At 42.2% G+C, this 108,900-nt stretch overlaps 4 protein-coding genes across 8 annotated transcripts; 3 read left to right on the top strand and 1 right to left on the bottom strand.

The window, feature by feature from the left end:
• Nucleotides 1–802: 802 nt before the first annotated feature.
• On the bottom strand, nucleotides 803–12,164 carry ZMAT3 (zinc finger matrin-type 3). Its single transcript, XM_054166783.1, has 6 exons — nucleotides 12,051–12,164; nucleotides 7,690–8,015; nucleotides 6,081–6,200; nucleotides 4,234–4,400; nucleotides 4,022–4,122; nucleotides 803–2,739 (listed from the first exon to the last, which is right to left on the bottom strand). Exons 2-6 carry the CDS (start codon nucleotides 7,957–7,959, stop codon nucleotides 2,528–2,530), a joined length of 870 nt encoding a protein of 289 aa, XP_054022758.1. The 5' UTR covers nucleotides 7,960–8,015; nucleotides 12,051–12,164; the 3' UTR covers nucleotides 803–2,527.
• Nucleotides 12,165–14,627: 2,463 nt separating this feature from the next.
• On the top strand, nucleotides 14,628–56,292 carry PIK3CA (phosphatidylinositol-4,5-bisphosphate 3-kinase catalytic subunit alpha). Its single transcript, XM_054166784.1, has 21 exons — nucleotides 14,628–15,102; nucleotides 32,155–32,569; nucleotides 34,683–34,892; nucleotides 35,598–35,848; nucleotides 37,469–37,714; nucleotides 38,510–38,595; nucleotides 40,305–40,410; nucleotides 41,542–41,694; nucleotides 41,804–41,938; nucleotides 45,678–45,802; nucleotides 46,181–46,262; nucleotides 46,737–46,901; nucleotides 47,422–47,525; nucleotides 48,695–48,866; nucleotides 49,194–49,300; nucleotides 49,772–49,893; nucleotides 50,418–50,496; nucleotides 53,069–53,239; nucleotides 53,763–53,880; nucleotides 54,049–54,200; nucleotides 54,461–56,292. The coding sequence occupies exons 2-21, from the start codon at nucleotides 32,218–32,220 to the stop codon at nucleotides 54,729–54,731; spliced, it is 3,207 nt and encodes a 1,068-aa protein (XP_054022759.1). The 5' UTR covers nucleotides 14,628–15,102; nucleotides 32,155–32,217; the 3' UTR covers nucleotides 54,732–56,292.
• A 10,321-nt stretch (nucleotides 56,293–66,613) lies between these two features.
• On the top strand, nucleotides 66,614–71,498 carry ZNF639 (zinc finger protein 639). Of its 5 annotated transcripts, none has more exons than XM_054166777.1 (6): nucleotides 66,614–66,802; nucleotides 67,193–67,260; nucleotides 67,488–67,541; nucleotides 67,844–67,951; nucleotides 69,386–69,523; nucleotides 69,774–71,498. In XM_054166777.1, exons 2-6 carry the CDS (start codon nucleotides 67,203–67,205, stop codon nucleotides 70,919–70,921), a joined length of 1,506 nt encoding a protein of 501 aa, XP_054022752.1. In that variant the 5' UTR covers nucleotides 66,614–66,802; nucleotides 67,193–67,202; the 3' UTR covers nucleotides 70,922–71,498. The 5 variants fall into 5 exon arrangements, with proteins under 5 accessions (XP_054022752.1, XP_054022751.1, XP_009901870.2 ...); XM_054166776.1 differs by having other exon boundaries at nucleotides 69,386–69,529; XM_009903568.2 differs by lacking the exon at nucleotides 67,488–67,541 and having other exon boundaries at nucleotides 66,617–66,802.
• Nucleotides 71,499–74,363: 2,865 nt separating this feature from the next.
• MFN1 (mitofusin 1) lies at nucleotides 74,364–102,418 on the top strand. The gene is made up of 18 exons (XM_054166786.1): nucleotides 74,364–74,466; nucleotides 75,019–75,140; nucleotides 75,981–76,116; nucleotides 78,895–79,057; nucleotides 79,680–79,804; nucleotides 81,472–81,580; nucleotides 85,753–85,860; nucleotides 86,578–86,731; nucleotides 86,859–86,926; nucleotides 90,874–90,995; nucleotides 93,059–93,185; nucleotides 93,782–93,886; nucleotides 95,650–95,752; nucleotides 96,681–96,910; nucleotides 97,412–97,567; nucleotides 98,047–98,243; nucleotides 99,438–99,572; nucleotides 100,871–102,418. The coding sequence occupies exons 2-18, from the start codon at nucleotides 75,026–75,028 to the stop codon at nucleotides 100,938–100,940; spliced, it is 2,223 nt and encodes a 740-aa protein (XP_054022761.1). The 5' UTR covers nucleotides 74,364–74,466; nucleotides 75,019–75,025; the 3' UTR covers nucleotides 100,941–102,418.
• Nucleotides 102,419–108,900: the final 6,482 nt, after the last annotated feature.

The following is a 108,900-nucleotide window of genomic DNA, read 5'->3' as shown; positions in this document are numbered from 1 at the left end:
GCTCCTGCCGTTTGTATTCCACAAAGTGTTGCTTTTCTGCTACTAATTGCAGCCTGTGGGAAATGCCATGCTTTAATTTACAGCAAAAGAGATGTTTAAGCATAATGCAGGGATCACTCTGGTGAAGCACATTGTGGTAAGGCTCATCCAACTCCCTCTGTCCCTGCACAGTGGTGTCAGACTAGCAGAACAAAAGACAGAACACAAAGAGAAATCCAGAGCCCTTTTCTGACAGCAAAAGATGAGGGGGGGGGAAAAAGCTGAGAAGAGATTTTTTGCAAGGGGAGTGTTCCTCAACACTGCACAGAGGGGGAGCCAGGGGCAGGAAAGCACAGAAGAAACAGACTTACAAGATGTCATGACTGCTCAGTTAGTGCTTCGCAACCTGGGCACCTGTCCTCCTACCTTCTAACATTCTCCAGTGTACAAACTAATTGCGCGTTGCACAAAGGTGGGGAGGAAATCCCATTCAAGAAGATGTCCACTGACCTACCTGAATCAGCAGGGCAATGACTAATATAGAATGATGCAGGGGGCTGGTTTTGACTACTGTGCCTGGATTTCAGAAGGCTGCATCAAGGTTGTATGGCTACCTGATGCCTCAGGTAGCTAAAGATAACAATACTCAATTTCTGAGGAGTAGCCAAGGACAACACACTTTCTCGAGGTGAACTAGAAAGATGGGTTCAAACTATCTACATTTTGTGTTAGTTTGCTCATTTTCTTTTGATTTTTTTTCTTTTTTTAAGGCAAGCAGGAAGTCCTTCTGGAATGCAAGAGGCAGGATCAAAATGGCAAAAAAAAAACCAAAATAAAAAGGGAGTGGGAGAGCTACCTTCAACACTATACACTAAGTAGAATTTGTCCTTGGTAAAATGCTACTGAAACCAATGGAGCTGCTTGTTAATTCGGTGTTCTACCTAATGAGGAGTGAGAGGCAAGCTTCCTTTACCCCCTCTCTGCACCTGCCACTGAAGTCAATGGAGCTGTACCAGCGTACAGCGGTAGCAGCACAGTGGTGAATCAGGTCCGACAGAGGTTACCTACAAGCTGCACTTGCCACTGGAGCCAGTGTTTTAGAAACACTGTGAATTAGATTCCAATCAGCTCCTCCCACATAGCCAAATGAGCAGAAGAAGAAGTCAGCCCTACTTCTCTTTATCCCCTTTCTACTTTTGCTGAGGAAAATCAAAACAGACACAAACCTTCTGGGTTTGTCTGCACTTAAAAAGTTGCTTAACAAGTTTCATGAATTCCTCTGCATGGCCAAAAAGCTGTTACTCCAACCATCATTACCTCTCACACTTACATCCTACCTAACTTTGGATTTTGATGGTCCCTAAAACATTGACATTCACATCAAGGAATGGAATTAAAACCCATCCTGAGATGGGAAAAGAAAGAGGGGGAAAATTCATCCACTATTGGTAGCTCTAGTCTAAAGGAGCAGCTCAGCTCTCTTCTATAAGACCCATTGGGTTTTGTCCAGGGAATGGCATGGAAGCGAGACATACCAGTGTCTAACAGACACTGTTATGGACCCCAAGGTCCAAACAGCCCCCCTCTGCTAAAGCAATAGAGCTGCAGGCCAGAGATCAACATTTACTCTCTTCTGCAACAGTATGCAAAGAAATTACAGCTGACAGCTCCTTCCAACCTATTCTCAACCTTACTCAGTCTAAGGCAGAATCAGAACAGAGCACATCTCATCTGAGCAGCTTTGCTTTTGGATTCACTTCATTAAGCCACTGAGGTCCCCAGAGACACTCTTCAGGGAGATGAGACACACCCATGGTGCATTAAGATGCTCAGCCAACGACACTGAGAATCTCTTTCCATTGTTAACTGTTGGAAAAGAGTATTTCCAAATGGGGTTAATCACCTGATATCCAATGCCAGATGTTCCAAATGAAGTCTGCATCTCAGAGGAAGCAGTAAGAGGCAAGACTCTCCAAGCAGGAGAGGTAGGCAGAGCCTTTCTACAAGGATGTAGAAAGAACCTACTCTGGGCTGTAATGGAGGCCACGAGCAGCAATTTGTGGACAAGTACACCACCTAATTCACACATTCACAGGCCCAATTCCTGCCCCTCTTTTACAAGCTGCCCAGAGATTCAGTCTGCTGTAGGGAGGCATTCTGGAGCACCGCTCTGTGGTGCACAAAGAGGGGAGTGGGCTTGCACATGGTCCATCTGTGTGGTAGAATCACAGAAGTTCCCAGCACTTCCTGAGCTTTGCATATTCATGCAGAAGGCTGAGAAGGCAACAAGAGTCCTCCCCACCACTCAATACAATTAAGAGCCTTAGATAATTAGCAAACAAACATCAAAAACACTTCATGTCCTGCACAGCATCATCCTGCCAACTATGACAGAAAAAAAAATCTAACCATACCATTAAGTTTGCAGGTGTTACATGTATAGCTCGAGAGCATACTCCTATCAAATGGAGCACAAAGCAGGGCATGTGGCAAACAGCAGGCAAGAGACAAGCTGCTCTAGTTGCAAACTACTACCAAGGGTGGCGCATCATTGTACATAGCCTAGGTTCTCCATCTCGCTCCGGTACCGCTGTTCGGACACTTTGCTTTTATGCTGTTTGCTTTCTAAGTGCTGTCTGAACTCCATCTCCTCGCTGGCCCCCGCGTTGCACATGGAGCAGTAGAACTGGCCACTGGGGGTGACACACATGGCCAGATCCCGAGGAATCCGCTGGCGTGAACGGGGATTGAAGTAGGGACCTGAGGAGTCAACAGAAAAGCCTGGTTTATCCATAAGGAAGAAAAGCTCGAAGCAGCTCAGTGACAATTTTTAAGTCCACCAAAATGATTAAAAAGCAGCCAAAGATTAGCTTCTTTTACTGAACTTTATTTTCTCACATGACTTCTCCACTGAGATCCAGATGTACAGGGCTGTAGCACACAGGGGAGCAGTACTTGCTGTTGTTTTCTAAAGCAGCAGAGCAGGCTTACTGCCCCAATCTTACAAAAACTCAACAGGAGTCTAATAATTTAAGTGATAAATCAATCTTTTTTTTTTCCTCAACCTTTCAATTCCAGAATTGGAACAATCTCTGGATTAGAATATGCTGCCTCAATTTTCTATATTTTCTATATAATTATCACTTTGTGATAATTATACTTTAAAAGATTTATCTTTTCCACGTGGCAGTGGCTAGAATGGCACAATTAAAGCAAGCTTCATCAGAAATCAGGCTTTCAGCTAATATACGTAACACAACTTGAAAAAAGAAACAGATGCTGGGATGGACACCATAAAACACACTTTACATAGAATACATAGCATAAACCAGGTTGGAAGAGACCTTCAAGATCATCACGTCCAACCCATCAACCAATCCAACACCACCTAAACAACTAACCCATGGCACCAAGCACCCCATCAAGTCTCCTCCTGAACACCGCCAATGATGGCGATTCCACCACCTCCCCCGGCAGCCCATTCCAATGGGCAATCACTCTCTCTGTATAGAGCTTTTTCCTAACATCCAACCTAAACCTCCCCTGGCACAGCCTGAGACTCTGTCCTCTTGTTCTGGTACTGGCTGCATCACAGCAAAGAGGCAAAGCTAGCATCTAACACCTGAGGAAGGACTCCACTCTAGGAACAGATGGTCTTAGAGGGAGGCTAACATGCTCTCTCATTCCGGTCATGGGAGTGCAAGTACAGGTTGATGTGCTACAGTAGGAGTCAAAGCACCTGGCCACTTGCCAAGGAAATAAAGCAAGAAAACTGTCGCCATTTAGAGCAGCCTTAGAGACAGGCAGATGGCAAATTAAGTTACAAACTGAGAAACTGAACTAACAAGCAGGCTGACAAAACAAAGCAACTTTAGCAGCTGGGGAAAAAAAAACCATGCAGACACGAATGCTCAGCAGAGCTAGGACTAGCTCTTTTTGCTACCTGTCTCTGCTAAAACAGAATGCAGAAACAGAAGAAAACCAAGCCTGTTTATTATTCATTATCATGCAAACTATAGAACAGATGCAAGCTCCCAGTTACCTGTGTTGTTTTGAACTGTATATATATTTCTTCTGTTTTGCATCATCTTATATTCGTTCCCTTCTTTCCTTGCTCTCCGTTTGCCTAGTTCTGATGCATCCCTGAAGATTAAACAGATATGAACAGCTGTAATTCAAGAGTTTTCTGAGACAAAGACTGCCAGAGACACTGCCACATGCTTTTAGCCTGAGCGTGAAGTTAACAATACCTACGAGAACGAGTTATTCTGTGCTTCTGCGAGGCGCAGCCGTTTGGCATGATTTTTCCCTTGGTAGTGAGCCTGTGCCACAGCCGGAGAGCTAAACGAGGCATCACAAAGCTTGCAGTAATCGTTCTCTGTGGCCAAGATCACTCTGCCACCTGGTTTACTGGATCCCATCTAGCAGCAAAGGGAAAGACAGCAAGTGAAACACGAGGTTAAACTGTTGAAATATCGGAATCACAGAGACTGAGTGCAGTATCATCTTGATCAAGCAGCAAGAGAGCTGGAATTAGAGCATATGGATTAGGACATTTAAGCACTCCCCGAACTGTTCTTAAAAACCCTTCACTCTCCCTGCCTCAGCGTCTAGGAGACTCTGCAAATTCCTTGAGATCTAAGAGAGGAAAAGCAATCTGAACAAATACCCTGTGCCCCTGCAATAGCTACAGAGGCTTGTTTCCATCACAGCCACGATGCTTCTGACTGCTGCGACTTTCACACTGAGGAAGACCCTCTGAAAGGTAAAAGCGCTTCTGCCTCCTGAATACAGTGTATCTAATCTCTCCACAGTGCTCTGTCTCTACACAGCTCCCTGACCACAGAGTTGCCTAACCTCTGATCCCGATGGAGGACACCTCAATCAAGTCTTCAAAGGAAGGACCCAGGCTCAGGTGAGTAGCTCTTGCCATATGAAGGACACCTTGCTGTCTAGCGAGACAGACCAAACACAGATCAGAGCAGCAACCATGCCTCCTCAGTGTGTACCATCCACAGAAAAGTGTCTTGTAGACAGTGCAGCAGCAGCCATTCATACACGCAGCCATGTCACTGCAGCACTTCCCAAGTCAAATGTCTTTCTCATGTCCTCTGATATTGCTCAAGCTCACAGACACACACAATTCCGACTTCTATATTACAACGTGAATCCTCACATAGCCCCAGTGTGGTCTTTTTATTGCCATGGATGATTTTCTCCATTAAAAAAAAAAGTATCATATTATCATATATCCCAACAGGTACAGCACCCAAGTCCCAAAACCTAGCGTTGGACTCAACTCTCTCTCAACTGAGTTTTGTGAACCACGGTTACTTTACATGGGACTGAGTCTCCCTCTGGAGGCTCCAACAGCAGGTATAACAGTCTGCCACTCATGGCAAATGCTCTTTGCTTTTCTACAGACAGCAAAGATTTATGCTGTGGGAAATGACAAGCACAGCTTCCATCCCTGCACCATCACACACAAGAGCCAGGTTAGCTGTTAAGTCCCAGGACAATCAGAAATGATGAATTCTAGAAGAAAGCAAAAATCATCTCCTCTGCCTCTAATGCGTCCAACACATCCAGAATTAACCTGGATCACTAGGGGAACAATCCATTCACCCTACATACAGGAATGAGTACTTCAAAAAGAACAACAAAAGAGAAATTAGCTTAACAGCCCTGGGCAATGGGTGTAGGAGCGCCTAAGCACTTTTTCCATGTAGGCTTCCCTTCATATAATGGAGTGATGATGCCATGCCCTTGTGTCCAAATCCAACTCCAATAATGCTGTTTTATACCTGCCCTTAAACAACCCTAATCAGCAGCACATCAGACTTACCTAGGAGACAAAGTATTTGCCATACAGAAATACAACTTTTCAAGTCCAGTACTCTGCTGCAAGAGCAGATCAGTATCTGCACCTTCAAAGGAAAGCAAACAGCTCACTCACAACAGGCTATTTCCATCCTGTGCCACCACAAGGAAAACTCCCAGCTCTGTGCAGTAATCCTCAAGACGCAAGTTCTAGCTATCCTTGCTGGAGGGTAGGAGACATGTAAGCAGCAGGTGATCACAGTCACCTTCTCCTGCCTTACCTGAGCTGGATGGGAGACAACCTGAGGTGGGGCAGGCTCCACCGAATTGCTCATTCTGGCAGGTGCCGGACAGCTATTGGCCGCATAGTAATTTCGGAGTTTCTTACTGTGGTTTTTACCCTGCAAAGAGAACCCAAATTAATGGTTGTCCTAATAACAGTATCTTACACTGAAAGCAAAAAGATCCAGAGACCGAAATGAGAAAGTGGTCACGAAGTTGCCACCCCACACGTCACTCAGAAAATAACAGCTCTGGACTTGAGAGACGCTGGCACCCTCCCCTTTCTGTAAAATACTCATCACCTAGCATTTTCTCAAATCAGTAGGTTTACAATTAGTTCCTCTATCCATTTCCATTTCATTTCAAACTAGTATTTTGTATTTTAAACATGAAGCATTAACTGCTTTGCATAGCTTTTTGAGAAGCTTCAACGCACACACCGACACTTTATGTGGTTGCAAGCATGAGTTAACCATGAGATTGAACTCAATAAAGCCTTCTTCCTATTTTATTCTCTCTTGGAAAATACACACTGTAGTTCTTTTTCATGTTTTGAAAGGCTGACAGAGATACATGAGAGTATGTATATGCATAAATGCAAGTTATGTACTACAAATGCACTTCTCTCTCTTCATGGCAGAAATATTCCAGAAATCAGATGCTGAAGCGTAACACTAATTCAACCTCCCCCTTCACTGGCATGATACCACTTTTTCCAGGGGCAACAGTAAACCTGAGATTTGGGTCTGATGTCCTGAGAATGTCAAACATCCTCTTGCATTTGTTGGTAGTGAAAGTTATTATCTCCACATGACACACAAACATGGCACTGTTAAGAGAAGGTACTAGTACAATGGGGTAAAATAAAACTATGACATATTCAACCTCCCAGCAAAGAATCACATGCAAGTAGGTCCTATTTCAGACAGGTTAACCAGACCAGTTGGAACAAAATTTGGTCTGAACTGGTTCAGCTGATGCAAAAGTTTGCATAAATGGCCCCACCAACAGATCAGCTGTTGTGCATAATCTCAGGAAGGAGGCAGACAGCAGCAGCTCCCTTTCTTAACTGCCCTGCTGGATCCAGCAGAAAACATCTGTCCAGGCCCTATGAAATCATGTCCGTGGAATCGGAAGCTCTATCAGAGTGTACAGGTAGAAAATAGATCGCATAAAACAATAGAAAATTAGGAGTGCCTGCATTTTCACCCATGTCACCACGGTACTACTTCTCTGTGCCTGTGGACAAAGTTTCCACAACATGCTCCAGTGATGACACCTTAAATGAAAGCACTGCAGCATACCTGGACAAACAGAAAATTCAAGCAGGGTGAAGACATGTCTAAAGAGCAGTTCTAGCCACAGCTTTCAGTGCAGTAGATGGTAGAGGTAGCTTCAGATGAGCTAACTCAAATGCTGCTTCTGCAGCCACCTCAACAAAGCACTCAAAACCCCCTTGAGAAACTGTTAGTCCTCGTGTATAAGCCCACACTTAGCTCTGTGCTACCACAGCAACGCTACTGGCAATGAATGTGCTGGTACAGGTGTGTCTGCACAAGCTGCAGATGCAGCAGCCCCAAGCACTCTGCCTCCTGCTACTCTCCTTACCTGGTAATGAGCCTGGGCTTGTTGTGCCGAATTCAGAGTGACATTGCACAGCTTACAGCAGAGGGGCTTACATAGTTCTTCCAGCATAGGGTCCTGCTCCTCCACCTTTGCAACCTCCTCTTCTTGTGTGTGATGAATTGAAGGCCCCAGTCCTTGAGATTTTGGTGGGGACAATGGTGAGCTGGCTCTTGGCCTTGTAGCCACTGACATAGGAAGAGATGAAGGCTTCTCAGGATGAGGAAGAAGTCCTGCTTGCTGTAGAAGAATCATTGGCCGTGAAGACTGTGAGCATGCTACTTCTGAAGGATGAGGAGTCTTCTTCAGATCTAGATCAGAGAGACACAAATGCTGAGGTAAGCACCACTAACAGGAATATCAACAATCCAGGGCACAACTTCCATAACTTCCCAACTTCTGCTTCCAAGGAGGATGAAGTCAGTTTCTAACAGCTTACCCCACATGAAGAGCAGCATCCCAGACAGCCAGGGCCCAATGAGAAGATATCTATATAAGTGGATGGCAGTCCAAAATGTAGTTGTTATACTCCATGGCACCTTCCTGGACGGGTGAAGATTCCTAACCACTATAGTACCTGACCCACAGCACACACATCTCACTGCTGCACGACCACTAGGATGTGACGTGCAACACACACAGCACACAAAGCACCATTAATGGGAGGAATACTCCTGTGAGCCACATCTTCTTCTGACAGCCTAAAGAAATATTACAATGCATTACTGGTACTGATGGCTTTAAAAGAGCCCAAGTATTTCAAAGATAGATTTTCTTTATACATAGGTAGATATAAAATACACACATGCAACTCAAATATTCACAAAGACTTTCCTGAGGAAAGATATTCTACAGTAAAGTTTTCTCATGTAAGCCAACAAAAGGCAAAGAATGAGAGCCAGGGTGAGCACACCTTTTCCACAGTCACCTCCCAAGGCTTCTCTTCCATGATCTTGTCCAATGACCTTGAGCTATTTCTTGTGTTTCCTTTAGTAACTACAACCAATGCAACATTTAAAGCTGTAGCTCCTGCTTCTGCAAAATAGAGAGCTTATCCCATGTTAACCTTTATTCAATTATTTCTCAGTTAATGCAAGGTTTTTTTTGAACTAACCCTAGATTTCCAACAAAGGTTTCTGAGAGGCTTATTTAATTAAAGTTTCTAAATCACATCTAAAGCCCAGAATGAACATCTCCAGGATAATGCAGCATAGTGATATGACAAATCAAAGCACAGCTACTTTTGTTAATTTCTTATTAGCTTCTTATCATAACAAATCCTGTTCACTGCTACACTGGGATGGAGGGAAGCATTATTTTGGCCTTTGCAGATCACTTGCAACTAAGACTGCACTGGTAGCAACCATGTTTATGCTATGGGATACGTTCACTTGTTTAAGCAAATAGTGAGCCACATCTACATTTTAAAACAACACTTCTGGGAAATTATGGAAAGACAAATTAAATATGGCATAGGCACTTTGTTCCTAAGTCACTTTTGAAAACAGAATCTGACTTCAAAGGCATTTAGGAACCTGGAGAAGCAGATAGCATTTATCTGGGATAACTTCTGGGATTTTCAATCTGCTAAAATTAGCAGGAGATAAATACCTTGCTATATTCAAGCTCTAGCAAATCCTAGCTGATGTCTGCATTTTGAGGTACTGTATTACCTTTCACAGTGTAGCCCCAGAGAAGTCTATATTCTATTAGGAAAATTGTAGAAGAGAGGGGAAAAAAAAGATTAAAAAATTTAAATCACTGGGAGTTAAGCACTGAAGTGACACAAACATCTCTGAACTATTTACCTCTAAAGCCAGACTGCCAAATAATACAAGATTGGAGACTATATAGTTATTACTAGTAAATAAAAGTGGAGGGGAAAAAAAGGAACAATTGCATTGCCTTGGGGACAAGCTTTTAAGAAAGTAAATGACCCACCAGGAGTTTTCATGTTTTTAAACAGCCCTCTGCCACCAAGGCTCTGTGAAATTCCAGAAGAACTACACTTAACATCATGCTGCTATAAAAAACAAAATCAAAACCAGCAGCATGAAAACTAATTGAAACAAGATAAAATGGAATCCATGACAAAGAAGGAAGAGGAAACACGGGAAAGGCAAGGTACAAATTATCCATCAGCACTGTAAATTCTTCTTCCCAACTTCCAGCTTGCATATTCCTGCTTAAGCAAAACTACAGGAAGAGATTTTGCTATCTTTAGTTTCCTCCAGCAGTACTCTGTAGACAGTCTAATCAATTTCAGTGGGGCTATGGATAGAACAAGTTCATATTCATGATGGTTAAATATATCATAATGCAGGTCTATCAAGGCACTTCAGATCAACTATGCAAGCAGGTAAGCATGCCATCCAATTTCTGGGTTTTATTACACCAACATAATGGGCCTCTTCCCTTAAAATGGGAGTAAATTATAGCCAAATACTTCATAAAGCAATATAGAGATCTAAAGTAAATGGCAATTGGGATCTATCTGTTTAATTTTGCATGAGTGTTTGTTGCATCAAGTCTTCCATAACGCAACTGTCACGGATGAGATTTGTCACAGACAAGATAGGACACAGTGCTTACAGGTTCTGCATCCACAGGGGAAAGGATACAATGCAATATTCTTAGAAAATCTTTACTTGCAAGGCCATTTACTGTTTCTTAAAAGCAAACAGTAGTCTGAAGATAAAATTAAAGCCGTGTGGGTTATTTTTAAATTAGAACCATTCGACCCTGGCATATGCAACTCCAATTTTCTTCTGATGGTGATCTTTCATCACTGAATTATACTCAAATTATGTTGATTCCTTCTCACATTAAAAAAAAAAAAAAAAATTAAAAATCACCCAAATTCAGCTTCTTTTCATGTCCTTTTAACTTCCACTGCTGGTTGCTACAGATATTCCGTCCAGAAGGTAATAGGACATATTTGACTCCTCCTTTCCCTTCACATGAGAAGCTGCAAACTCTTTGCATTACAGAACAGCAAAGGAATGAGGAACCTGCATCACCTGAGACAAAGGTAGAGCCCAAGGCAAGGTAAGAACCTGCAGTTATTCCAGGGTGAGCTGCAAAGATATTCTGCCTCAAGACAGCTTCTCAGATTTCAGCCATGCCTCCTCCTACATGCCATATGGGCTAGGATATACTTCCACCCAGTGCCGGTTGTCCCCGGGTGGGTGCAAGGGAGACAGGCATGCAGCCCTCCTCACTACTTTCAGGTTGGGGATCTGAAGGAGGAGACCCAGTCTCCATGCCTTGAGCACCACAGTCTGGTAATACTCAGGCACTGCTGGTGGCACAGGTAACAGGAAGTAACCTCCATAGCTGTCACCAGCAGAGTTCTGGGAAAGGAACTGGTCTGGCCTCAAATCTGAGCACTATTTAATGGGGAAGGTACATATACAATGTGCACTTCATCTGTCATAAGTGTAAAGACATCCATGTGACATGTGTTCCCACCACAATTGCTTTTTAAATGCAGGTGAAGCAACTAACAACAGTGGTAGAAATCTATACAATGATGAACAAGTTCTGTGTTTGTGGATTTTTTTTGAAGACAAGAAATATTTCTCAGGTCCACTCGTATTTCAAAACACTGACATGACTTAACCTAACTTTGCCAGAAAGTTTACCTTTGGCCACAGCCTTGGCTTAAAGAACTCACCCTGAAAAGCTAGGTCATTTCATGATGCTCCAGGGATCAAAGACAGTGCACCAAAACAAACATATCATGTACAACTCCACCCCAAGGTGCAGGGCCTACTAACCCTCTGCTGATAAAGACACATATTGAGTAATGCAGAAACAGAGGGCATTTACCATCTTTTACATCAACGGGGTACCAGAAATCACGGTGTAAATGCAAGCAGGCATTTCCGCAAAGTTGCATGCCTTGCAGTCTTGGTGATGCAAGCTAAGGGGAAAGGGAAAAACAAACAAAACAAAAACAAAAACCAAAAAACCCAAACCAACAAAAACCCAAAACCAAACAAAAAAACCCACACAAAACCAAACAACCAAAGCCCCGGTACCTACTATCTCGGAACAAGCGCAACCAGGGCAAGAACTGAAGGCACCAATACACAATTCTGGAAAGGCAGAAACAGAATCAGCCTAGAGAGGCAGATACAGACACCCCCGGCACCGAAGCAGCCTAAGCCTCCCCACACAGGGCAGAACGTGTTGCGAGCCCCTCGTTACACCGTACCGACAGGCCAAGCCAGCCCTCAGCCCTGGTGAAAACCCAGCGCCCCCACCCGCCGAGGCGGGGGCTATGTGCCCCCCGGACACAACCCCAACCCCCCTGCGCCTGCTCACCCCTGTGGGGCACCTACCACGCCGGCGGGAGCTGCGGCCCGTGGCCCCGGCCCTCCACGCCGCTTCCCCCCGCGCAACTTCGGCCGGTCCCCAAGGCCGCAGGAGGGCCGGGGCCGCCGGGCAGGACTGGGACCAGCTGCAGGAAGTGACCGCAGCGCGGCGGGGCGGGGCCGGACCGGCGGCGGGGCGGGGCGGGCTCCGAGTCCGCTGACTGCGCACCGGTGCTGCCGGTGCCACGGCTGAAGGGTTGGTTCCGCCTGGGAGGGAGTTGCCATGACAGCAGCAGCTGCCCCACTCTTGCTGCAGCCCTGCAGCGCTCGGAATGTGGGGGTTAGGGCATATTTTAGCGCACAGAGAACTCACCTGGAGCACTATCCAGCTCTGGAGTCCTCAGCACAAAAGAGCCATGGACCTGTTGGAGCGGGTCTGGGGCAGGCTGCCAAAGTGATCAGAAGGCTTGGAGCACCTCTCCTTTGAAGGAGGGCAATAAGAGTTGGGGTTGTGCAGCCTGGAGATAGAAGGCTCCAGGGACACTTTTTTTGCAGCCGTCCAGTAGGTAAAGAGGGCCTAGAAGAAAGAAGGGGACAGACTTTTTAGCAGGGCTCACTTTTTAGTGGGGTGATAGTTATAAGCTAAGAGGGGAGATTTAAACTAGATATAAGGAAGAAAATATTTACCACGAGAGTGATGAAACACTGGTGCAGGTTGCACAGGGAGGAGTAGAAGCCCCATCCCTGGCAGCATTCCAGGTCAGACTGGGCAGGACTCTGAGTAACCTGTTCTAGTTGTATATGTCCCTGTCCACTGCATAGGATGTTGAACCAGATGACCTTTAAAGATGACCTTCCAACCCAAACCATGCTATGATTCTGTGTGACCGGGTCGCATCGCTGGCCATACTCATTTCCTCTCCTGAACCACCTAGCTGCTGGCTCCTCAGATCTGATTGGTTTTGAAACAATCTCACACAAACGTTCAGTCACTGAAACACTTTTTGCCATTAGAAGCCAAAATGCACTTGAAAAGTTGTTCCAAATATTTAACTGCTCAATGATGGTTTTGCACAGGGTAATTTTTTTTTTTCCTTTTGGTACCTTCTGATTTTGACAGCAAAAGGTGCAATTAATCTGGATTTTTTAATGTATAAACATCTTCAGTTTACTCTTGCTGTTCATAGCCAAAGTGAGTTAATCTCCCATCAAGGCACCAAGGATGGCAGCACAGGCCTCATCCTCATGCTTTGGCCACCCTGTTTTGAAGCCTATGGTGTTTCTGTTGATTTTCTCCCATTTCATTACAACAGGAGAAGTCACTACAAGCTGAGACCATCACCAAGACTTTATGGTAGCAATCAGCTAACCTACCTGGGAATCCATTAGTTAGCCTCACTGTTTTCTGTGAGATCCTAAACAACTTCCCATTTATCAGAGACCTCACTACAGGCTGGAGTCACAAAACCATGGTAATTTGTACAAGCAGCAATGGGGTACATTTTGCCATGACCTGTGAGACTGGTGCTCCTGCTAATGACTGGAGTTCCCTGTGGCAACTCAGCCTGGCCAAGGCTGCAAATTTGGTCCTGTGCTGGGCCCTGGGCCAAAATCTCAAAGAAGATAATTAATCAACACTCTCACCACCTGGCTCCAAAAGTTGCTTATGCTATCACTTCCACTGAGAGAATAAATATCACATCAAACCCAGAGTGATTAACTAAGGTGCCTGAAAGATTAATCCTTGTCACCTCCTTCTTGTCATCACCTCAGTCTGATCCTCACTTGTTGGGTCTTGTTGGCTTTCATCAAGCTAATCCAGCCCAGTGCTCTCACTTCAGGCCCTGAAGCCCCAAAACTCCAGGGAGTAGTCATCTGTTATCTATGCTCTTTGTAAGTCTTTTCACTTGTTAGGCCACTCTTAACAAAAATCCCAGATTGACATATAGTGACTACATCCCAGCAGTAGCTCAAATCATAGTATCTTAGAATGGTTTGGGTTGGAAGGGACCTTAAAGCCCAAGCTCCAACCCCCTGCCATGGGCAGGGACACCTTCCACTAGACCATGCAACCTGGCATTGAACCCTTCCAGGGATGGGCCATCAATAACTTCTCTGGGCAACCTGTTCAGTATCTTACCAGCCTCACAGTGAAGAAATGTTCCTTACATCTGATCCAAATCTCTTTGTTTGAAACCGAACACTTTCAGTTTGAAACTGTTACCCCTCGTCCTATCCCTACAGTCCCTCCCCATCTTTCCTACAGGCCTTTGAAGAAAACTCTTTGTGTTGCTGTTGACCCAACAGGGAAACGGGACCACACAGGACTCGGTTGGTCAAATCCGTTCCTCCCAACTGCAGGTGCTGAAGAGCGTTAATGAGTTTATGATAATAAACGGGACAGAAGCACCGCCAGGTGGGTCCACGTCGTGCCGCAGCGTCACCTTGGGGCAGAACGAGCCCGTTACTCTTTTGTAAGCTTGCAGCCGGCTCACCTCCCGGGCTGTAATCATGCGGCACCGTCCGCTCCGCCCACGGGACCGCGGACGCCACAGCGCCTCCCCGCCGCCGCCGCGCTAGGTGGCAGCAGGACACCGAAGCCGGGACTCCGAGGGAGCGGCCCGCGCTGACAGGAAGCCGCAGGCGGACAGCGCGCTGAGGCGGGGCCGGGGCGGCTGCCTCACGGCGCGGTGGCGTCACGCCGCGCCCCGCCACCAGCGCGCGGAGCGCAACTCTGACCCCCTCCCGCCGCGGCGCACGCACACGCTGGCCGCCGCCGCGGGCCCCCTCGCGCCGCGGTTCCACTTCCGGCAGGCGGTGCCATCCTCATCCGGGGTCAGGGCCCCGCTCCCTTCCTGTTATTGCTTGTGCGGGAGGCGCCTCCGTGGGAGCGGTGCGGGGGTAGCCGGTGTTGCTTCCGTCAGCGTCCGTTGGGGGACGGTCACCCGAAGAGGGTGCAGTGGTGGCTGCGGGGCGGTTCAAAGGGTTGTGAGTGCTGCGGGGCGCTGCCCGGCCCAGCCCTGCCCGTTGGGGCGGTGGCTGCGGGCCGGCCCGGAGGCGGGGAGGCCGCTTCTTTGAGGTGAGTGAGGCGGGGGTCGGTGCCGAGTTGTTTGACTCTCCCGTAGTACAGTAGCGCTCTCCGGGGCGTCCCGCAGCGGTGGCTGGGGACTTCCCGGCACTCCGGCCGGGCGGTGGCGAAGGGGAGCGCCGCTTTCTCTAGGCTGCAGGGTGTCTTGCTCGTCTTTGGCAGCCGGAGAGGGAAGCGCGACCCTCGGGTGACTGGGGAGAGAAGTGTAGCGGAGCGCGACTGCGTCTTCCTGGAGGAGCGCTGCGGGGAGGCTTCCCTCGGCTGGGAAGACTTCAAGGCGTTCCTCGCCAGACCCGGGTTTCTAGGTCTCCCCTTGTAGAGACAAGATCTGGGAGAGGAAAACCCCTGGTGGCTTCTTGCTTTCGAATGTGGCTCCCGCCACCCCCGAAACAGAGGTGTCTTCTATAAATATGGTTTAACAGTTCTTGCTATGGAGTGTATGGGGGCTCCCGGTTGGGCTAGCTAATGACACTGGAAGCAGAGCTTCCGACTGGGTGTGTGTATATGAATCGGTGCTATACCCTCCTGTTCCCAGCTGCAGACTGCAGCGGTGTCACATCTGTGCTACCTGTAAAACCGTATTTCTCATTTCCTACTATGCAGAGATACGGGTTTATTGATGTTAAATATGGAACTCTCTCTTATCAGTACTTGTGCAATTGCTAATAGACTGTTAACAAAACTTTGACTAAACTACTACCAACTGCCTGTTTGCTTTTCTTTTGGGGTTTTGTTACTGTTTTTCAGTATTCCTGGAGTTACTAAGTTATCAGACTTGCTACTTCTGTTACTGATATGTTCGTAAATAACTATCTAGCTCTCGTTGACTTCAATGTGGTTGAACAGAAACCGCTTTATAAACAGCGCATACTCAGAACGAGCACAAGGAAAGTACATGTTTAAAAGCAGACAATATAGACTGTAAAGCTTTACATGAGTCTGTTCTGCAGTTATGAGCATTCTGCAGCAAACTTCCAATGAAGTGGTAAACAGAGTTCTGAATCTGGAGTTTGTAGTACTTAATAGGACAGGGTCCAGATTTCTTCTGTTAGTTATTTGTACCCTCGCATCCTTGCTTGAGCTACAAAAGGCATTCAAATTCATCACATTGAATCATTCATCATACTGAATCATTCTTTAATTTCTTTGACCTCACAGTTAATTTATAAAGATGTTCTCATACTTGTTGCTTAACTAACTTCCATGCTGTAGTTCTATAATGCCCTGTAATAATCAAAGTCCACCTCTTGTGCATAAACATAGTTAGTTGCTAGGAATATTCCAGTACTTGGGAAAATGGGATTTAAGAGTTTGTCTACTGTGGGGAGCTGAGTGGATAAGCTGTTCTGAAATAAAGCCACGTGTGAACTTAGAGTTTCACAATGAGTAACTATTCTTGAACAATAACATTGGCAAACTTTTCCAGAGTGGTGAGTTACTTGGAAGCATATTTTAACCAATGTCATCACATAGACCACACATCAACCAAGCTAATAGTGTTTACAGGGGAATTTATGAAACCACACAATCCCTTATGCTATCCTTGAAATATTCTGCTTTTTCATTAAGACAGTAAATATGGCAGCTTAAGAGCTGCCATTGAAATCTGACTAGAGCAGATGCCCTGCATTTCATAGGTGTTAACTTGATGCCATTCTTAGCAACCTGCAGGCAGTGTTTGGAGATTTTTTTGAAAGCACACTAAGCTCAGCCTACAAATCGATGCCGTCAGGTTTTAATTGTTAGGCTGCTTCTATTTGTCCTTCTGTGTTAATGGCAAATTTGTTTTGCTTCTTGTTGCAATTTACTTACATGAATAAGGACACTGACTGTTTGGGGTTTGTGCTCTTTTGTTATTTTTGTTGTTGTTTTTCTGGAGTATTCTTCGGGAAAGGTGGTGTAGCTAAGCTGTTTACAATGCAATTGTGCTTCACTGGAAGTCATAAAGTAGTTCAATACTTAAGTTAACTATTTCTTTGACAGTCTGCTCCTGGTTTCTGGAAGCAAATGGAGATAGTTCTTCCCGAATAACTCACTTCTTAAAAGTTGTTGGAAGTTAGAGAACAGGAATTTCTACAAGGAGTAGGGGGTTTGTGTTTTATCATGAGGCTGTCTCACAAGTATATCATAAAAGGCTTCCAATTAAAGGTGTGATTTTCTTCCAGTAAAGGGTGTTGTCATTTAAAGAATGAACTTCCTGATCATAGCTGTTCCTCAGATTCAGATGTGTAGCATGCAGAAGTTTAAGGCACACATTTAGTCTGCAAAGACTGCCTTCTTAAGACCTGTGCACATAAAGTCAATTAATTACGTAGTTTTCTAGGCTTCTGGTGTATATTCTCAGGGTATCAGGAATACTGGGGTGTCTGATCACCTTCCAAAAATCAGCCACTTCCCCAAAAAAAGCTGTTGCTATTGCTTTTCTTGCTGGTTTTGAAGGAAAGAAAATTTGAATGATGATATATTAATGTAAGAAGTGTTAGGGTCTTGTAGATGGCTATCGTATGTAGGTTTGCTTTGCCCAGTTGAGTATGATAATAAGGATTAACAATGGTTGTAGTGAATAAGACACTTGATTAAACTTTGCTGCTAAGGAGACTGATTTTCATGATTTGTAACTGGAGGTGTGAGGGACAGCGGACATCACTTGCTCCCTATGAGTGTTCTTCTGAAGCTTGTAAACAGGGACTAAAAGCCCTAAGAAACCATAACTGACCAAGTGTACTTGCTGGGAATGTTTTTGAAAAACTAAGCTCAAGAAATAGGAAATCAAAATTCAAACCAACCAGCTTACCTCTGAAATTGAAAGAGAGAACAATGGTGTACTGGTGAAGCTTCCCACCTTTCTGGCATAGTACTAACTTGTAGCAATAGAAGCAAATCATTACTTCAGTCAGTTTAAGAACAGTTGGGTCAAACATAGAACTTCAGGTACAACTATCTGTTATGTGCTTCTTTTACCAGCAGAAGATTAGATATATTTCAAAAGATTGGTTTTGTTTGCAGGTGGCTTTTTGTTTTTCTTCTTGTCTGCTCATTAATGTGTTTCTTTATCTTCATGGGTTTTTATACAGGAAAGCTTTCACTAACAGCTTCCGATTGAACAAATGCTTGCAAGCCAAGCTTTTTAGGATTGTGAACCACAAAGTGTATTTCTCGAATACAGGAGACTTGCTGAGTTGACTAAGATTTACTGTAAAGTTCCCTGAAACTGAGACAGCTGAGTCACGTTATTGGCTGTACATTATGACCCTCTCCTAAGGCAAAGAAACGTAGTGAATCATCCCTTGGGTGTTTTCTCGTAAAGTCTAAACAGAAGAAGGAAAACCAGAACGTTGCCTCCTAGACTGTACATGTCAAAAAACTTACCTGTCCTTTAGACTTGACTGACTTTGTTATTTCCATACTAATTAGTCAGTATTTTGTAGGCACTTAATGTGGCAGTTGATAGTGCTGAATGAATAGAATAGAACAAACCAGGTTGGAACAGACCTTCAAGATCATCGCTTCCAACCTATCGCCCAACCCACCTAAATCAACTAACCATGCAACCAAGCACCCTGTCAAGTCTCCTCCTGAGCACCTCCAATGACTTCTGACCAATGTGTTCCAAGACCATTCCTGATTTAACTCTTGCTGTTAGTTTGGGTTATGGTCCTTCCAGAAGCATACATTTTCTGTTGAGATTGCATTTGTTGTCTTGGAAGTGTCTTCAACTACCAGCTGTTTAGCTGTGGGTCCTTGCAGTGGACACTAAATCAGTACACAAAAACTTATTCCTTGTTGCAACCTTATTTCTTTTAGCTACTAGCAGCCAACAAAGGAACAAGTTCTTGAACATCCGAAAATGCCAGAAATACTGAACATTACTGAAAAGAAAATGTTCAAGTTTCAGTGTTTCATCTGAGACTAATCAGCCATAAGTAGAAATTCTTGCCTGTGCTGTCATCCGAATCAAACACAACAAAACTTTCTGTATATTGGGACTTGGACATCTGACTTGCTAGAAAAGTGAGGAGACTTTGCAAAGGAGAGACTCTGCAAAGGTTTTGGCAAACTAAACACTGAATACTTACTACTTTTGTGCTAGTATTTTTAAGAATGAGCAGAGAGTGAAGGCTGGCTTACCACAAAGAGTGGAGGTGAAATGTTCCATTCTCTAACTCAGCTAATATGCTTTGTGTGATGAATTATTATCCACCTGAAGTTACTTTTCATGAAGGTTGGAAACCACTAACTTTTGACCACAGGCATAGTTTAAAAGATTAAAATTAGCAGCGCTAACATAAGGGGAAGTTTCTAGATAAAGCTAGCTCCCTTTGGGAAACGGGAAGTCCAAACTTCCATTCAGAATACTCTAAAATATGCTTCTGGTGGTCATTAAACTGCTTAGACTATAAGACATCCCACTTATTCTTCATTTTTTGTATTTTTGTTCCCAGATTTTAACAGAATAAAGAGCAAATGTTGTGGCTGGATTTTTAAAAGTGATACTAAGAAAGCTTAAAATTGCTTTTTTGCCTTCTCATTATGGGTGGCAAACAACCAGTTTCAACTACCAGTTTATCAAGGCAGTCCCCACTGGTGAGAGCAAAGTGATTAGTAAGTATATTGTCACTTACCTTCTTGTAATTTCATGCTGTCACATCTGAAATCTTCTTCAAATTTCTTGTTAGGTATTGTAGAAGAGCACTTGTCCCAAGAAAACCTCTACTGGCTCTGTGAAAGAGCTATTTTTTTTAAGCTACGTCCAGACATCTTGAGTAGTCTTCATTGTGGTAACTGAGGATGTGTCCAAATAAGGTGCCACTTTTACTCTAGCAAGCTTGTTACAAAGATTGATTTTTAATAGATTGTTTGTATTTTTGTCTAAAATAGTAATATGTGAAATTGAAATTATACACTTAACCACTTCTGTGACTTTTTAGCTCAAAGTGCCTACAGTTGATTTTAACATTTTAATTGATGAGGTAGAGCTTGTTTTCCTCATGTTTAATTGTTTACCAGGGTTGTGGTTAGTAAAACTTTAACTTGTCTTCCTCTTCAACTTGCTCTGAAGTAGAGGATAAAGCACTGATGTTCTTATCACTGCTCAGCAGTGCTCCCTTGATCTTAGATGCCTCCAACTTTGGCTGTTTTGACATGCAGGGGAAGATGGCACAACTACCACCGAGAGATAAAGGATGGAAACAGAAGCCTAGGAGCAGCAAAACAGCAGAGTTGATACGTGAAGAAAAGCATAGCAAAGCCTATTCCTGACTGTGGAAACTTTTAAAATATGTTGTGAGATTACTTCACAATCCAGCTTTTCAACTTCTCTTTCATCACCTCTTTTCCAAGCCTTTTGTTGTACATCAGCAGATAGGATAGTACAATGAGCAACTTCAGGATAATATGACAAGTGTAACATTATTACAGCTTCCAGTTTCTTGCTGTCCTGATATGAAACCAGGTTATTTAAGCAACAAAAAAGGTTATTTGTAATATAGTCACATTTCCCTAATTAGTGGGGTTTATGGGTTGAAATTAAATCCAAAATTGCATGTGTTTGTGACCTGTTTTATTCAAGGGTTAAGTTTCACCAGGCTGAAAACTGCTTTGCAGTGGTGGTTTTTTGTTGTTTTTTTTTTTTAATATACACACACCTATGAAAACATTAACAAAATGTTTCCTGAGACTCATGTATTAAAAATACTTCCTTGTTTGTGCAGATTTGTCAAGTTCTCTTAAAAAGGCATCACTGACTGCTGCCAATATATTTTTTTTGCCTTTTCTTTTTTTTTTTTTTTAATAAAGGTCTTCATTTTTCATGTTTCTCTCTTCCAGAACTCTGTTTGTAGTAGTAGGCAGCATGGGCCTTAGTCTCAGTGTGTTTAATCTGGATATGGAAGTGACTTTCCATGTTGGGAAATTGAGAAAACTGTAAACTGTTGTGGAGATGTTTCTGGTGTTTGCTGTTCAAATACCTAAGAGCTTATGTTGCCTTTTCTTTGGAAAGTTCACGTTAACTTAAGCATTATTTGTTTAGGCAGATCTTAGCTGTTTTGTTCAGATGTAGTGAACACAAACAGCTCATACCCTGACCTTGTTAGAGGAAACAGTTTGGGTAGCAGCTTGAAGAGATGCACTAACAACAAGCTCAGTGTCCCAGTAGCCCCAAACTTGAAGTCATGTTTTCATGTTTGCACAAGAGTTTGTAAAGCAGATGCTTTGAATAGATATGTGCAGAGATGATAAACATTTGATGAAACATGCTGAAGAACCGTTTGTCACAGTTTACCATAGCTGTTTTTATGTTTCAGGCTGAAGTGTTTAGGACCTAATGACTTACAGGGTCACAACAACTCAGTGGGGTTTTTTGCATTTCTTGAACACACATACAAATTTACAGTGTCTCAGGTTGTGGTTGCTGCTTGGGCACTCAACCTATAAACACAGGGAAAAGTCCTGTTCAACCAGAGTCAACAGCTAGAATAAGAATAAAATTACTCTCCTTTAAGTTTCAGATTAACTTTGGTTTCTCTGTGATTTACATAAAGCAGTCAGATATGCTTCCAAAGTCAGTTATTCAGTCAACAGTATTGTTTCCCATTAAAAATCTGTTTTTCTGATGTGCATTGGTGCAATACACCTAAGTGATCTGTGACCATTACGGAGGTGAAGCCTCATGGGAGCATGCAGTGTTGCTAAGTGCTTTGCAGCTGAATACTGTCCCACTGTGCCACTCACGTACTTGGTGGAGGGTAGACAGGTCCACTACTGGAGTAAATAAAGGTCTGTTGATAATATTTTTATGGAAAACAGTTGGGGTTTACCTCTCAGAGGATTATAATCTACTGCCGAATAACTATTTAGTTCATCACTATTGATTGTATCACAAACAAGTCTGCTGGGAGCAGTACTTCATTATTCCTGACTCTTGAAAAGCCATGGTGCTTTCTTGCTGACTTCTGTACAGGCTATAATCACAACTACTACTACAGGGCAGAATTTGCAAGAAACTGGATTTGTTTGCTGTGTTGTTCCATGTGTTCTGTGCATGGAACAATTTGCTAAGAATCACTTTTGCTGTTTATGAGTAAAGAACATTTAGCTGCAGAATTGAAATTCATTGCAATAGTTATGCCTTTTACTGCCACAAACTTCCCTCTCTCAATAAATGGCTTTTAAAAGTCAGTGAAGAAATACCTCAGTGGAGAATGTATCAGTTTGGATTTTTCTAATTTAGGAGCTTGAACAAAGGAAGAAAAACAAACCTACTCTCATGGTTTTTTGCTGAGCTATGTGGTTCCTTACAAATGCTCTATCAAAAGTGAAGTTATTTACTGGCAAACAGGGGATGGGATGTAATATTTTGCTAACTCAATTCAGTAAGTCCATGCAGACTAAACCCATACTTCTATGAGTAAGGGTTGACTGCAGAGGTCAGTTAAAGTAGAACAAATGGAAAGCTAATTTATATTTGGATTTTGGAACAGAAACTTTGGTCTTCCAGTTTGCTGTTCTGTGTTTAATATTAAATATCTGCGAAGTTGCAAAAATGCTGCTATCCACTGCCACTCCAAAACCTCTGATTTTTATGCATTAGTTGCTTCCAGGGTCTGGACTAATTCAGAACAAGAGAAACTCTATCTCGACTTCAAGTTGCTGTTGGACTGCATCCTAAGGAATGTTACGTGGGAAGTGTACAACGTGCTGCAAGTCAGAGTTTGATGTCTTTTGCAGCTACTTCTTAGTAAAGGAAGGGCTCACAGGGTGAAACAGTAGAGGTGGATGTAAATTAATGAGTAGGAGTGGTCCTGATCTCAGACAAACTTTGAACACACATTTCTCTCTGTGCCTTCTGTCCAGAGGAGCTGGTCAGGTGAACGTTGTGGACTGAACCCTCAGGATACTGTGGCTTGTGGTAGAGAGGCAAGCATAGTGGTGTGGGGACTGTACTGCCTCTGGTTTACTGCAATGCTTTCTCTGCGCTTCTAGGTCTGCACAGGGGGAGTGAAAAATCTTTCCTCGTTTTCAGTACAACTAGAGGCTCATCTTGCTGCAGCAGAGTTACTTGCAAGAGCCAAGGTGTCATGTGTAGGGGAGATCAGCCCCAGGAAAGGCCCAGTATACAGCTCTGCTACGCAGCTGCTCCAGTTGGGTGAAGATTCAGACCAGAGCACAGAAACACCTGGATTTGCTCTGCTCCGGCTCCTTGTCTGTGTGTCAGCGCTTCCTGTTTTTAAAGATCCTGTTTACTGTCTGGGTTCCAATTATCCCAGGAAGGTGGGAGGATGGGAAGAAACATGGAAAGAAGAGTAAACAGCATTATTTAAGGCGGAGTTTTGTGGGTTTTATATATATATATATAGTCAGCATTTGCTACCTATCTGATCTAGTTTTATGAAGGACATTCTAGAGTAATCTTTCTTTTAGATCATCTTGCATTAATTTACAAAAGCAGATTATTTCTGCATGCAGAAATGGGTATTTGTAAGAAGAAGCAGAAAGTTGGTAATGCATATATGTTAAGGAGAAATATGTACTTGGAGAAAACTTTATTTCTGTTGATAGGAAATGGCATGTGGTGCTGGTTTTGTTGCCACACTTTAGGGCTTTTGATTAAAAGAGCTTGAAAGAATTTGAGTGCTACTGAGTGCACACCTAACTGTGGAGGAACAGCTCCAACCAGAATACAGCTATATGGGAGAGTAATTCTCATCCTGCTACGCATCAAGCAAGCTAATCATTGAAATAATGAGTAAGCAAATATGTGAAAAGAGGTGTGTTGCTTTTAATTCTTTGTTGTGCTCTAGAACTACTAGTCTTCTATAAATAACAAAATCCTTCCCTTTGAGGTGAAGCTAGAAATGGAATTACTGAATGATTTCAGACTCAGAGTTAAGATTTAATTCAAGGTTTTCCTTTGTTTAACAAAGAAAAAAATATCTGCCTTTAACTGGAAGAAAATGTTCTAGGACAGACATTCTGCTCTTGGTATGTCATGGGATCCCTAAGGAAAAAACACAGCCCTAGTGGGAGTTGCAGAGGTCACCAGCAACGTGCAAATGTTTCTTTCTCGTGATCCTGTTTTCATGGCTTCCAAATAATGAGTGAAGCTATAAACAATATGCCTACATGGATGGGGGAGGATGAGCAAGGGGATTTGAAAGTAAGTATTTACAAGGGTCTGTTGGGTTGCTTGGAGAGAGAAAAGGGTAGGGGGGGAAGACAGTAGCAATAATAAATCTGTTCACCTTGTTTTCATTTTAGCTGTTTGAGCCTGTATTTTTTTTTTTCCAGTAAGAGATAACATGCATGTTACCTCTTGGGCAATACCTTAGAGTGAGTTCATCTTTTTCCAGGATGATCTCCTCTCCATTAATTTTATTCCTGATATCTGAAAGTCATTACAACCAGCATCCAAGAATACTAAATTCTGAAACAATAGAAAATAAAAATAAATCTGCATCTAAGACAACTGAAGAAAATAGCTTTGAAACATAGTTAGCCCTTATTCTCATACCTAACTAAACTGAAACTTCTTTGCACTATTTTTCAGGGAGTTTTTATAGTCACAGGAAAAAAAGATAATCTTATTTCTGCTGCACTGGAATTCTACAGATGCTACCAGTACTGTTAGTGGGTTTTTTTTAAGGTCTGTCTAGAACAGTGCAAAGGAACTCAGCACAGGTGAAGTGGGTAACTACAAATGAAATTGGTAGTGTTTGGAAATACTTGCCTGTTTCTAGGAGGAAACTAAATGTGAAGATGTGTTTTGACAGTGTTAAATGCTTCTGTTTGTTTGTTTCCCTTGGGCTGTTGTTTGTGATCAGATAAGCAGTTCTGCGTATGGGTGCCTTTTCTGTGAAATAAGGCTGGAAGTCATACATTAAATGAAGCTGTGACTGCAGCAAACCAGCACTGCTTTCTGAGCAAAGCAATATTTCTGCTGCTTGAAACTGTGTAATAATGTTTTCATAGAGGACAATTTCAGACATATTTGTACAAGTCTTCCTGGATTTTGGAAAGATGCCAGCATGGCAAGCAGGAAGAACAAAAGGCCAGTACTGAAAATATCCAGTCTGGGACAGTCTTATTGTCACTGCAGGGCAAGTTTGGACTGCATCAAAATGAGGCAGGCAGCTCTGCCCAGTTTTTTATTCATGGTAAGTTTTGGAATGCTTGATGTGTCTGAAGATGAGAATAAAACATGTTGGCCTTTAGAAAGTTTGAAGTATCTTTCATTCTGAAAAGTGTTGCTCTTGTCCAAGGAATTATTTTGTGGTTTTCTTTAGTTCCCATTCCCCTTTTTGTTTTGGGGATTTCATAGATGTTTGAAAAAAGCTTTTTTTTGGGGGGGAGCATATATCTGTAGTTGATACTTCAGTCAGTTTGATAGAGAATCAAGAAAATTATATAACCTACACATGAGTGCTCAGTAATTAGAAACCTATAAACATAGCTGGATTGTTTAATGAGTAGAAGACTTTCTTAAGGCAGTGCTAAGAGTAGAGGAAAATTCTGCCTGGCAAGGAAATTGCATCTAGAGGCAAATCCTAATGAGCAGCTCTTTGATACCAGTGATACCACAAATTGTTATAAAACCTTGCTATGTCCTGTCTAAGAAAGCAATGTAATGGGATTTGCCTTGTGACTGGAAAAACTAATGGTCTTCCATTAAAGTGTGGTGGCTTACTGAATGACTAATACAGTTTCAAGTATGGACTGATAAAATTGGATGAAGCTCCTGTCTCTGGAGAACATGTCCTCAGAGAATTTAAAAAACAGGGGAAAAAAGTCTTATCAGTTAACTGGTTTATATGTAAATAGACATATTGTAATTCTAAAATACTGATATCTGTGGATCTGGTAGAATGTCTGTGAGTAATCTCTAGATCATAGTATCATAGTATCAGTCAGGGCTGGAAGGGACCACAAGGATCATCTAGTTCCAACCCCCCTGCTATGGTCAGGGACACCCCACACTAGATCAGGCTGGCCAGAGCCTCATCCAGCCTGGTCTTAAACACCTCCAGGGATGGGGCCTCAACCACCTCCCTGGACAACCCATTCCAGGGCTTCACCACTCTCACGGTGAACTTCCTCCTCACATCCAGCCTGCATCTCCCTACCTCCAGCTTCATTCCATTCCCCCTAGTCCTATCACTGCCTGATATCCTGAGAAGTCCCTTCCCAGCCTTCTTGTAGGCCCCCTTCAGATACTGGAAGGCCACAATAAGGTCACCTTGGAGCCTTCTCTTCCCCAGACTGAACAGCCCCAACTCTTTTAGTCTGTCCTCATAGGAGAGGTGCTCCAGCCCTCTGATCATCCTCGTGGCCCTTCTCTGGACACGTTCCAGCACATCCATATCCCTCTTGTAATAGGGGCTCCAGAACTGGACGCAGTACTTCAGGTGGGGTCTCACCAGAGCTGACTAGAGGGGGAAAATCACTTCCCTTGACCTGCTGGCCACACTTCTCTTGATGCAGCCCAGGATCTGATTGGTGTTCCGGGCTGCAAGTGCACACTGAGAGCTCATGTTGAGCTTCTCGTCCACCAGCACCCCCAAGTCCCTCTCCTCAGGGCTGCTTTCCAGCCAGTCACTGCCCAGCCTGGATTTGTGCCTGGGATTGCCTCGACCCAGATGCAGGACCCTGCACTTGAACTTGTTGAACCTCAACTTGGTCTTGCTGAACCTCAGATGGGCAAGATGAATTCATTACAGGTTATCTGTTTATAGATAGATAAAAAAATGAGTGCTCTCTTTGCAAACAAAGATTCTCTACGCTTTCTAATGGAAGAGCTCAGGAAGGTCCATTTTCCTTTTAGCAAGACCCATAAAACTTAGATCAGTGACACTCCTGCTTGAGATTCTTCTGACAAAATGTTAATGTACAAATCCAAAACATGTAGGGGGAAAAAATACTGCCAGTGTCCTGATGAGCCATAGATAATAGACACACAGGGATTTTACATGTAAAACTGTGGTGAAAACATGCAATAGCTTCAGATGTCTTTAGGGTAAAATGGGGGTGGGGTGGGGGGTGTGTTTGACTCAAGTTAATTTTTCATAAGCTTCTTTAAAGTAAGAACATGGAAAATACTACTTGGAGTACTAATGTTCAGAATCAATATTAATGCTCCTACAGTACAATTACTGAATTTCATCCTCACTGAGGTCAGTTCCTCAAGGGGAAGGAATTATTTTCAAAGGAATGAGCAGCAAACTTTATGCTGGAAGTTGCAGAGTTAACATATTGGTATGCCATCAAGAAGGCACTAAAGAAGAAATAATTATAGGCTGTAACTTGTAATAAAATATTCAGTAGTATGAAATTGAGGTTACCATGCCACTGCAGTTCTGCACAGTTCAGTGCTGTGAGGAATGTCTTATTCTAGATGTCAGACTTCAGCTGACTTCTGTACTGTAAGAAAACGTATGATATGAATTAGCATGTGTATTTGGAAGCAAGTAGGAATCAGTACTTTGGGAGGTATGTTGTTTAACTTCTGTTTTTCTTCCTCAGTGTATATTTAATATTTGTGAATGGAGTTTCAAAATTTGATTGCTTCTAGGCAAAGTGCTCAGCAAGGAGAGCTGGAGATCAGGAGAGCCATAATGAATTGAAAAGAATGTGATTTGATCTTTGAGTTTGGCTTTTGAGCCTCTGTAGATTTTTGGCAGGGGGGAAAAAAAGATTAAGGGGTTTTGGGGAGGTTAGGGATTGCAGGTCAGGGATTTCCCCTGTTTTTGGCAGGGGGGAAGAAAAAGTTTAAGGTATTTTTGGGAGATCAGGGATTGCAGATGTGATGCAGCATTCATTTGAAGTGTTTGTGTGTGCTCTTAGTTGGATTTAAATAACATCTCTCTAGAATTCTCCTAGAATTATAGTCCTTTTACTGTCGAAGAACATAATTGATTCTATTTATTCCAGGCAGCCTTCCAAATTTGAAAGTGTACACAGAAACACAAGCTGCCAACTATACTTCAAAACTGTTTCTGTTTACATTTTTGCTTTCCAAATCCAAACCCTGGAGGCGTGCTTACATGTGCAAGTAAAATGAATGTGCACACAGAGTGACTCCGTGCACCGTTCCAGCACTTGTCTGGGTCTTAGTTTAAAACAAAAACTGCTGGTTTGGTGCAGTTGCTCTTAAGAGAGTGTAGATTTTGGGGTGTTCCTTTTTGGACCATTTGCAAGTCTTTAAATCACAACTCAGTGCCATTTCTTTAATGTTTGAAATGTTTAAAAATAATAGAATGGAATTAACAAGGTCAGAAGAGACCTTTGAGATCATGAGTCCAACCTATCATCCAACACTATCTGAGCAACTAAACCATGGCACCAAGCACCCCATCCAGTCTCTTCCTAAACACCTCCAGTGATGGTGACTCCACCTCCTCCCTGGGCAGCACATTCCAATGGCCAGTCTCTCTTTCTGTGAAGAACTTCTTCCTATCACCCAGCCTAAACTTCCCCTGGTGCAGCTTGAGACTGTGTCCTCTTGTTCTGGTGCTGGTTGCCTGGGAGAAGAGACCAACCCCCAGCTGGCTACAACCAAGGTTGATAATTATTTTGAGAAAATACTTGCCTGAAAATATTTAATATGTGTGTTCCCCAGACCTGCTTCTATTTCTGTCTTAGAAATGATTGGTGGGGAGGGAGGTAAAATGAACCATCATTGTTGGAGCTGAACTAGCTCAGCACTGCTGCAGTCATGCTCATACCCCTTTGTAGACCCTGGTATTCATTTGACTCCAGGGTAATCTCAATAAGATGGCTAAAACAGCAGAAACATATCCAAGAGAGGAAAAGTGAATAGTTCTGTGCCACTTTGATCCATCTGACCCTGTAACAAGCTGACTCAGGGAGCATCAGTGCCAGCATGATGAAGGATGAGAACTCACACCTGGGGTTGGGAGAAGAACCCTCAGTTCAGAGAAGCCTCAGCAGGATTGTGGAACAAGACTTGAAAGACTGCTGGTGTAAACTCAGTCTGTGTTGTGAATATTTAATTTGGTTGTGGTCCATCTGTAGTATCACTGTTTGTATGTGTGGACAGAAAACTTCTTACAACTGCATGTTCTTGCTCTGTCTTTTCTATGCTGGCATATGCCTCAGAAGCAATGTGTTTCTGCCTATGCTTGTGATGAAGAAATGTAAATAAGCATGTGATTCACCATCTTGTTCACACTTTGATCAAAAATATGCTATTTAACCTTCTGGGTACTTCTTATCAGTAAACAGAGGATAGTTAGCAGTAATTCATAATTCCCCAAGTAACTCTCAGTGGTGTTATTTGGGTTCATTTATAATGTTTTGTAATTGGTAAGCTTTCCAATTTTGGCTCTTTAAAGTCATTGTGAGTGTGCTTTGAGCTTTCCCTTTCTGTATTTGCTCACTGTTTCAGTGAGGAGGGAAATTAAATAGCTTCTTTAAGTTCTTTTTAAGAAAGAAGTCAGTTGCAAAGCCCTCCTAAATAGGCATGAGGTGTTAGTGGACAAGCATTTTTCCAAACCTGCAGCAGCACTTTACTACTTTTGTTGATTTATTTTTTTTTGGTAAAGCCTGAACTACAACTACTAAGGAGGATAGCCCTATTGCTACTGAGAGTTGCTTAAGAAGCAGTGGATTTGGGAAAGCATTGTTTTCATTCAAATGCTTCTTTTTAACAACTGGAATGTGGCAGAAACAGGTATTGGATGTACTTATCATAGAATCAACAAGGTTGGAAAAGACCTCAAAGATCATCAAGTCCAACCTGTCACCCAACACCTCATGACTACTAGACCATGGCACCAAGTGCTACATCCAATCCCCTCTTGAACACCTCCAGGGATGGTGACTCCACCACCTCCCTGGGCAGCACATTCCAATGGCTATCAACTCTCTCTGGGAAGAACTATCTCCTTGCCTCGAGCCTAAACTTCCCCTGGAGCAGCTTGAGACTACTTGTAAAACAACTTTTCAGAGAATCAGTACCAAGCCATAGAAGTGCAGAAATGAGGCTTTATTTTTTTTTGTTAAATATATATGATTGTTTCTGTATGTGTCATTTTAGATATATATACACACTTATATATATATATAATATATATGTTTTATAAATATACTTTATATATATATAGGCACTTTATATATATATTTTAAAAATACTGAGCAAAGAACACACCTAGAGTTCATTGCCTTTCTGCCATAAGAGCTCTCAGAAAGCTGAAGAAGCAGAAGAGATAGGAAGCTGTTGGTTTGGGGGTTTCCCCTCTTTTCTGTTATTAAAAGAAGAAACTAAGGTAATGTGCAGCCCTAAGAGGGTTCTCAATTTAAAAGGTAAGTAAGAATGGTCAGTAGCCTGGTAGCTGTCTTGGCCCTGTGCTTTCAGCCAATTGGTTGAGGGATTGTGGACTGCTCTTTAGATGTCTGTTGATAATAGCCTCTTGCATAATGTACATGCTGAAGTTAATGCAATTATGGGCTAAGTAATGCAATAGTCACAATTTACATAACGTGTGATGGCCCTTGCAGAAAATCCAACTTACTGCAAAGAGAGTTGAGGTCGATGTTAAGTGATTCAGTGGAAAGGCTCTCTGCTCAGTGGCAGTCAGAAAAGGAACTTTATTAGGAAAGCAGTAGAAAGTTAGGACTCTGTAAATGTATCTTTGCTTTGGACCTGAATGGGGGATGCAGATAGATTTTCCCCTTAACCATGCAAAAAAGGTAAAGGTGTAAGAGATACAGAGGAGGTGACAAAGATCTAGACAACAGCCTAGATTGACTTCTGTGGAGAGAAGCACTGAATGTGGAACTATTACAGAAAAGTAGTGGGGAGGACACGATGGATCTTGGTAAAGTTAAAAGCAGTGAATGCAGAGCTCAGGAACTTGGTTTCAGTACAAGAAATCTAGGATGTCAGGTGGAAGTAGCAGGCTTCAGAACAAAGAAAAGCAAATATTTTATCACCTGTATTGTTCTTCACTCTTCTTATGAGATGCTAACAGTTTGGGGGAAATGCCCTGGGCATACTCACTAGTTCTTGATGGATTTCTTTCACAAATACATAAATATTGCCTCTGGTTGAGGAAATTAAAAATAGCTAATGATTAGGAAAGCTTATTGATGAATTGTTGTGGCATGCTTGCCTAGCCTGGTTCTGCTGCTATTTGACATCTGTTCTTAGCTACCTGGCTTTAAGACATTTCTGCTCTCTCTAGATACAGGTTTTTTGTACCTGCTCAAAGCCAGCATAAGGCAGTGCTGCTGGAAGGTCAGACACGTGTTCCTCTCCTTTCCTTTGGCTTGGCAAAGGCATTCATGCAGCTGCCAAAGGGAACTAGGTCAGGGAATTTATTCTAAAAAAACTAAGCCCAACCAAAAAGAGTTTAATGGATCTCAGTTCTCCTGTAGAGAACAGGTTTTGTTGCTGGTCTGAGTAGCTTATACCAATCAAAAAAAGATAGGGCCAAGTTTTGTGTGTACATGAATTCTTAAAAGCAAGTTTAGAGGGTGGGGGTTTTTGTTTTGCTTTGGGTTTTTTATGTAAATGCTTAATTATTATGTTAGTGGTGTTTGGGATGAGAGAAAGTTTTTTAGAACAAAACAAACTGAAGCATTGGTTTGAGCAGAGCTGATGGTTTGTATCTCATCCAAATGATCATGAGTGTCACTTTCCAATTAAAAACGTTCAGAACTGGGTTGGAGATTTACTTAAAATTTGCTGTCATCATTGGAATATTAAATGTTTTCATCCCCATGCTATTTAAGTGGTTTTAGCATTAAATTGTAAGCTTAAAAAAATTGAATCCTCTCTCTTTTTAAGACTGCATGTGTATCAGCATTATTTTCCAAACTGATGTGATGCTGCCATTAACAGTTTTGAGCAGAGATTTTACATCAAACAGAAGTTTCTTGGACCTCAATTTTGTGAGGATTTCCTTTTATGCAAGCAGAATATGACTGTGAATATTCATCTGTGGTTACAAGTGGTGAACAGTTTTATCTGGCATTCCTTGTGATATTTGTATCCTGAATTTAATGTTTACATTTCCACTTTTCACTCAGGGTTGCTCGTACGAATCACTGCTTGAAAAACTTCCAGCACAAAGCTATTTAAAGACTTAAAAAATGCCTCCACGACCGTCATCTGGTGAACTATGGGGCATCCACTTGATGCCACCGAGGATCCTTGTGGAATGTCTTCTCCCAAATGGAATGATAGTGACTCTAGAATGCCTCCGTGAGGCCACCTTACTGACTATTAAACATGAACTCTTTAAAGAAGCGAGAAAATACCCACTCTATCAGCTCCTTCAAGATGAATCTTCTTACATTTTCGTAAGTGTTACGCAAGAAGCGGAAAGAGAAGAGTTTTTTGATGAAACCCGGAGGCTTTGTGACCTGCGACTGTTTCAGCCTTTTCTAAAAGTCATTGAACCAGTAGGTAACAGAGAAGAAAAGATCCTTAATAGAGAAATAGGTGAGAATTATGTTTTATTTATACATACCTAATCTGTTTAACTGGCTTCTCCTCTTCCAAACATGGAACAAAGTATTGAGATAGGTGGTATCCTACACATAGGCCACAATAACCCCATGCAGTGCTACAGGCTGGGGTCAGAGTGGCTGGAGAGCAGCCAGGCAGAAAGGGACCTGGGGGTACTGGTTGACAGTAGGCTGAACATGAGCCAGCAGTTTGCCCAGGTGGCCAAGAAGGCCAATGGCATCCTGGCCTGTATCAGGAATAGCGTGGCCAGCAGGGAAGTCATTCTCCCCCTGTACTGAACACTGGTTAGGCCACACCTTGAGTACTGTGTCCAGTTCTGGGCCCATCAGTTTAGGAAAGATGTTGATTTACTTCAACATGTCCAGAGAAGGGCAACAAAGCTGGGGAGGGGTTTGGAGCACAAGCCCTTTGAGGAGGGGCTGAGGGAACTGGGGTTGCTTAGCCTGAAGAAAAGAAGGCTCAGAGGAGACCTTGTTGTCCACAACTACCTGAAGGGAGGTTGTAGCCAGGTGGGGGTTGGTCTCTTCTCCCAGGCAACCAGCACCAGAACAAGAGGAAACAGCCTCAAGCTGTGCCAGGGGAGGTTTAGGCTGGATGCTAGGAAGAAATTCTTCACAGGTAAAGCGCTTGCCCATTGGAATGGGCTACCCAGGGAGGTGGTGGAGTCACCATCGCTGGAGGTGTTTAGGAAGAGACTGGATGGGGCGCTTGGTGCCATGGTTTAGTTGATTAGATGGTATTGGATGGATAGGTTGGACTCGATGATCTCCAAGGTCTTTTCCAACCTGGTGTATTCTATTCTGTTCTATTCTAGTTGTTACCTGCACCTGGTAAAGTTTGCTTTTGATAACTGCCAGTCGTTGCATCAAATGTCCAAAGATGCTTTCATAAACTGTTTCACTCATATATAAAGTCTTTACTTTGTATGTTGGTTAAAGGACATTTTGTTTTCTTGTTTCATATTCATGGGGTTTCATATTATGAAGAGCAAAGCCTGCTCTGTTGGTTTGGAAGTCAGTTTCTTTTGAAGCTTACAGAATTGTAAACTTGGGATTTAACTGCAAACCTTATACCACATTTGTGATTGAACACATTTTAATACTGCTCTGTCTTGCTTAGAATATAAGATTTCAGAAATGACACATTTTCCCTCCAAGCCCCCTTTCTTACACAAAGGGCAGGGGAAACAAAAATACCTGATTTTGGAGAGGAGGAGGGGAGGCAAATTGTAATGTTTTGAATCAGTTCTGGAGTAGTTTATCATTTCGCATTATCCATTGAGAAAGCACAGGAGGACTAGTGCACATTTCAGCATCTAGGTTGAGTATCTAAATTCAGGCAGTGCATACCTACTCCCTTTTGGTTGCAAACAGCTGTACATTGCAGTGGTAGAGTCTTGTCAACCAGAAATACTTGTTCTGGGGTGCTCCTAATTGTTAAACTTCATTGTTATGAATGCATCATAGGTAAACTACTTCTGCTTTGTAAAGCTTATCCAACTCAAGTCCTGGGGAGAACAGCAGATGACTAATCATGCAACAGGACCATTGGAAGCTTCCACTTGAACATTCATGCACAAATAATTATTTATGCAAGTAATCTTATTAGAGTAAGTGGAATTACATCAGAATGGAATAGACTGGAATGGAAGAGACCTTCAAGATCATCATGTCCAACCTATCATCCAACACCACCTAATCAACTAAACCATACAACCAAGCACCCTATCAAGTCTCCTCCTGAATACCTCCAGTGATGGTGACTCCACCACCTCCTTGGGCAGCCCATTCCAATGGGCAATCACTCTCTCTGTGTAAAACTTCCTCCTAACCTCCAGCCTAAACCTCCCCTGGTGCAGCCTGAGACTGTGTCCTCTTGTTCTGGTGCTGGTTGCCTGGGAGAAGAGACCAACCTCTTGAGACAGAGGACCTGAAGACCTGAGAAGTGAATTCTAATGAATTATTCTGTGCCAAAGAGTTCATTATCTCTCTCTTGGAATGCTGGTCACAGTAGCATAGTTCACTTGAAAACAAGAAATATTTTCTTATGCTACAATTTTTTTATTTCTGCTTCTTCCCCACTGTAGGTTTTGCTATTGGCATGCCTGTCTGTGAATTTGACATGGTTAAGGATCCAGAAGTACAAGACTTCAGAAGAAATATTCTTAATGTTTGTAAAGAAGCAGTGGATCTTCGAGATGCCAATGCACCACACAGTAGAGCGTTGTATGTCTACCCTCCAAACGTAGAGTCTTCACCTGAGCTACCCAAACACATATACAATAAACTAGATAAAGGTAAGATAAATATTCACAGTAGAAACATGGCGTCTTAGTGCTTGAAATCAAAGAACACAACTGGTATCCATAATAAAACAGTAATTCACTGTTTTGGTACATTCTAGCCATGCCTTAAGGTGTAAGTTATTCAGAAGAACTTTCTTTAATAGTGTAGATTCAAAAGGAAGACAATACTTAAAAATTACAGGGTTTTGCTATTGTAATAAGTAGCTCTTGAAATATAAGTTGATAAATAGAGCTGTTGTGTTTTGTTTTGTGTAATGTGTAGGAACAGCTTCCTGGGTTTGTTTTCCTTTTCTCTGACATTCAGAAATGTGAAATTAAGTTATGCTGAATCATCAAATTATCTTTCAGTCCTCAAATGTGAAACAGCTATTAGTGGCTTATTGCAGGCTTTAATAGTCAGTAGCATTTTGTTAATAAAAATATTCTTAAACTCAAGGACTAAAAGTTTCAATTGGCACTGGAGTCAAAACTAAACTGAGCTCATGTAGTGACAAACCCTTTGGCATTTTGGGCTCTGAGTCTTGCCTACATCTTGTTTCAGCAGAACTTCGAGAAGTTCTCAGTGTAGGGGGGATGGGAGTTATTTTGAGGCTTTGGGGGGGGGTATGTTAGTGAATTTGGTGTGTTGTTGCTTTGCTTGTTTGTTTTGAAGCTATTGAAAATGATAGGCCTAACATTTTTTAATGTTTATTCTAGGGCAAATTATAGTGGTGATATGGGTAATTGTCTCGCCAAACAATGATAAGCAGAAATACACCTTGAAAATCAACCATGACTGCGTGCCTGAGCAAGTCATTGCTGAAGCAATTAGGAAGAAAACACGAAGTATGTTGCTGTCAACTGAACAACTGAAACTTTGTGTCTTGGAGTACCAGGGCAAATACATTTTAAAAGTGTGTGGCTGTGATGAGTACTTGTTAGAAAAATATCCACTAAGCCAGTATAAGGTGAGTAACATCATGGATTTACTCTGACATACACTGAAATAATCCAAGTTTGTGAGGGAGAAAAGTGACCAATGCAGTGACTGGCTTGCTTTTTCATGACATTAATTAAAAACATAGGAAGTGAAAGTGTGTGCCTCTTGAGATTAATTGGCTAATGCATGTGTGCAGTGTACTTATTTGTTGCTGTATGCACTTCAAAACAAAAAGGGAGAGAGAAGATAATTTAAACTAGAATTTGTATCACTCGTGTGATTTTTCTTCTTTGAACGAAGAAGTTTAACTTTAGTGTTACATCAGTGGTAAGTACCTTCAGAACTATCTTAGAGTTCTGATGGTAGGAGGTGAGTTATGCTTGACTGAACTCGATGTGGTACAGAAGGAAATTCTATCAGATGTTAAATTGAAGCTACCATTGCTACTCCAAATCTTGTCTCTTCCCCCTCTTGAGGTGGAAAACATCTAAGCAAGCTATTTGTTTTCACAGTTACTTCTATCTTGAAATTTTTTATCTTATTAAAGAAATTATAAACTTAGAGCACTACATCAGTCATTGTTAAATCTTCATTGTGGCTGGCTGCCCTTCTTGCCTCGGTTTTATAACTGCTGTTGAGTGTGAGACAGAACTGCTGACAGAAGAGCATCGGAGCAGACAACAGTGTTACCCTGTAGATTTCCTGACAGGCTGCTGCTGCTTCCTCTTTGAGGAATGTATTGTTGTAATAAACAGTTTCTATTCCTTCGTCCAAAATGGTTGACAGTCTGCCCTCCAGAGTAGTGGAGGAGAGAAGGGGGCTGGAGGATCCTGAATAATGGGAAAGGCAGCTCTGTTCTCTGGGAGCTGGGGAACAAGTGCAGGCATACATGAATAATTTTGCACAGTCATGTGGAGATCAAACACCAGACCTATTTGATCTAGTGTGGTTTCTTCAGAAGTGCCTGGTGTGCCTTTACTGTGCTGCAAAAAAAGCTTGTTAATTATACTCCAGGGCTGGACCTGTCTTAACACATTGTGTTTTATGGTACTGTTTCCAGACAGTGCTCTCAGCATTTGGTCCTGAATGGACACAGTACAGGCTTGCAGGTAGAGTCTGTCAGAATCAGTGCTGAATGTTAAGGCAATAAGCAGAACTGAGCTGAAAATGAGTGTCTGACATTTGTCATGTGCTTTCTGCCTGTGACTGTAAGTACCAGTCACCTGTGCTAGGTCTGCACAGCAGCATGCTATGCAAAAGCAGCAAAACTGCTCCCAGGAACTGCTCTCATCTGGAGGCAGTCTGCTTTGTTTGTGCTACACTGTGCTGAAGCTAAGGAGCACCAAGAACCCTGACTTGTCATCTTGTCAGTTTTGTCCTCCATCTCCAGTTCAGCCTTCCACTGCTGCAGACATTATTCATATCTCAAAGCTGATATGGAGCCCTACTGTGCAAAGCCAGTAATGTGTTTGAAGTGTTGAATCTTCTAACTGTAAGAAATGCTGTAAAGAGTATATGTAGAGGGCCAGTGAATAGCTCTTTAAATATTCTCATAGTCTTGTAATTGTCTGAATATTTTTTTAGATATAGATTACCAAGGGTGTACACTTAAAAAACATGACTGAATTTTGGGCTTGTTTTCTTGCAGTATATAAGAAGCTGTATTATGCTTGGTCGCATGCCCAATCTGATGCTCATGGCAAAGGAAAGCCTCTATACCCAGCTACCACTGGACACCTTTACCATGCCATCTTACTCCAGGCGTATCTCTACAGCTACACCCTACATGAATGGAGAAGCTACAGCCAAATCCCTTTGGACTATCAGTAGTGCCCTCAGAATACGAATCCTCTGTGCAACATATGTAAATGTGAACATTAGAGACATAGACAAGGTAATGCAAATGCTGTATGGCTTTGATTATGGTTTCCAGCAGCTCCTGTTTTCCCTCTTGATTTTTTCTGTGCTTACACTGGAAAAGTAGTGTTATTTAACATGTTAGAAAAGTGGACCCCTTGGTTCAAGTACCCAGTTCTACAAAATGCAGACATACTTTGGCAGCTGAAAACTTTTGTGTACTACTCAAAAGGCATGATTTGTGGTATTTAGGTAAATATTCTGCCTAATAGGAGCAGAACTCAGTTTGCATAGTTCACTTGAGCTTAATGGACAGAAGAACAAACCTCATGTTGCTGTTTATTTTCTAAATAATGATTATGTTTGTGTGTATTACAGTAATAGAGAATACTTTTGATGAGGGGATGCTAGATAGTGTGCTAGTGCTGTTGAAGCCCTATTACAAGCCTGGCTCACTACCTGAGAATTAGTTTGGTCTTTTCCTTCACCAAGCTAAAGAAGAATTGAAAATAAATTTCAGTTTTCTTTAGAGTTTATTTCAAGCTTATTATTTTTAAGAAATAGTTTGTCAGTTAATGAGGAGAAAGATGGAAACATTTTTTTCCAGAAGGGTATGCTTATAGCCTCTGCTTCAAAACTGTCAGAGCATGAACGAATTTGAGTCGTAGGGAGGGTGGGGACTATTCAATTTGTAGTTTGTTTATTATGTTTTACTTGAGGGAAGTTCAAAGTTAATATGTTGTTAGTAGTGAACAATATCTGTTGATGGCAGTGAAGAGTGCTGAACATAGTAACATTTCAAAGATAGTACTAATATTACCATTGTTTTCAGATCTATGTTAGAACTGGTATCTACCATGGAGGAGAGCCTTTGTGTGACAATGTGAATACTCAAAGGGTACCTTGTTCTAATCCAAGGTAAGCTAAGTACCTGAGCAAATATAGAGAACCTGACTTTCAGAGTATCATAAATTATAGCACTGAAGGTGGAAAGGCTCAACTTAAATGTTCAAGTAGAGCTCATTGCTGGCAATTCCTTGGCTTAAGTTTTGTAAAAAAAATTTTTACATATCCCTGTACTTGAATTAACTTAATTCAAACACAAGTATTTTGGCAGTACAGTTTCTTTCTTGAGCAGGTCTGATTTCTATGTGTGTTTACAGTTACTTCTAACTGAACGCACTAATGACACAATGCTGTGAAATCAGCGTAGCTCTAGATGGCTGCATCAACACATATTCCAATTGCAGGCTCAGATTTCACTTTCAGCATGAGGCAACATGATGTCACTTAACCTCAGAGTCTCTTTTGGTGAGGTTACACAGTATGTTCTAAAGCAGAACCACTGACTACGGAGAGCTAACATAAAAGTGAGTGCCACATCTGGGCTGTTTATTTTCAGGAGATTTGACCTACCATCAGTATTATCTGGGATAATCACATGAACTTAAAAGTGCATAAAGAAGTTTTGTGTGAGCATATATAAGCATTGAGAACAAGTATGTTCCTGTAACTCACTAATGAGGATGTTCAGCATCTGCTAGGATTAAATGCAAAGTATGTGTTCAGACGTAATTCCTGACAGGTATTTTGTGTCTGATTTCATGTCCTCGTAATGCATTTTGAAACTTATTCATGAGACACTGACAAAAGTATGAATAGATTCTATAATTAGAGGGCCTAATGAATTTAAGTAGTTGTTGAAAAACAGCCACTCCTTCTGAGCTGCCCAAATACAGATCTACTGGAACTGATAGTTTAATGGGTTTAGAGACAAAATCTCCTTGTAAAGGTGATAAAGGATGTGGCTTGAAAACTTGGGTATAATCACATATCTGTATTATATGAAATTAACTACTAAGAAAAGTGGGTTAAAGAGTATATGGCATTTTTATCATTCTCAGATGAAGCCTTGGACAGTTAATTCTCTGTAAAACTTTACTTCTAGTAGCTACAGGCACTGAAACTTAATGCTGTCATTGGAAGGTGCTGCTTCTTCCAACTGAGAGAATTCAGTGTGGCAATCTACTTAAGAAAACAAACTACATTCAGAAGTTCTACTCCAAAAGCACAGTTGTACCAATTGAGAGAGGATGACTGCTTGGAGAAGTTAACAAAAACAGAATATATATTCCTGTAGAACCAATCTGGCCTCTTATTACTGTGGTAGATAGAATATCTGAGCTAGAAATACTGCTTTGGATTTCTGTGTTCTATTTCTTGAAGTTGTCTCTTTTCTAGCAGTTCAAATTCAGATCAGTTCTGAAAGAGATTTTTTTTTTTCCTCTGAAGGGAAAAATATTTCACTAACTGAACTGTAGCTCTTTAGCTTATACATCTGGTGACAGCAGTAGTCAGTAGGTTTGCAGGAAAGCAAATGAACCTATTGGTAAGTTTGCAGGAATTGAACCTAGCCTGTCTTTTTAAACAAGGTTGGTGCTTTGAGGCTATCCAGGGAAGTCAGCATTCACAAAAGGAGATGTGGTTGAATACATGTAGGAAAACCCTTCTTCGTTGAGTAAGTGCATTGTTGATGCACACACAGAGGTTGAGTAGGAACATAAAATATGCAGTTGTCTCCATATTCTCCCTTCACCTGGTTTGATTCTGCTTTTTGAACCTTACAGGTGGAATGAATGGCTGTTGTATGACATGTACATTCCTGATCTGCCCCGTGCTGCTCGGCTCTGCCTTTCCATCTGTTCTGTTAAAGGCCGGAAGGGTGCTAAGGAGGTAAAACACTTCATGGTTTCAATATGCTAACAAACAAAATCTACTTAATTCAGCTCTGGGAAAGTACTTGGTAAATGCTGTCCTGGCAATTAGTCTTAGTCCAATGTTTGATTTGAGTCTTATTACAATAGGGGATTTTCTTTCCTTTTATCTAGTTCAGACCAATACTCTTGGGGTCAGAACTCAAAAGAAAATAAGAAAGGGGGAAAAAAAAGTCTTACCTATTCAATGCTATAAATCATGTCTATACTGTATTACCAGACACAAAAACTAGTGCTAGTCTTTTCAGGTACAAATGCCTTTAAACTCAAGTTTCCAAACTCATAAGTTACTTCCTTAGTTATTGAAAAAGGACATTATTTATACTTCAATTTAGTGTTGACTTGTAAGCTAAAGATTTGTGACACTTGAGCATTTGATGCAAAATCCCTACTTCCTAAGACTCTCCATATGGCATAATTCTAGCCACTGACATCATGAAATTCTGAGTTTGTGTCATAGGTACTACATGTTTGTGGGGTTTTTGGTGTTGTGTTTGGGGTTTTTGTTCTGTTCTTTGTTTGCTGTTTTGGTTTTTTTTTTCTCCTTTTGTGTTTTTCTTTTCTACAGCCAGTTTTCCAATCTTGCAGAATCATAGAATGGCTTCAGTTGGCAGGGATTTTTAAAGATCATCTAGCCCTCCCACATCGTTCACTAGAAGAGGTTGCTCAAAGCCCCACTCAACCTAACCTTGAACACTTTCAGGAGTGGGAAATACACAACTTGTCTGGGCAACCTGTTCCAGTGTTTTACCACACTTGTGGGAAAAAGAACATCATTTCTTATGTCCAGTCTAAACCTATTCTCTTTCAGTTTTAAACTATTGCCTTTTGCCCTGTCACTAGAGGCCTAAAATAAACTCTCTCTTCCATCATGTCAAATTATTTTGATGTGGGGAAGATGTTAGTATGTGTTTACAAGTGTTTTGGTACCCTGCAAAATGCCTGCCACGAGAGTCATTCATACAGAACTATGGTGCAGCTTCCACAACCTGCCTTCAGCAGCTCTGGGGTGAAAAATGTTATTTTTCCTGGCTTACTCTGTAGTAATTAATAGATGATGTTAAAAAGATAATTCTTCAATCTCTTTAAGGAGCACTGTCCATTGGCTTGGGGAAATATCAACATGTTTGATTACACAGACACTCTTGTGTCTGGGAAAATGGCTTTGAATCTTTGGGCAGTACCTCATGGGCTGGAGGACTTGTTGAATCCTATTGGGGTTACTGGATCAAATCCAAATAAGGTAAGTATGTGCATGCTAGGTTCCTCTTCAGGAGTACAGTTTGGAAATAGATTTGTATTATAACTAGTACCATTCAACAGAGAAAGTAATTTAAATTCCCTTTGTGTAGGAAACTCCATGTTTGGAGCTGGAATTTGATTGGTTTAGCAATCCTGTGAAGTTTCCAGACATGACAGTGATTGAAGAACATGCCAATTGGACAATATCCCGGGAACTGGGCTTTAACTACAGCTATGCAGGGCTGGTAAGGCAAACTCCCTTTCCAGAATTAGCTGCTGAAATATGGAAGTAGTATTAATTTTCCTTGGTATATTACTTATAAAGAGAATGGGGTTTTGTGTATCCTGATTTATCACAAAGGCAGGAAATCAATTTTTTTTGTTTCTATGTAGCAAAATGAGTACATTCTCAGTTCTTTATATTGCCAGTAAACTGACTGAATGCTTCACTGACCAACCAAAACACTTTAAAGAGAAACTTTCTTACTGTGCAAACTATTATGGTGCTTTTGACTTTTTTATATCATTAATTCAGATGTCTGAAGTACTTAGTTTGACTTTTCAGAAGTTTAAATTCTCCTTCAATGATGCTGTTCTATTTTGTTGCAATCTCGTGTCTACAAGTAGGCTTTCTTCTGTAATCTAAAGGTGCTTGTAACTCTTTACTGGCTGTTTAATGGGCTAGTTATAACCATAAATATAGGGAATTCTGAGGAAATTGATTGGCATACATGTGAGTAGCCCTTTATCTCTTCTCTTCCAAGACAAAAAGAGTATGATAATTAGCTTTTTGCTGATATTTGGAGCTTTCTTTAAAGCCCATTTTGGATGAATAAAATGAGGAAAAAGGCAAGCTGTAAAGGTCAAAAAGTTATCGTGTGAAAGACAAGGCTGTGAAATTAGTTGGTATGTTTTATGTGTTCTTCTGGAAGCTGGCTCAAAGACTTGAGAGTTTCCCCCAGACCAAGCTTTGTGGTCTGTGTGAAGAAGAGTATCAGCATGGCAAATTTCACAGTGGCAAAAAGCGCTTTGGGTGTCAGTAAGTTTCCAGTTTGAGAATTCTTGTGATATTTTTAACAGTCCCATTTCAACATGCCTTGAACAAAGAGTTTGTAGGTATTTGATTTCTCCTGATAGTCTACAGGAAGTCCATCACAGAGTGACATATCTGCTGATGATATATATTGTTACTGAGCAGTGCTGCAGGGCTCTTAACAAGTCCTGAAGAGCAGCTGGCTTCTTGGCAAACAACATTTCTTTGCTATAACACAGCCTATATCCTGGTTTTATAGATGCTCAACTTTTCTGTTCCATCTGTAGGCAAAAAAAACAACCCCAAAACCAGAGAATGGTGAGAAGAATAAGCTCTTATTTCAGTGACAAAGTAGTAATCAACTTACATTTTGTTCTACCTTGGATTTTTTTTTTTTAATTATGAAGTATAAAATTATCATGGAGTCTTTGTAATAATCCTTGCAATACCATGGAAGAAGGTCATATTGATTAAATATGGAGAAAGCCTATTTACATCAGTGACTAAGTTGACAGGGAAACAAACTGTATCGCTGCTTTAGTCTCATTATTCATGATGCTTTTCCTTCAACCCTCTTCATTGCCTGCCAAAATCCTCTTATTTTTCCTTTTTTTTTTTTTTTTTTTTTTTAAATCATACTGTATTAAATGCTAGTTAAGTTTGAACATCATTATTCCCTCAGCATTGTGTTTGTCTCTTTTATCATTTAATGTGTAGCATCTTCAGATGTGAAGCTAAACTTTCTATATTCAGGTACGGTGCATATTTATAGCTCTTTGTAATATTGGCTATACTGAGAGAGTTAAAGCCAAACTATTGGTACTAGTTTGGGTAGTAGATCACTGTGTAGCATTGGCTGTATCTGAGAGAAGTAAAAATGCTTGTCTGAAATGGTCAAGATATCATCAAAATAGTGGTTAATATAGAAGTGATTTTGTTATGATACAAAGAGCATAAAACTTCTGTTTGAAATGCATTGCACTGCATTTTAATTAATACATACTTACAAGAAATCATTTATAGGCCCATTAATATCTCAAATATGAAGGAATTTTCACATATTAAATCTAATTTACTGTCCCACAATTCATAGAATTTCAAGTTTTTGGTGTTGACCGCAACAGGATAAATGCATTTCCCTTCTGGGATTGACCTAAACTATGATCTTTCTGACCCACTATGCAGGTACAATTTACACTTTTTTGACTTTTAACTTACATTTAAGGATGACTCTTTCAGAATCAAGATGAATATGTACAATTAAATCACTTGTTCAATATCAGATATTTGATCTTGTATCAGGAGTGGTATGAAGTCATTTATCCATTAACTTCCTTATAGAATTACCCTGACTTTGCTACTTGCAATGTATTCGTTACCATAATACCTAAGAACGTGTTCTAGAAATTTTCCTGTGCCACCTTGAGTAGTCCTGAATAATTTCTCTCTGCTTTTAAGTCCAGTCCTTATGCTTCAGAATGGTAATTACAAAAACCACGCTGGTGTGGGCAAGATACTACAAATCCTGTGATTCATAGCTTGAGTGTTGGTAGACATAAGCTCGGAGGCCAGAATATTTTTGTCCTGTGTAATCATAGTGAACCCATCATGGGAGGACATGATTTATATACATAAATACAGAGAATGTTCAGTCTGAAGTAGATAACATGCCATATAACCAGATAACTGTTTCTTAGAAATTTCAACATTTCACCTTTTAAAAGGGGGCCTTGATCTTCTACCTGGAAGCTTCATATTGTTCTTCAGGTTTTGGGTTTTGTTTTGTGGGTTTTGGGTTGGTTTCTTATGCTGTTTTCTGTTGTGTGATTGGTGGTTGGGTTTTTTTTAAGCTAGATGCATTGGGAAAACGTTTTGTATTGGGAAAATTTTCTTCAACCCACCACAGACACCTAGATACTTTGAAGTACCAGTTCAACCAGTTGAAAATTTTAGTCAACAGAACTGACAGACAAAGCTCACTTCATTCCTGTTTAATATGCTCAGTAGAAATTGCCTTAGGAAAGAGCAGAACAAGAGGTGAAGTAGTGTAGTTCTGCAGCTTAAACAATTGGAGCTTGGAAAAGAGTTGATCTTATTCTTCTGTAGTAGGAGGCATAATATGGATGTGAAAATAGGAGTTCACTTTAAAAATACTGTTCAACTCTTGTAAAAGTTTTTGGGAAAGCTTTGTCTTAAGTGTAAAACTTGTTTGTTAAAGTTGTATTTTTATACTAAGGCATAATCCAAGCTGCTTAAGATTTTCTTCAGTGCATTTGAATGCAGTTGAAACCTCAAACTGCAGCATTTCATATGTTGCTTTGCAAAAACCATATAAATGAACTAAGAAATGGAAAGTATAGGAGACAAATGAAACTTGGCACACAAGCTGTGAAAAATCTAGTAATTGTAATAGTTTCATACTTCTGCCATTGATCTAAGCTGGTTCTAATAAATGAAGCCTTAGATAAAATTGATTTTGGTGTGCACCAGTTTTTTCTTTGCTCTTTGGGCAGTATCTTATGCTAATTCTAGTTAATGTTTTCCATTGTTCCTATTACTCAGGCTTTCCTGCAGTGTTCTGTCTCTTATTTACCTAGCTTCATCCCCCATATTCTGCTTTTTTCAGTTCTCATTTCTTTTTTCACTCCTTTCATCAGCTCTCATTTTGTGCTGTTACATGTTCATTAGATGCCAACTGCTGCTGATTTAGTTGAAATGTATCTCATCTTGTCCCAGTAGTGACTAAAAGCAGTTGTAGAAATCCAAGGCCTTGTCTTTCATATATCTCTATTTTAAAATTCAAAGTCCTCAGTTATAACAGAAGGAAAGAACAAGGTAGTATTGCATAGCATAGGCTGTAGGTGTTGCTGTGCTGTTTAAATACTTCATGTATGTTGTATGACCACAGAAGGAAATGTGTGGAGGGTTAATGGGCCACTTTCTCTCTGCAGAGTAACAGAATAGCTAGAGATAATGAATTAAGAGAAAGTGACAAGGAGCAGCTGCGAGCCATATGTACACGAGATCCTCTGTCTGAAATCACTGAGCAGGAGAAGGACTTCCTCTGGAGCCACAGGTATTTAAAAACCAAACCAAAGAGAAAAGCTTCGTCATCACAGTCAGACTTCACCTCCATCATTTCAAATTCATCATGGTCACCTTGGGTTTAGCTCCCTTTTCATTACTCTGTATTGAGGGTTAGTGTGTTAGAAAAGGCTTCTAAACATTTCTGCATCTTGGTGCAGAAGTCCATGTGGAAAGGTAAGTTGTGGAATTAGTTCACATTTTTCCCTGTTACTTCAGTCTTACCTTCATGCATGGATCATGGCACCACCTTATGGTATTGATTGGATTGTGCTGACAAAGAAAGAGATGCAAGGCTGAGAGGATATAGTAGATGGTTATTGAAACAGAAATGATACTTTGTACATACAGCTTTTTGTCTCTTTTGCAGACACTACTGTGTGAATACCCCAGAAATTCTGCCCAAATTACTTTTGTCTGTTAAATGGAATTCTAGAGATGAAGTGGCCCAGGTAATATATAGCACCAAATTAGTTGTGTATTTTGAAGAAGCTGTAAAATATGGTGTTTTAGAAGAAACTTCTGAAATTTAAAAGGTGTTATGTGTGCATGATACACTGAATGAACGTTTAGGTCATGCAAGTTGCCACTAAAATTGACTGATCAGTCTAGTCCTTAGCTCTTGTTCTTCAGCTCGGTCTGAGTCATAAGATGTCCTCTTTGTTAAACTGCTTAATTCCTTGCTATGTTATTCCTTGCTATGGTTTGTCAACAGCATTTAAATGGGAAGCTTTGTTTTCATTCTTTTTATAGTGGGTTAAACAGCAAAGTCAGCTGGCAGCTAACAATAAATTGTTTGAGAGGGGACTGGCAAGAAAACGGCTTCTGCTCGGTTGCCATTTGTCTGATATCTTCTAATGGCTATTTATTACTGCTTCTTTCTAATCAGTGCAAACATGTAATGTGCTTGGACTTCTTGTCCACAGATGTATTGTTTGGTAAAGGACTGGCCTCCGATCAAGCCAGAGCAAGCAATGGAGCTTTTGGACTGTAATTATCCCGATCCGATGGTGCGAGCTTTTGCAGTTCGGTGTCTAGAGAAGTACTTGACAGATGACAAGCTGTCCCAGTACTTAATCCAGCTAGTACAGGTATACAGCATATTTTGGCCTGCTTGATGTCTATATTCAGTGATCACAGGGGCTTAAAATGCAAAAAAAGGTGATGTGGAAAAGGTCATCAGTTAGCATTGCAAGTTTCTTAGTTGGGAGGAGATGAAATGCAGTTCATTTTTGGTAGTGCTGTGGGTTTGCTTGTTGATATTAAATGACAAAGTTTTGCAGAGATAGAGAATTCCTCTACCAGCTGGAACAGGCAGCTATTTCAGCTGTCCCAGCATATGGGAAAGTATGAGCAACAGCATCTTCTCAAAATTTTGAGCAGGTTGAGGCTAAAATATTTGGTAACAATAAAAGAAGCATCAGATGGTAAGCTCTCGAAATAGAGGCAGATACTGTTTAAATCCTAATCTTGATACCAAGATCAGTCATTCTACATAATTTAATGTAAAACATAAGATTGTTTTTTATTTAGCTGACTTTAATCTCTGTGTTGTTCATAGAAATAGTAACAGCAGCTGAGGTTTTTTTTTCTCTTTTTATCCTCAACTAGGTTCTGAAATATGAACAGTATTTAGATAATCAGCTTGTGAGATTTTTGCTGAAGAAGGCACTGACCAATCAAAGGATAGGACACTTCTTCTTCTGGCATTTAAAGTAAGCTTAATACCATCTTAAGGGGTGATGGAATTCCTATTAGCTGTAAACAATTAGTTGTTCTAAAGCATTGTACACTAAATGTTCTTTTTATGGAAAATATTACCGCTTAAATTTATTTTGTATTGGTTGAGAGTTTGAATGTGCAGTCTGATGATAGAAGTCATTCCTTGAAGTTACAAAAAGCTAGTCAATAATAGATAATTAGTCCCGAGGTTTTTGTTCTGTTTTGTGGTAGCTACCAGTGATTATTCTAAGGCTGTGATAGTCTAGCTATGATTGCTGGAAGCCTCCCAAAATTATTAATTATTTACAGCTTTCATAGATCTCTGCAGTTTGAACTTCACTTTATACACCAAATATCCCCACCAGTCATTCCCAAAAAATGGTACAAATAATTGAGGCCTAAAGAAAGCCACCCAATTGGACCATATAAGGCTTTGGAAAAATTACTGTTCATAAATGCTTATTAAAGCCTTATAGAACTTGATAACAAAAATATGTCCATATACTTCCTCACGTGCGCTTTTGTAATTCCTGATGTTGAGAAGACTGAGCAGATATCACCCTACAGCATGCTGGATTGCAGCCAGGTCTCACCTGATAATGCTGTTCTGAGATAATGTGATCAGACACAGCAAGTGATGTTTGTCATGCTTTCAGTTTTCTATTTTCCTTGGTGATCATTGAGGGTAATGGAATAAGTTGCCTCATTAACTTGTTTGAGGGGATGTATTTTAGGACTCTGTGAAGACTAAGACTGTGTGAGGAAAAGGAAACTAGAGGGGCCATATCCTTGTCAAAATGAGACAAGGAGAAGATGAAACAGGTTAGCTTTGCTCTCAGCAAAGAAATCATGACTTGAAGGCTTGACATTTACTCCTGAGTTTTTGGGAAGCATGGATATTTTGGTAGGAAAGGACAGCATGTAACAAGAATGAATGGGGGGAAAGTCTATAAACTCTCTGCTGAAATAGTTGTGAAGGAGTACTGAAGTCTGATCAGTCCAAGTCAAAATGAGATGAGTTTTTGGGAGGTCAAGACAAGTTATTCCCCTGAAAATAAGGATCCATAAACAGCCTTCAGGAAGATGTTACAGGTATAGCTTTACTTTTGGTACCTCTGATTGGTTTTTTTCTAAGCTGTAACTGTTCTTCTTTTCTATGTAGGTCTGAAATGCACAACAAAACTGTAAGTCAGAGATTTGGTTTACTTCTGGAGTCCTATTGTCGAGCATGTGGAATGTACCTAAAGCATCTGAGCAGGCAGGTGGAGGCTATGGAGAAGTTGATTAACCTCACAGATATTCTCAAGCAAGAGAAAAAAGATGAGACACAGAAGGTATTATAAACTGTCTGCATAGCAAAACTGTTGCAACTGAGTCACAGGAATCACTTAGAACTGTGTTTAATTTTATTAACTAGAAAATTATTAATGCTAACTTCAGTATATAGAATATTATCCTAGAAGCTGTAATATTTTGTGTTGCCATTGTCTCTTAAGGCAATAGAACTAAATCTAAGGGCTTCAGTTTGTTATGTGGCTAAGCAGAGTTGCTGATGTTTGAACTGTTCCAATTCATGCTTTAAAACCAAAGCTGAAGTCTGATACTTTCCTCTCTTTACGTGTATTTCATATTCTCAAAACCTGAATGTGATTATTTATCAGGTACAGATGAAGTTTCTTGTTGAACAAATGAGACGGCCAGATTTTATGGATGCTCTACAAGGTTTCATCTCTCCTCTCAATCCTGCGCATCAACTGGGAAATCTCCGGTATCGTCTGCAGTTTGTCTAAATATTTGAGTCTTAACATGCACAGTGTGAGGGTTAAATGTTAACATACTAAATGTTAGGATCGTCAAAGTTAACTGAATACAATTTGTAGCAGAGTGATTCATAAAGAGTGAAGTAATTTCAGTCTAATAGTTTAACAAATTAGGGAATAACGTAAGTTAGCTGTTCCTTTAAGGCGGCAGAAACCACAGTCCTTTTTCCCTTTGTCATGAACACGCTGCCAAAGGAAAATGTACAATTAAACTAGCTTTTCTCTAGGGCTTAGCAAATAGTTAACATTGCACTTACTAAGTTCGAAGATGAAAGTTTAAGTGCTTGACTGTTGGTTACCCTTTCATCTTGAATTTGATACTAGTTTGAAGAAAACAGGTAGAACTTAGTAGGATTACAGAAACGTGCTATGAGTATCAAACCGTGCCTATTTCATAGGAACCTTCTCTTTTTCTATAGGCTGGAGGAGTGCAGGATAATGTCATCTGCAAAAAGACCCCTGTGGCTGAACTGGGAAAACCCAGATATTATGTCTGAATTGTTGTTTCAGAACAATGAGATCATCTTCAAAAATGGAGATGGTGAGAAAAAAAATAAGTGTCATTCAAAAGCTTTGTTATCTGTTTATTTTCCTGAGCTACTGTTTAATATATTTTTTTCCCTAAGTATATAAAATGCATACATTGAAAAAAAAACAACCAACTTTAAAAAATAAACCAACTGAGCAAAGCAATTTTCTTTCCCAGAAATATTAAACGTGCACCGATACATACGTCTGTTTCATGTGCTCTGAGATGCTCAGTCTCTTAAGTTGGAACATGATACTACTTAATGCTTTTTACTTGAAAATGTCTGCAGAATACCACAGATGTGCAACCTGTCATTCCATTGTCATGTTTTCTAGTGTGCATTTTTAAACACCTTTGAAGTCACCACCACAAATTCATTTTCATTCTCAACTGTTTAAAATCTGAGAGGACAAACTCTGCATTAAAGTGTGGAATCCTTACTTCCTTGAGACATACTCTTTGGAGGAAAAGTAAAATAAGACACAATAGTGTTCTGGTGTTACAAAATTTGCAGTCTATGTATTTGACTCTTCCAGACTTGCGTCAGGACATGCTGACACTTCAGATAATTAGAATTATGGAAAACATCTGGCAAAATCAAGGTCTTGATCTTCGGTAAGCTTTAGAGGTTATTCTCGAGCAATACTCTTCTTAATGGGTTTTGCATTGGTTTGTTGCCAGAGATTGCTTCTCTTCTCCCAAGGGAAATAAATGAAATGCTATCAATAGGCTTGTGTGTACATGCTAGAGTGATTTTTAATTTGTTTTTAATAACCTTCAGTCAGCTAAAGTACCGGATGCCATAAACATACGGTAAGGCTGCATTTGAGAAATACTTGCCTAGCTCAAATGGGTCTGAGGCATCTACAGAGCAGGAATGGCTTTGAAAGCTAACACACACTACTCACTACTCTTGTCTAGTGATGGTATCCGTAGTATTTTCTTTGAACAAGTTGCCAAACTTGCAACCCTGATGCGTGATGACTTGGTGTACTGACGTGAAGATACTAACTATGAAAAGTAGGCATTACCCAGTCTGAACTGTATGCAGCTTCTCCACCTCTCAGTACTCTGTGGGTACAGTAGTTTCTGCAGAATGCCATTCTGCTTGTGGAAAACTGATACTGAACAGGCTGTGCATCCAAAGAAGTTTGCTGTATGGCGCATTTTTAGGTGGTGGTTGCTCTGCATTGTAAAACAAGTATGTTCTTTGTACCTGCAGTTCTCATTTCCTTGCCATCTAGACAAATGGACCTACTGGTCTACATCATCTCTCATGCATCTGGGCAACTATTTTGTCTCTGGTATTCTAATGAGTGGTTTTGTCCAAGAGTGGTTTGCAGAATTGCAGTTCACAGTGCCCACATCTTGAAGAATACCGGTTATAGAAATAATCAAAAAAGCATCTTCTCACACCTCTTGCCACTGTTTTTCTTAGAGGCAACATGGAGCTTTAGAAGAGAAGTTGAATAGCTACTGAGGCTGATTAACAAAAAAAAAATAAAAATTCAAAAATAAATAGAAAATCAAATTCCCAGCTGTCCCATCTGCTATACATACAGACTGAAATGAGCATGCAAGATGAGGCAACTGATGGACTCTGAAGCTTGAACAAGCTACAGATTTACATGAGTGGGCAAAACAAACCAAAATCTTTTGAGGATCTAGAAATTGTGACTTATGCCACTAAGGCTACTAAACTATGTCTGTGTGGGACAGAAAGTGTAATGGTGCAAAGTTTATGCCATAGCCTTATGAAAATAATGGGTCCTCCTGTTTTGACCCCTAAATCAGACTTCTGTTTGCAAGTTTAGACAGATCAAGATCAATATACATTTAGTACCTGCAAATGAAGCACTGTTAATTCAGAGAGGAGAAGCCCATCTCCACAGCAACACCAGCAGTCAGCCCTCCCACTGGCTAAGCATTGCACTGATGTTCCTTATGTTCTTAGATCTAATACAAAGCCAGAAGTTGTTTGTGGTTGTTTTCTTTTACCATGACATCACAAAAAACAAACAGACCAAACCCCAACCTTTTGGTATGTCAGTGTTTGTAGAAAGCTGGTTTACTCTATAGGTGTGACACTTCCACTCCAAAAAGGTAACTTCAGGAGAGAAAAGGACTGCTTTTAGGTACAAATCATTTTTAGGTACTCTTTCCCAGATCTTGTAACAATGGATAACAACATGATAATAAAACCTGTTTCTGTCAGTCTTTGAACAAGAGACCAGGTTTGACATGATTTTTCTCAGATAAAATGATTTGAACATAAATACAGGACTGTGGGGGAGTGGGAGGTAAGAGATTTTTGAAAGAAAAAGGGGACAGAAGAAATAATTTCTTCTAGTTGTCAAAAAAAAAAGGTTACTGAGGTAATCCTTTGAGATTTACTTATTAATTAAAAAAAAAATTTATGGTGTCCTTTACAGTGTCCATGAATGACTACCTACAGTTAGTTCATTCGTGTCTGGATAAACTGTAATGCTGCTGACTGTAGGTTCCAGTTACAATTTTTAATGTGTTCAGATACTATTCAGAAACTCCTGTTCATGGTAGGGGTTGGAAAGGACTTCTGGAGATCATTGAGTCCAACCCTCCTGCCAAAGCAGGATCACCTAGTGCAGATCACACAGGAATGCATTCAGGTGGGATTTGAAAGTCCCTAGATAAGGAGACTCCACAACCTCTCTGGGCAGCCTGTTCCAGTGCTCTGTTACACTCACATCTTGAAGTTTCCATGCTGGTTTTACATACGAAGTATTACTTGCTGCTTGCTTACAGTAACCATGAAATCCTAACATTTGTTTTCTAAACACTTAGATTCTGTCTCTGATACTGCAGTTTAAGTGTAGTCAAATTATTTCACTAAATCACACTGAATGCCTTTTTAAGGGTTTTTATCCCAAGGCCTCCAAGAACACACTAATAAATTTCTGCCTTAACCTTTTGTCCTGGTATAAAAGTGAAGAACAACATTGGATACAGTAGCTGGTATGTTACTGTACTAATAACTGATACACTTTTCCACACAACTAACTGCAATACCCCTATAAAGCATTAACAGGTTTTTTTGTACCATAAAGTAACAGATAACATTTATTTGATAAGGGCTATGAAACATTCTTGTGGCTTGCTGTCTTCAAATGTAACTGGATAACAAAAACAACAAACCTTTGTGTTTCAGGATGTTGCCTTATGGTTGTTTGTCTATTGGTGACTGTGTGGGACTCATTGAGGTCGTGAGGAGCTCTCATACGATCATGCAGATACAGTGTAAAGGAGGCTTGAAAGGAGCACTGCAGTTCAACAGCCATACATTGCATCAGTGGCTCAAGGACAAGAACAAAGGAGAAATGTGAGATTTCCTGTTGCTTGTTTGTCATGTTCCTGTGCTCTTTTTGATGGAAACTTCAAGAACTGAAGTTCATCAAGTGGAAAATTATATCTATCTTTGTTTGGCGTTTTATTTGGTGGTTCTCCCCCCATTTCCCTAGCATTCCTCCTTGTAGCTCCTCTAATGAGTTTGGGTGGTTGTGTGACTTGTCAGTAGTAAAGCGTAATTTGAAGACAGACCTATGAGGGTATGGCGTAAGTCTGTGTTTGAACAGTAGCTCATCAAACAAAAACTGCTGGCCTTCAAAAGAGGGACAGTGGCTTTAATCATTACTGTGATCTAGCTGTAATTACTTCTATTTTCAGAGTATGCTGAATTTCTTCCTTACTTTGATAAAGTGATAAAATCCAGGAGTTCTGCTTCATTAAGAGAAGACAGTAGAAGCTGGTCCTTCCTCAAAAGGAAGGGAGGATAAAAACAACTTTGCACTTTTTTTATTGTCAGAATATCTGTAGGAAAATGTCACCTTTTTTGTTTTCAATAGGTATGATGCAGCTATTGACTTGTTTACACGTTCTTGTGCTGGCTACTGTGTTGCTACCTTTATCCTGGGCATCGGTGATCGCCACAATAGTAACATCATGGTAAAAGATGATGGACAAGTAAGATATGTTTGGGTTTCTTGTTAAAAACATAGCTTAATGTCGCCTCCCACATAGGAGTTTAGTTCAAATGAATTTATTTTGTTTAAAAAAAAAATTGTCAATTTAACTATGATGCAGTTCAAACAAGGACTAACTAATCTTAAAATACCTTTCTGTCTTTTTAAGCTGTTTCACATTGACTTTGGACACTTCCTCGATCACAAGAAGAAGAAATTTGGCTATAAAAGAGAGCGTGTGCCATTTGTCTTAACACAAGACTTTTTAATAGTGATCAGTAAAGGAGCCCAGGAATGTACCAAAACAAGGGAGTTTGAAAGGTGAGCCCCCTTTTTAAAGCATTTAACTTTCATGTATTTAGTAGCTAAAATGCACTTTACTACTAGTGTTGTCTTCCTCCAGAAATGAAGATACTGTAAGTAGGAAGATGAGTGTATTTTCTCAGCCTCATTATGGTGTTCTTAAAAGACTGTCCTGGGGTTTCTTCAGCATCCAGTTACCTCCAGTGTTGTGGAGGTATAGCAGTAATGTGCCTCTAGTAGGGAAATACACTGAAAATTTTTCCCCCTGTCTTTTCCAGGTTTCAGGAGATGTGTTATAAGGCTTATCTAGCAATTAGGCAACATGCCAATCTCTTCATAAATCTTTTCTCCATGATGCTTGGCTCAGGAATGCCAGAACTGCAGTCATTTGATGACATTGCATACATTCGAAAGACCCTTGCATTGGACAAAACTGAGCAGGAAGCTCTTGAGTACTTCATGAAGCAAATGAATGATGCTCACCATGGCGGCTGGACAACAAAAATGGACTGGATCTTCCACACAATAAAGCAACATGCTTTGAACTGAGATGAAAGCAAACAAAACAAGAACTATAGCCCGCTTTGTGGGTACTGCACTGTTAATACCTGTTAGCAGCAAAGACTGGTTGCATAGGAATTGCACAAACCACGAACAACATTAGAATTTGTGGCAAGAAAAGAGATGAACTGTTCAGACAGCTGTTGAAAAAATAATGTTAAACAGGGTTTCAGATAGCACTGAAATTGTACACTTCAAAAACTAAGCTTTAGTATGATGTGTGACTTCATGTTATGCCTTAAGCCCAAAAAGGTAAACTTGGAAGAATGTTTCCTTTTTCATTTGATAGGACAAATTAGAAGGAAAGAGAAAATAGTGCTAGCATGAACGTAGAGTCCATCAAGTATTATCTTAGATCTGGTATAGCAGGTAGAGACTATGTTGGATTGAGAAGAGTGGAAAGAGAATTGAAGTAATAGCAAATACTTAAATGCGGCATAGTTTGAAGGGAAGGAGTTTTTATCTCAAAGATCTAAAAACAATAGTGAGAGGACAGTGCCTTTTAAATGTGCTTCAGAGGCATTAGCATTTGTGGGGTTTAGATGACCCTCTGATTTCTGGGTCCATCATCTGCACAGTTTCTGAATGAAGTGGGCAGGAGGCCCATTCAGTGTGGTGTTTCTTCTGCTCAGTAGTTCTAGCAGTGCAATTCGTACCTTCACAAAGAAACTCCCTGTCATCCCCAAAAACTGACTAACCTGGAAATTGAATGGTCAGAATTGGGTTTAGTGCAACAGAGAGCTGTAGTGTTCATCTTAGGTTTGCTTTAATCTAACTTGAACTGAATAGATTTTTTTCATACATGTTTTCCAGAACCTAAAGAAAGGCGAGTTATTAAAATTATTGAAAGATTATTTTTTTATAAAGGCTATTTATATAATAGGAACTACTATTAATATATATTCTTTATTTACATGATTTGTCCAATATTCACTCTTTTAATTTTGCAGCCCAATTCTATCTGTCCAAGACTCCCGTTTCCATTAACATCACTTGAAGGTGACTAGATAAACTCCTAGGACCAAATTCAGCCCTGGTGAAAGAGGACACAAGTACCATTGAAATAGTGGGAGGTACACCTATTAATGCCAGAGGTGAACTTGGCCTAAGTCTCTTCAAAAATTTTTGAGCATCACTCTTCACATGACTGAAGTGATATGCTGGCTATTCAAGGAACATACATTTTTAAACCCTTCGTCCTTGGGTCCACCATTTCTCCTCTTTCTTCCTCCTTTTGAAAGTGGTTGTTTAACCCAGTAACAGATAAATGAGAAGTAGCAATTTAGATTTTTTTTCACTATGATCAGTAATAAGCAGTTCAGCATACAGCAGATATACGTTGGCTAGCTCAAAGCATGTGGAGTTACCAAACATTTGATAGCTTTGTCTGTTTTGTGCGTGCGCATGTGTAGTAGGTATTTGTATATCTAGGTGTCGTCCCCTAACACAATTACCACGTGTGCAATCAGTTACATTGGCACCACTTTTTCAAACTCTTCAGACTACCAAGGATTTCAGATTGCCCTAATGCACAGCTTGAAGTAGGGCTGTTTTGGGTTTTTTTTCTAATTATTAAACAGTAGTTTGGTTTTGTTTGTTTTTAATTAGTGAAGCCTGTGATTCTGAGGGTGGTGTCCACCCCGACATTTTTAACTAGCTAGATTGGCAGCACTTGGAATGGATTCCAAAGGTTTGGATTTTTTTAGGGGGGGGTTCAGCTCATTCACTTGCAAACAGGCACCAAGGTGCCGCTCAAAGTGCAATACCACATGTAATATAAAATATGCTGAGAGCTGGTGTTAGACTAGAATACAAGTAGATAAATAGACTGTACCTTGTGCAGGCTGTACTGATGAGGTAATGAGTGGTTGGCTTCATTTAGCAAATTGTGATATATTTAAAATGTGCAATTGATTATGCTATGAAAGACTTTGGGGATTGTAAAACCAAGGCTTTGGTCTCTCAAGACACTTTCATAGTCAAGATCCTGCAGTTGATTTACTGCACCCATGGATACTTGATATTGTTGGGGGAAGCCTGCTCTTGTGAAAACTACAGAAGTTCCAAGGATAGGATGGGGAATGTGAAGTTTTATTTCCTTCATTCTATCAAATATTTGGGAGCAGTCCAATAGACTCCCCATTACTCTCTTTATTGACTGTTACATATTCCTTTTTGTTGAAATATTTTAGCTCCTGCTAACCTTGGTCATCTTTCCTAAACCAAATTACCCTTGTGTGTATTACTTTGCAGTCAACACCTCTAATATTTTTTAGCTCTCTTAAAACATGGCTTAGTTTCAAATGAATTTGAAAATCTGAAACCCTGTTGGCTGTAACTCTTAATTTAACGGAGTAAAAACGGTTGCACAAATGCTACTTTAGGTGCTATATTATCCTTATTTATCTGGTATTGAAACAATGCTTTACCTCATTTATCTAAAGAAATAGTCAGCCTTTTCCAGCCTGGATGAAAAGATTAACTCAAATTTATTGTGTGTTGTGAACCTGAGTTCTTTTGTACTCAACACCTTAGCAATTTACTGCTGTAAATATGAGTATAAATGTCTTTCAGTTCAAGCATGCAGTGTTCTGCACCCTTTTTGCACAAGGCTATGAATCAGGCTCTGTTTCCAAAAGCTACTGCAACTAAATGCTGTGCAAAAGTTGTGAAACTCATTATGAATATCAAATGGTAAAAGAAAGGAAACTTCATAGTGCTACAGAGTTAAGGTATTTGGGATGATAGCCTTTAAAATTTAAAACAAACAAACAAAGGCAGGAGAGGCTCATGGGCTTCAAACAGTTGTTCTTGCTATAACCAGCATGGGCATTTGAAAAACATTCTGCCAGTTTCAAGATAAAAAATAATCCTTCTTTTTTCATCTTCAAAGTGTTCAACCCTAATTACCTTAATCTGTGACGACAGTTTTGTGCTGATGTAAATTCAGTGATGATGGTGAAGAAACTACTTAAGTTGGAGTGAATGAGAGAATTCCATCTGTTCTATTGGAAGTAAGATCTGCTTATAGTGTGTGAAAGCACCTTTAGCTGAGCTCTAAATTTTTACAGAGATTGCTTGAAATTTTGGATTTTTATTGTTCAACTCTTCCCACTTTGTGGAGATCTGAAAATGTTCCCTTTTTTCTGAGAATTGGCTGCACAAAACACTAAGTAGCTTATTTTGAGCTTGAATTGACTCAGAACACTTTGCTCTTGCAAAACTTTGTAGTAGGACTGCCAGGGTGAGCAGCCCAGGATCGGGCCATGTGTTTTTCACAAAGCATTAGGAAATGGTGATTTAGTGAAATACCAATCTAAAAACAGTAACTTTTTTTCTACTGTGAAGCTGATTTAATGACAGAACAGGCTGCTGCAGATTAGTTTTACTTTAGAATAGAATCTTTGCTTTCCTGAAGGTAGCAGAAAAGGCATCTGTACCGACTTACATATGCACACTTTTCTGGCCTGAAGGGGTGCATTAGGAATTTTTATCATAGACAAAGCAGACTTTCAGTGTAATGTTATTTAAAACAAACAAACAAAACAACAGTGGTTTGGCATCTTATGGAGCAAATACAAACCTGCATATTAAGGGCAATGTAGGAACTACCAAGCTTGTAGAGAACTTTGTACGTGATGACCCTGCTGTTGGTTGGTTGGTTGGTTTGGAGGATTGTTTTCAGTGGGTTGGGTTTGTTTTGTTTTTTTCATCCCAACTTTCCTTTATGTAAAATATGGAATGCCCTTCAGCAGTCAGTAGCCCATGTTTGACAATTTGGAAGTATTTTTCCCTTGCTTTGTCATTTTATAACCGGCATGTTCCAACGTCTGCTCTTAATAATGATGAATTCCCTCCTGTTTTGCATGTCTGCACAGGTTGCAGACCTGGGCTGGACCCATTCAAAACACAGATATCAAAAAAAGCCACTTGAAATTACCATTTTGATGATGTCTTTTGGCATCTAGAAAATGCTTCAAGTTAATGAAATGGCGTGGTATTACAGAAAGAATTGTGACTTGCTGCTTCTAAGATGGATTTGGATTTTATTTCTCTTTGAAACATCTTTCTCTTGGTTTAGTTTTACTTGAATGGAAGAACCACGTTTTGTTGGGTTTTTTGGTTTTTTTTTTATACCTATACTATATAGCTGTGGGTGTTGCAGATTGTTGAATCCCAATTTCATTTTGCAATACATGTTTCATACAAACCATGAATTTGTATCTCTTTTTGTGCTGACAGTTGTCTCACTTTAGGTAAGGCTCTATCTGTCCAAAATGTGTAGCTCACCAACCCTGCAGTTGAGGTGGGTTTGGGGGTGGGATTTTGGGTTTAATTTTTACATCTGTGTTAATGAAGGAATGACAGCTGGAAACTGGGTATAGAAGTTCTCCATCTGCATACACTAATCAAGTCTGTAGGTGCTCTCTGGTCCTTGAGAAATTCTGGTTTCACTTTATGCTGACATAACACTGACTTCATCAGAATCACTCTGGATTCACAAAAGCATATGAAATCAGAATTTGACGGTATGTATATTAAAGTTCCAGATAACTTACTCATATTATTTAGTATGAATGATGTTCTCCTAAGGAGAGGAATGTTTACTAGCAGTCCAGCTAAACACTTGGCAATTTTGCTTGGAAGCAGCCTTCATTAACTAGCCTTCTCAGCTCTCCAATTCTTACCTGATGTAATCCTGTCTATAGTTACTTTCATTTTTTGTGACTTCTGGGATTTTTGTTGCTTGCTAGCTCAAATGTTTCCTCTTCCTGCGTTTTTGTAGTATAAAGAATTCTTAAAATCACACTCTTTACTTCTGAGCTTTATGGGGTAGACTCTTAGCAGTATGAGGCCTTACTGTGTTAGCACTTCTGACTCTAAGCCAGAGGTGAATCCCTGTGTCTCTTCTCTCTCCAACACCCCTCTCTTCTAAAAAGGACCCATAGCATAAGAACAACAAAAATATTTGTAAGAGAAGTTCAATTGAAGCAATGCACTGTCTGTACTTTGAAGCATCTTTGTTGGGTTGTATAAAAGTGTCCTTACTGTCACTTCTGTATGTGATGCAATATTCCTTCATCATAAGAAAAGCCAAAAATACACTCTTCTATCTTGACTCTTTACAAAACTCTGGTGCCAGATCCCCACTAACTATTAAACAGGCTTAAGAACCATTCATTTCAATATTATTGCCTAAGTTTTGTTAGGAAACTGTTCTAGTAATAAAATTCCAGTTAAGCCTGACTTAATTGTGGTTTAAGTTACAGAAATTCAAGTGGAAGCAGGTTTTGTCCTAATAATTTTATGTGCAGTAGTTTTCTTCATCCTTGAGAGCCAACTGCTATTCATAGCTGCAATCTCATTCTGCCTTATTTCTTTAGTTTAACTACTTTTAATCTCTTTCCAGGCTTTATCAATAGTGTTCTATATCCTGTCTTACCAACTGCCCCAAGCTGTCCAAAGTTGTCTTATTGTTTTGTTTGGGGTAGGGGAAAGAAAAGGAAGAGATCTGGACTATGTGGCTGCAGTCTGATTACCTGGATTCTCAGGCTTGAAATTACAGCTGGCACCACAAGTGCAGAAATTCAGAATCACACAATCATTGAGGTTGGCAGAGATCTTTGGAGATCCCTGTTCAAAATGGGGTCAGCTAGAGCAGGTTGACCAGAACATTGTACAGTTGGTTTTAGAGTCTGCTCAAGAAAGAGGAGTCCACAGTAAAAGCTTTTTCTTAATGTTTACATGAAATTTGTTTCACTTTCTAATGTCCTTTAGCGGGCAGCACTGAGAAAGCTTTTCCTATTGTATTTACTCCTCTCCATCAAGTATCTATATATATTAACAAGATGCCCCTTGAGCCTTCTCTTCACCTGGCTAAACAATGCCAGCTCTCTTAGCCTTCTCTCATATCCATCATCTTCATAGCTGTTGTTGGACTTGTTTTAGTATGTCCATGACTGACTTTTACTGGGGAGCCCAGCACTGGCCCCAGCAGTCCAAGTGTGGCCTCACCAGTGCTGAGCAGTGGGGCAGGGTAAAGGCTCACCTCCTTTGACCTGCTGGTGATGCCCTTCCTAAGGCAGCCCTGTTGGCATTTTGGATAAATAGAGCCCAGGAAGGTGTAATCTCTTGATGTTGCCTGAAGCTGGTGGCAGTTGTGTCAGCATCAAAAGCAGAGTATAAACACCCAGCAGCATTTGAAATAACCTTTAAAAAGGAGACAATTATCTTTGAAATAACCACTACTGGGGGGTGGGGGAGGGAGGGGATGTTGCCATGTGTATGTCATTCTGTGATAAAGGTCCTGTGGTGAAGTAGTTAGAAAGCAAAATGTTTGTAGTAATATGGGACAAAAGAAGTATTTAAGATGCAGCAACATGCATGTGGTGTCATACTGAGGAGTCTTGCAGTACTTCAACAGAAAAAAATAAAAAAAGAAAAAAGAAAAAGGAAAAAAAAAATAACAAACACAACCTTTCCCCCCAGAAAACCCCCACAACCCTTTCTTCCCCCTACCCCCCTTCTGCTGTGCTACCTAAGTACCAAAAGTTTGGCCTATGATACTTATTGTAGTTCATGTTCATGGGAAACTGTAAAAAGTCTCTGCTTTTTATTTATCTCTTTGCAGTCTGTATCACATGCTGTTTATTAAAAAAAACAACAAAACTACTTTCAATTTTTATCACCCTTCTGAGTCTTACTGTATGCACTGACTACAACATGAAAATAACATGGTTGGTACACTGGCAGGTTCTGAAGCGAGAACTGCAGGAATCTGCAGCCTTGGAGGTGTGATTCGGTGTTGCAGCCTCACTTTTGAGACAGGCAAGATAAGAACCGTGAGCATCAGTTAAGTTGGGTTTTGGGGGGATAGAAATAGAGTTTGCATTATTTATGGATGGGAAGTCCTAAATGCACGTGGCCTTCCTTCTTGCACACATTGATCCTCAAATTAAATAACATTTTAAGTATGGGCTGTAAAAGTTCTGATAAGAATAGAATAGAATAAACCAGGTTAGAAGAGACCTTCAAGATCATCGCATCCAACCTATCGTCCAACACCACCTAATCAACTAAACCATGGCACCAAGCACCCTATCAAGTCTCCTCCTGAACACCTCCAATGATGGTGATTCCACCACCTCCCCAGGCAGCCCGTTCCAACAGGCAATCACTCTCTCTGTGAAGAACTTCTTCCTAAGCTCCAGCCTAAACCTCCCCTCGCATAGCTTGAGGCTGTGTCTTCTTGTTCTGGTGCTGGGTGTCTGGGAGAAGAGACCAACCTCCGCCTGTCTACAACCTCCCTTCAGGTAGTTGTAGACAGCAAGGTCTCCCCTGAGCCTCCTCTTCTCCAGGCTAAGCAACCCCAGCTCCCTCAGCCTCTCCTCGTAGGGCTTGTGTTCCAAACCCCTACCCAACTTTGTTGCCCTTCTCTGGACACGTTCCAGCAAGTCAACATCCTTCTTAAATTGAGGGGCCCAGAACTGGACACAGGACTCCAGTGCAGAATGACCTCCCTGCTCCTGCTGGCCACACTGTTCCTGATGCAGGCCAGGATGCCCTTGGCCCTCTTGGCTGCCTGGGCACACTGCAGGCTCATGTTCAGCCTGCAGTACCCCCAGGTCCCGCTCTGTCTGGCTGCTCTCCAGCCACTCTGACCCCAGCCTGTAGCACTGCATGGGGTTGCTGTGACCAATGTGCAGAACCTGGCACTTGGATGTGTTAAATCTCATACCAGAGAGAGCAGATGTTACTGGTATGTTTCAGCTGGATGGTTTTAAAACCCCTACTAAATCAGTCTGGAGTGGGTTTGAAAGATCTTTCAGGCTTTCACAACAGAAATTGTAGTTTTAAAACAAACAAATTTTTGCTTCCAGTACTAATTTTGAAAGGGTGAGAAATGTATTTGGGAAATTACTGGCAAGTGAAAACCTGGGGCTCCAATGGAATTGCTTCCATGGATGTGTTGGTCTATTCTGGACTTCAGTTGCTAACAAACTCTTATTGTGGGAGGGATTTGAACACTCTTGTTGAGAATTTCACTTTTTTTTTGAGAGATGAGGGAAGTGTTGGGGGTTTTAATGAGGTCAGTCCTACACATCTTTGTCCCTATTAACTTCAAAGTTTGTAGACTCGTCAATTATGTTTCAGATCACTGCTGCCTGGCTTTAAAAAAGGGTAAGGCTCCAGCAGGTGCTCAGTCAATACTGAATAAAACTCTGTTGTAAAAGGTGCACAACAGTATCCTTGCAGTTATTTTGAAGCTCAAGCTGAGCTCTGTGGAGAAAGTGAAGCAATGTGTGGCTAGTCAATTTGAGGTAGCTAGTTCAGAGACCTGAACTAACAGATGAAACTTGTGTTTATTGTAGCGTAAGCTGAGTTTTGCCTTTCCTATTTAACTATGAAATAGTTATGAGTGGTTACTGCCTTGTTCTAGATGCACAGGATGGTTCAGGGAATGGGGATCAGCAGTTCTTGTTCAAATGCAAATTTTAGACTTCACCACCATTGCCATGTGTGATTTTTGTGGTAATCTAAGTCTTGATCCCTAAAGCACCAAAAGAAAGTATGGATAACTTGTAAAATAATGCTGGCAAAACAGAAGAATGATTTGCAATGTGGGCAGCTTGCTGTAGCACAGGAATCTCAATGAGCCCTCCTCATTCTAGGCCTGAAAATCAGTCTGGTTTCCAACCTGCAATGGAAAGACTTCATCCAAAATCTAAGCCCAAAAGAGCTCTAAAAGAGCAATAAAACTGATGCCAGACAAGATAGCTCAGTTAAACTCTTATGTGTCCTTTAAAAATCTACCTTCAGCAAATGTTATTATCATGAGCTTCTTTCTGATTTCACTGAAGAAAGGGTTTACTCCATTCTTCTTTTTTTTTGGTAAGGCTCCATCCTTGCTAATTTGAACAAGCAGCATCTGTGTTGCTTATTTAAACAAAATGGGCTTTTCTGTATTTCCAGTTGGAATGGGTTCTGAGTGATTGGAACCTGATCCAGTGCCATCTGAACATCCCAAGCACATGGTGCTTTAGAAAATGAGACTCGTTTAGATGTTTTCTGTTGAGAGTATTAATAATGTGGATGCCTGTGACTTTGAAATGGGTCTGCAACTTCAAAGGAGAGCCTCCTCTGATGTTTCTCTTTCAGAGTCTTGTCTTTTTAATTGACATAGGTGATGTTGGTCTGTGCTGCTTCGTGTGGAGAAGAAATCAGTCAAAAGGTACAGAAAAGATCTGTTGTGCCTCGGTTAGCTTGAGTTTGGCTCAACAAGCAGGACTGAATTCAAAGCAAAGGGCTGGGTTTGTGTTTAGTTTGTTTGGCTTTTGGTTTTGTTTTATTTGCTTGCTTGTTTGTTTTTCCTTTAACTTGGTAAATCACAGCTTTTAAAATTCCCGTTACTGCCCTCTGCTGGGAACTGGGGGAAGTGCTTTGGGGGAATACAGACACGGGAAACTTTTTTGTGAATAGGAGAAATATGTGGGCATCCACTCTTTTGAGTGGCCAAGGCAAATTTGAGGCCTTTAACACAAACTGTCATGGGACAACCTCAGATCCTATGGCTGGACTGAACAAGAGAGAACAAACTGAACTGGGATGTCAGGATCTTGTTTGATCAGTAATTCAGTTCAGGAGATAACAGAACACATTTATTTAATTTGAGAGCTCAGTAGCGTGCCTTCAAAAGTGTACCTTTATATTCATGCTGCATACCATCAAAACTTCTTTGTGATCACAGGATGAAGCTCTTTATGCAGCTCTATCCAACTCAGATCACCTCAAAGACATGTTTCCAAGTTTCAGGACAAAGACTAACTTACAGAATAAATCCAATCTCCCTTCCAGCTAATGAACAAAACAGAGGCCAGAGGCAGGGTGCGTTTTTTAGCATCCAGTGGAGCAACAGCTTTAGGAATATTGTAGATTGTCTGCTAATTAAAAGTTTGATGTTAAAGTTAGGTAACCAGACTGAGCCAAAGCATAACAGCTCAATAAATTAAATGCTTGGTGACATTTAATGAACAAAATAAGTGACTGTAATAGTCTCCCTTGTGTCTTACACCTAAATTACTTATTTTTCAAAGTACGGAGATGCTGTTTGAAATATTCACCTTTGAAGATTAATATAACTTATTGCTTTATCCTGTGCATTAAAAAAGAACAAACCCCACAGCTTAGGTGAGCAGAACTGTGGGATTCTTTTAGGGTTATAAACGCAGGAATAGCTGGGAAGGAGAAAGCTCCTTCGTTTACTTTTCCCAACCCTTATTTTACGTTGATTCAGAAGCTTTAACCCCCAGCTTCTCCCCTGATGCATTTGCTGTAACATCAGGCTCTGTGTTGTGCCACCCACACACGTCTATTTGCTGTTGGCATTTCTAAAAGGACAGGGGACGGTGCCAAGAGCTTTTCAAGCATGGACTCAGCCTCCCTGTGAAAATGTGCTGCTTGTCCTTCTCCGCGTGTTCGTTTTGCTGCGGTGGGATGACGCTATCGTGTATAAATTAAAAGACAAAAAGTATTTGTCCCCTGCCCGCTTAGTACAGAGACGAGGGCGGGGGGAAGCAGCAGGCGTCGGGGCGACCTCCAGGGGGCGCCATGTCGGCGGCTGCCGCCCGCTCCGCCCCTTCCCCGCGGGGAGCGACGCGTCCGAGGGCGGCCGTGGCCCGTGCTGGGCGCGGAGCGGAAGGTGAGTCCCGGGGCCGAAGCAGGAGGGGAGCGGCTGCCGGCATCGCCCGCAGCCCCCGCGGGGAATTCCGTGCCCCAGCCAGCGTCCGCCTCCCTCCAGGCCTTCCGACAGCCGCGTGCGGCCCGGGTCTCGCGGACCGGCGTTCATCACCCGCCCCCATCTTGCCCCTCGCCCCGCCGCCATTTGAGGCGCGGACCCGCGCCCGCCGGCGTGAGGCGAGCGACTCGCCCTCTCCCCCTCCGTCCCCGGTGAAGGTGGCTGAGCAATGACTCACGCTCCGCTGCACGCTCCGGCCGCCGCCTTTCCGCACGCTGAGGCGAGGCTGGGCCTGCGGCGATCCCCGGTGGCGGCTCCGGGCTGGGCCCTTTCTCTGCCGCCAGAACGTGGCTGCTGCCTCGCCCCTGCCTCCGGCTCGCGCCTCGCGGCCGCCCGCGACTCCCCCGCCGCAGCCTCCGGGGCGGAGCGGCGCGAGTGCCGCGTTCCCGCGCGTGGTTCCCCACTGCGGCTTCTGCGAGGGCCGCGGCCGGCCCGGTGGGGGCTGGGGGCCCGCGGTTCTCGTGGTTTAGGGCCTTTATGAGTCTTCCCCGTAATCAGGCCGAGCTTCTGGGAGCGGTGTACCGGGGAAAGCGGCTGGAGAAGAGTAACGAGCGTTACTGTCCTGTGGGCCGATCCTTGGCGAAAAGGTTGAGCCGCGTTAATGGGAACCAAACTTGTGTTTCAGTACAATGCAGGTTCTTTTCTCACAGTCAGAAAAGGCGGTGGGGGTATTTGATGCTCCTAGACAATGCTAAACCCCCGGGGTTGTCTGTGTAAAAATTCGAAGTCGGAGGTTATTTCACGAGAACAGTTTACTTGAGGACCTTTTCATGCTTTCATTGATTTTGGCTTTAGAAGAACCTGGGCCCTTAAGTGCTCCAGTGCTGGGGTGAATCACATCAGATTCGGTGTCCACAGCCCTTTCTTCAAAACTGATTTAGCCTATATATAGTTCCAGTACTTCTAATGTCATGTCTTAATATTTTTACGTTGTCAGGGGCTGTGAAGTGCAGTGAAGTCCAACTAAATCGTGGACCAAAACTAAACACTCAAATATCTCTATCTACTCATTTTGATACTCTGAACCAACATTTGTAAGATTTTATGTTGGTTTAGGTTGAATTTCTGTAATTTCATTCTTTGTAGTACTTGTGTGTCTGACTTGTAAATTTACTCTGTGCTCAAGTTTTAAAGTGTTTTAAAATGCTGTTACCTTACAGATGAATATTGTCATTAACTGATGTATTCACCATATTTGAAAGCTGTACAGCCACCAGATTCTTAGCTGCTCTGCTTGCTGATACTGAAGAGTCGAGGACTTGTGGTAAGAGAGCACGATTTTATTTGTATTTTCAATATTAAAACCTTTATCTCAAGGACTCTGCCTCAGAATGCCAAAACACCAGAGCACTGGACAGCTGCTTTGTAGGTTACATTGAGTACTTGAGTGCCTGGAGGCCTGACCTGTCTGTTCTTATGCTGAACCTTTTGTTCCAAGGCAGGAACATGAAATGAGGCTTCAATGCTTGTGTGCATTTAATGTGTTCTGAACTGTAACAAAATGGGCTGAGGGTCAGGAAAGAGGAGTAGGAAAAACCTCCTGTATTCATGTGGGGATTTTCATAATGTTTGTATTGATTTATAAAGTAATGAAAGGTAATCTAAATACAAACCAATTTAATCCTTCAATGTTTTCACTTTACAATTAATTTAGACTGTGCAAAATGAATGAGCATCCTAAAAAGAGGAAAAGGAAGACACTGCATCCTTCTCGATACTCAGGTCAGTCTAGAGGTTGAGTTCTGTACTCTTGAAGGTGTTTTTTTCCTCTCATAATAATTACTTTATGAGAAGGAACCACATGAGCTAACACATGGAAAATCAGTACCATAAAGGGTGGTGGGATAAGAAGTCGGGGTCTGAATGTACTGAGTGCCTGCTCTGCGTGCTCTGTTGTTAAGCCACGTTCAGTCAGTGCCTCTGAGTGGTTTTGTTTGTACTCCCTGCAGACGGGGAAACTTGCTCAAGATACAAAATGAGGATGATTCTACTAACACACAAGGGTAGGAATTTTGTGAAAGTTGGGATGGGGGTTTCCAGAAGTCTTCAGTACTGACTAAACTGTGCTCTAGTCACTGTCTTTATTGAGAACAGCTTGGTGGTGGCTTTATCTGATACTCAACATCAGGGCAGCAGCTGAAAATTGTAACTCACAACAGAAATGTTAACAGGCCAGTATAGAATTCTGCCAACACAAGAAGTAAAAATGTCATCAGTGAAGAGAATTGTGGTGAGCATTAAATGCATAATAAAAAGACATCAATGTGTTAGCATTAAAACTTGCCTTTTTGTTTGTTTGGTTTAGATTCTTCAGGCACAAGCAGATACATAGACAACAGTGGAATTTTTTCGGACCACTGCTATAGCGTCTGTTCGATGAAACAGCCAGACATCAAGTTTTCTGAAAACAGAGGTAAGACTGCATTGTGCTATCTTGTTCTGCAGTTCTTTACTACCTGTGTCGTGCTCCTAGTCATAGAAGTAGAATACAGAGTGCATAGTGGGTGATTTCCAAGCATTGTTGTGATCAGAGACTCAATCGTTGAATCATTAAGGTTGGAAAAGCCCTTTAAGTCTGACCGTAACCCAAGTACTATGATCACTAAACTGTATCCTGGAGTGCCCCATCTACACACTTCTTGAATACCTCCAGGGATGGAGACTTCAGCACCTCCCTGGGCAGCCTGTTGCAATGCCTCACCACTCTCAGGAAAGACCTTTTTCCTAATATCCAATCTGATCCTCTTCTGGCACAGCTTAAGGGCATTTCCTCTCATCCTATCACTAGTTACTTGGGTGATGAGGCCAACATTGGCCTCCTTTCAGGTAGTTGTAGAGAGCAATAAGATCTCTCCTTGGCTGCCTTCTCTCCAGACCAAGCAACCCCAGGTCCCACAGCTGCTCCTCGTATGGCACCCTCCAAAGCCCTCACCAGCCTTGTTACTTTTCTCTGGACACACTCCAGGACCTCAATGCCTTTCCTATACTGTGGTGCCCAGAATTGAACACAGTATTTGTGCTGTGGCTTTACCAGGGCTGAGTACAGGGACACTATCACTTCCTGCTCCTGCTGGATGCACTGCTTGTTACAGGACAGGATGCTGATGGTCTACTATATCTATATGCCTTAGGCTTACACGCTTCTATATCTACGTGCCTTAGACTGATGGAAGGTTGTTTAATCATTACCACTGAAATACATTTTTCAAAGTAGAAATGATGACAAAAAGATCCTTCTGTTTTACAGCACTTATAATGGTGATTAGACTTCTTTATCTAAATATCCACTAAGTAATGTAAACCTGATGTAAATAAGTTTTCATAGGAACTTGACCCCCAATTGCATTGGACTGTACTTGTGGGGGGAAAAAAATGCCTTTCTATAAAATAGCTGCTAGTGGATATAAAGTTTGGCAGAGCAAAATGTGAGGATGGATTTGTATTATTTTTCTTTTCAGTCTGAAAAATTAGCCAGCAAGCCTCCAGAAGTGTTATGCTTTAAAATGGGATCTCCTGAAGTATTTAAGAATGTTTTTTTAACATTGTACCTTTCAAGTGTAAAGTTTCATTTGAAAATTGTAAAGTTCTTTCCAGTATAGTTAACTGACCGTGTCTTGATGAGATTTTAAAGACAGAGCTGTCACCTTCTGAATTGTTCTTTTGTGTGTACGGAAGTACTTATTAAGTATTGTTATTTTCTTCAATGTGTGTCATGGTGTGATTAGTATGTGAAGATACACAGCTGGACTAAGTAAAGAACCCCAGATGTTATTTGCTACATTAAAGAATCACAGTGATGCTAGTATGGGCAAATGATGATAGAAAATGCTTCTGTCTATCTTTGCAGGTAGATTCCACAGTCCTGTGCAGAGCCTAGACACGGACGATGATGGGAGTCCTGTGCACGCTGGGACTTCTCAGTGGAGTGGGTCCCATTCAAACGTTGTGGGGTTGCACTATGCCGACCCTAAAAGGAGGGATAAAGGTAAAGGTCAGTGTGTATTTGTAGCTCAGGTACTGGGAACTTGTAGAGCAGCACAGCTGCTGGCCTTTAAAGAACCTTTTTTGCTTTGGCCAAAGAGGGTGAAGGATTTGTAGTTTGATAATTAAACAGTCTGGAGGAAAAGAACTGCTTTTTGCATTTGTAAGCTGTTAGAACTAACTGAACAGTGAAATGTGGATGCAGGTGTTTTGGAGGTTTTTTTTAACCTTCTGTTACATATTGTCTCCTGCAGATAAAAGTACTAATAATGGAATGTGCAGAGACTTATGTGATTCACCTATATTCAGTGACAGCCCTACAGAAGAAGAGAAACCTCTTGATATTCAAACCGTAGAAATTTCTACAACAGAAGTGAATGCTGTAGAAGTTCATGATATAGAAACACAAACTGTCTCACCTGAAAAGCTAGAAGCTGAGGACCTAGAGGAAATCCCTCTGGAAACATGTAAAATGTTTGAGAAGAACCAGGCTTTGAACATCACAGCTCAACAGAAATGGCCTTTGCTGAGAGCCAACAGCAGTGGCTTATACAAGTGTGAGCTCTGTGAGTTTAATAGCAAGTACTTCTCTGATTTAAAGCAGCACATGATCCTGAAGCATAAGACCTGTACAGACACCCACGTCTGTAAAGTTTGTAAAGAAAGCTTCTCCAGCAAAGTGCAGCTCATTGAGCACGTAAAGCTGCACGAGGAGGATCCGTACATCTGTAAATACTGTGATTACAAAACTGTGATATTTGAGAACCTGAGTCAGCACATAGCAGACACTCACTTCAACGACCACCTGTACTGGTGTGAGCAGTGTGACATGCAGTTCTCCTCCAGCAGCGAGCTGTACCTGCACTTCCAGGAGCACAGCTGTGACGAGCAGTATTTGTGTCAGTTCTGCGAGCACGAAACAAACGACCCGGAAGATCTGCACAGCCACGTGGTGAACGAACATGCCTGCCGACTGATAGAGCTAAGTGACAGCTACAATAACAAGGAGCGAGGACAGTACAGCCTCATAAACAAAATCAGTTTTGACAAATGCAAAAACTTCTTTGTGTGCCAAGTGTGTGGCTTTAGGAGCAGGCTGCATACAAACGTGAACAGGCACGTAGCTATTGAGCACACCAAAATATTCCCTCATGTTTGTGATGACTGTGGGAAGGGCTTTTCAGGTATGTTGGAATACTGCAAGCATTTAAGCTCTCATTTATCTGAAGGGATTTATTTGTGTCAATACTGTGAATATTCAACAGGACAGATTGAAGACCTTAAAACTCACTTGGATTTCAGGCATTCAGCAGATTTGCCTCATAAGTGTACCGATTGTTTAATGAGGTTTGGAAACGAGAAAGATCTTTTAAGTCATCTTCAGATACATGAGACAGCCTGATTTCTGTCTTTCCCTGTAAGCAGTTGGTTAGAATTGGAATGAATTTCCAGTTGCTGGAAGTTGGCATTAAATACATTTTTAACAGCAATTGTACAATTCCAGTGTTTTCATCTTTGTATCAGCAGAGCATGTTTAACAACTTGGTGTTGTGAGTTTCCTAACCTAGGGGTTTCAGTTGAAATAATCATGCTTATAGTGTGATGGGTCTGCTTCTGGGGGGACAGTGGGAGTAGTTGTGTGTTGTGGTAGCAGTTCTGATGGTCATCCTGCATTTCCACATCTCCTATACAAGACCATCTCTCTCGAGTTTAAAAGGCGCAAAGAGCAAGTCAATATCTAGCTTCATGCTAAAGTAACACCATGGGGATCTCAATTGTATATGCAGCTCGTTACCCTCTGTCACAGCAGGTTGTGCTGATGTTTAGCAAAGTTAGCCCAGCCTGGCAAAGATGAAGGTGTTCCAAAAATTCCCAAGCATGGATGTCTCCAAACTGACATACCAGCCTGCATTTCCCACCTCATACTCTTGATAAGCTTTTAAAGTTGCCCTGTTTTTCTCTTGGGGATACTCTACTTGACCTTGACATGCACTTTGTGCAGTGTTTAATTTGAGCTCCTGCCTGTGGGTCTATCAACAAGCGTGTCTTTCACACATGCACTGCAGACCTCCCACATGATTTTTATTTCTGTTACTTACCTTCATAGCCTGCTTTTTAATGCACCAAGGAGACACACATTGCTTGGGTGTAGATTAGGTCATGTTTTAAGGAGTAAAGGGAACCTGCAAAATGATCCAGCTGAGAATGCACAAAGTGTGATTTATTTTTTTTTTAAACCTAAATGCTAATTTAGCTGTCACTCATGATGTATGTCACCAACCTCATTTAGAGTAAGCCTCTATTAGTTATTATGTATATTTATAATGAGCTTTCTACTGCTAGCAATTTGAGGACTGTTATTTTAATTCTGTAAACTTTAAAGTTCTATGTACTGGCTTCAAAACACTGATACAGTAGGGAAATTGTAGTAACTTCAATCACTTTCAAATAATTTCACACATCTGCCACTACAATTGTTACAAATGAATATTTACAGTCCGTTCTGCAGCTGTATTTCTGAGTGGAAGCTTAGACAGACAAAAAAAAGGGCAAGGTCATTTTGATTGTTGTAGTTAGCAGGGTAAAATTACCCATGAAACAGTGGTGGAGTTTCTTTCTTCACTGGCTGTAAAATTGTAATACAAGATTGTCTAATGCAAGCTTTGTATAAATATAACTAATGTATAAAACATTTCTTGATCAGGGAGATTGGGTGTTACCAGCTTCAAGGTGTGCAAGGGTCTTTGCATTTGGATTTTAAAGCTAAGGATAAAAATTGGCTGGATATTGACAATTCACTAAGTTCTAGAGAAATATATCTGAAAAGTCCACTTTTTTTACAAGCCAGTTGGCATCTTTTTATTTGGTAGCAGGCAAGACCTTTTTTGTCTATTTGAAATGCTGTTTTACTACTAAATCTGTGTAGTCACTGAAAAGGGCAACCTGATGGTGTCCTGACTGTATTTTCTTAGTCTGTTGCATAGAGTACAACAGTGTCTGTGGTAGTATTGCTCATTTCCCACTTTGAATACATCCATCCTGGCTGCCTTAAAACAGTAGCAATGATACAGTTAACAAAGAAAGGAACGTTTATTTTGTACATGGAAGAGGAATGCTGGGTCTCTTAAAATCCTGCTCTTGGTGATGACAGCACAGATGTAGCAGCACAGTTGTGCTCTGGAGAGCAAGCTGCTCCAGGGGACAGTGGTAAGTGGAAAAAAAAGAAAAAGTGGTTGTGTATGTTTGTGTAGATCAGCACAAACCTGTACAGGAGAGGTGAGAGGTAGTCTCTTGTGAAAAGCACAGAGCCCCATGACAGGAAAAAACTTGCATGTTGACTCCTGAACAACTTTGTGGCTATCTTTGAGTTGTGTTATTTCTAATCTAAACTGGGAGTGAAAAGAATACCCCATGGGAATGTTAAGAAGCCAAGTCACTGCCAACTAAAATGTACCCCGTGATGTTCAATTCAAACTATATTCACCTTTGACTTAGGTTGGACTTTATAAATAAGGGACTAATGTTAACATTGTCTTCTTGGTATGTGTCAGAAAGTAAATGAAAATGTCCAGGAGTACATTTACCTTAGCGGAAACTCGAGCAGGCCATCAGCTTCCACATGCTAAAACAAGAAAGATAATAAGCAATAGAAAAAATAGGCAAAGTGAGGGCTGTCTAGAAGTTGGAAGGTTCAAAGGAATGACTCTACATGCCAAGGACAGTTAAGTTGTTCCCACTGAAGGGAAGAGAAGAGCTTGCTCTAGTTATGTGAAGAATGTAGGTGGAAGGTCAGTGCTGTGACATTGCTGCACTGAGGTGAACTGAGAGCACGTGAATGGAGCTGGTTTGATGCTGCCAGAGACATTCAGCCATCTTTAACCTTGTAGATCGAGCAGTTCATCTCTGTCCTGAGTAAAAGACATTAATTAGTAATCAGAGCATGCCAGTACTAACTTTATTTTTCTATAAAACACTGTGTGTGAAATTCAGTTGTTTGTTGTTCTTTACACTCTACCTCCAAGATTCATCTTGAGGAGCAGCATTCTAGCTGGAAGCTATTCAACAATCATGACAAGTGTTTTGCATTTGGAAGCAATTAGTATTTAATTATTTGCTTGTCACGCATTGGAGACTTTAGGTTGTGTGTTTCAGCTTCTTAGATGATGTTTGTTCTTGAACAAAAGTTTACATCTTAATTTTGGAATTTTAACTCCAATTATTGCAAGAAAGTAAAATGCAGCAAATTAGTAATCCTTAAATAACGTGTCTCTGTAATGCTTATTAACTGTTATTTTGTTTGTGGTTGTACTCATTTTCTTACGCTCTTGTATCAAATGTATAAATTAATGAGTGGTTTTTAACTCTTGGAAGTACTTAAGTGTTTGTCGTTTTAGCTGACATTAAACCACCGTTTTGACAGTACTCGGAAATCCAAAGTCATGCGTCCTTGCCTTTGTTTTAGATACCCATGGGATTGTTGAAAGGCTCAAAGGCCAAGTTTTACCGCTTGAGGTGCAGGGGGCCAGACACTGCTCAAGCTCAAGACGGGCATCCCCCTGTGCTCTGCGGTGTGCAGCGGCCTCTCACAAGCCAGAGAGGCGCATGCAGCGCTACGGCTACCGGTCCCTTATCCAGCTCCTCTTCCCGGGACAAGGGACAGCGGGCCGGCACGCCGGGGCATTTCCCGTCTCCATTTCACGATCAGCTGCGCCGCCTCTCCCCACTCCCCCTTTGCCCTCGCTGAAGATGGCGGCCGCGTCTTCACCCGTAGGCCCTCAGTAAAGATGGTGGCCGCCTGGCCTAGGCGGATCCGGGGGCGAGGCGGAAGCGGAAGTGATGTTCGCCCCCGTCCCGGCGGTGGCGGGCCAGGAGGAGGCAGCGGCGGCGGGGAGGGCCCCGCCAGCGGCGCGTTAGTTGCCGGGTAACGGCGGAGCGAGCCGGGGCTCCGTAAGTGATTGGGGGCGGGCAGGACCGCGGTCCGTCCGCCGGCCCTGCGGCCTGGCTCCCCGGGAGCGCCGCGCCCGGGAGCTGCCCGGGAGCGCCGCGCCGACCTCGGGTCCTCGCTGTCACCTCAGCGGCGGACGGTCGCCGCGGCACCTCCCCCGGGTAGCGGAGGGGGATGGGACGCCCAAGGCGGGCCGCGGGCCTGTCCTCGCTGGGCTGAGGGGACAGCGCTGAGCTCCAAGCAGTGGGGAGGTTGAGAGCCGCGTTCGAGGAGGGCAGAGCTGCGTGTTTCGGGCCAGATGCACGGAGTCCCTTTAAACCTGTCGCCGAGCTCCCTGAGCCGCTGTAGGCGCGTGTGGCCAGAGGAGGAGATAAGAGTTTGTCAGGGTCATGAAACCAGACGGAACTGAGCTTACTGGTGTTCGCTGTGCTCTGGGGGTTTCTTTAGGGCTTTTGGGTTTGCCTTTTCTGAATGACTGGGTGAGAAGTGTCTGTCCCTTCGCGCAGGCGGGTGTGCCGGGGGTTTTGGTCACTTTTATGTAACTTTCGTTGCAGTTGCACAATGGCAGAAGCTACGGTCTCTCCGCTGAAGCACTTTGTGCTAGCTAAAAAGACAATCACTGCCATCTTCGACCAGCTGCTGGACTATGTCACTGAGGGAGCAGCTTTTGTGGAAGGTTAGCTTTCATCTCAAAGACGGTGGGGGGTGTTGGTTTGAGTGTGTTTTACAGCAGCACGGTGTACCTTACCGTATAATGTATACGTCAGTGTGCTGTTCGCCCTCTAAAATAGGCACGTTTTTCGTTTGCCTTTGATTTGTTCAGCTAAGACTAGCAGGAATGCCCAGGATGGCTATGCAAATGAAAAGCTGATTTCATCCCTTAGGCTGGTCTGATTGCATCACTAGCCTCCTTTCCATGAGGGTGGGAGCTTAGACACTCCAGCATTCGTGGTGTCTTTTCATAGTGGTAGGTAAAACAGGTTCTCCCGTTGTTCAGTAGGAAAGTAGATCAACGTGAGGTAATGCAAAGAGCCACTGGTTACGCCCTCAGAAGTTTTAGCCATGTAGAGGTGCATGTGTCGCCACACGGAGCTGGCTGCTCATCACCCCAGTGAGGTCTGCAGAGAGAAGGCAGTCCAGTCTAGTTGGGTGTGTCCCTGAGAAGTCCCAACTTTCCTTTCTGGAGAAAGCAGGTGTTGCAGAAAGCAGGGCAGATCAGCACAGCCAGGCTTTTATAAGCCTGTGGTCACAGGGTTTTAGAATCCAGCAGTTAGGTTGTTGATTCTTCTGCAGTGATTTATGTCATCATTTCACAATGTGGAACTGTTTGTGGTGGAGCTGTCAAATGACATCAGTGTCTGTAGTGGGGGTGGTTTGTTTTGTTTTCTTTCCACTGTATAATTAAAATTCACAAAGATTGTTGTTGGCATGTGGAGTACTGAAAACACAGATGTTGCATCCTAGAGTGCGTGCTCTCTATATGATTGCTTTTATTTTGCTCTTTTTCTCTGTGTAGCAACATACAGGAACCCAGAGCTTGACCATGTAGCAACAGAAGATGAACTGGCAAAAATACAGGCCTATAAACATAAGCTGGCAGTCATTGGTGAGGTGCTTTCACGGAGACACATGAAAGTGGCATTTTTTGGCAGGTAATAAACAGAATTTCCAGAGCTTAATCAGTGTTATTATTATCATTTATGTATTTTTTTTTTCTGTTTGGTTGGGCTTAGTGTCTGTATTTTCAATTTAAATGCACTGGAACTTGCACTTCATCATAGAATTATTATTTGAAATACAATACATAAAACTGTATTTGTTATTAACTGATGGTGCTGAATTTTTCTGTGATGCTGTCTTGCTTCATGACTGTAGATTAATTATCTGTGTCTTGTTATACGGTTTCCATTAATGCACTTTGTTAAATAATTGTCCTGTGGAGACCTGTTATTTGACTTGGGAAGGTCTGAGTTTGTCACCTTCTCCAGAATGGCTTTTCTTTCTCTGTTGTGGTGGGTTTATTTGTTTCATAGTTTTGCTTTCCTGTTAAGAACTTCTGTGTTGGATCACAAGCGCCGAAAGCTAAACTTGGAGCTGTTTATGTTTCTGTATATAAGCAGCTGGAGGAAAACAGAGGTGGTAGCTTAGTTGTATCATTGATCTGATAGATGTGTGTGGTGGTTATAAGGGATAACAGTACCAATGAACTGTATGTTTTCCAGATCAATCAGAATGGAGCTAGGAATTTTTGCTTCCCTGTGTTGCTGATTAGGAAAAATTCTAGTTCACAGTCCTTGGTGGTACTGGTACAGACCAAATCTCAAATCTGTTAAGCATATAGATAACATTTCTAAAATTACAGATGGTTTCAATTGACTTCTGTTCTAAAAAAACAGTCAGGGTTAGAAAATGTTTAACTTTAATCAGGTTGGGATCATCTCAGCTATGTCATTTTTTTTTGAGTCAGGAAAAATGGGAGTTAGGTATTTATTGTACTTGGAACATGTTACTGCATAAGAAGTGTTCTAGAGAGATGCTCTCAGGTGTGCAGACCCAAAGCACTGAAGTTTTCCATGGTTTTGCTTGTATGAATTGTAGTTTGCTTTTCAGTCTCCAAAGACTGAAGGTTTCGTTGAGAATTTTTGACTGAGTCTTAACACTTGCAAATAAATGTTTTGCATTCCAAACAGTGTGGCCATTCTGGTCCTGTAAGGGTGAAAAATCTGCTTCACTGAGACTGAAGTTGGATGTAAAGTAGGGAAGTCCATCTAAAAGGCTATGGTTGCAGTACTTTGAAATGCTTTCATGTGCCTGGTTAGTCTGGGGTCTGTTTAGCCACTTTGCTTCAGGAGGATTGATTTTTCTGTGCTTAAACTGAAGTGTGTGGTAACTCTTTTTTTTTCCTGGAGCATGAAACTTCATGTTTTACTTCTAAAAATTCTGTAATAGCATTGGGAAAATGTTTGTGAGGTGATCTTGCCTTTGCTAAAAATAGTTCAGCTATTTGAAGAGAAACAATAAAAAGATCTGGGAATAAAGGAATTTTGTTATATCTCAGCCTTGATATTTCACAAAGTTAAAAGTGGAGTGTGTTTGCAAGCTGTGATGTGTGATGGAAGCTGCTTTGGCAAAGGGCAGAAGTTCAGAGCAGGAAAAAGATCATTTAACTCTCTGATACTGTGGACAAATTTGTAAACTGCTGTATGGTGAACACTGAGCTTTTTCCAGAAGTAGCTCAAAAATGAGGAGTAGTCTCTGTAACTTCATATGGTTGTGAAATAGTTAAACTTCAAATATTTATGGCTGAGGGGTAGAGGTTTAGTGCAAAGTAGGACATGGCTGAGAACTTCAAGTTCTTGCACAATCAGCTAGTGACCAGTTCCTTTTAATTAACAGGGGTTTAGTTAATTTAGCTCTCTCTTCCTTCTGAAATAAGGATAAAACAGAGTTCTATTATTAGAGACATTATTTGCCTCACAAGGTTATGCACAAAAGATAAATGAGTGTTTTGCATGTTGTTTCACATCTCACTCTAGGAATCTTCATTCATTTGAGATTATTAAATAGTTTTGAACGGTCCTTGCTGGCTGTGGTGAGCATTCCCAAACTGCAGTGTCATAAGGCAGTAGTATAACAGTGCTGCTTTTGCACCTCTTGAAGTCTTGAAAACTCCATCAGAAGCAGCAGTTCCTTTCTTACTGCTTGTCTCTCTCAAGACAGGCTAAGTTCCTGAAGTGGTAATTTCATGAACATTTTAAGGAGTCACTGTTGATTGCCACCATAGAGGGTGGTCTTTCCCTGCCCTATCATACAGCATTCTACTCATTCTCCTCCGGCATCCCTGGAATTCCTTTAGCTTTGCTGTGAGCTGAAGTGTGGAACTGTTGTCTGATCAGAACATAACTCTCCCAAAAATGTTTTCAATCAGTTCTTTTCTGCAGGACTGCCAGGGCTGGCACAAAGAAGAGGGCAGGCAGTCCTCATATGTGAGACAGCCTGCTGTGATTGAGCCATTTTTTGAAAGTTGGTCTAAAACATCTTGTTATGCTTTTTCTGCTGCAGCAAGGTTGAGTCAGTATCTTTTACAAATTCCTTGCACAGGTTGATGTATACCAGATAAAACATCCTTACCAGCACAGGCTGGGCTTGTTGAGCCAGTGTGTGTTAGACAAATCAAAACTGGTTTTCTGGGTTGGATAGGCAGTGTTGATACCAAGAAAGATTTCTGGAGTTGCCATTCAGATGAACTTTTACTGCATTCCTTATTCTTTTCTGGCAAGCTCTGCTGCACTAGCTTGAAGCTCTATCACACAAAACAGCTTTCAGCATGAATCTGATGCAGTTAAATAGGAGTGCTTTGAGTTCAAGACAAAGGCAGGTATAATGCTGCTGTAGTGTGCTCTGAGTGCTTTTATTTTCTCTCCCTCTAGAACAAGCAGTGGGAAAAGTTCGGTCATTAATGCGATGCTGTGGGACAAGGTACTTCCTAGTGGGATTGGCCACACCACAAACTGCTTTCTTAGTGTGGAAGGGACAGATGGAGATAAGGCTTATCTTATGACAGAGGGATCAGATGAAAAGAAGAGTGTCAAGGTACATTTTTTTTCAGTGGCTATGCTACTTTTCCCAACAACTGTTTCTCAGAAGATCTGTCTTCTAACAGTGATTGCAAGGCTGACAAAAATATAAGGCTCATATGTTCTGTATTCTTAAATTGCTATTTAGGAGGGGATAAAAGCAAACTAAAATAGTCTGCTTTGCAGTTTTTCCTGGGTATTTTGAGAGACAGCTAGATCATGTCTCACTGGAGCAGAGCATATGTAGAGTGATTTGGTTTGATAGGACTAAGAGTAAGTTCTCTTACTTCTTAAGAATTTGGACCGTGCCTATCATTTAACTGCTCACACTGAGGCATTAAACCTCTGGGGCAAATTCATGATGGCACTCACTATCATGCACTCTATCCCCGTGGAGAATCCCACTTTGTGGCTTCAGAGAAATGCCTCTCTTGAGTTTCAAGGCACACCTTATTTAGATCCTGTTGACTCTTAAGAGCTGAAACCAAAAGTAAACTAGCAAATAATCTCCAGAAGGAAGTATGAGCTCTGTCATCCTTTCAGGACAGGTCCTGTCAGTTTTGCTTGATTACCAAATTGGGCTTCTTTACAGAGCTGTTTGTGGTGCATATTCACGTTTGTCATCTCTTTCTTTATAGACAGTCAATCAGCTTGCTCATGCCCTTCACATGGATAAAGATTTGAAAGCTGGCTGCCTTGTCCATGTCTTTTGGCCCAAGTCAAAGTGTGCCCTGCTGAGAGATGATTTGGTTTTAGTGGACAGGTATGTCTTCTGTTTAACTGAATATTTCCTTAAACAAATTAGCCTTTATAATGTCTACAAAGGAGACTGGTTTACTGATTAGTTGTGGTTTGGTTGTTGAGTTCCAAAATTATTGAAAGGTTTCGTTTCTTTTTTTTTTTTTAAGTATTTTTGAGAGTACAGAGTTTGTTCTTTTCTCTATACTGCTGCCTGTCACCACCCCACTGATTTTGGCCTTGTAAAAGTTGGAACAGACAAGTGTCTTGTGATGGAGCTGAATAAGGGACTAGCGTTTGGCTGAGGATAGTTCTGCCTTTAAAACAAACAGTATGGAAATGTGAATAGGGCTGTTGCAGCAACAACCTTTTGCCATTTCCTGTCCTTAAACTCTTCAGAGTGCTCATATTAAGTGCAAGCAAGCTGGACTTCAATTTTTTGAAGCTTCTGATATGAGCTGAAGTGCCAACATGTCAAAGTAATGTGTGACCTCAATGTGTAATTGTGGCTCTGTCAGCTGTGTGTGCCTGCCTGCTGGGTAGCATTTGTGACAGTTTCTTAAGGATTTCTGGAAGCTGTTGCTCCATCTCTGTCAAATGCCCATATTCCTGCCCACTGAGGTATGACTTGGTAGTATTCAAACAGTTAGGTACTGTATGCCTAATGTATGAATCAATATAAATGGAGAGCAAGCCACTCAACTATGAGTGAGTTCGTAAGTGTGACGTTTTCATATCCAACCAAACAACCCCCAGAATGAGTTCTGAGAAATTATTGCATCCCTAATCTTGCACCTTTAAAATCACTGTGAGTGTGGCATTATTTTCCTGGGGCAGACTCAGGTCCTGTGTTAGTCACAGAGAAACCCAGCATGACCAGTTTGATGCACCGCTTGGCTTCTGAGCTTGTGTAGTTGTGCTGTCTCCTTGGGGACGCACTGGAAGCCCAGAAGGGATCCTTGCATAGGTATGATGTAAGGCATGGTTTGATCTGCACAGTCTGTTGGTGAATCATAGAGTTCTTTTGGTTGGAAGGGACATTTTAAGATGATCAAGTCCCATGTACAAGTACAAAATGAAATGTAAAGGGAAATGAAAACAGTTTGGATTCTGAGAGAACAGATACTTGGAAGGAGAAAATAATATATTTGCTATTAAATAGAGAAGATTTGAACCAACAATAACTGAAGTGTTGCTTGCCTGTATTCCACTTACTTTTTAAAAGCTGGCAGGACCACAGTTTTAAGTCTTTCTTAATAAGAAACTTAACTAGTTTCTTATTAAATCTCTGCTTAGCTTGCATAATGTATCACTTTGATGTAGGCCTTCACTAATGGATTGGCCTTTTTGCTTAAAGTCTGGAAGTTGTGATATGGGGAAGGGGATCCACTCTGAGATCATTTGTATTTCTGGTGGACAGCCTGTCACTTTCCTTGGCAATTCTGGTCTGCATACTTACTCATCAGAAATTGCATTTTGGTGGGAGCAGATAGCCCAGTGAGCAAGTGACTTATAAAATGGTAATTGGCTTTTGCTGTGCTTGACTTAAGCTTGAGGTGGGCATCGGCCTAAAGATATCTTTGCATCTTCTTACAACACCCTTGTTCAATCCCACTCTATTTTTATCAGTTTATAAACACCAAGTAGTCCTTTGCTGTGTAAATACAAGTTGGTGTGCTTTATTCTTACCAGCCCTGGCACAGATGTCACTACAGAACTGGACAGCTGGATCGACAAGTTCTGCTTGGATGCCGACGTGTTTGTCCTGGTTGCCAATTCTGAATCGACTCTCATGAACACGGTATGATGTGCAATGACAGTGCTCCTTCATTTAAATATTCAGCTGTTCCATAACTGAAATGGCTTCTCTTAGACCTTTGCTGAAGCTCCCTGTGATGGTTTAACCCACCTGCATTAACAAAAAGCTCAGCTAACTGAGTCGGGGAAGCAAATGGAAACGAAAAGCTGTGTTATACAAGCAACAGCTACAATCTACAGTGGAATGCAATGAATAAGTGCAAATATACAGTATGTACAATGTTATACAGGTATTTACTAGGTGAAACAGAAAGGAAACCTTCCTGTCCAAGGGGAGAAACTGCCCTGCTTCCCTCCCTAACCTCTCCCTCCCCCTTTTCCTCAGTTCGATTAGAAGAAAACCAGCACCAGAACAAGAGGACACAGTCTCAGGCTGTGCCAGGGGAGGTTTAGGCTGGATGTTAGGAAAAAAGTCTTCATAGAGACTTGTTCTGGTGCTGCTTGCCTGGGAGAAGAGACCAACCCCCTCCTGGCTACAACCACCCTTCAGGTAGTTGTAGACAGCAATAAAGTCTCCCCTGAGCCTCCTCTTCTCCAGGCTAAACAACCCCAGCTCCCTCAGCCTCTCCTCACAGGGCTTGTGCTTGAGGCCTCTCCCCAGCCTTGTTGCCCTTCTCTGGACACATTCAAGAGTCTCAATGTCCACTTAAGCTGAGGAGCTCAGAACTGGACACAGTACTCAAGGTGTGGCCTAACCAGTGGTGAGTACAGGGGCACAATGACTTCCTTGCTCCTGCTGGCCACACTATTCTTGATGCATGCCAGGATGCCATTGGCCTTCTTGGCCACCTGGGCACACTGCTGGCTCATGTTTAGGTGGCTGTCAATCAGCACCCCCAGGTCCCTTTCTGTTTGGCAGCTTTCCAGCCACTCTGACCCCAGCCTGTAGCTCTGCATGGGCTTATAGTGGCCAAAGAAGACGCTCACAGCAAGCCCTCATACTATATGGTTCTCTGCAGCATGAAGAGCTGAACATATTTTAATATCTTTATTCCTTAAACCCTTGTCTCACGAGAGAGAAGACCTCTGTGTACCTTACAGCCTATATATGATTTGGAGAAGGAGAATGTGCAAGGTACAAGACCAGAGACTTAGTTTAATTTTGTAGTGATCTCCAGTTTTGATTAAGTGCTGTGATTGCAGACACCATCAAGATAAGGTTTCAAAGTCACTGGAAGTGTGACTCTGAGGCTGCAGTGTAATGCTGCTGAGAAGTCTCTTGAAGACTTTTATTAAGCCTACTGTAGACAAATAAAATGCTCTAATTGTTCTGAGCATGGTTCTGGCATGCAGTGTCTGAACTTTCTTATTATTGAGGCAATTTTTAATAAAGAACTGAATGTACAAACCCAACATTTCCTTGCAGTCTAGCAAATTAGAGTAGTTCGGTAGGGATGTGAGGTAGAACATTAAATGAGTTTAAAAACATCACTTTCCATCTTCTGAGCCCAATTCACAGACTCAGATACAAAAGAGATGTGGTTTTAAAAGGAGAAATAATCCTGACAACATCCAAGGGCATAACTATGGGTTTGTTTTCTTCATTATGTCACATAAGGGACACATTCTGGCTTTCAGTATGGAGGGATTCTAAGAGTTGTTTACATTCTGTGCATACCATCGTTGGTTTGGGGTGTTTTTAATTAAAATAAGTAAGAAGAAAGAATCTTGGGCTTCAGTGAGCATCTTATTGCTGTAGAGAAACACAGCAACAGCAGGGACCTGTGTGTTAGATTTCAGCTTGGTGGAATGAAGCAACAGAGAAAAGGCCAAACTTTATTTGGTTCCCTCATTTGCTCAGGAAACTGAAGCATTCAAAACAACCTGACTGAGATAATAAATATGCAGGAAAGAGGATTAGGCTGTACTTCTACTGGGAAATTCTGTTCATTTTGTATTTGTCTGATCTTAAACACCCAGTCACAGAAGTGCTGCTTTGCTTTCTAATGGGATTTTTGGCCAATCTTTGCTCCTTGTTGGGCATGGCTGCAAGCTGACAAACAGAAATAAGTTAATCTTGCAATTTGCTTCAAGCATTGAAGTCTTGCTGAGGTTTTGTTTTGGTTGCTGTGCCTATAATTCCTCACTTAATAGGAGCACCTTGTAATTATTAGAATCTGGAAATCACTAGTGTTCAGTTTAGGAAGGACATTGAGACACTTGGAACGTGTCCAGAGAGGGGCAACAAGGCTGGGGAGAGGCCTTGAGCACAAGCCCTATGAGGAGAGGCTGAGGGAGCTGGGATTGTTTAGCCTGGAGAAGAGGAGGCTCAGGGGTGACCTCATTGCTCTCTACAACGACCTGAAAGGTGGTTGTAGCCAGGAAGGAATTGGTCTCTTCTCCCAGGCAGCCAGCACCAGAACAAGAGGACACAGTCTCAAGCTGCACCAGGGGAGGTTTAGAGTCGAGGTGAGGAGAAAGTTCTTCATGGAGAGAGTCATTTGTCATTGGAATGTGCTGCCCAAGGAGGTGGTGGAGTCACCATCCCTGGAGGTGCTCAAGAGGGGACTGGATGTGGCACTTGGTGCCATGGTCTAGTCATGAGGTCTGTGGTGACAGGCTGGACTTCATGATCGTTGAGGTCTCTTCCAACCTTGGTGATACTGTGATACTGTGTGTATTGGAAGGGACAGAAGTACATCTTAGAAGTACCTTTGGCTCAGTAAACAGCTCTCTTACCCTTTCTCCTTTCTAATTCTTTCCAGGCTGGCATACACAAGTGAACTTGCCTTTAACAATTACATAACTGCTTAGTGCATTTGTATTTTGCTTTGCATTGTGGCAAGTGATAATTTCTTCATCTGCACAAGTTTATCCTGCAGGTGAAGCATATGATAACTATGTTCTCACCCTCCTTAGGTATTATTTTTACCTCTTACCATAACAGGTTTGAGAATACTTGGCAGGTGCTACACAACCACAGATTTTGTTGGTGTTTTTCTAATATTCCTTCATAAATTCTCTTCAGGCAAAGGTGGTACTTCTGCAGCAGTCATCTTGTTTACACATGCTTACTCTGTAGCTGATGGAAACCAGCATCTCTCCAGTGTTGTGTCCAGAGCGTGTGGCACTGTCCTGCTGCAGACTCAGCAAGCTTATGGCAGCTGTTTCAGCTGTGCTGAGCAGGGATTCACTCCACCATGACTTAGCCATTGTGGCCATGAGAACTGCAGGACAGGCAGAGGCAAGGGACCTGAACATGTTTTCACATACCTGCTTGTCTTATTTTTAAAATGAAAACATTCAGCAATGACTTTTCCTGTGGCTCAAGCCATACAGCCTCATACCAAGTGTTACCTGGCTGTAGTTCAAGCTGATGTTGCCTAGCTGAAGAGTATAGTTAAAGAATGTTTTTCAGGACATTGAAACCAGATTTGACAGGATGAACAGGAGTGTCTTGGAAGTTCAGATAAGGAAGACTTCATAGTCTTAGACAGGTGTCTCACTTAGAAAAACAAAATGAGCAGATGCAGTGGTGCCTTTTATGTTCTTTTTCCCTTCCTCTCTCCCCCAACAATATTTCCTGTCATACAGGAGGAGAAACTTCTTTACAGTGAGGGTGATGGAGCACTGGCACAGGCTGCCCAGAGAGGTTGTGGAGTCTCCTTCTCTGGACACATTCAAAACCCATCTGGATGCATTCCTGTGCAAACTACCCTGTGTGATCCTGCTTTGGCAGGGGGGTTGGGCCCAGTGATCTTTGGAGGTCCCTTTCAACCTCTAATGTATTGTGATACCATGCTAGTTGCAAACAAAATGAATAGAGGGCTAGAAGATGAAGTTTGGTGTTAGTAAAGTGAGAGAAGGAAAAGGAAAGACAGTGAATGACATGGTAGGCTTACAGAAAAAACAGACTTTATTTTCCAGTGGTTTCTAAAGTATTCTGGAAGTTTTCTTTGTATTTGTACCTGTTTTCAGAGGAGCTTGCAGTGTCTTTAGCTTTTAGCACTGGCATCAGTTTTAAGACAGTTAATGACTTTTGAACTAGCATAAGCCTTTTATTTTTCAATGTTGGTTGCCTGTGGGTTTTAATAGTAATGAAGTCTTTTTAATGAACTTGGTAAAAGCTGGACTAACTTTAGAACCTGTTACAGAAGAGTGCATGACTCTGGTTTGGATGTCTAGGAAGCTTTCTGTTTGTGATTTCTTTCTTAGGAAAAACACTTCTTCCATAAAGTGAACGAACGACTCTCCAAGCCAAACATCTTCATCTTGAATAATAGATGGGATGCCTCAGCATCAGAACCAGAATACATGGAAGATGTGAGTGACTTGGTGGCTCTTACTTGGACTGACCTTTTGAGAAAACCCCAGCTATGTAAAGAACAGGTCTGCCCATGCACAGCAGCATGCTAAGTTGATGGTGCCTAGGTGGTACAGTTATTACTCAGCTATTAATATATATGAAAATGCCAGCTTTGTTTTGTTGATAAAAGGATAAGTTACTTGCTCAGAAAATGGTTATAACTTATTCCTTGCTCAGAGTAAAACCCACACTGCAATCTAAACTACAATATGTGCAGGTGGGTAACACAATGGGAAGCCTCTTTTCAACCTTTTTCTTCCAGCTAAGCTTGTTTTAAGTCTTTGTATGACCTTTGCTGTCTGCAGCCTGATGGTGCAGATTATACACATTTGTGCATAGAGGAGCTGGCAAAGGGCAGCGTTAGATGACAGCAGTTCAGTGTTACCATCTCTTGCAGTGATTCTTTCTTAGCTCTGTGTGGGGAATGAAGCAGTTACCCAGTAACTGACTGACCCCTCTGGCGTGCATAAATGCAGGCTACTGTAGAAGAAAGTGCTGTTCCTTCCAGGGCTGTTGAAATGGGTACAAGCAGCTGCTACATCAGTAGGATTAGAAGGCATCTGCTGCCTAAGGGAACTGTCTTCTGACCCCTTCTTCTTTCTGACTCTGACATTCTGATTTGCTGATGGCTCTGGTTTTGCGTTTGTCTCACGAGCTTTTTGCCTCTTCCTCAGGTGCGCAGGCAGCACATGGAGCGCTGCTTGACTTTTCTAGTTGATGAGCTCAAGGTTATTGATCCTGTAGAAGCAAGGAATCGCATCTTTTTTGTTTCAGCAAAAGAAGTTCTGAGTGCCAGGAGGCAGAAGGCCCAAGGAATGCCAGAGGGTGGTGTGTAGGAACTCTTGATTTTCCTCAAATACAGAAAGAATGTCTTAAAACCTGATAAACAAAAATGTTTAAGATAGTCCCTGCTGTGAGATGTTGCTCTCTCCCTCATGGTCTGTGTGTTTCACAGGTGGAGCACTTGCTGAAGGATTTCAAACAAGATTGCAGGAATTCCAACATTTTGAGCAGATATTTGAGGTATTTATGATGGGCTTTGTAGACTGCCTCTTTGTTTGGGGTTTTTTTATGCAAAGGTTGCTTTTGCTTATGCTCAGCTTAATTTTACTGAACATTATTCCTGTTAAGAAGTGGAGGAGTATAAGGTATTCAAGCCATGTAAGAGTTTTGCCCTGTCTCTGGGCCCTCTTCATCTGTTCTCACCTTGAACCACAGGTAGTTATTGGAAAAAGACATGTTATACAGTGAGGGCAGGGACCAAAACTGGACTCTTGGCTCATGTTTTGAGACTTCAGCGTGCATATAGTCTCTATAAAACCACATGATGCTCTTGGGAAGGGGTGTATCCCTTAGAGCCATGAGCTGGTGAAATTTTGGGGGTATAGTAAGCCTTACTTTGTTCTGAAATTGTAGTGGTTTTTAATTACTGTAATTCAGGAAACCAAACAGTGAGAAAGTCTGTTTCACCAATGTAAATGTAAGTATTTACTTGCATTTTCAAAGCCAGAGTTTTGAAATTATCACCATTACCTACCTCTTAGCTCTGATACTCTGAACGTTAACACTGTTTTGCATCCTTGTTGCTGTACAGAATCTGTCCTTCACCCTCAGTCTTACCTATACTCATATTTGGAGTTTACAGTTTCTTCAGAAGTTGGACTGGCTAGAGAATTGAGTGTTTGTCTCAGGATCCATTTGTCTTACTGAATTTGATAACTCTTAATTAATTAAAGCCATTCTTGGATATGGCAACAAAGGCTAAGTCTGTGACAGCCCTGAATGGCCTTAAAGCAACTTTTTTCCCTCTTTCACCTTATCTGTTGCATTTGTTGCACACCTGACTCCTGCAGCAAGAGTGAATTCTGTAATGTTTGTCCTTGCTCAGCCTTGTTTCATGCTGAAGTCATAATGAACATCTTTGAATAGAAGGGTGATCACATCACTTCAAGAGCACGACAACATGAGCTAAATTAATACTGCCAAAGCCATTTAAGTTTTGAGTGTCTGATGTTGCAGCCTCTTTCATGTTCAGGTTTTGTGGGCAATTTCTAAGGCATTTTATTTGCTTTTAAAGCAAGGATGATACTTAAAAGGTTCACCAGGTCTGAAATCAAATCACTGTCACTTGAGCTGATAAAGTAACTGACTGACATCAGCATACTGTTGTTCATCAGTTATGTTTAGCAGCACTGGGCTATACCAGCTCATGTGTTACTGAAGAATATTGTTGATCAGGTGGAATTTTCTCTGTTCAGTCTGAAAAGGAAGTCCTATGTGGTGCCATGCTTTATGCACTGCTACACCAAATTCAGATGCTCTATAGCTGTGAGTACAACCTAAGCACTTCTGGCTCAAGTGCTTTGCATTTACTCTGTTTCGTGACAGAGGAGCTGCAGGTCCAAGGACTCTTGGATTACACCCCAGCCTGTGACAGGGGAGGGATGAGAGCACAGATGCTTCTGTCTGTCCTTGTCATACACACTGACCCCTTCCCTGCTTCACTCTGTCTTGCCTTTAGCACCTTGTCCCTGTTCAGGTTCCCTGCTCAGACTTTCCAAACATCTTTTGTCCAGTTCACATCTCTAAGGTATCTTGTCACTCCATTTATAAACCTATCATGTGTTCCATTTTCCCAGTGGCTATATCTGCTGGGTGTGCTCCTCCTGGATTCTCTCACCCTGCTTTAGTCTTCACTGAAATTGGGCAGTTCCTTCCTCTTCTCCATGGAGGCTGAGAAGAGGAACCCTTACTTCTCCAGTACTTCCACATTCCTGATTTTAGTATCAGTTCCCTGATGGGAAGGCTTGTTCATCCCAGGACTGATAGGAGTTCAGTATAGTGGGAGTCTAAGGAAATAATCTAGGAGCAACTCATCAGTGATAGTTTGCTGTGCTACAGGGAAAACTGAAAAGTTTTGTAACTACATTAATCTTGTAGACTTTTCTGTGAGAAGAAAAGGCATTCCAAAAATGTATGTTAGATGTTTTCTGTGCAAACCACAGGGTGTTTGAAGTTCCTCAGGGAAAAACTGGGCCACACATTACCAGACATGCTTGTAAACAGTGCTGAAATTGAGGCCTCAGAGCTTTGGGTGGTAGCTTTTAAAAGTGATGTCACTATGTATGTCAGCTGCATTACAGCAAAGGAAACAAAAAAGATCTGCAGCCTTAAAGCAAAGGGTTGAACTAGTGGATCAATTCTGAATTGTTATATATTGTGGAACAGCAGAAGCAGCCTGTGTCTTGCTTCTGAAGTTTTACAGTGAGAGACGCAGAAATGCCACATCAAAACAGCAGAGAAGTGCCTGCACAGTGCACTCTGTGCAGTAGTCCTTAGTGGACATTCTACCTAGAACCGACCCCCACTGTGCCTCAGACTGTAGTGTGTGCCAAGTTTCTTCAAAAGCTGGTAAAAGAAGTGGTGTGTGGAGGAGGAAAGCAGGGTGGAATAGTAATTGTGGCTGTAAAATGGAGTGAATAAGAGAGCCCAATTAGCATGCTACTGCAGAGTCCTTCCCTAGCGCTGCATGGGAATGTAGGAAGCTGGTGGCTTAAAGACTGCCTTGCTATACTGGAAGTGGGCTGGAAGGTAACTGGTTGGTTACACTGTTGAAACAGACCTTTTCCCTTTGTTTCAATAACTAACTAACTTACAGACTAACAGCAGAACTGCTGCTGTCCCCATCTTACCTTTCCCAGTTGTCTAACTAACCTTTGTGTTTCTCCTAGTGCTCTAACTTGGATTTTCTGATTGTGTTGTGAGTGACTGTCATCCTTTTACCTACCGCATACTAATGTTGGGAAGACTCTTTCCTCTGTGTCTAGCTCTTACAATGTGCTGATATTTATGAAACTCTGGCCTTTCATTGCTGATTTCTAGATCTGCTTCATCGAGGAACAGGGAATACATTTTACCCTTTTTCGTTTGTTTTACTTTAATCTATTATTTTTTACACAGCTGAGATTTGTTATTGCAGCCTAAGCTCAGGTCACAGGCAAGCCTTTCAAAAGCAACCCAAACCTGTTTGTGCTATGAGAGGAGCACCCACAGCTTGAGAACAGTTTCAAAACCCCATAGATATGCTCCAAGCAAACTAGCTGCTTGCTTGCTTTCTTCCCCTCAAACACGCAGCTGTTGCTACTGTGTGGTGGCTCAGTGCAGGCTGAATTCTGAAAGCATTTAATTGGCTGAGGAGGATGTGCAGTTGCTTGGGGGAAAAAAAAAAAAAAATCAAAGTCTTAATTTATGGCTTATAAATGGTTTGGTTTTGCCCAAATTGAATGTTTGCATATCTCTTCAGTCAGCATCTTGTGGATTCTGAATCGCTGTGCAATGTTCAAAATTGAAGACTGATTAGAAATTCTTTGGAGCATTCTCTACTCATTCATTTAACACTTCAATAATCTGCAAATAAGCTAATATTCTAAGGTCTGCTTAACAGCTCTTTTTTTTTTTTTTTCTTTTATCCTATGAGATAATCCTTGTTTCTTACTTCCAGTTGTATTTTGTTCCTGGATTTACATGAATGGGTTGAATTCTACTGACAGAACTGCTTCTCAAACCTCCTCATTTGCGTTGTAAGAAAACTCAGGCTGGGCAGCGTTGCCAGCACTCACCTTAGACATTTAGAATTCCGAGGGCAAGAGTTTGGAAAATTTTCTGGAGAGCTAGGCTTATCTTATGTGTTCATTTGAGTTTTCTTTTTTCCTTTCTTCACTCACTGTAGAAGAACCAAAACCTATGCACATTACTGTGAATGAACACGAAGGTGCAGATTTGCTGCTTCCAGGCTCACTTGAGATTTCAGTTCTGTTCTCTTTTAATTTCTGTTATACTTTCTCCCTTTTTCATTTCCCATTGTTTTTAAGTTCATGGTAAAACGAGCAGCATGTGCTTTCTGACAGTGAAATTCCTGACTTTGTTGGCATGGAATTGCAGTAATGTGTTGTGGCTTGGGCCCCTCGCAGGAGTGTATCTCGCAGTCAGCCGTGAAAACCAAGTTTGAGCAGCACACTATCAGAGCTAAACAGATAATAGACACTGTGAAAGACATTATGGACGCCATAAACGTGGCAGCAGCAGAGAAAAGGTAGGTGAAGGTCAGAGGGCTGTTTGGCTTTGGTTTATCCAGATCCTCTAAGGAGCCATTTCTGTGCTGGTGATTTTCTTGGGCAACTATGGACTTGAAAACTCACTTTTCTCGCTTGGTAAGAGACAGAGAATTTCTTTGCAGTGTCTTACTACTGTTCACTTGCACCTTTCAGTCTTGTCCTTGATCTGTGACTCCTGTGTAAGGACCTTGGTTTACTTGGTACTCTTTGTTGCTGTCTTGGTGACAAAGGCAGTCTGGGGGGGTTTGTTGTTGGGGTTTTTTGGTTGGTTGGTTTTTTCTTTCCAAAATACTGAGAATGTGAAGTTTTTTCTAGCTGTATCCAGCAGTTCAGAGGTGGTGTTTGGGCCTGCTTTACCAAAGTTGTTATGAACAGTACCACTGACAGAACACCTGGGAGGATGTAGACACTGTAATTTGCAAGGGATTAGAATACCATGAGGGATGAGAAGAGCCCAAGCTAACAGAAGCTTGGCCTCTGGCCCTTTCCAGATTGTATCCTTAAATATCTTTGTTCTCTCATGGCTCATGTAATCCTTTTTTAGGATTTAGTGCTAATGGCAGCAGCTCAAGTAGCCTGTCTGATGGTTTGATACATTCTTTGAGGTTTGCATATGGCTGGGTTTTTAATTTTGTCATGACCTCCTGTCTGTCTCATACATGGTGAAGTTGCTGTCACATTGAATCCTTTCCATCCATCTCCTTTCTGCCTCTGTTAATGGTGTGTCTTTATGTTTTCAACAGACTCCTCTGTGCCTGTCAAACACACTCATCCTCCTCAATGTCTCAGCTTTTACAAACTCTGTGTTGACATACTAATTTGTCTCACATTGTCAGATCCTATGAAAACTTGCTGGGAAATGTTGGAAAATACTCTGATGTTGTACTTCTTTCTGTCAGTCAACCTGCCAGAACCTGTGTAGTGACCCCTCTTAATCTGAATTGTTGTTGTGCTGACCCTTCAAGTGATAGCTGCTTCAGATTTCAAGCATTTGTTGCTTAAATGGTAGGCTGAGGACTTCTGAAAAGAGTTGTTTGTGACAAGGTTGGTTTCTGCTGCCTCCCTTCTGCTTTGCAGGGTCATCAGACCCATGTCAGTGTTAAGGAGTAGTTGAGTGGTGCTGGTGAGCAGCAGTAGGATAGTTTGATCAGATTTAGCCTTATTAATTATTATTTATTTTCTTTTAAAATGAGGGTAGGCAAAGTATTAAAGGGTCCCTGGTTTCCCCCCGCCAGTTTTACTTGTAATTATGTACTCTAAATGCTGGGTTTTGTCACGACATCAAAAGGCAGTGATTTGAGGTACATTTGATTAGTGCAGCCTCTAAATGTGCCTGGAAGTTTCATACCTGTACTGCAGCCAGGCTGAAGCAGTTGATCTGCTTTGTTGAGCCAGCATCACTTTGGGTTATTTTTGGCTGGTCAGTGAACCATCAGCCAGGTAGTCCTTGCCTGGTTGTGGGGCTTGTGTCATCTAAGTGCCGGGTTCTACACATTGGCCACAACAACCCCGTGCAGTGCTTCAGGCTGGGGTCAGAGTGGCTGGAGAGTGGCCAGGCAGAGAGGGACCTGGGGGTGCTGGTTGGTAGTAGGCTCAACATGAGCCAGCAGTTTGCCCAGGTAGCCAAGAAGGCCAAAGGCACCCTGGGCCTGTATCAAGCACAGTGTGTCCAGCAGGAGTAGGGAAGTGATCAGCACTGGTGAGGCTGGATGTTAGGAGGAAGTTCTTTATAGAAAGAGTGACTGGCCATTGGAATGTGCTGCCCAGGGAGGTGGTGGAGTCACCATCACTGGAGGCGTTTAGGAAGAGACTGGATGGGGTGCTTGGTGCCATGGTTTAGTTGAGTTGATAGTGTTGGGTGATAGGTTGGACTCGATCTCAAAGGTCTCTTCCAACCTGGTTAACTCCTATTCTATTCTATTCTATTCTATTCTATTCTATTCTATTCTATTCTATTCTATTCTATTCTATTCTATTCTATTCTATTCTATCACTGGGAGAATACCTGCTGGTGATGGTGGTTTCCCTTGTGCTGTGTCAGAGTCCATTCAATGGAGGAGCGAGAAGATCAGAAGGACAGGCTGGACTTCGTTCGAAATCAGCTGAACATTTTGACAGAGGATACTAAGGAGAAGATCAAACGTGTCACTGAGGAGGTAGAAAACAAGGTAAGGAATGGCAGTGTGAAAAACCTCCCTGATTCAAGTGCCATCTCTTCTGTCAGGTAGCTCCTTTAGGTTGCCACCCATCTCATGAAGTATGTTTGAAGTGTTCCTTTGCCAGTGTTAAAAACCAAAGGAAATAAGCCCTTCACAATGGCTGTCCTGACTGGTGGGTAACTAACTACTGGTAGAGTACATAGAATAGAATAGAATTAACCAGGTTGGAAAAGACCTTTGAGATCGAGTCCAACCTATCACCCAGCACCATCTTATCAACTAAACCATGGCACCAAGTGCTTCATCCAGTCCCCTCTTAAACATCTCCAGTGATGGTGACTCCACCAGCTCCCTGGGCAGCACATTCCAATGGCCAATCTCTCTTTCTGTGAAGAACTTCTTCCTAACATCCAGCCTAAACCTCCCCTGGTGCAGCTTGAGGCTGTGTCCTCTTCTTCTGGTGCTGGTTGCCTGGGAGAAGAGACCAACCCCCACCCGACTACACCCTCCCTTCAGGTTGCCCATGGCTCAGTGCAGTGATCTATTCTCACTTTGGGTGGAAAAAGTAGGAGAAACATTCTAATGTATTTACTGCATCCTTCCAGGTCTCCTCCGCCATGACCGATGAGATTTGCCGACTTTCGGTTTTAGTTGATGAATTTTACTCTGATTTTCACCCCTCTCCACAAGTCCTGAAGCTCTACAAGGCAGTAAGTTTTCTTGTGGTGTTTGAAGCCAGGTTCTTTGTCTTTCCTTTAATGTCTTCTTGTCTTTTCATAATTTGCATAGCACTTTCTGTGGCACTTCACATAAGCCTTGCAGGATTTTTGCTTTCTGACACGGGTGCGTCTCTGCCTACCAAAAACTGGAAAAGGTTGAAAGTATTACAGAATCACAGAATGTTAAGGGCTGGAAGGAAAGAGCATCTAGTCCAACCCCCCTGCCAGAGAAGGCTCACCTATAGCAGATGGCACAGGAGCATATCCAGGCAGGTCTCACGTATCTCAGGAGAAGGAGACTCCACAATCCCCCTGGGTAGCCTGTTCCAGTGTCACCCTCACAGCGAGGGGAAAAAAATTTCCTCATTTTCCTGATTTTTCCTCATTTCCTCAAAATTTTCCATGGAGCTTCCTATGCCTCAACTTCCACCTCTTGCCCCTTGTCCTGTGGTTGGGCATCACCGAGAAGAGCCTGACTCCATCCTCTTGGTGCTCACCCTTTACATATTTATAAACGTTAATGAGGTGACTCACCCCTTAGTCTCCTCCAAGCTGAAGAGCCCCAGCTCCCTCAGTCTCTCCTCATAAGGAAGATGTTCCACTCCCTCCCTTCATTTTTGTGGCTCTGTGCTGGACTCTTTCAAGCAGTTCTCTGTCCTTCTTGAAGTGAGTGGCCCAGAACAGCACATTGCTCTTGTGGCCAAGTAGGTCAGTGCCATTTTGGGGTGTATTAGAAAAGGTGTGGTCAGCAGTTCAAGAGAAGTTCTCCTTCCCTCTCTTCTGCCCTGGTGAGGCTGCATCTGGAGTATTGTGTCCAGTTCTGGACCATTCAGTTCAAGGAGGACAGAGCACATTGCTCTTGTGGGCATATTTTCTGCTTACTCTTTGGAAAGAAACTGGTTTCTGTTTCAGCCCTGTTTTGACTGCTGAAACTGACGTCCTGATTGGTGCTCTTCACTTCTGGTAAATCAAAGACCTTACATTAACCATTTTCACTACTCCTAAAATGAAATAGACCCAGAAATGTAATCCACTTGCAAATAGCCAACACTTTATGGAGTGTTTTATTTATTTTAGGAGGAAAAAAGGTGCAGTTTTAATTAAACTTCTATAAACTCTTTTCCAAGCATAGTGCTTTACAGGAGCATACACCTCTAAGTGTTTACCTCTTACACTCAGACTTTGCTGCTGCTGAGTAAGTGCTGTGAGGTTTATCTTTGTGGAGAGCAGTGAAATTGGCTCCCACAAATGCCAACAGTAAAGGCTCTGCAGGGCAGCCTGGTGGTGATGTGCTTTTCAGTGTCAGCTTAGTGAAAAGAAAGGCTTTTCCATGTGCCTTTTAATAACTGCAGTCCTGGAGAAATCATTCCTGTGTCACTTTGATGAGGCTTGGTGTTTCCATGGTAACATTCTTTTCTTCCCACTGTAAATAACAATGCTTAGTGCTTAACATATCTCTGCTCTGTGCAATGTAAGAGACACTGGAACAGGTTGCCCAGGGAGGTGGTGGAAGCCCCATCCCTGGAGGTTTTCAAGGCCAGGCTGGATGTGACTCTCAGCAACCTGATCTAGTGTGAGGTGTCCCTGCCCATGGCAGGGCGGGGTTGGAGCTAGATGATCCTTGAGGTCCTTTCCAACCCTAACAATTCTGTGATTCTATAAGCAAATAGAAATGGAGGAGTGTCTGTTCTTTGTGATAGGAATTGATTAGCTAAACAGAAATTGAGGAGTGTCTGTTCTTCCTAATACTTCAGGAGCTGAACAAACATATAGAAGATGGTTTGGGAAGGAACCTGGCCGACCGCTGCTCCAGTGAAGTCAATCAGTCCATGCATCAGTCACAGCAGGAGATGATTGGTAAGCTGAGGAAGGAGCCATGTGGAGACTTTTTTACTTTAGATGAAGACAGTTTCAGGAACCTTACCTTTAAAAGGATTTTCTTTCTGATGGTGATTTAACATTAACACTATGAAATGATAAAGGAGAAGCCATCCTGAGTGTCTGGTCAGCTTAGTTGGCAAGTAGCAGCTGCTTGGGGAAAGGAGCAGTGAACCAGGGTAAATATAGTAATTCTTTCCCTGATCTAGGGACCTCTGGGCCAAGAGGCTGCTTCTGGGTTAATGGCTTAAGTTTAATGCTTTTATAAAACCCATTTAAACTTTTGGCTTCCACAAGGTGGAAATACACCAACAGGTGAAATACACCAACTGTTAGGTAATGTTTTGGCAGTGTGATCCTCTCCATGGGTCCCTCCACATTTTGAGTGCAAAACATGAGTTTCACAAAGTATTTGTGCACTCCATTCCTTTCTTTCTTATTGTTTTTTTGTCTTTAATAAGCACTAACTTTCCACATAGCCATACTTTATGCATAGCCATATCTCTCTGCTGATCTGCTTCTGGTAATGAAAGATTCAGAGCAAGGTCATGGAATTATGGGAAGCCTTTTTTTCAACTCAGGAAGCAAAGTTTCCTAAGAACATCTTTTTCTTGGTCCAGCCCTACCTTCTGACAGTAGAGGTCTTCCAGTTAATTTGACTTCTTTTTTTTTTCCCCAGTGCTTTCTCTTGAGTTCATTTTGCATGGCTGTTATCTTTAATCAGAGCAAGAAATTGCCTCCTCTAGTGATGCTGGTAAAATTCCCACTGATTGTACAGATCAATGGGTTGGTCAGTTTAGATTCCCGTGCTTCACAAAGTGGCTCAGCAGTACAAGGATGCTACTTGTGAATATGCTGTGAAGCTTTTTAACCTTAACTCATCTCTCCTGTTCTGTTTGATTTCTAGAAAACCTGAAACCTTTGTTGCCTTCTGGTGCTCAGAATCAGCTCCACTTGCTAATTCCCTGCAGGAAGTTTGACCTTAGCTATGATCTGAACTGTCACAGTCTGTGTGCAGATTTTCAAGAGGATATCATGTTCCATTTTTCCTTGGGGTGGACTTCACTTGTAAACCGTTTCTTGGGTCCTAAGCAAGCTCAGAAAGTACTGTTGGGACTGGCAGACCCAAACATACAAGTGAGTGCCTCAGAGACTGACATACAGGTGCCCTGTTTTACCTTGATGAGAATATCTTGGGGTTTATTGTGTTTGCCTTGACTGCTGACACACTCGTTGCACGCTTGCCCCCAGTCCCTTCATGTGGTGTATTTTTGGTGAGGATTGTTTTTATTGGATTATATTCAGGGTTAGAATGGAACAAAAAAAACCCCTTCCCTAAACGTTCTGCAGCCATTACCTGAGTTTTGTTCTCCTTTGGATTGAGCCCTTTGGGTGACCTTTTCACCTGTAACTTCCGGATGCTTACGGCAGGGCCAGTCCTGCGTAGGACCCTTATGCTAACCCAGTCCCTTGTTGGGCAAGGAAATGTCAAAACCTCAGGAGCATTGTTTAGATTCCTGTGCTGAAGAGTTTCCTCTAAGCAAATCAGACCCTGAATGTATGAAAATAAAAGCGAAGCAGCCTGCTTTGTGGTTCCCTAATGCTTGTTAATCAGGCTGCCATATTCCACTCTTCTAGATCCCTGGTCCTTTAGCTACCACCCCATCTGCTGCCAGCCTGCCTGCCATAACTCCAGAGAGTGTCCCACACGATGATTTTGTGGTTCCTTTGGTCATGAGTTTAGCTTCACTGACGTCCCGGACCTCCATGAGCATCATCGTGGTTGGCGGAGTGGCAAGTAGCATAGCAAGGGTCACAGTACTGGAAGGGGTGGCAGAGCCTGAGCTGGGCTTTCCTGTTTGGGGTGCAACATGAAGCCATGGAACAGAGTTGGTAACACTGGGCTGGATGAGTGCTGTAAAGCACACTGCAATCAGTGTGTACCGAGATAATTAGTCTCAGTTGGACATACTGTCTACGCTGTATGTCTGTGTTTGGCTCCTGAATTAAAGGGTGATTTGGTGGTGCCTCATTTGGTCTGGATTTAGTGGGAGCTTTGCTTTTTCATGAAAAGCAGTGAGGCTTCTGTTCTCCATGCTGCTGGAGTGCCAGCTCATTTGAATACAGCTGCACTGCTCTGCAATAGTCACCATCCATTTTCTTAAGACTGGTCTGGTGAAGGGGCCGTGAAGATGATTAAAAATGGGTGGAATTAGATTTTGATTCTGTAGGAGCAATTTACTTAAGCTAATTAAGACTCTTCTTTGTTTCAGATTTGGAGAACAGTAGGCTGGAAACTCATCTCTGTGTCCTTAAGCATGTATGGGCTGTTGTATCTGTACGAGAGACTCACCTGGACCACTAGAGCAAAAGAGAAAGCCTTTAAACAGCAGTTTGTCAACTATGCTACTGAAAAACTGCAGATGATTGTCAGCCTTACAAGTGCTAATTGCAGCCATCAGGTGCAGCAGTGAGTATCACGCTGCTGTTTCCCCTCACTAGTGTCGGCTCGGTGCTGTGGTGCTCTGGGAGTGAGGACTGGCTGTACAGGGTGTGGGGAGGCAGCTTTAGTGTCCTTGGGCATCGGTTATGAGGGAGTTTTAAAGGCCAGTACTCGTGTCTCTCTGTGCATGTGTAAGAGGTAGTCTGAGATGTAGGCTTTCGTTGTCCACCACTTTACTTTGAAGACTTGGGAGTTTGCTTGGTCTCAGTGGAGGCTGAATTGATGCTTTTAGATTGGCATTGAATCAGCCCTTTAATGGTGGTGAGCATTTGTGCTGCCTGAAGTCCTGCACTGCAGAAGAGGAGCTTAAGAGCCTTGTCTGAACTGTTCCATTTTTTGTGTGTCTTTTCCTCGAATGCTTTTTCCCCTGTCTCTGCAAAGTAATGTCTGGGTGATTGTCTTCCTCAGCTTCTCCTGTTGAAACTGTTTTGATTATTATTTCAGAAAATGAGGCCTGCTAAATGAGACCTCTAACCCCCAGGGTGCAGAACACCTCTCCTGTGTAGCCCAGGGAATACTTTACTAATACAAAGTTCAGCTTCAGCAGAAGAAAGAGAATCATCCCTGTGTCCAGCAGCTGTGTGTCTCTGTGAGGACATGGAAAAGCTGGACTCAAACCAAGGCTCCAGTGAGGTGAAGTAGAGAGGAGAGGAGATGGGAGAGCCTGGTTGCTGGCCCCAGGGTGGTAATGGGTTGTTTGTTTTTTTGTCCTTTGTGTAAGGAGGAGTCTTGGAACTCAGGATGGGAGAATGTGGCTGAAGATGCAAGTAGGATTGGTGGCCTCGCCAAGTCTGGGGCACTCTTCACCCTGCAAGGTGCTCATGTCCCATGAGCGCTCAGCACGGCCTGGGGAGCCCTTGGCTGCTCCAGCACCTGTGCTGTCAGAGGCCCCATCTCAGACTTGTACTTCATGATGCTCAATCAAAAATTGCCAGACATGCTGTTGGCATAGACTGAGGTGCACTTTGTGTGTTTCTAGCTTCTTTTTTATACCAAACCCCACATAATGCTCCTGCTTTCTGCTGTTCTGTAACCCCTCAGCAGCTGGAGACTGATTGCTGTGTCCTACTGCACACTGCACTGCCACGTGGTTTTTATTTACATTCCTTTTTGTGGCAGAGGCTTCTGTGAACCCTGATTGCAAACTTGTTTTCCCTTTAGGGAAATGGCCACTACCTTTGCTCGGCTCTGCCAGCAGGTGGATATTACCCAGAAGAACCTGGAGACAGAAATTGCCAGGCTTTCCAAAGAGATAGATCAGCTGGAGAACATACAGAGCAGCTCCAAGCAGCTACGGTAAGCCTGGGTGTGAGTGGCCACAAGCACATTCAGCATGCTTGGTGCTTGCTGTTGCTTAGAAGTCAAGATGAGGTAGGCAGGGCCGCAGAAGGGTGTGCAGCAGAACCTGTTTACTCTACAGCTGAACAGCTTTGGTTAAGGTAAATGAGTGTGTGCTTCTACCTGGGTGAATGAGCCAAGCTCCAAAAATATTTCTTAGAACCATAGAATTGTTAGGGTTGGAAGGGACCTCAAGGATCATCCAGCTCCAACCACCCTGCCTGGTCTTAACCTCCAGGACATGAGGCTTCCACCACCTCCCTAGACAACCTGTTTCAGTGTCTCATCACCCTCATGGGGAAGAACCTCTTCTAACATCCAATCTGAATCTACCCATTTCTATTTTTGTTCCATTCCCCCTAGTCCTATCATTGCCTGACACCCTAAAACGTCCCTCCCCAGCTTTCTTGTAGGCCCCCTTCACATACTGGAAGGCCACAATAAGGTCTCCTCGGAGCCTCTTCTTCTCCAGACTGAACAGCCCCAACTCTCTGTCTCTCCTCACAGGAGAGGTGCTCCAGCCCTCTGATCATCCTCGTGGCCCTTCTCTGGACACACTCCATCTTGAACCATATTTATCTTTTTATTGTATGGGAGAGATGGCTTTCTCAAGAATAATAATCTTCTCTAGGTGAATTAGGGTGGCACCTTCCCAAGGAACTCTCCCCACGGGACATCCCAGAGCAGCTGTACTCTGAGTTATTTAGTGCGGTGTTCTTTTCTAGTGCCAGCTGTAGGTGCTTACAGAAGGGAGACTTCCAGCTATTGGTGATCTGGGGACTGAGGAGCAGCATCAGCCTCTTCCATGCTTTTTTCCCTGCTGTAAACCTGCCCTGGCCGTAGACTGCCCCTTGGCCTTTGGGTGTTGAAGACCACAATCGGATGAAGGTCTAGCCCCGCAGTGTGCACCCCATAGCATGGTGTGCCCCTGTGTGTGAGGAACCCTGCTGGCTGCCCTCTGTGCAATTGCAGAACCTCTCCCAAGTTCAGCACTGAAAGGAGAGGCCAGAACCAGGGAGGTCCCAAGTGGACCCTACACAGCCTTTGGGGAAAAGGAGACGTAAGGCAGATGGATGTCTGGCAGCATTCCGCTGCCTCATCCCATTCTTGCAACCTCAGGGGCTCTAGCCAGAGAACGTCTTTAGTTTTTCTTAGTGCTGTGGGTTTCAGAACTAGAGGAGTAGAAATGAAGAGTGATGTGGATTGTGCAGTGTTCCTGCACAGAAGTCAGTGCCTTGCTTTTGTTTGTGTTGCAGCAATAAAGCTGTTCACCTGGAGAACGAGCTGGATCGCTTCACAAAGCATTTTCTTCAAAAGAGTAAATAGAGCCTGCTGGCCACCTTCCCTGGGGATCCTTTCTAGGACAAAGTAGAACATTTTACAGATGATGCTTCTCCTCTGTGGAGTCACATGAAATGATTTCTATTTCACCTGTTACTTTGATTTACCCTTGTTAATGATTGTCAAACTTGGATTCTGGTGGTGAGCCCTCCTGAAGAGCTGTGGTACCCTGAGTGTTACGTTTCTTTTGCAGATTTTGGGTTAAAAATTACCTTTAAACACTAAATTTCTTTGGGCACTTGACAATAAAACCCCAAATCCTTATTGGTTTTCCTTAGTATTTAGCAGTGGTGAGTCTCACTTCCTGGCATCCAGGAGTTTACGCAGGGAGGATGCTGCTTTTCCATGTGTCTTTGTTTAATGAACTCTAGCATGGGGAAAGGGCTCCTGACCTGTTCTGAAAGCAAGTGGAATTGTGCTGAGCAGCAGTTCCTCATCTAGAAATGGAAGTGAAAGATGGCAAGAGACTGCAGAGCATTCACTGATGAAGGGCAGTAGGCTCTGGTTTCCCCTCTTGCTACCACCCTGGGACAAGATGGCACCGATGAAGTAAAAATAAACCTATTTCAACAAGCTTTTCAGATTGCTTGCAGTTGTTCTAGTGGTGAAATGGTCATTTGCCCATGAGAGCAGGTGAGCTGCAGGTGTCACTGCCACCATGCTAGTGTCCAGGCAGAAGGGTGTGTGCTGAGCAGATGGCCTTGCCTGAAGCTTTGCAGGTTGGGCAGGGAAGCTTTAGGTGTCAGGCTTGACCTTGAGTTACTACTGCTAGCTTCACAGAGCAGAGAGGCTGGGTTTGACACTTCTTACTCCTGCAATATCCTGAGCAGTCCCTTGGTTCTGCTGTAGACCAGCTGCCTTCTAGGTGAGAGCTAAGGCAAGGGTGCTGGAGTTTTACCTCTGCTCACCTCCAGCAATGCAAAGCCTCTTTTTAAGCAGACCCTTTTTGCTGTTGCCATCTGCAGTCATTCACCACCTGCTTTTTCTAACGAGACTTTTTCAAAGTAACTTATTTTAAAAGAGAGTCTTTTCAGAGTATTTATATATTTTTATGGAAGCAGTAACCCAACTAAATGAAATACTCAACTTTAGGCTGTGGGGACTGGCTGTTTTCTGTAAACAAGGGCTATCCTCAAAGGAAAGAGATGAAAAATGTAATGCCAGAGGCAGGTGATTCTTTGAAGAGTAGGAAGGCTGTTTTCACCACACTGTATTTTGGTCTTTGTTCCTGACCATGCCAGCACAAAGCATGGCTCTCCTGGACCTTTCTGTAGCAATGTGCATGTGGAATCTCAAGGGATGGGAGGCAAACTGTGAAACACAAAACCGAGTGACAGCCCAGGCTTCGTGTATGTGAAGTTCCAGATGTGTATGAATGCTCCCCTGCTGGAGCATTTCATGGATGTTGCATAAAGATAAAACTTTACCTGCATGTGTCCTACAGTTATTTATTAAAAAACAATGCAACCCCTTTGCTCCAGTTAAGTTATTTGGCAGCTGACTTGAGGCTCTCCTAGCTGTGATGCGTGTCCAGGACAGGACACCACTGCTGAGGAGGAATTGAAGCAGCTTCTTCATGCAGCAGACAAGCAAGCTCAAGCTGTGCACCCCACACAGCAGTACTGTTATAGTTTGGTTTTGGAGAACATTAATGCTGCAGATTCAAAAAAGAAAGATGGGAAAGGGGTCTGCCCCTGACAGGGGTGTGGCTGTTGTGTAACAGCAGTTCTGAAACGGAGAATCAAGGAGCGTTCCACTTCCAGCTCACTTCATAGACTCATAGAATTGTCAGGGTTGGAAAGGACCTCAAGGACCATCCCGTTCTAACCCTCCCTGACAGAGGCAGGGACACTTTCAACTGGATCAGGTTGCCTGTCCTTAAAAAATTCCAGGGATAGGGCTTCCCTCACCTCTTTGGGTAACCCTTTTCTAGTGTCTCACCACTCACTTCACACCTCCTACCTTTCTCAGGCAAAAAACACACAAAGACATAATTGTTTGACTTCATACTTACACAGTTGTTTCATAGACTCATTAAGGTTGGAAAGGATGTTGAAAATCAGTCCAACCATGACCCAACTACCCCATCTACATGCTTCCTGAACACCTCCGGGGTGGAGCCTCCCTGGGCAGCCTGATCCAGTGCCTCACCCCTCTTTCAGTAACTTTTTTCCCAACGTCCAATCTAACCCTTACCTGGCACAACTTCAGCCCATTTCCTCTTGTCTTACTGGTTAGGTGGGAGAAGAGACCAAATCCAGCCTCGCTCCACCCTCCTTTCACATTGTTGTAGAGAGCAATAAGATCTTCCTTTAGCCTTTTCTTCTGCAGACTAAACCACCCCAGCTCCCTCAGCTGCCCCCCATATGGTACCTTCCATGCCCCTCACCAGCTTCATTGCTCTGGACACATGCCAGGACCTCAAGATCTTCCGTACACTGTGGTGCCCAGAACTGAATGCAGTACTTGTACTGTGGCCTCAACAGTGCTGATCACTTCCCTACTCTTGCTGGACACACTGTGCTTGATACAGGCCCAGGATGCCTTTGGCCTTCTTGGCCACCCGGGCATGAAGCTGGCTCACGTTCAGCTGGCCATCCACCAGCACCCCCAGCCCCTTCCAGGGGTCTCATTCAGAGGGGCAGTTCCCTCCTGCTGTTTCACTTAGAATAGAATAGAATAGAATAGAATAGAATAGAATAGAATAGAATAAACCAGGTTGGAAGAGACCTTCAAGATCATCATGTCCAACCTATCATCCAACACCACCTAATCAACTAAACCATACAACCAAGCAGCCTGTCAAGCCTCGCCCTGAACACCCCCAGCGACGGAGACCCCACCACCCCCTCAGGCAGCCCATTCCAGTGGGCAACCACTCTCTCTGTGTAAAAGTTCCTCCTAACCTCCAGCCTAAACCTCCCCTGACGCAGCCTGAGACTGTGTCCTCTTATTCTGGTACTGGTTGCCTGGGAGAAGAGACCAACCTCTGCCTCACTACAACCTCCACTCAGGTAGTTGTAGAGAGCAGTAAGGTCACCCCTGAGTCTCCTCCTCTCCAGGCTAAGCAACCCCAGCTCCCTCAGTCTCTCCTCACAGGGCTTGTGCTCCAAGCCCCTCACCAACCTTGTTGCCCTTCTCTGGACACGCTCCAGCAAGTCAACATCCTTCCTTAAGCTGAGGGGCCCAGAACTGGACACAGTACTCAAGGTGTGGCCTAACCAGTGCAGTGTACAGGGGCAGAATGACCTCCCTGCGCAGACACAGGACCTGGTTGGAGGTAGGGCTGGTCTAGCCCACTGTCACAGGAAGAAGCTTGAGCCATAGGACAGGGGCCATTACAGCTGCAATGAAACGTTCAGAGGTGAGGCAATCTGGTTAAAAGCACTTGTTTATTGGTTACAATATCAACTCATGGCAACATCTTTCACTGAGCCACTGTACAAATACAAAGAAAAAAGATCCATCGTGGGAAAAAAAAAAGAACAAAAGAAGCAGCTATAAACAAGAGTTCATAGCAAGGGATTTTTTCTTTCACAGGGAAGTCTTTTTACAACAGCACTGTTAAAGAACAAATGGCACAAGTCCCTGGTTTGGTTTTTTTTTTGTTGTTTTTGTTTTTTTCTTTAATAGCTTAAATAAAAGCTTTAAGACTGTTTCTGAATACATACACAATCCAAAGGCAGTGCAGAATCACTTCATAATTGGAAACATTACCAAAGTTTTCCAAAGTAGTCAGCAACAAGGAAAAATACAAAACAAAACAACACAACAAAAAGGAGGGAAAAAAAAAAGCCAAAAACCCCCCAAACCAAACCAACCAAACTAAACCAAATTAATGAGAAATGCTGGAAACCAAAGACAAATTCAACTCAAGCATGTTTAGAAGCAGTTCGTTTTGGACTCCTTTGGATGTAATATGTACTACAAGTGTTCAGATGCTTTTATTTCCCCCCCCCCAAAAAAAAAAATAGAAAAGAAAAAGGAGGAAAAAAAAACCAACCCCACAACTAGAGCACCATTGTGTAAGTAAAACAAAGGCTTGAAATACCTAAGACTATTCCACCGAAGTCCATAGTAGTTAAAACCTAAACATACTGTGTGGTATAAGAATGTCAGGCACATGTAATCTGTTATCAGTTATATCAATTAGTAACACTGTTCACACATTTACCATAACAACACTGCATTAACATCCTGCATGTATTTTACATCACCAGCAATTGGCTAAGAAGGCTCTTGGTGCCTCTGAAGTGTAGGAAGTAGTTTGCCAGCATGCACGCCAGATTACTGTATACAAAGTGCACCATCAACCCATGCTTAAGTACTTGTACAGGAAACGCTATCTCAAAAATCAGTCATTCTGCTACACAACCATTTATACCAACTAGTCAATTAGCCAATAACTCTCACCAACACCTTAAAGCACAGCACTAAACCTAGTGGAGGTGACAGTGTCCTCAAAGAGGAAAGACTAAGCACTCTTGGAATGTTTTCACAATGTTTTCATTCCACCTCAAAGTAATGTGAACTTCATTGTGGGACAAGCGGTTACACGTAACTGAATTAAAGAGTTAACTAGTTCCAACCCATGCATTACAGTAAGCACACCAGGACCAGCTTTGACATCAATTCAGCTTTGCCAAGGCAAGGTCAGGCCCTCTCCTTTGGCAGGGGGAAAAGCCTATTTGATCCACGTTCCATCTCAAAATGGTGTACATCTTGGCTGTCAATGCATCGCGCTAGCGGTTCTGCCAGGTACCGTGGCGCACCTGCGGTTTAGCACGACAGAGGACAGTGAGGTTTGGAAGAAGCAAGGTCTGGAGGCAGATGGGAACAGGCCCACGTTACTGGAGTAAGCAAGTATATATCAGCACAATACCATGTAGAAGCTTTTTGTGGTATCCAGAATCTCAACCAATATCTCCACCAATAAACAGAAGTCTGAGTCTACACAGGAACGTGCCCAGGTTGGGCATTTGCCCGATCCTCTGTTGGAAAGTTGAGTCAACATTTGAAAATGCTGACAAAAAACTTGCACCTGGATAAAACAAATGTTACACAAAGCACAGAGTTCCACTTTCCAAACTATAACCCAATGACTTTTTAGAAGAGAGGCTGGGAAAGCATTACCTGGCCACCATTCTGCCACAATGTTCTCAGCTGCTGCACTTCTGCAATCACACAAGTCAAGTGAAATTCAGGTCATGCTGTAGTTTGGCAATGAACTTCTTAAAGACAGGTTAAGATGTACCCACTAGTGCTGCACCATCTGCTGTGAGGGTGCTGTCATGGTGCACAGCTGGAAATCACACGAGCTGCATGCCTGAGCCTATGTCAAACTGCAGGTACAGACCATTTTCCTTGAGATGCAAAGCTGGGAATAAAACCTTTCAAGTAAAAGCCATGAAGAGTCACTGCAGTGAAGTGTCACTGTATCACTTTGCTCTCATTAGGAGGAGCCATTAAAACTGTACCCATTTCACTAAGGGCGTCAATCCTGAAAGGTCCCCTAGGGTTGTATAGAAAAAGAAACACTACAGCCCGTGCAAGGTCATCATTTGGCCTCACATAACAACAATGTGTTACATTAAATCTCCAGGCTGTATCAAAAAAAGGCAGTTCTATACCCAGGACAGCAACTGAACAGCAACACATCACCATGGCAGGATCTATCACAAGCTTTCTACAAGTTCCCAAGAAGTCCCAGACACTGTTTCCCCAGCTGCGCTTGGGCTTCTTCCAGGTCTCCTTGTGCCCTGACACCGGAGGGGGCCTCAGGACCTGCAGCACTGCAAACACTGCTTAACCAAACAGCAAAACCTGGCAGATACTCCTCTGATGCTTTTGGAAACCTCCATTAGCAAGCAGCTGGCATTCCTTATGATTGATCTGAAAAGCAGCTGAATCCAGCAGACAATTGCCCGTCAAACAAGGACAGCGAAACCGCTTGCAGCAATACCTGCGCGAGAGCCACGACCACGTTGAAGGCTACCTGAACTTTTAAGAAAAAAAGTTATATACATCTGTAAAATCACTTTTGGAGTTTCCCCAAGTAGAAACTGGCTTTGTAACACCAGAATGTAAAAATGGCACCTGTCTTCACAAAGGTGTTGACCAGGAGATCGGTTCGAAACGCACGCGTGTGGAAAACGGTATATTCCTGTTTTGTTTTTAGAAAAAGAGCAATTTTCTTACAATTCCTTAGTAACAAAATTTCCAGAATGATTCACTCAAGGCAGCTGTGAGTTTAAAACAAAACAAAAAGCAAAACAATAATCAAGTGCACCACTGAAAAAAGAAACAACCCCAAACCCAAGTCTGCAAGACCCCAAAGAGCTGCTCGCTTCAGAGAGTAACAAGAAGTCCCTAATAGTCCTGGTTAATGCAGACATATCATAAAGCAAAGTGCTGAGGAATCCCTGTGACATACAACAGAGCATGATTTTGGTCCTACACCACAGGTTTGTTGTTTGTTGTTTTTTTTTTCTTTCTCCTTTTTTAAAGTGAATTTACTGTGATTGATTGGTACATTGGTTGGCACCTTCACCATTACAGACATGGCAAGTTTACAGGCACAGTCTGGGAGTACAGAAGTTTAGGATTACAAATGTCAGAAACTGACAAAAAGTCACTTCAGCCACAGATCTGTTTTGGTATATTACAAGAACACCGGGCACCTATATTTACTAGCTGACCCAGAGATACCCAGACTCCCCATAACTTCAGATGAGGGCAGCTTAACATCCTCTTCCAAGCTGATGGAAGGTAAAATTCAGGTCTCTTTAAAATAAGTCACTTTAAGAGAAGCCAATAGACTTAATTCCCCTTTCCAAAAAGGCCACAGACCTTCGCAGAGTCCCAAGAGAGCATCCATTGCAAGTGCAGGCATGCTGCCAGGCACCAAAAAGTCAAGCAATCTTCCCGGGTAGTTTCATATAGACATCAGTCACTTGATTTTCCTACACCTACACTCAACTGTACTCAATCAGAACCTATCACTTCTAAGCAACTGACACAAAAATCAGAATAAAAATGAGGAAGGGGAGAGGAAATGGTTACTTACAGTGACAGCGCTGCAGAACACCTAGCATCTAATAAGCCACCGTGGCACAGAGCTCTGTGACCACAGGAGAACAAGCAAAGCCACTAAGTTTCTAGTATGAAGTCTTAAAGGGTCACACAGGTAAGGAAGGATATTTGGTTCAGTGTAAGTTACACAATTCCTTTTCTAATTCACACTGCACATAACTGACAACAAGCGCTTTTGGTTGTGGTATGCTTTGGCAACCCCCTGCTTGGGAGGGGGGATTACAGGCGATTAACTGCACAGTTCAACCTTCTGTAAGAATTTAAGCAAAGTCCTCCTGAATTTCTCAGCTGACTGTGATAATGGAGCAAGCTTTGCACATGCACTGCTCTCCACACCCAGCGTCAGGCCAAACCGCTCCACTAGTGCCAATCAGCCGGCGTTTGTGATGGGCCAAGAACGACCTCCTTTAGTCGGAGCTGAACTGTCAGAAGGAAAAGCACTCAGCCACTTAACTACAGCAGTGGCTTCCCTACCCAAGGACTGCATGGAGTAACTGATGCAAAAAAAGCTGCAGTAAGGAAGCTAATACTTCTGGAACCAGATTTTTGGGGTTCTTTGTTGGGTTTTGTTTCACGTTATTTCTGCCGGTTGTTGCAAGTCTGCCTGGCATTAACTCCTTGGTGTTTGGAGGCCATGACTGCCAATGGATGAACCAGGAACCACTGGCTTGCAGGAAGGAACCCCCACGATTAAAACTAGGCAAGCAGGTCAAGAAGTGAGTGAATAAGGCGGTAGGTATTAACTGGGAGTCTCCAGGGCCTTTTACAAAACAAAAAACAAACAAACAAACAAAAAGGATCCCAATGCCTTCCATTATAAAAAAAAAAACCACAGACATACCATTGGCTTCAC

The sequence above is a fragment of the Dryobates pubescens genome, chromosome 13, assembly GCF_014839835.1.
Source record: "Dryobates pubescens isolate bDryPub1 chromosome 13, bDryPub1.pri, whole genome shotgun sequence".
In the NCBI taxonomy this organism is placed as follows: Eukaryota; Metazoa; Chordata; class Aves; order Piciformes; family Picidae; genus Dryobates; species Dryobates pubescens.
Note: the sequence above shows the minus strand (reverse complement) of the source record. Positions and strands in the feature narration are given on the sequence as shown.

What these genes read in the sequence shown, in the direction of transcription:
- ZNF639 (XM_054166776.1), top strand. Translation starts at nt 67,203, where the DNA reads ATGAATGAGCATCCTAAAAAGAGGAAAAGGAAGACACTGCATCCTTCT. An exon ending in GCATCCTTCTCGATACTCAG is followed by an intron (nt 67,261 to 67,487) that starts GTCAGTCTAGAG and finishes TACTCCCTGCAG; the next exon opens with ACGGGGAAACTTGCTCAAGA. An exon ending in CAAGTTTTCTGAAAACAGAG is followed by an intron (nt 67,952 to 69,385) that starts GTAAGACTGCAT and finishes CTATCTTTGCAG; the next exon opens with GTAGATTCCACAGTCCTGTG.
- PIK3CA (XM_054166784.1), top strand. Translation starts at nt 32,218, where the DNA reads ATGCCTCCACGACCGTCATCTGGTGAACTATGGGGCATCCACTTGATG. An exon ending in ATCCACTAAGCCAGTATAAG is followed by an intron (nt 35,849 to 37,468) that starts GTGAGTAACATC and finishes GTTTTCTTGCAG; the next exon opens with TATATAAGAAGCTGTATTAT. An exon ending in TGGTAAAAGATGATGGACAA is followed by an intron (nt 53,881 to 54,048) that starts GTAAGATATGTT and finishes TGTCTTTTTAAG; the next exon opens with CTGTTTCACATTGACTTTGG.
- ZMAT3 (XM_054166783.1), bottom strand. Translation starts at nt 7,959, where the DNA reads ATGATTCTTCTACAGCAAGCAGGACTTCTTCCTCATCCTGAGAAGCCT. An exon ending in AAGCCCAGGCTCATTACCAG is followed by an intron (nt 6,201 to 7,689) that starts GTAAGGAGAGTA and finishes TTCTCTTTGCAG; the next exon opens with GGTAAAAACCACAGTAAGAA. An exon ending in GCACAGAATAACTCGTTCTC is followed by an intron (nt 4,123 to 4,233) that starts GTAGGTATTGTT and finishes TTTAATCTTCAG; the next exon opens with GGATGCATCAGAACTAGGCA.
- MFN1 (XM_054166786.1), top strand. Translation starts at nt 75,026, where the DNA reads ATGGCAGAAGCTACGGTCTCTCCGCTGAAGCACTTTGTGCTAGCTAAA. An exon ending in AACCAGAATACATGGAAGAT is followed by an intron (nt 85,861 to 86,577) that starts GTGAGTGACTTG and finishes CCTCTTCCTCAG; the next exon opens with GTGCGCAGGCAGCACATGGA. An exon ending in ATTTTGAGCAGATATTTGAG is followed by an intron (nt 86,927 to 90,873) that starts GTATTTATGATG and finishes GGCCCCTCGCAG; the next exon opens with GAGTGTATCTCGCAGTCAGC.